General features: G+C 44.0%; 1 protein-coding gene, 1 non-coding gene and 1 pseudogene across 2 annotated transcripts; 2 read left to right on the forward strand and 1 right to left on the reverse strand.

The window, feature by feature from the left end:
• Positions 1-26,238: 26,238 nt before the first annotated feature.
• On the reverse strand, positions 26,239-65,943 carry LOC119162413 (5'-3' exoribonuclease 1). The gene is made up of 13 exons (XR_012887306.1): positions 65,897-65,943; positions 64,753-64,797; positions 57,500-57,539; positions 50,231-55,053; positions 46,141-46,272; positions 44,526-44,623; positions 41,184-41,310; positions 36,706-36,793; positions 36,449-36,617; positions 35,431-35,498; positions 33,699-35,333; positions 31,495-31,718; positions 26,239-26,765 (listed from the first exon to the last, which is right to left on the reverse strand). It is a non-coding gene; the product is annotated as a 5'-3' exoribonuclease 1 (transcript).
• Positions 65,944-71,053: 5,110 nt separating this feature from the next.
• Positions 71,054-72,942, forward strand: LOC142775243 (THAP domain-containing protein 1-like). The gene is made up of 4 exons (XM_075876594.1): positions 71,054-71,124; positions 71,266-71,464; positions 72,114-72,839; positions 72,889-72,942. The coding sequence occupies exons 1-4, from the start codon at positions 71,054-71,056 to the stop codon at positions 72,940-72,942; spliced, it is 1,050 nt and encodes a 349-aa protein (XP_075732709.1).
• A 40,023-nt stretch (positions 72,943-112,965) lies between these two features.
• Positions 112,966-119,474, forward strand: LOC119162234 (uncharacterized; annotated as a pseudogene).
• The last annotated feature ends 24,705 nt before the right edge of the window (positions 119,475-144,179 follow it).

Here is a 144,179-nt window from a genome sequence, read left to right on the forward strand (position 1 = left end):
CTAAGCAGCGTATTGGGAAACGTTTCTAGACCTTAAATTAGGTTGCTACCGTGTTCAATTCAGCACAAACATGCTTCGAATGATGTGCCTTTACAATGCGTCAAGCCAGCACAAACAAGCTGCCTTTCGGTGTCAAATCAAATTCAACTCATGCGGCATTTGTGAATACAACGCAGGGCAAGCAGGATGGTGAACAGACGTGCACAATGCCCGCGCTGTCTTCCCTGCAGCGTACCTGCATCCCTGAGCCCATCGTTCAATGAGCACGATGTCTGTCTAGCATTTCTGTTTTGACATCAAGCAGCGCACTGAAGAGCACGATCAAACGGCCAGTACGCGTGCGTTTCCACGTTTGTTGCAACGCGGACGAGAAGCATGAGTACTTCCACAGCACCAGGTGTTCGCGATAAGGAGCAAAGCAACATAGGCACATAAACTCGTACTTACCAGTCATTCCGAGCTCGCTTCCGATTTTCCCCCATAAGTCGTCCTTAAGCAAGCTGTCCTTGTCTTTCGGGTGACGTTTATTGTACAGGACGGGGTGGTTGCGAACCAATTCGATGAGCATTTCAGCTACGCGCACGCTACTCGACTGCGACAAGACAAGCGAGTTGCTCTCGGCCGCCATTTCTTCGAGTTCCTCGACTAGCGCCCCCTATTGGTTCGCGGCGAGCCGATTCGGCGGCAGACGCCGCAAAAATCGGTCCGGAAGCGATCGGCACGGAGAGGGCCCTTTCGGCGGATCTCGTCGCCGCCGCCGAACCGGATTCGGAGCACTTTCGGCGGCCGGAATGCTCAGTGTGAACGCGGCTTAACAGAGACAAGAAAGACACGAAAGACGCGCGCGCTAACTTGGAAGGTTGGAAGTTAGCGCTCTTGTCTTTCGTGTCCTTCTTGTCTCTGTGTCGTCGTTTTGTTCTCGTGCTATAACTATCGTCATGCCATACCAACTAGCCCAAGGTGCCACACTTTTATGTCAAACTTTACAACGCCGGTTCAGGCAACCCATGGAAGCTTTTCTTTTGATGAAGGTGCATCGGGCGTAATTTTTCGTGTTTATGGTCGGCTCTGTATTCACGCTATTGTGTTTGTCGTTGCAATGTGCTCTGTGAACGTGAATAGTTAGATTGTGTTCGCGTTTGGAACCGCTGAATTTTGTGGTTCGCCTGAGCTTGCGTGAAGGCCACGATGTGTGTGTGTGTGGGGGGGGGGGGGCTTATGTTTATGTTTATAAGAATGAAAAAAAAGAGAAAAGTGAGCCACGTAACTGTCTGCGTCAGGGTACGACACCTCAACAGTAGCTCACAAGGGATGGGGGTGAGGAGGGATTAAAAGAATATGAATAAAGGTGTAGAGAGAGAGAAAGAGACATGCGCTAAGCCAGCGAGCGAGAACATATCGAGGGAATAGGAGAGATAGAAAAGATGGAAACACGGTCACAGGAGTCCGAGGACGGGGCACCACTTGCGTGAGCTCTTGTCGGCGTCAGGAGATGACGTAGAGCAAAGTACTAGAGGTCAGAGCTACGCTGTCATCGGAAATCGGCGTCAGGAGATGACGTAGAGCGAGCCCAGTCGGCCAGAGCTATGCTGACGTCGGAGATCTCAAGGGCACAACCGGTCGGCACGGAATCCGGCGAGTGAGTCCAAGGCCACGTTGTCTAGGACTCGTCAACCTGTTTCACTGCTCCTTGACATCCGTGATATTTACTTCTGTTCTGTGTGAGGTGATGACGATGTGGTAGTCTGTACGTGTTGCCAGTTTTGCGGGGTGCGCTTGTAGTTTTGTGGTTTGCGTGGCCGTTCGGCAACCCGCTCAGATTCTTGCGCTTGTTCGTCGAATACTTCGCTTTACATGCGTAGTAGCATCGAACTGATATTACCTGAGCTGTTAAATGCGTGGTACTTTAATTACTACATCAGAAAAGCTGCTGACCATTTCTGATTTCAAAGTACAATCATCACACGATATAATTTCGATGGCTATCCAGTCCAAGTTTCTTGATTGCGTTAGATGTGGAGATGAGTCAATCACGATTCATAAATTCACATTCGATAGAAAGTGCCCATGTGACACCCGCATGCTCAATCAAGCCTCGCTATTCGCTTCCATGCCTGCACAAGCGATGAAAAAACACTCGACTTTGAGCGTGCGGCTAGCACCCCAGGGTTTCTGCGAATGGAACAACATATGTGGCTGCGGACTAGTTGATATTCCATACTTCAAACTGCTCACTGGTAAACACAGCAGCTCAAGTGAGACGAAAATTAGCGCCGATATTCAATTGAAATTTATCTCAACTCCCAAACGGGTTGCCTATACCCGAGATAAAAACAACATGCTTATGCTTAAAAAAAATTGAAGTGAAGCATAAAATCACTAAGACCACAAGAAAAAATGAAAAGCGGTGACATAAAACTTGCCAATAAATCCAGGTAAGCCAATTCTTTGCAGTCAAAAGTATTGAAGGTCCTGGATGCCACCATGAGGATGAGTTATAACAACTTGTGTTTTCTCAAACAGGCATTAGCAATCGTATTTCTAATTATGAGAACCCAAAGAAACGTCTCTATCCATGCATTTTGTTTTTTGCAAATTCCTCTGTAACCATATGTTTAGATACTTTCTCGTTTTACCAATGCACTGAATAAGCAATCTCATATGTGTAATTGAACTTGTGATGTCAAAAGAACTTTGAACCATAGCCAATCTATGCATGGCAAAACTTTGTTGACTGTGCAGGAGGCATCGATTACAGCATCTTTTGGTTCTGTGAACACAGTTATGTGGGACAAAGAGACAAGTGCCTAAGTACACGGTTTCAGGAACATTGTCAAAAGGTAAAAATCATAGATAAAGATGGTTCTTTGGCTTTTGATTGTTGAGAATGTGGTTGCCAGCCTCTGTTCGAGAAAACAGAAGGTATTGCAGCTCACCTTTATGAAAGCACCAGAATTATCATTAGGGCTGCATGAGCAGCTAAAGGAAGCTGGTGACATTAAACCTTCGATGTTCCTATCTGTTAAAGAAATGGCTTACCTGTATTCATCATTATGTGCTATTTTGCCTTAGTTTTTTTTTTACAGTTTGTTTCAATATACATTATTTTTTCTTACCATGAGCATGTTTATATTTTGGATGTGGGCTCTATATTGTATATTGTATAAAATTTCAGTTGGAAGCCTGTGCTTGTCCTTGTATCACTGGGGTTGCTTTATCTGCTGTTGTGCTGGCTATTTTCAAATCTCTGTACAGATGAATTGTATGTATGTTAAAATTGACACAGTGAAAAAACGAGGACGCAGGAAGAACAAATACACACCACTGCGCCATCTCGCAACTAACCTTATGAGAACGCACCATTAGAAGGAAACTGAAAGTATCAAACTCCCCTGATCTGGTGGACCACAATCACAAAGTTTAGTCCTGAAAAGGCTAGCATGGTGCAGAAATTTGATGTGGAGGAGGGGGTGAAAAACGTCAAGTAATGTAATTTTAAAAACCTTTTTACCGCATCTTATATATGGGACTTTTCTGAGAGAGATTTGTCATTAAAATTCAAAAGAGATGATGATACCGACATTTGGAATGGCTAAAATATGGATGCTGATTACACATAAAGAACATCCACTTCGTTGGTATGTTCTGGCTGCATGGGGTGCTTGTGGAACAAAAGCTTGAGACCAATTACATCTGTGTGATTTGCCTGAACACGTTATCAAGGGCAAGAGGCAAGAATAAGTGCGAGTGTTATTTGGCAAAAGACACAACTTTCTTCCTTGTAAAGTACAAAACAGCTGCAGAAGTTCTGAACATGCTCGCTTGATGCCTTGTGAAATCTCGTAGCGACAAAAAAAAAAGAAATGTTTGTATTCTTCTGCCGAGACGATCCTCATGACCGATCGCACGGCCTCGTCTGTAGGGTAAGAATATCGGCTTCAGAGTGTTTTGTGCAGGCTTGATCACTCAAGAAAGGTCGGTGGGACATGTTTTTCAGGCTTTTGATTTATTCTGAAATTAGTGCCAAGGGTTGTCCTCACGTTATAACAATGGGACAAAAAAATTGAGGCAGATTTGCAATAATGGTGCCAAGCCTCAAAGAAATGATACTGAACAAACTTGTTTGTTTTTGTGTTATTGGTCTTTTTTTCTTCCTCTTTTTCTTTTTATCTGTTATTTCTGTCTTCTTTCTTACAATTTGTTTTTGTCTCTATTTTAGATTCCATTCTATTTCTCTTTTTCCAACTTTCTCCTTTAATTTTTGATTCTGTTCCTTCCTCATTCTTTCTATACAACCCCTTTTCTCTCCCAACTTTTTTCCCTGTTTCTCAATCTCCAATCTCTCCAACCCCCTTGCACTCTATACTTTAAAAAGCTATGATAAATTTCGCTAGCGTGCCTGGATAGCATTGCGGTTTTTTTTTTTTTTTCAGATTATCAGTACAAGGCATCTTTAGATATCAAGGGAGCGTACGATAGCGTGGTTCAAAAGGACTTGTGGGGAATGCTGGATACACTAGGTGTGGAAGATAGAGTCACTAATCTTTTAAAAGATGTCTATAAGAGTAACAAGGTAGTTATAAAATGGGAAAAACAGGTATCCGATCTCACAGAGATAAAACGAGGACTTAGGCAGGGGTGTCCTCTGTCACCCTTGTTATTAATGATGTACATAGAAGGATTAGAGGCCAAATTAAAGGAGAGTTGACTTAGCTTCAGGTTCTCTTTCGTCAAACATGGGAAATTCATTGAACAGGCACTACCAGCATTGATGTACGCAGATGATGTAGTGCTAATGGCCGACAACAAGGAATACTTGCAAATATTGATAGACATGTGCGGTAATGAGGGGGATAAGTTAGATTTGTGAGTCATTAAAAAATAAGCAATCATAATTTTTAATGATAATGAAGGTAGTGAGCTTAAGATACAGGAAATCACGCTTGAGATAATGGATAAATGCAAATATCTTGGCATATGGATAAGCAATGGGGCCGAGTACCTAAGGGAACACGAAATATACGCGACGACTAAAGGTAACAGGAATGCAGCAATGAAAAACAGGGCACTGTGGAATAAAAATAGGTATGATGTTGTAAGAGGAATATGGAAAGGAGTCATGGTTCCTGGTCTGACGTTCGGCAGTGCAGTATTGTGCATGAGATCAGAAGTTCAAGCAAGATTATAAATTAAGCAACGTGGAATAGATAAGCTTGCCTCAGGAGCTCACGGGAATACACCAAATCAGGGAGTACAAGGTGATATGGGATGGACATCATTTGAGGGCAGGGAAGCTAGCAGCAAGATAAAAATTGAGAAGCGATTGAGAGAAATGGGGGAGGAGCGTTGGACAAGGAAGGTTTTCAGCTATTTGTACATGAGGAATGTCGATACTATATGGAGGAAGCAAACCAGGAAATTGACGGGTAAATACTTAGAAAACAGCAGGGGGCCAAACCAAAAAGAACTATCGGTTAATAAGAAGGTGAAGGAAATGGAGGCTGACTATGTGGAGAATAGGCATGATTAAAAAGTTGGCACTAAAGATCTATCGAACCTATAAGCAGGATGTTGCCAAAGAAAGGATCTACGATAATTTTCGTGGTAGTTTTCTACTTATTTTTGAAGGTCTTGGCCGTGTTTTCATGGCATGTTTGAGTTTGCTGCTCTATTATTTTTGGCGCATTTCTCAGGACGTGTTTAAACAAACGTTAGCGGCTATACTAAGGGGCTCGACGTAGCGCACGGGTAGTACAGGCACAGCCACTGCTGAAGGTTTTCCACGCGTGAAAAAAGCATCGTATGTGTCTATATGCAAATTAACGCTGGTTGAGCTCAGCCATCACTTTCCACAGAGTTCGTGTGCCACACCGGACTGCTTTACGTAGGAGCACATTTGCAGGAAGCTCCACTCCCGTAGCTTTCCATTTATTGCCGAAAAATGTTGTCTGCGAGGAAAGTAGGTAAGCTTGCGTGCACAAATATCCACACTGCGAATGCAAAACTGAAGTATAGTACGTTAAAATGAACTTCACAATGTTTTTGTCGATAAAATTACGGGAGGCGTAATCTTTGTCCCTACTTTGAACCATACGATCTAAAGCATTGCCTGCGAGATGCGGCGCACAGCAATTCATCTGTAGAGCAGACGACGGATGACAACTTGCCCTAAAACGTGTTCTTCAGTCTAATGTGGCAGTCTTCGTGGCCCAAATGATAAAAATTTGTTATGAATCGTTTATGAACTCATTCAACATTGAATTCTCTTACCCAACGTGTTGCAAACACATGGCCGTCACAGCAGCTCCATCTGTGTGTCAGTAATGGAGAGGTACCACATATTAGAAGTCTCAGTGTTCTACGTATAAGAGTGAATTCAGATACTGTAGAACACCGTGTTCAAAATAGTTACCCCTATCTGCTAAAACAGCCTTTCTTCACTAAATGCGGTCACGTTTACTCGCGTTTGAAGCTTATTGCCGCTTTTCCGTTCCGATTTCTACATTTCTCAACTTATCAGCGCATGTTCGAAAAGCTGTGATTTGTACCACGAATATTGTCGCTAAAAACAAAATAATGCAGTATGTTTTTCTATATTACTGTATGATGGCCTTCAGTTGTCTATTCACGAGATTTTAAGAAAAGTCGAAGTTTGGTTTTTTTTATTATTCAAATTTCAGTGGAGTACACTTTTGCCAATATGAGAACTTTGAGGCAATATATAAAAATTTACATTTGCCCTACGGCAGCAATAATTTATGCACCTAATGAACACACCATATCCTTAAAACGTGTCAAGTTTGAAAACGCTGCTTCCATTACTTTCGGAGAAAAAAATGGGGAATACGTAACCTATTTTAAACTGTCGCAAAATAAGACATTTTTAAAAGCTATTTTCTTAAAGTCTACAAACTTGAAACCGAATGAATTCATTCTTCATTAGACATGCATTTCAGGTAAAAAATATCTTCCTTGAAACAAAAATATTTGTCTTTTTATAGCATCTGCAATTTTCCAAAATGACAGGTGACGAAATTGGTGCCTCCGTGTTGGTGAAGTTTGATATTTTTTTTCTCGTAAGTTATGCCGTTAATTATAAAACGAAGTTGACTTTCGGGCTACATGGTGAGAGGTGCATCAAATATAAAATACTCAATGAAATCTAAAATATCATTGTTTGGACACGTGTCGATCTCTCAGGGAATCACCCGCCTCCTTCATCTGTATGTGACGGCCGGAGGAACACCGCCGTGCGCGCCCAATCCATGCGACCGTGCGCTGCGCCGCTTGATTTTTACGTTTGTTGATAGATGGTAGCACGCTGCAAGTGGTTCGCTTCTTGCCGGGTGTCAGAGCGAATGGTTCTCCGCGCCCAGATAAACGTGGTGAGTGGCGCCGTGTTGGTGTAGTGCGTGGTGACATATCCAGCTTTTCTGGATGAATGGATGGATGGATGGATGCATGGATGGATAAGGCTGTACCCTTTAGATTGGGCGGTGGCTAGCGCCCACAAGCCGTAATACTTAATGAACCAAAAACTATATTTATTTTTTTTCCTTAAAAAGTGACTTTGAGGATTCGTACTTTGCAGTGAAGAGTTTAATTTTCACTCGTGCCTTGACTTTAGCCACCAATCAGATAATCCCCTTCTAGTTAAGTCCATCCGCTTAAAGTCTACTTTGCCCTCCCGGTCCCTAAATCCCAGTGCTTTGAAAAACTCTGCGCCATCATCCTGAACTATAGGGCGAAGTCCTCTACAGAACATTATAAAGTGTTCGACAGTTTCTTCTTCCTCTCCACACCCACTGCATACTGCCTACCCCTTCGTATTTGGTCCGATATGTCTTGGTTCGCAGTACTTCCGTCCTGGCCTCAAACAGTAAAGAACTACCCCGAGTATTATCATAGATCCTTTTCTTGGGAATTTCCTGCTTAAAAGTTCGATAGACCTCTAGTGCGGACTTCTTATTCATGCCCATTCTCCACATGTCAGTTTCCGTTTCCTTCACTTTCTTCTTAACCGATAGTTCTTTTTGGTTTGGCCACCTGCTGTTTTCTAAGTATTTACCAGTCAACTTCCTGGTTCGCTTCCTCCGTTTTGTATCGACATTCTTCATGTACAAGTAGCTGAAAACCTTCCTAGCCCAACGCTCCTCCCCCCTTTCTCTCAATCGCTTCTAAAATTTTATCTTGCTGCTAGCTTCCCTGCCCTCAAATGATGTCCATCCCATATCACCTTGTACTCCCTAATTTGGTGTATTCCCGTGAGCTCCTAAAGCAAGCCTACCTATTCCACGTTGCTTAATTTCTAATCTTGTTTGAACTTCTGATCTCATGCACAAGACCGCATTGCCGAACGTCAGCCCAGAAACCATGACCCCTTGCCATATTCCTCTCACAACATCATACCTATTGTAATTCCACAGTGCCCTATTTTTCGTCACTGCTGCATTCCTGTTACCTTTAGTCGTCACGTATATTTCGTGTTCTCTCAGGTACTCGGTCCCATTGCTTATCCATACGCCCAGATATTTGTATTTATCCGTTATCTCTAGCGTGACCTCCTGTATTCCAACCTCACTACCTTCGTTGTCATTGAAAATCATGACTGCTGATTTTTCCTTACTGAATCTAAAATCTAACCTTTCTCCCTCATTAACGCAGATGACCAAATAACATCTGCGGTAATGGACAAATAACAGACAGCGCCCCAAGCGGTCCCAGCTCGAAGCTAGCACGTTCTCAATGGAACGAGTGATTTTTTTCTCGAATAAGTATTTGTAGAGGGTGAATGTTTAAAAAACTTAGACAACAAAGCATGCCTGAGAACCTAATCGGACGAGAAGGCTGCAGCGATCTTGTAGGAGTATGTTTCAATTTTGTTCCCAGAGCAGTTGAAGATCGTACAATGGGAGTCCACGGAAACGGCAAAAAAAGTGGCCTGTTTTTCGAGGCTAAAACGTTGATGATTGATATGTGGGGTTTAACGTCCCAAAACCACCATATGATTATGAGAGATGCCACAGTGGAGGGCTCCGGAAATTTCGACCACCTGGAGTTCTTTAACGTGCACCCAAATCACCAAAATCTGAGCACACGGGCCTACAACATTTCCGCCTCCATCGGAAATGCAGCCGCCGCAGCCGGGATTCAAAACCGCGAACTGTGGGTCAGCTGCCGAGTACCTTAGCCACTAGACCACCGCAGCAGGGCCAGAAGCTAAAACGTTCATTGCAGTGAAACTAAGCGGGTTTTATTAATGGTCAGTGCACCGTATGTAGTCCTGACACTCAGCGTTCGATATCAGCCTATTTCAACCTGTTGCGATTGGTATAACATTGTTCCCTAAAGCGTTTTTTTTTTGATACGCGGTCCTTCAAATGGTTATTGTATATTGATGAACTCTTGCTTATCGTAGGCGGCTCGGCAGCCTGCATGCCCGAGTGCGCTATTCACACAGTTGCGGGCCGCAACATCAGCGCGCCGTTATAGGTACAATGCCGCGCGTCAGAGCATTTTTTTTTCAGCCCGCGAATTAGTTCCCCAACGTCTTACAAGATGTCACCACCAAAACAAAAACCAGTTTCTTTTTCAGTCTTCATTTCTGGCTGTGATCTTGAGGAGTCTTCTGTTTTTCTTCAATTTTATTACTTTTTAGTGACTTTTTTAATACTGTGTGCATATCACAGTCTTGAGATGTACATTTGTAATTCTTACTTTATCCTTTTAAACATCTCAAAGAAAACAACGCTCGATCAGGTTAGGTGAAAAAGTTAGGTGATCAAGTTTTCAGTCGCGTATTGTGGTGTAAACTTACTTCCCGTTTTCATAATTTCGTTATAATCTCTTCTCTGGTCCCTACAATTCACCGATGTAAAGAACACGAACTAGAGAAGCAAGGCATTTTATATGGCGAAATTATGCATTTTGCCGTTGCTTTTTGAATGCGAAGCATTTCTTTGCATAGTACCTACCTACCTACCTGCCTTACCTACCTTAAATACCTACCTACTATCTACCTACCTACCTACCTACCTACCTACCTCTATCTATCTATCTATCTATCTATCTATCTATCTATCTATCTATCTATCTATCTATCTATCTATCTATCTATCTGTCTCTCTGTCTGTCTATCTATCTATCTATCTATCTATCTATCTATCTATCTATCTATCTCTATCTATCTATCTAGATGTCCACGTCTGTATATATCGACGTTTATCTAGGTAAGGAGGCGATCTAGGTAAGTAAGAGACCGCGGTGTTCTAGTGGCTGAGGTACTCGGTTGCTGACCCGCAGGTCACGGGATCGAATCCCGGCTGCGGCGGCTGCATTTTCGATGAAGGCGTAAATGCTGTAGGCCCGTGTGCTCAGATTTAGGTGCATGTTAAAGAACCCGGGTGGTCTAAATTTTCGAAGCCCTCCACTATGGCGTCTCTTATAATCATATGGGTGTTTTCGGACGTTAAACCCTACATATCAATGAATAAACGTAGTATATATCGCCGTATATCATATACCACAACATATACTACGTATATCGCTTCCTGATCTTTGGGTAAACCAGAATTTATTTAGCGGTAAGAAAGCGTGTCGAATAAGTTTGACAGGTCATGACATAATTAACTTGGAAATTTCATTGTGTACGTACGTCGTCAAACCTTTTCTTCCACAGATTTGTGGCCCTTTCCCACTTACTCCGTGTGGCGGTATGCAGGTATACGACATAGGTGTATGACAGCTTGCTGACTCTGGAGCGGCCGGAACAGACATTTGTAATTTAAGTGCGAAAGCGAAAAAAACACTGATACAGGCAGTGTTGACCCGATGAATGCAAAAGTTAAATAATATGGTCCCAGCAGGAATTTAAACGAAGCATTCTGTGTCACAATCAAGTACAGTACCACAGCGCCGCGTTAGGTCTCAAAACTGCTTTGTAAGAACACCCTCTTGCTGGTGAAACGGATATTATGGTTGCGTTGCTGGCCATTCAAATTTATAAACATCACGTATGTGCTCCTATGACACAGAATTCACGTCGGCTTAGCGTCAGTTATACAATTCATCGACATCGACTGAAGTTGGTCTACGCACCACTAACCAGAGTTACCATCCTTGCAAGCACAAGCGCTACATATCCGCTTACCTCTTCTGTGTTGGTAATAGTCATAATGCTGTTGGCGTCGTTGCACAACTGTAAACATCTAGTTATATAAAGCATACACGGCTGTTCAACATATGTCTGAGCGACAAGATTTGTACATGTATTTAGCATGATTTCGTAATGTTTGGCTTACTTAAAAAAGTACAACAAAGTCACACTCCTCGCGTATGCTTCCCATTACATTGATCCCCATGTTGCATGGGATCTGCCAATTAGAATGACGAAAAGTAACTCCTGTGTATGGGATCGAAACGTATGTCATAATGCTTCTTCGGAGAAGGCTAAGAAAATAGCATTCCAGTACACCTATAGTTTCATGTTTTATCTCAACCACGTGTTATTGTGATATCAACTATATGAACCTATAGATAGGTTCTTGCCACCACGTCACCATCGCCGTCATGTCCCGCGTAAAGTCCCGCGTAAAGTCCCCATCGACGTCATTCCCATGTGTACCATATGATCTACGCGCGGGTTAAAAGCACGTGAACGGCGGGGACGAACATGGCTGATCAAACGTATCGGCCCATTTCGATCGATCAGAGGGCGCATGCGATAAGGTTGACCCGCGGGAGAAGCATGCCATTAAATGCTGCTGAAGCAAAGGGTAAACACCCTGTTTGCTTTAAAGGCGCAGGAAAAGACGTGGAAGTGAAGGAGGTGGGTGCGGGGGAGGAGCGTTCGAGCAACGACTGCGAAGGTTGACTATAAGGACGCAGTAGCGAATGCTACATATACAGACATCAGCGGACAGCTTGTATACCCTTCTACGTCATTCGCTCTCAACGAGAAGCGACTGTCTGGATTTCCGTTTCCTGCTGCGAGCGGCTGTGTTCAGTTGCACTAGCATTTCGTAGAGTTACGCAACACTGGATGTAAAACTTTAACCTTACCTAATTTGTCGCTACCACACTCAATACACCACCCTTGCAGAGAAACTGGAATATTTCTTCATAAGTGGTCATATCTAAAATGTGTGAACAGGAAACGACCAGCATGCCTTCATTTTGACCATCATAAAGCTCTCTGCGCTGCATCGGATATGTTTGTGTGATAAAACGTATGTAGATGAAAGCTTTCAAAAAGTTCCAGAGACTGGTGCTGTCACAGGAAACAATTAATCATCATCGATAGAGCATAATTTACGATCATGCATGATTAAGTCTTTTTCGTTGCTCGAAAGAGCAAGGAAACCGGAACTCATGCACTTTTATCACGTTTCAAAATTTCGTGGATTTGTATAATTCTTTATAATTTTTTATATGTTTCCTCCACTCAATTTCTTCTTTCTAGTTGAAAAGTGCGTATACATATATCTATGCTAGAAAGTAAAGCAAGCTGCCTTACGCTTTCCGCATTGAGACGGCTGATACCACAGTCTGTGACCACTGTGACAACGAAAAAACCATTCAACATATCTGTTGTGATTGCTGAAAGTATAGTGGACAGCGACTATGTCTTTGCAACGACCAAAACACATCAAATATACAGTGTCTGTCAAAGGAAAAAAAATACAATATTGCAACTGGGTGAAGGTTAAACTGATGGGAGCAGCTCCAGCTTCTAACTACCTGGCAATCAGGCTCCCAGAAATGGGCCAATGGCTTTTCATGAACTGAGAAAAGCTCTTATGAGGGCTAATCAAATATCGGTGTTTGGGGTGAATCTTTTGCTAATATATGTTCTTTAGGTTGCTTATTTCTTAAAATGTGCATGGTGCTTTTTAGAGTTTAATATTACTTTTACGGAGAAAATGCGCACTTTACTGCAGTTTATATATAACTAGTCGGCAATTTTGTGAAAAATTGGCATCTGCTTTTTCAGTTTTCTCCCATTGCTCCAAAATCAGATTCAGCGGTATGTAAAGATGAGAACATCAGAACACATGGAGTATATTTTAACTGTCAGGCAGACGCGCACTAACATAAACACAAATAAGTTGAAATACTTGAATACAGGTTTTTGCTCGTATAGCAATTATAAAGCTTGTGGTAATATACGCAAATCTATACTTGTAATCAGTGCAAGAATATTTTACAAGGTTGTTGTCATTGACGGAAGACACTTCTTTCGAGTTGCGATTCCCGGCCTCTGAAGAAGGTTGTGTATCAACATACCAAGTGATATTTTGGTGTGCTGCTGAACCACTTGTTAGTATATCATGGCGGTCCCACACCTAGGAAGCTTTTCGTCACATTAGGTTGCAAATGGTGTCACTGCCTGTCATCCGCGAAGCTCTGGTGACTCGTCGATGGTGATGAAAATGGGGCACTTTTTCGTAAAAAGTTTTTTTGACGCAATGTCTTTTGCATTATCTTCATATTGTTATTTATGTATTCAAGAAGAGGGTACGAAGCATAGATACGCTAGTGCTAAAGGAATCAGTTCTGTTCTACTGTTAAGGAAGACAAGACTTGACACAATCCCTGTTTACGGATTGTGCATTGCAAGCTTCCATCTTCCCCTTCCTATCGTTTCTTTTTGTATTTCTGATATAACTGCTCAGCACATGGCATCGTGCATGCCCCCAGACACTTGATTCGAACCAGTCCAAGAGATCCATCAGCCAAATTACGCAGAATTCCAGCAAAGCTAAGGTGAAGTTTAGCCAAACAGGTGGACCGATGGCGTAGCCATGTCGCGGCATCACACCAGGCGTGTGCCCCCACCCCCCTTCCCGATTTTTTTTTCACTATCGCATACTCGACAAAAAAGGCTTTGATGAAAGTGGAACAAGGTTGTAATTGTTGTTAAAATTAGGAAACCCTAAAGCTTTGCCTTTAGGAGTTCTACGTGATAGCGATCTTCTGTTGCTATAGTGCCTATTTCAAAAACTTGATGCATGCAACCTTTTCGAAGCAGCTATGCACCCTTTACATAGCCTTAAGGAAACAAGTGCAGTAGCGTGTGTGCGTTCTGTAGTGGATTACCGACTTTCAACCACGAAGTCATTTTGATAATCACATGTTCTGACCCCTGATTTCCATAGGTGCTTGCACTGCGCATTATTACTACAATATTTAATGTTGCATTCTGAAGCATGTATAAAAGACGCGTGTGTTTGAAAAGCATGTGTCACTTTCACTGCATTTCCAGACAGAGGAAGTTATTTTCAGTGAATTCCCAAGCAGATTTTGGGACGTGTGATAGAACATCCGCTTCACACTTAAACGACGCTTGTTCAATTTTCACTCGAGTTCAAATGATCCGGGTTCGATCCCCACTCTGACACAGCAGTTTTCGTTATTTATTCTATTTGCATCATTATCGATATTTTGGTGACACATATGATGATTTTTCACTCACTACCAACCATGCCGAAGCCGAGGCCAATGCCGAAAAATCTGCGAAACGAGCTCTTTAACGTTATTGCGTTAAAATGGGAGTTGATGCATAAAACAGAATGGTGAAACATTGTACAAGCGTTAGTCTATCTTTTTTAATTACCCGAAGGCACCGATCCCTAACTATAACAGGACACGCATCGATGACGAGCGCTGTTGTGGTCCTCGATATTGCAACCGCGATCCGCACCATTAAAAAACAGTCCCATTTTATTTTCACGAAAATGTCTATGCTGCACTTCTTCGTTGTGGGATTGGAGATGGTGTCACGACAGTGTCAACATATCCAATCACACGGTGGCAGAAGCAGGATGAAAAGCGGGCGCCACTGATGCATTGCCGAAAATTTCTCGTCATTGCGATGACTGTGGAGGAACTCACACTAATATTTTCATTTGCCTGTATCCACGTCCATGATGGAATTGAAAAGATTACCTGCAGGCATAAAAGCATCATTTCTGCAAAGTAGAGCCTAGTTACAGAGAATTCGTTAGAATAATGAATGTGAAGTGGGGGTGTTTGGGTTCACTGGGATATTTCGCTTTCACCTTTCCCGTACTCAGCGAGGGTACCGAAAAAGGCAATTGCATATAATGTAGAACAGAAAACATATGATAACATCAATGGAGAAAACGAATGACCTACGGCGACTTCAACTTTTAGAAATTGGTGGCAGTAACGGTGTACATAAACATAGATTTGCCGCTTGAGGCGTTGAGATGTCAGAGATGGCGCCTTGCTGTGATTTATTCCTCAATAGCCAACATTGGCGTAGGCGCAGCAGACGGTGTTTGCACTCCGTTCAAAATTTTAAAGTTTTGTATTTATAGACACGCACATATACAAATGAACGCATGAGCATAAATATGTACAAAGAGCCTCCCCCTTTTTTCTTGATGACTGGCGGAGGTCAGCCGCGACAGCGGCGTGGACCGATGTGCGCAGAACAGACAGCGAAAAGGTAGGCAAGCAGACGCGGAAACGTTACAAAGTGTGGCTGCACGTAGTTGCCATAGTAATGACAAAGATATCTTCCATCGGCTTCCTTACTGCTGGCTTGCGTTCCGTTCTTTGAATTCTCGGCACTCATCACTTTTTGATCAAACAAAACAAAAATGTTGACTCAGGCTGATAACATGCTTGCTATTCTTGAATGAAAGTGGCCGACGTGCTCGATATTACAGTCGAGAGGCATGCAAGATTTCAGGACCACTTTTGTGAGGCGCGACAACACTACTTGAACACGTTCTTTTTTAGTATACTCTGTTTCCTGATCAACATACCGTATTTACTCAATTCTACCGCGCCCTTGATTGTAACGCGCATCCGATTTCCACGACGAAAAAAAACAACGTAAGACATCGATTGCAACGCGCACTCATTTTTCTCGCTGGCCCGCACGATCACACCACTCGAAAAAACGACTCCTTTCAGGAGTGTCCTCCATTGAAATATGAGGTACGGTGAAGCTTGTGCCCATCTGACGTGTAACAGAGCATTGCCGTCACTGTAGTTTTACCGTGGACCGATGTCAGCACGCGAACTTGCTTCGCCCCTTCTTCTCGATAGTTGTGGTGCCAGGCATGTCGAAGTAAAGAGGCGTCCGATCGGCATTTCCGATATTCCCAAGCAAGTAGCCGTTGTTGTGCCGCAAGTTTAGGACGAACCTCTGAAAACTGTGAAGCTTTTCATCGTACTCCTCTGCAAAACATTTCGCATATGCCCGGTCGCCTTCGAAGGAAAAAGCTTTTTCTCTTCATAAAGTTAGTTAGCCAGCACCTGCTCGCCTTAAACTGGCTCCGCATAAGCCCTTTTTCTATTCTAAGGCTAACTGCATAGCCCGCACTTGGAGCAGTTCTGTCGTCACGGGCCGCCGTGCCGCTCGCTGCTCAAGCACATACTCGCCGAGCACCTCCTTAACTTGCGGAAACCGACCTTGCTGTGGTCCACTGAATCCTTTGCGTGAAGCTTTGCTGTCGACAATCTTCTGCTTTTGTTTCCGCCAGTCCCGCACGCACGTTTCGGGAACTCCGAATGACCGCGATGCAGCCCGATTTACATCCATTTCGGCACACGCAATCTTTTCTTTTAAAAGCGGCACCGTGGTGCACTCGTCGAATTTTTGGAGTCGGCCTTTCCATGCCGTCGATGCTAATGCACACCAAGATGACGAACTCCTCAGCACACGTACGAAGTGCCGCACATGGGAAACACATAGGCATAAATGGCCGACACGCCATGCCGACGCACGTAGGGGGCGGCCATTTCGGAATGCCGATGGCAATAGAACGACCGTATTCATTTTTTTTTCGTACTCGATTCTAACGCGCATGCGATTTATGAACTCGCTTAAACGGAAAAAAGGTGCACGTTAGATTCGAGTAATTACGGTAATATTATCTGCAGTTTAATGTTCCAAAACCACGAGATGATTATGAAAGATGCTGTAGTGGAGGACTCTGGAAGTTTGGACCATCTGGTGTTCTTTAACGTGCACTGACATTGCACAGTTGACGGCCCGCTACCATTTCGCCTCCATCGAAATGCGACCGCCCCTGCCGGGATCAAACCCGTGACCTCTGGGTCAGAAACTGAGCTCCATAACCACTGCTCCACTGCGGCGATCTCCTGATGAGCATAGTTTTATCGGGAATATTAACCGATGACACGCTAGTTTCGTTGCGGCAATGCCACTTTGCGCCATTGAAAGAGTAATCCATATATATATAAGAGACAAAGTTCAGGCAGGACCACACGCATGTCGTATTTACTGCTGACTTAACCGGAATAGGTACACATGCCATCAATATACAACTGAGTGAATGAGAACAACGAAAAAGAAAATTCAACGCTCACAAGCGCTTTTCAGAATAATGAACTGCCTATAGATTCAATGAGCAAGGTGTTCAATGCTCACTGGACTGCCCTCTGCACAGTGCTCGTGAGCCAAACCCAATAATGGTTCATCAACTAAAGAACAGATCAAGCGCATATTGTTTGTTTGCCTCAGGTTTGCAACTAACTTTCCCCTGCTCGCAAAATGCCGGTGCTGCGTCGAATTCTGCCAGCAGGGACGTATCACACTCATACGTGGTGGCCACTTTTTCATCGATGTTTTTTTTTTCTTTTTTTAAAATCGGTACCATTCTGTCATGGTTTAACGTCCCTTTTAGTCACCGATAGCCTGTTCAAGCGACCATCCTTCATGAGCCGTATTTGATAATTCCTTGAACCTACAATTGAGGACACAAAAAACACAATGCGTTAGATGGCAGTGATGTGATAATGTTTCAATTTAGCAAACTTTAAAACGATTCGTCAATTGATATGTGAAGTTTAACATCTCAAAATCATCATATAATTATGAGAGACGCCGTAGAGGAGGGCTCCGGAAATTTAGACCACCTAGGGTTTTTTAATGTGCACCCAAATCTGAGCACACGGGCCTACAACATTTCTGCCTCCATCGAAAATGCAGCCGCCGCAGCCGGGATTTGATCCCGCGACCTGCGGGTCAGCAGCCGAGTACCTTAGCCACTAGAACACTGCGATGGGGCCACTTTAAGGTGAGGCTGGTGAAAATAAGTAGTGGAGTTGTCTTACCTCAGAAAAAAATCTTTTTATTCTCTCTATTTAAGCACTACAAATTTTGGACGGAAGGTTTGTTTCTAGAGTCACTATCACAAAATTCATTAAGCAATTTTTGTGAATTCCTAAGCTTGACAGACTGGAAAAAATATTCTGACATGATCTATATGGCGCAGAAGCATACTGAACTAATTGGGCACGTGTAGTACTCATGTATAATTTTTTTCATTATTTTGCAATTTTGGCTAAATCACCCTGTAGAGGTCGGAAGATGTAAACTGTAGGGCACCATGCACCGCAATCAGACTCTATACACATCAAAAACAAGTAAATGCGCGTGGTGGACAAACACTACAATGCGAATCGCAATGGCACAAACAAATATATGCCATTAGTCAAGAAACCGCACCTCTGTCCGAAGAGATACTATGAGAGATGGCACTTATAAAATTCATTGGCACCGTGCAAAGCATACATAGCAAGGGATTGCACTCTGCGAACAAAATCAGCCGAAAAACTACAACAAAAAATAACACTTTTGTGAGAGAATGATACCCCACACAAATAGAGGTAGTCTGTGGCAGCATGGAACTGTGCATGCACTGTATACTATTGAATAATATGTGGGGTTTAACCATAGTCAAATTCTAAGAAGCGTTGCTATAATATGCTAGCACGCTGAACAATTTACCAGCGTTTTCATTTAGGCTCCTATAAGCCGCTTTCAACTTGTGGATTAAAAATTACTCGTTCAGTTTGTGCTTATATTGTGAAGTGAATCCCACTTGCAATACCGTCACCCTAAATAATGCGAAGGTATGCCCGGTGGCGGGAATATGTCTGTGTATTGCCTAATGAAGCGTAGAGAGCACATGCCTGTTGTGATTGAACCAGTAACAAAACGCATTGTTGGTTTCTCTAAATCATCTATACATCAGTGATAAAGCTTTACAGTGTAATCTCTGGTGCTCACGTAAGTTCGAAAACAAATTTTGTAGGGTTTAACGTCCCAAAACCACCATATGATTATGAGAGACGCCGTAGTGGAGGGCTCCGGAAATTTTGACCACCTGGGGTTCTTTAACGTGCACCCACATTTGAGCACACGGGCCTACGACATTTCCGCGTCCATCGGAAATGCAGCCACCGCTGCCGGGATTTGAACCCGCAACCTGCGGGTCATTCGACCACGCACTCGTTACCCTATTCGCATTGTAACGCCTGGTTGTTATTTTGATTTTCTTTAACGCTTTATTACTCATATTAACGCGATTCCTTTTTCGACATCAAGCCTGCCTAAGGCACGTTTGCCAACAAGTCCCAAGCACCAGCATGACTCAGTGGTAGAATACTGGGCTGGAACACTCAGGACCTGTGTTCGAGTCCCTCCGTGTCTTTTGTACTAGGTTTCTTTTTCTTATTTTGTTCAAAGTAGTTACAGACACTGGCGGCGGCGGAACACTACGGTGCCATGCGTGACCCGAGTTGTGATCTAATACAGGGTTATAGACAAAAATTTTTTTCGGGGGGGGGGGGGGGGGGGTTCAAACGGAATCAACAGGGGGACACAGGTATCAGCTTTTCTCCATGACGTCACTATCAGGGGTAGTTTAAATAGATGGTTCACATGTACATCAAGTCATAAGATTTCTCTCTTCCCATGCGTGTGAAGAGAGTAAGTAAGAGTAGTGTAAGAGTGATTGATATGTGGGGTTCGGACGAGAACCGGCATATTCAGCATGGTATGGCCGATGGCTTGATATGTGGGGTTGAATGCCCAGAAACCACCATATGACTATGAAAGACGCCGTAGTGAAGGGCACTGGAAATTTAGACCACCTGAGGTTCCTAAACGTACACCAAAATCTGAGCACACGGGCCTACAGCATTTTCACCTCCATCAAAAATGCAGCCGGGATTCGACCCCGAGGCCTGCTTATTAGCAGCCGAGTACTTTAGTCATTAGACCACGGGGGCGGGGCAGTACTGTAAAAAGTACCCTAAATACAGTAAACGACAGGTACAGTGACCGTTTGGAGCAACGGCATCTCGCCGCACCATTGAATGGACCAGTATAGGAAAATGCACTACTGCGACTACCCACCCGATTGAAGAAGACATCGTTATTCGTTAATCTTTGTTAAGCGTAGATGGCGTAGTCCTTATCAAAGCGAAGTGCGTTTGACACAACGCGACAGAAACTACCAGCCTTCCGTATGGGTGCAATCACAAACGTTAGGCATCTCGCGTGCAGAGTAAGATACTGGGCGAGCGCGACCTTACCAGCACCTGAAGGGAAGCGGAGGAAATGTATACTTTCTGCCAGGCTAGAAACGAGTGCTAGTGTTTAAGGTGGAACTTCACCAGCCTACATATATCGTCGCTAAAGTTCGTTTCTCGGATTCAGAATCACTGCACGAACATTGCTGAGCTCTTTAGTTTTTAATAATGCGAAGTCACCCCCTCAAAACACGCTGCCTACACGTATTGCTTGGTAGTTCCTGTCGTGGGTCAATCAGCGCCCTTTTATGAGACTCTATGGTCGTGCCGAAGCGCTGTAGGGTATAACGCTTGATGACTATTTCTCAAAAAGCGACGTGGTGCCAGTGCACAGTTCACAACTGGTGAAAATGAGAATGCCGCTTGTCACAGGCAGGCAGCTTCATCGAAGTAACGTGCCAGTGGATTGCGTGGAAGAGCACATTAAGCTTTCAGTATTTCTTGCCTTTTCCAGACTATTTATTAGACCACTTCAATGAGTTCTTTAAAAGGCATCGGCACACCTTGAAGATGCTGTCTTCACTTCTGCCACAGAACATTGCTTAATATGCCAACTTTCCCACTGCCTAGAAGTTTACTGATGCGTATACTCGAACATTATCTCAACTTCAGCATTGCAAGGAGAGTTAGCAGTATAGGCTGCGAAATGGAAACGAGATAAGCGAAAAATGCTGAGCGTGTCTGCGATGCAAGCGGTTGCCAATTGCCCAGAGATATTCTTCCCCAACGTGCATCATTTTGTTAAGATTCCGGCAACTCTGCCAGTGAGCACAGCTAAAGCAGAATGCTTTTTTTTTTAATCGCTGAGACGCGTAAAGTTGTACCTGAGAGCTCCAAGAACACATAAAAAATTGTTTGGATCGCTTTCTGAACATCCACCGTGAAAGACAAGTCCGTCCGGAAGATAATCTCCTTGTTCTTTAATGGGAACGTAGTCGGCTTCAGCTGAATATGTGTGTATAATCAACCATAGGTGCCAACTCAATCAAGGATGAAAGTTAACTGAAGGGCAGTATTCTTGGAATAAGATGTTCTGAACAACAGTAAAGATAGTTATTTAAACCTAGTTAAACCCCATCAATTGATGAGGCAGTAGGAGATTATGGTATCGGCACTAGAAATGCCAGAAGGGAGTTGTTAGTGGAATTCGGAGAACGTAATATTTTACAGATCATGAATACATCTTACCGAAAACAAGGGAACTGTAAGTTGGTATAGAGGAGCCCTAATGGCAAACATAAGAACGAAATAGACTTTATACTGAGTTCACACCCAGGCATCGTGCAGGATGTGGAAGTGCTTGGCAATGTGCGATGCAGTGATACTAGAATGGTACGGTCTCGAATTCGGCTAGACTTCAAGAAGAAACGACAGAAAGTGATACGCAAAAAGCAAATAAGTGAACTAGCACTGAGTGGGAAAGTACAAGAATTCAGTCTCGCTTCAGAACAGGTACTCGGCTCTTATCGAGGAAACCAGCCTTAGCGTTAACTCATTGAATGATAATCTGAGGAGTGTTATTACAAAATGTGCAGTGAAAGTTGGAGGTACGGTACTTAGACAAGACACTGGCAAGCTGTTCCTGTAGACAAAGAAACTCAATAAAAAGCATCAAAGCTTGAAAGTCTCAAATACAATAGACAAAATAGAATTGGCAGAACTTTCGAAGTTGATCAATAAGCGTAAGGTATCCGATGTGAGAAGGTATAACGCGGAGAAAATTGAACATGCTCTGAAGAACGAACGAAGCGTTAAAGCAGTGCAGAGAAAACTTGGGATAGGCGAAAACTAGATGTATGCACGAAGGGACAAGGAAGGTAATTTAACTACCAATATGGATAGGGGGTTAAAATGGCGGAGGAGTTTTAGAGATCTGTACAGTAGTTGGGACAATCATGACCTCAATATATGAACTAGCAGTAACCCAGATGGCATCCCAACAGTAACGATAGAAGTCAGAAAAGCCTTGGGGGGAATGCAAAGAGGCAAAGCTGCTGGTGAGGATCAGATAACATCATATCTGCTAAAAGACGGAGGACAGATTGAGTTAGAAAAACTAGCCACTCTGTTTACAAAGCGTCTCCTTATGGGAAGAGTACCAGATTCTTGGAAGAACGCTATCATCTTCAGTCTGACGAGATTTGTTCCGGTGGGTACAAGTATATGACCACTGCTTGAGCATTAATTCCATCGCCGAGCCAACTTGAAACACTCGTCACCGAGATTCCTGCCCAAAATCTTGCAGAATGATAAGCCTTGAAAAACACTGCGACACGTTTTTCCGTATGCCGACCTTATTCTCTGTAAAAGAACCCAGCAATGCTATTGGGATAGTAGAAGTGCTTAGTTTCTAAATCATGTCAGTGCGATGCGACGAAAACAAAGATAAGTTGAGTAAGTGGCAGGGGAGGGGGTTAGAAGAAAAATTTATGGGGGAGGTGGTACCCCCCCACGATGCTTCTCTTGGCTACAGCACTGATCTCGTTACAGCTTTTGCTGTAAAAGTGGACGAAAAGGCAACTTACACCAGCAGGGACAAAATCTACCACCTTCGAATAATGCGTTCGATGCTCTACAGAGTGAGTGGCAATATATGTGAAATCCCCGATGACATCTGTTTCCCTCTCAAACTCTCTCTGTACTCGGGCTGCCCTCTTTTGAACCCTTACATCTTGTATGCACACTCTCACTTCTATTTTCTAGCCCTTGCTGCACTGTACTATATAAAGGAGTCACCATTGCTTGTCACTCTCTGGCAACATTGTGCGTTCACCGCAGACGCATTGATGGAAACTTTCTTTTTAGCATGTTTTTTTTTTGTGGTTTAAGCCTTAGTTGCTGCCCCGCCACGATGGTACAGTGGCTAAGGTACTCGGCTGCTGACCGAGTACGTTAGCCATTGACTGAGTACCGGTCACGCGATCGAATACCAACTGTAGCGGCTGCATTTTCGATGGAGGTTAAAATGCTGTAGGCCCATCTGCAGGGTAAATATTCCCAGGTGGTCGAAATTTTCGAGCCCTTCACTCATATTCGTTTGGTGGTTTTTGGGACGTTAAACCCCACATATCAATCAACCAATCATCAGCCTTCCTTGGTGAACGTGGATGTTTGTGTTTCAACGCTTTATGAGGATAAAATTATTTCTTTGAAGCGTTCGCAACTTGGACACAGCTGTGTTGTGACAGGATGAAGTCTTCAAGCCTGAACTAATTTTATGTCTCAGTCAAAACGTTCTATTTTACAACCGATGGAGATAGAAAAAGCGTATGTATTAAAGCGATCATGCGAGAAAAGGAGATTCCCACAAAGAACACGTAGGCTGGTTAAGATCACTTCAATAAAGGCTCAGAGTTGACTAATGGCACATAGGCGATGCTCACACGTTACGTTAGTCGAAGGCCCCCTACTACAGGCAATACATCAGACCCTGTCGTCTTCCACCCGTGATAGATAAGTGCGCGGGCGCCTGAAGTGGGTAGCAAAACGTGAAAGCTTACTCACTGAAAATGTATCGCAAAGTTGTATTTTGTATAGCTTGATCCACATCAATGATGTGTACTGTTCGAAACAACATGTGACAGAAAGTCGCACCGCACTCGCCATGATCACCGAACAATGTACATTGCAGTATCCACGTTTTACCGCCGTTTTTTTTTAAGCGACGACTGCGAGTGGGTTCGCATCCGTGCGAGCAAATGACTCATCGTCTGCCTCCCTGCCACCTTTGAATATCACTTCATTCTAGCTAATTTATTTTTCAATGTGAACTTAGACAGTTGTTTTAAGGGTATTCAATATCAAAGTTTGATTCATGAATAGTTTACTCGTCAGTAAACCATAATCGTTCACTTGCATTACTCATTTGCATTAGCTAAAACTGTATGAATGGGAGCGGGAGAACTTGTATCTTTACCAAATATTTTCTGCGTTCTAATTTGGTTTTATTCTGGGTGTGTATTTTTTATTCCCTCCCCTTTGTAAGGCGATCAGCCCTTAGGCTACCAACAAATGAAATGAAGTGAAATGAGTGCGTGCCGATACATTACCCTAATTTTCTCTAACACATGACACAATTTCACCACACCTCCTTTGCGGTAGTACCACAACTTTCCTAGCTGGGCAAGTTCACTCATGATAGCGTAAAACTGTTAACCTGTCTGTATTTGTCTTCACTTCCGATTGCTGCCTGGTTTCTTCAGTAATATAACAAACCTTAAGAACGGCATAAAAAAACTGGAATGAGAATACTTTGAAAATTTAAAATTTTGTTTTTTTCTCGCGTTGTTTTTCAAAGGTACACTAAAGACAACCACAGACTTCGTATAGATTCCTGAACGAAACTCTGAGAATTCTAACGTCAAGTTTCACTATCCTAAGTTTATTATTAACAGAGAAAGTCAAGGTTGATATTTTAGTTTCAAAACTCTCGCTGAAATCTACGCGCGTGACGTCGAAAATTTCAAAAGGTATGTTTCCTATTTGTGCTACACTGACTCGATAAAAATTTGTGAAACATCGCATGCTAGCTTCATGGCACCCACAGATGACATTGTATTTCATTTTTACCGGTTAGAAGCTAAGTAAAATCCTGTAGATGCCTTCAAATTCTACAACGTCGCAATGTATGGTGCGGCAATCTCAGCGCAGCAACACCACCTACAATTTATTTTCGCGCATTTTCTCGGTAACAAAGCGTGAAATCGCAATAAGAGTTCTGTTTTGAGAGCTGTGTAATTTTACTTTACTAATACGCGAAAATTCATTTTGGTCTTTAGTGTTTCAGAGTGCAACCGTAGCAACCAGCAGAGTTTTCAACCCTACGTGGAGTAAAACACTCACTTCACTTTCTGGGTTACCATCCCGCGCTAAGAGAGTAAAGGTGCAAATTAGCTGACATTTGGTTGAACCCCTTTCTTCCCCCTCGGGTAACTTCCTCATAGTCTAGGCTCTACCCGAGACAAAATTTCGTGACTGTGTCCTGGTATCTGGTGAGAGATTGCCTCTTGTGGTCTATATCCGCCCAGCCTTTGGAAATTTCGTTATTTCTAGATAAGGGGGCAAGTCAAGCTGTGAAATGAAGCAATTTAGGGGCGAAGCTCTTTAAAGTCGAGCAATGTCCCTGTCCGTTGGCCTGACACGCTTGGCACATACCCGCTGCGAGATGGCGGTACTTGGAGTCTTCACTAGATGGACGCACAGACGGATGCACGGATTGACGTACAGACTAGGAGACAGACAGACGGACGGACGTACGCACGAACGGATAGGCGGACAGACGCACGCACAGACGGACGGACGCACGGAAGCCAGAACGAACGGTCGGAGAGGCTGAAGGCCGCTTCGACCCACTTATCAACATTCACTTTGTGAATATGCTGTGATTTTTTCAATTCAAACTAAACTAAGTATATAGTGTGCACTTATGCGCATGTCACGCGGTTCAATAAACTAAAAAAACAGGAATAAGACTTACATGGGAAATTTAGTCTAGCCATACTTTCACGCCTAAATCTTCTAGTGTAAGATCAGGAATTTAAAACAGTATTTTTTTCGTATTTTCGAAACGTTCGCTCGATGAAGATTTCTGAAACTTCTTATCCTCGCTCTATGGCACCCACAGATGACAATGCAATTCATTTTTATCAGTTAGAAAAAGTGTAGGAGCTAGCAGCAGCTTTCAAAATCTACGACAAGATTGTTTAGTAATATTGAAAAAATATTTTACCCTATAGAGTCCCTTAGAGATTGAAACCGCACCAACCAGCAGAGTTTCAAGCCTACCGAGAGTAAAGCAGTGGCTTCAGTTGCTGCTTTACCATTGCACACTAACAGTGAGTATGCAAGTGACCCCACAGATTTCAACTCTAAAAAGCTTTATTTCAATCACACAAACTTTATATTGACACAAATCATTTGAATTATTCCATAAAAGAACGAAAAAACGTCGCTGTAGCTCGCTACGTGCGAAGCTTCAGTTAGAGGTCATGATCGTACGGTGGATTGTAGCATGGATTCGAGCTCGCAGCGCCCTCCAAGTACGTCCTATACAGATCTAGGTCTTGATGAGGCTTCCTTTGACAAAGGGAAGCTAAAAACCCTCTTGCCCACAGTTGGCGAAGTGACCGCGCAGCTGATAGCGTTGAAGCGCATGGCGACCGCTACGACAATGGACGCGAGCGCAGCATTCATATATCGCCACTCAGAGATACTTGCCCTAGCTGCAGTCAGTAAAACGTTTAGCTCTGGTGAGCCGCAGTACAACCGGCGGTGCAGAGGTCAGCCTCAGAGCGGTGCTGCATGACATACCGTCCTCATGCGGTCGTGGCTGTGCGGGGTTGTGCACATGCGCTGCCATCGTGCATGCCGGATTTAGCCTCGGCTTCCTGGAAGAATAAGAGGTGAGGTATTTCGTTAATAACTGAGAGAGGAGTGCAACCAAGAGCATCAGCTATATGTGTTAGTACATGACAAATATTTCTTAGTGAGCGAAAACCCATCTGGCTGTCTCCAAATTCCTTGCTGTCTATGTCTTGGCGCCCTCGTGATCGTGCTGTTAATTTGATATAGACCATTGGTGGCCCAGGAGTACGCGAGCGTACCCCGTTTCATGAAGTATATACACTTATTTATACCCTTTCCCCCGCTCACATTGGCCTGTACCCACGTACCATGGCTTGTGTTATACGTATGTGACACAGGTTATTCACAGTCCACATCAAGGACTTCAAACATGAGGCTATGCAGCCCACAGATCCTTCTGTCCCATAGCCCACATATACTCTTTGTACTTTACCCTTTTTTTATGACTGCGGCTATTTGAGAGATTTGTAAACATTGCTCGCAATATTTTCTTGCCTATCGTGATTATAGTTTTGTTCAGGTAAGCTACACAGATTTTGCTGGACATCAGCATAATTTTTTCGTGACGCACCCCACGAAAAAATTAACCTCGTGTTGAAACCTAACCGTGGAGCAGAAACCTGGTACTCCAGAATTGCCATCTAGATTAAGCCTATTGTGGAGATCGGTATGGGTATATATGTTTCTTGAATCATGATAATCATTCTTCAACAATTGCCTGTATATGAGATATGTCATAAACCTTGTCATGTGGTGATTTTAGCTGACATTTGGTTGAACCCTTTTCCTCCCCTTCGAGCAACTTTCTCATGGTCTAGGCCCTATCCGGGACAAAATTTTGTGACTGTGTCCTGGTCGCTGGTGCGAGATTGGCTCCCGTGGTTTATATCCGCCCAGCCTTCGGAAATGTGAACGCACCAGCGTAAATGATTTCAGGTCGCAGAAAATGTTTCGGTGGTGTTATCGGTCGGCCACGTAACCAGATGCATGTAAAGAATAAAAATGACTGTGCGTGCAAACGGTGAACCTATTAACTCTGAATAGAAGTCATGTATTGCACTTCGAGCCATGCAAGTGCTTCAAACTGCCTAGGGAAAATACCCCATACAAGCTTCATTTAAGGACGTCAACAGGGGGTACAGTGTTAACCATCTACTCTGTAAGCTACTGTGCAGAACCCTCTTACATACATTGTTTGAGTTCGCAGCACATTGAAGTGCCTTCCGTAACATTGTTTACCATGTTGATAGTTATAGCGCGAGAACAGAATGACCACGCAGAGACAAGAAAGACATGTACACGAAGGACACAAACTTGTTTTTGCGTCGTCGTCTATTCTCGCCCTATAACTATTGTCATATCATACCAACTAGCCCAAGCTGCCACACTTCCATTGTTTACCACTGAAGTTTTTATTTTTTCAAATGCGCTATCATGAGTGCGCTCAGGTGACGAAGTTGGGGTGCTTGTGCACTTGGTATGTACGACGCATGTCCTGCCGGAGCTGGTTGTTATAAAGTGTGGCTTGATGCAATAAATCCGGTCAGTTTAGAGCTGTTTTCTCTTGTGTCTTCTTTCGCATGTGGTGTCAAAAGAAGCACTTAGGATACAAAGCCGTATGTAGTTAACATTAGCTATGGCGAAATCTTCTTGTAAGGAGGAACATTGGGTTTGTATCCATGAATATACTTTGTGCAGTGTGTCAGGACGAAGCCCAAAGAAGATAGCACGGCAAATAATTGAAGCGGGGAACAGTGTTAACTAGGCGGACCCACACGTTAGCTCTCCTTCAATTGAGCTGCTCAAAAAAAGAGATCGATCGTTTTAATATGCAAGTAAGGGTAGCTTGACACACATAGTAGTTTATCATGCCTTGAAATCGTAAAAAATATTTTAGCTACATTTACCTCATCATATTTTATATTATCTTCATGTTTTTAGTTCCACTTTCACATGTACCACTTACACGTAAAATTGTTCTTTTCTCATACATATGCACATGCGCTGCTGTTGGCCGGTTCATGTATTCACGTCAACAGCTCTGTAAAGTAAATTTTGTTGCAATGTGATGCTGGTGGCTACGGGCAGTCAAGAACAAATATTCCGTTGTATAGCGAAGGCGAAATGCCAGATGACCATATACTGCGTGATGTCACTGCATGTTAATGAACAACCGATGGTCGATATTTCCGCCACCCTTTGGGCAATCCTTATACTATTATAGCGGTTTTGGGACACAAAATATTATATAATAATAAAAGAGCTAATTCATTGAAAATTCACATTGTGTCGGCGTCGTTCCACCATTTATCATTGCTTCTGCGCGCCTTGGTTCTTAATGCGGCACAGCAGCGGCAACTTCTTGGCGCTAAAAATGACGTCTCGTCTCCAACGTGAAGGCCTACAGTATACCAGGCCACAAGCTTGTGGTGACGCCAAAGTCGCATTGACGTCGATAGTGAATTTTGACTTTCGATGAGGTATCGAAGGCTTAAGTTCCACCTTGAAATGGTTTCAGTGGAAACTAAGGGACATTCTTGGCAGCACGGAAGTCTACGCAAACATTGGGTTGATCTTTAATGAATTAGTAGCATCCAATGATCTGCTATATGAAGGTACCTGGTAAACAACCGATCGTTTATGCAATGAATGATCTATCACACAATTGCAAAAGAAGTTTGCGCAAGTTTGCGGACAGTATCGCAAAAACTGGCATACTTGAAAAGGTGGCAGTGCTCTCTTTGCTATAATCACTAAGCAATAAACGGCACAGTGATAGCGCCCACGTAATCCTCAATATTCGTGAAATCAAAGGCCTGAATGTTTCGGAATAATGTCAATGAGCACCAACAGCGTTTTCTAAGTAAATCATTGCACGGTTAAGATAACTTGTACGAATCTACAGGTGCACCTCTCTTGAGGCTTTGTGTTCACTTATCTCCATGATCATACAACTTTGAAACAGCCCAACTGTTTTCACGGCACCTTTTTTTTAATGAGCACCACACGAAAAAAAAAAAACATCGTACTACAGATGACAGGCCAAAAGTGGCAATCATTCCCGATCATCACGGTATCAAACATAAAATCAAGAAGGTATATAGCAGCACGTGCTAGCGTAAGATTGGTGTTCTTGGCGCCAGTCAAAATGCGGATCAATGTGCAAGAAAAGGAACGCCCCTGCTTGCATTTGCAAGAAGCAACACGCTACGAAGTTTGTTCCGTGCAAGACTGTGGCCATTCATGAGATAATGATGTTTTGCTCTGGCCTTCACATCGGTAAAACGGGTCGCTGCGTGAATGACTGGCTCCAAGAGCAAAAGAACACTCGCAAAGACCAAAGTGGATGCAAACTATTGTGACGAGCGCAAATCACTCCGAGTTTCGAACAGACACAAATGTTGCTAAGTATTCTGATTTTTGCACCCAAAAGATCTACGAAGCATTCGAAATTCATTCTGTTTAGCCGCCATAAGTAAGCGCACCATCCATCGTACTATTCTACAAAACGATTTTCCCCATTAAAGAACTTTGCATCTACTGGTTGATTGATTGACTGATATGTGGGGTTTAGCGTCCCAAAACCACTATATGATTATGAGAGACGCCGTAGTGGAGGGCTCCGGAAATTTCGACCACCTGGGGTTCTTTAACGTGCACCCAAATCTGAGTACACGGGCCTACAACATTTCCCCCTCCCTCGGAAATGCAGCTGCCACAGCCGGGATTCGATCCCGCGACCTGTGGGTTAGCAGCCGAGTACCTTAGCCACTATAGACCACCGCAGCGGGGCATCTACTGGTTGAGACGCCAGCGAAGTGCCTCCATTTCTTTCAGCTGCTTTATTTTTTACCCTTTCCCAGGCGTATATGTGTCTTCACAAAAAATAAACGCTCGTGTTGTTAGCCAGTGCTCTGTCCTGTTGGCCTATATACTTCTCTCGTTTTCCCACACTTTTTTTTAAGATAACTAATTAACCTTTTTGTCCGTGATTACAACTGTACCTGCTGAATCAAGTGCATTCACAGAAGTGCATCATTTCCCACTGCGGGGATCTACTGGTTATGTTGCTCGACCACTGGCCTCATTGTGGTGGAAGGAAGTTCCAGCCGCTGTGGCCACATTTCGATAAAAGCGAAACCCTAGAAGCCCGTGTACTTGAATTTTGCTGCACGATAAAAACATCGAATGGTCTAAAATGCTGGAGCCCACCACGAGGACATCTTCCATATACATATCGTGACTTCAGGGTGTAAACCCTACCAAATACTTACACTACCACCACATGTTGCACCATGAGCACATTATCGGTTCCCCAGAAGCACCAGACACTAATATAGCGGCAATATTACACATGTCATTTCTCGTTCGAAATTCACTCATTTTAAAACTTTGTCTTACACTGCTCAAAATGTACCAGCTATTCCTTCTAAGCCAGACAATATTTCTTCTTCAGGGGGTCTTACTGCGAAATTAAAACACTCCAGGAGTGTGTGGTATTATATAGGCTGCCTAAAAGGCTCAACAAACCTAAGATTTGCAATTGAACTTGAGGAAGGCATAACAATATTTCTGCGCAAGGAAAAACACGAATTTGTAGATGCACGCTTAATTGCGTATTGTCGGGTTTCACAAATTTCTGAACACAGTACATTCTCCTCTCTTTTTTGCCCGCGATAATACACAGTGAAGTGGTATATCGAGTCGCTACTCGTCTGAGGTGTTATTAGAGTAAAATGTAGGTAAATGTACCTCGTAGTGCATCAACACACCACAGCTGGGATGGGCCATGTCCTCCATGTTGTTGATGCTCTCTGCCTTGGCGAACACACGGCAGTGCGTCTCGTAGGTGGACGGTAGTCTTCCAGGTCAAGACACCGAAGCTGTACGCGGCGGAATCCAATTTGCCGCACTCGCTGACCTTGAGAGTCGTGCTCTGAACAGTATCCACTTCGCGCGTTCTTGGCTGCATCACACTGCGTCGGCAATGCTACCCCAAACAATTTACGAAACAATACTTCATTCTTGCTATTTCTTGTCGCGTCGGGGAATACGCCAGTAGACTTACGCTTCCAATAAAAATTTTCTTATTTATTTCCTATTAGAGAATGGCTTATATTTGAGAGCATTTGCAAGATCATAATATTAAGAACATACACAATGAATTTCATTTTAGTGTTAATTGGCATGCATATTTCCTTCCACATGGTAATGCGGGAAAAATATTGTAATCTATGGTGTAGAAGTGTAGCTACGTAAAAGTAAGATACCTATAAACTATGACGAGAAATCTTTCACGCACGCTGCTTACAAAAATGATCTTTTCTAGAAGAACAGGCGAAGCTCTTTGGTGCACAAACACACACATACCTACACACAAACAGACACATGCACACGATAATCGATAGATACATAGATAGATAAATGTGTGTGTGTGCACGTGCGTGCATGTGTGCGTGTGTTGAAACGTGATAATAAATTTTAAGGAATGCTACAGATTGTGAAGTGTCTATGGACCAAAAATGCATACAAACAATGCAAAGATTGCCTGCATCATATTTTTCAATACAATCACCATTTACCTGCATAATTTACGGCCTTTATTTTTAATAATTTTGTCACACATTTTAAAATATGGGCTCTTTTCACTAATAACTTCGGTTATTGAGAAAGAAAAACACTTTAAATACTAAGAGAGTGCTGGGCACTCTTTTTGGGAGAATACTTTTTCTCCCCAATTTAACTCTGTTTTCCAGAGTGAATCCCCTCTTGTTGAGCCACAGTACAGATATTCCTCCGAACGGGTCAAAGCACTCCACCTCAACAGAGTAGCATAACGCTGCCCGAAGCAGAGTAGTATGATCCCACCAAAGAGAGTAACAGTGCATCTGACAAAAAAATAGCAGAAGTTGAGCAGAAATTTGGCTTTTTAATTGTTTTGAACAGATCTCCGCACGTGCGAATTGTAAGGATAGCTAAATACGAACACTAGGACAAAAAAAAAAAGAAGAATGTAAAAAAAGCACTGACCATAGGCTTAAACCATGTGTTTAAAGCAGTCGTTCCTCATTATTGTATAACAAATTTATTGAAGCTGCTGAGACCCAAAAATTAGCTTTTCACTTAGTGCGGTACACGATGCGGTACACGAAAGGGAGCAATCTCCAATTTTAGTAGGCTCCCGATAATTCAAACTCTGATAATTTACACTTCTGTTCAATTCAAACAAAATTCAATTTTTTGGTTGTCCCTCTATTCTTCCAATGTATTTAAAAGCCTCTTAATTCAAACACCAACCTCTGTTAATTCATACTTTGTTTTGGTTCCACATCAGAAAATATTTGCTGCTTTCTCACTACTATTTAAAAATTTGGGTGCCTATATAATTAAAACAGTCCAAAAATGACGATAAGCACCTTAGGCCTTTGAGGAAAAAGGTTTTTGCTAGTAAACAAATGCTTGAAACGAAGCACAGGCATAATAAACCATGACGCTTTTCAACGGGTATAAAGAGCATTGTTATGAAGGAGCATATAGCAAAGAAGCAGATGGCAACTATTTCTTTGAAAGGTCTGATCAAGGTGTATGGCCAATAAGCTTGTGAACCTTAGACCTCTGCTTTCTGTTCATTGCGTGCTGTTAGGGTTTTAAAAAGCTTAAAAATTTCTAAATGCAATAAAATCAATGCCTAATCGTATTGTGTAGTGTCACCTCACCCACAGTTATATACCTGAAAACTTCTGATAATTCAAATTTCCTGGTAATTCAAACAAAATTCAGAGGTCCTTTTGAGTTCTAATTAACGAGAGTTGACGGTAATAGTTTCAGAAAAAAGCCTTTGCCTTGCACTGGAGATGAACTGTGATGAAAACAGTAATTTTTTTAAAAATCCAAGTAAAATTTCAGTTCACATGCCAAACAGTTTCTCATAACCTTCCATGCAAAAAACTCCTTACCAGTTCCACGACTGCACACCATTGTAGTAGTAGTGGAGGTTCCATTGAATAGCCCGGACATACCCGTGCGCTTGTTCTTACATAACTTGCCTGAAAGAATACAAAACAACCCCTCGTGACGCCGAAATGCACAGAGGTGCTGCCACACAGAACCTTGAAGTAAGGACAGAGAGCTCACTTGTTGACATCTGAGTATTCTAATTTGTTGACGTAGTAGCCCGCCTTTTGCTGACGAAACTCCATCTCAAGAAGACCCTCCTGGTCTTCGCCACTATCGAAGTCATGAATGTCCAGGTGACTAAACTTTTCCAACAGGCCTGACAGAAATTGTTAAGCACTTCGAGACACTGACATTCAGCACGCAGGAGAGGGCACTATGTAATCACACAATGCTTATTAAGAAACAATAGTCCTTTAGGCACTCGTGATATAACGGAAATCTTAATATCTTTTAAAAACCTAATCTGAAGAACTAACCAGTGATGTAAAATTATATCACCATATCACACTTCGCTTGTGTGCAGAAAAAAAAGATTTGTCTGCATGTTTTCCAACCATGTCCCACGTGTTTCTCGTAAATTAATTTACTACTCTCAGTACATTGATGTGGCCGTATGCTCGAAACTTCAGAGTTTAATTATGTGATTTGATGCCCTCGATTCCCGCACTGGATTCTGAGTGATGCAGGAAGTTTAGGGGTCTGGTTTGTTTTTCACCAACTTAGGTTATTTAACATGTATTTAAATCTACACAAGCAAGCGTTTCCTACATACTGACTCCACAGAAACGCAACCACAGCAACTGGAAAGTGAACCCAGGACCTTAACTTCAGCAGCAGTATCTTAAAGTTCTGAGCCTATGTTAATGTTACTTTTGTTTACTTGAGACGCCAGAGAAGCGATTCAGGCTATTAGGCTATGTAGTCAAGGCCAGACATTTCGAATCTGAAGAAGATCCTTACGAGTATTTCTATAGACATATAATATTTTATATATAAAAAATATATTTAAGGAGATTCCATACTTCTTCGATATGCACAATAACTTATTATATGTAGGTGCTATACATGCAAGTTTCTCTGTATTATTGCATGCCAGAAAGCAGCACCCATGCCTACGTTTGAACTTGGCAGCACATTTCTGGCATGAATTCGTGACACAGCTTGTACGCAAGAAAAAGGGTACAACAACACTTTGATAGAGCTCCTTATAAAGTTTATTTTACAAAATAATGCTGAAAACTGCTCGGTGTATTCAAGAGAGGAAGCTACCTGTTACGTACTCCAGTTATTGATTGATCACGTCCAACGACGCTGGGTTTTCTATGAAGTAACTATAGCCCAAGTAACTGAACAGCTGGTGCAGCATTAGCCATCAGTGTTATCTGCCTACTGTGAGAGCGAGTTCTTCACCACATTCTCATGCATCCCAATGACAACCTGCAAATATAGCGCCTAACAAGCAACTTCGTCCCCGTTGTGCCCTTACGCTTTTCATCCGGATCCTTAGTCTTCTCCTTGCCAGAAGGTGGCTACCCGTTCTGCTGCACAATACCGTTTGGTGCTTCGGCATAGGCTCATTTAAAAGCTAAGAACTTTTGGTAAGCCTGTACGTTGGTGAATTTTTCGTAGCCAAACTGAAAAAAAATCAAAACACATTGGACAATAAAAAAATGTGACAGCAATAATCAGAAAGACAAAAAAAACTGTCAGTACGAAGATAAGCAAACATACCTGAGAAATCCTGGTAAGGAATTTTTCAAACCTTTCCAAATTTAGCTTTCCGTATTCATTGATGTAACCTGGAGGCAAAAAACAAAGGCTTAAAACAACTAAAAACTACCTGGCCTATGTTCTCTGCTTTTTTCGCAGTACCACAGCACATGTGTTCTTCCCCTGGTGTGAAAGTTGCAAAACGCTTTGGTGGGGTCTCTAGACCCACTCTGATCTAGAAGGCTTTTTGTCAATCAATCTCATTTGTACCGCATGACCCCTCAAAGCTTCGCATCACTATCAAAGTGCCAGAGGCAGCACTGGAAAAAAAAATTGCAGATTCTGTACTAATTTAGACAATAAATAAGTTCCTTCCGCACTGAAATGCTTTGACATATAAGAAGGTCCTTCTTGGGGGCACCATTTGATCTATTACATGTCTGACAAACTAATAATCAATTGAAATGCAAATTAATGCCCAAATTATACATGCGACCTTGCGAAACATAGACCAGTTGCTCCCGACGTCAAGCCTTGCCCCCTCAGAGAGGAAAGGTGAAGCAGGGGAAAACTGCTGTAACTGTACCAGGTTATCTCTAATAGAAACTTTTTTTCAGTTCTTAGCAAAACAAAAAGAAATAACAATTGAACATACACATCCCTACAGGCGAATGTGATATCACTTGCCTCTTTGGACAGCAATGACAGAGCTCAACTTCAGTTGTAGGTTTTACAGGCCGGTTCAAAAAAATTGCCAAGGCTTTTTTGCACTTCTCTATGAAGAAGGACTTTAATGCTACATTCTTACCAGACAAGCAACAAACCACGTATTACAAGGGCTAGGCTGTGGGAAGAAAAGCAACAGGGGACATTTAAAATGCAAAGCACCACCTGTTGCCATTGCAGTGCTGTCACATTCATGTGAAAGTGGCAACAAAACAGAGCTACAGTTTAACTATAGCTCTGTGCAGTCACACATATAACAGTCACACACGTCAGTGCACAGCCCCTTCGTTTAAAAATGATGTCAAGAACTTGCCTCCAAGAGATGGCATCACATCAATGTACGCCTGGTAGAGAACCGGCAACGCATTGTACGCAATGTGGAGATTGGGCAAGTGCGAAAGAAAGTCGTTGGCCTCTAGGAAACACATCAGCACCCAGTCGTCTATGATGTTGTCCATTTTGAAATCGAACGGGATCATCTTCTGTGGAGTACAAGAAGAGAATGACGGGGACACCATCAAGATGCATCTAATTTACAGCCTGCTCTTCAGACGAGGACAGGTAGCGCACCTTTAACTCTTGGAATTCGAGCTCCAAGTACTCTCATAGCAACGAAAAATGGAGAAGGTGAAATGTGATCTCTTCAGGAACATTGAGCCTGCAAAAGAAACACAACAATAAGCAAATAAAAATAAGCAACACGAGCTTATTAATGTCATGTACAGAGCGGCACTCAACCAATGACACAGTCACCTTTTAATAATAGAAAAAAAACTAAAAGTGCAAATATAACCTTTTGGAGGGCACAATCGTGCCCAGAAAAACATGCTACAATCGAAACAATGAGATGAAACTAGTGTTAGTGATTTTCAAGTAATAGGAGGAAGCCAACAGCTTCTTTTGTAATGAAATTCAGGGGAACTCCTTGGTTGTAGTAATAATGTAAAACTGCTAGAGAAATGTAATAAAAAACGGAAGTGGGCGACTATATAGCAACTGGAAATATTGTAAAAACACTGCCATGCTTGCCCACCTGTTTTAATATTACAATTTTTTTAGGTAAGAGTAATCCTCCAGAAAAGCTCTAAAATTCTGTTGAACATGTGTTTATACAGCACCGCAATGTCTGTGACAGCACTTATCAGATGCGAGTTCACAAGATGTATGGATTACTGCACTGGTAATGCATGACGACTCGAATCAATTGACTGGGAAAACATAGACCGAGGAAAAGAAATAATACGGTTACTTATTGTAGAATTTAAGAGACCCAATGTTTTTTAATCATCTTTGTAAATCCAGTGCACTGTAAATTTTTACAGCCGAAAGTACTAACTTATTCATAATGTTTGGCATGACACATGAATTCACAAACAGCAAAACAAAATACATTTAGGTTCAGTGGATGGACAATACTTTCAGTTCCGAATGCACATGCATTATACCAAACACGAAATATTACAAATGAATGCGAACCTCTTCTGATTCTGCCTTTTGCCATACACTATCTCCTCCCGAAGCAGTGCGAAGTGTGGTTTGGGGGAACACAAGCCGATCATAATGTCCAAAGAAACGCACCAACTTGAAAGCTTCAAACCGACATAATACATAGCAAAACTAAAAGAGCACTTTCTCCCTGTGAATAAGAAGAGACCTTGTTAAGGCGACAATGTGAAACTCACGTGTTCCAGAAGTCAACAGATGACACATGCATACCACCTTGAACTGTAATAATTATTTGAACTGTGATCCCAACAATATATTACTAAAAACGACAAACAAAATTATGTGAAGAAATGTTTTCAATGCCCCTGTCTTACAGCACAAGTAATATCATTACAAGTATTTCTCGTTTATTAACCTATTTATGATGCACAGCGCAAGATGGAGAAAATGGCGCCAGTTCAGCAAAAACTAGAAACGACATCGCCTACCTCTTCTTTCATGCAGACATCTCGAGGTGGCTGTTATGTAAGAATATCATTCACAGTAAGTGATATTCACTTTCAACATCATAGAAATCTTGAGTTCTTGGTTTACATGGGCATAAGGGGGGTACACGCCCTATGAAAATGGACAAATCGCAAAAAAGTCGATTTTTCGAAAACCAAATATTTCTAGTAGTATGTCTTATATTATCTGTTCTGTAAATATCAATGTTTAATTCACCGGAAAGTACAACAAATAAATTATGTAACATGCCGTGGCAGCCGGCAAGTGGCCAGCGAGCGTTGAAAATACCCAAACTTCACGTGTTTGAAATTTCTCAACCACGCGGCCTAGCACCACCATTTTGGTCTTGTTTTGCTCGTGAATTCTCGCTCTTTTTTTTTATGCCACCCGCGGTGGCGTGGCCACGCGAGAATCGCTCAAGATTGGGGGGCTCTCAAACATTTGAAGTCTCCTGCGGCTCGGATGCGAAGCCTCAATTGGAGGAAGTGCGCACATCTCGAGGGAGTGGGCGATCACGCAGCTCCTATTGGCTGCTACCCATGTTTAGACATCTGTTCCCCCCCGCTTGCCGTCTGCTCCGGCACCGGCCTTCCATGCGCCGGTCATGTTCTCTTGGCATGCGTTGTTTTACCGTTGGCCATCATTCCGCTGGGTTCTCACGCATGCTCTTCAATCTTTCGCCATCTTTACGACACGATCTTTTGCTGTGTTCACGTAACGCTGATTGTTATTCTGTCACTATCGATGGGCAGGGCAAAGTTTGGGACTCGACACACGTTCTGTTCAAGAAAGCGTCCGATGAAGCTCGTACACATGGTGAAGCTCGTTCAGGCGACAACGTGTGAGCGACAATCGCATCAATGCTGAGCAGCTTCTTCTTTGTCTCTTCAAGACGACGACTGCATTGATGCTTATTGCAACATTGAGAATCGGCGCAACGCTCCGTCGTCACAAGTGAGGCTGGTGTTCGTGTTTCCTGCTCAAGTGCGCCTGGAGCATTGCACTAACTAATTGCAGTGATTATGGCCCTAAACATTGCGACCGCATCATCAACTGTGCATTCGCCAACACGTTTTTGGACGTGCGAGGAGTTAGCCGCAGAGTATAGCAAAGGTGTTGCTGTTCAACCAAAGCTCGGTGCTATGCCGGCAAACAACGGGCAGCGGAGAAAGACCCTTTCTATGTGAAGAAGGCTCAAGAACAGCTGCAAAAAAAGCAGGAAAAGCGGAAAAAGAAAAAAGTCCTAAAGAACATTTCTAGCTCTTTGCAGGGTTATTTTAGACAAAAATATGTGTTCAAAACTTTCAAGGTTCATTTTCTCAGAATGACTTTTTTAACCAGTGAGGGTGTTTAGTCTGGTGATATATCTTCAACCGCTCATCTGAATTCTGTCAGATTTGTTTTATTATGTGCCCTAATATATAGCCCACACACTGACAGAGCCACTTTGAAAATTTATGGTGTCTGTGTGATAATTAAAACTCACTTAATAAATGTTCAATGGCAAACACCAAATTCAGTGCCCCGCTAAAAATTTTCTAGAAAGGAAATTAAAAAAAAAGGGCTCTGTTCTAGTGTAAAACACCTATCCAGGATTCATCACAGTGAATTTCACGAAGTAGCACATTTATTAAATTCACCAGAGCCTAACTAAGAAACCTATGTGGACTATCCTGATAAATGGCTGTAACTTTGGCACTAGTGAACCTAAATGAATGAAATTTGATGGTTATTCAAATGGCATTATTATTTGCCTACCCTGAAAATTCCATCAGGATATCTCAACAAACAAAAAAGTTGCCCTTCCACGGTAGCCTCTTCCATTAAATATGGAATAAATAATTGGTGAAGATGTTTGTCAGCACACTGTGTGTTTTGCATCCCATTATTACCTTGTGACAAAACTGCTGAGTTTTCTGCCACACCCGACTAAATCCTGACTTTGCTGCCGTAAGACTGCCCACCAAAACGGCACGGAAGAATAAAAATAAAGAACAGACGGCCATTTGCAAAACAAATCTGACAGGTGGCATTGGCATCATGTTGGAATCAGGTGCTCCATGCAATAATGCTTCCTTACTTTTGTAAAGTCAAACATTTGTCGAACGTTTCAGATACCCGAAATTTACTTGCAGACACACATTGTGTTCTCGATCTTAGGCTGGACACACAGAAATCCTTGCAAATTTTGTCAGGGACTCTGGCATTTCTTCAGCTATTAAAACAAACCTTCAGGTGTCTCACTTCAGCAGTAATGAATCCAACGTGAACAGATATCCAGACTATAAAAGTAGCGACAATAAAATAGCAATGGCACAGACACATGCTCAAAGTTCACGAAGTCTACAGTGTGTGACAACAATAGTAAAAGCAATGTACGCTTGTTAAAAAAAATTATCAACAAGTCGGCATCAAGCCCATATATAAACAATGCCTCGTGTTTGGGTCGTAACCAGGCTGGGATCGTTCAGTCCGGATAAAATCCATCACATTTTGTCCCCCTTCGCCTGGTGTCTATTTAAAACAGCTCGGTAAAGAAATCGTACCATGAACAAAAGAACCCAATAATAAAATTATATAGATGCATGCTGGTAGCAGAGAGTAGCATTCATCAGCACAATAAAAATATTAATATTTGTAGGGCTGGAACATCAGAAAACCATCACCAGGGCAGTGCACACAATTAATATTGCACGATCCACCAAAGTTATGGCTGTCCTCAAATATTGTTGAAATCCTTTGCGATTATAATTCACCTATACTTAAGACTCTCAAAGAAACCTGTGTGAAAGTGACTCTAATACACATTGTCAAAAAAGGCATAGGGCATCTGACGAAATTTAGGTCTACCAGTAATACCATATTTTCTTGTGTAGCACTCACACCAAGAAAAATCGAAAAATGTGCTTAAAAAGTGGGGGTGCAGATTATGTGGTTTATTTCTTTCTTTTTTGAAGAGTTAAAGCTAAGATAGTACGTTAAGAAGAAATGCTAACCAACGCCTTGATAAACAGGAAGTGATGCACATTCCAACATTGACCACTAGAGTAGCCAGTCAGAAAAAGTAAAATTAAAATAAAGCTGCAAATACAAACCTGGTGGCCCGGGAGGTAAACCTTGACACCACGCCACAGCGGGTCGCTAGAGACCTCCACGACCACAAACTGCAGTAGCTGATCCAGCAACAGTGCCATGAATTCCGTGCCTGCACCTGAATGCATGCTGTCATTCCTCACGTATAAGGCGTGGATTCTCCACCATAAAAGCTAGCTAGCATGTTGAAGTACTCTAATATAATGCCTTCAAAAGTGTATCACTGATGTGCAAATATAACACACATGCTTATAAGCAAAGTTGGCCGCAAAACTTGCGGGGCGCGAGTTCCATGGATGAAACAGAAATTTCAGTTCTTTTATTAAGGGCATTCTTCTTCAAAATAATTGAATTACTGAGCAGGCTGCAATACTAAAGTACAGTACAGATCGAGACTTTGATTCTCTTTTTAGCATTACAGAATTCGGTCTTTTGCAAATCCTAGGACTCGTAAAACACATTTCTCTAAAACTCAACCCTATAATGATTGCAGAAAACCTTTAACAAGATGGTAATATCACTGTTTCCATGCCGTTTCTGCAAATGAAAGTGAGAGAGAGAGAGGAAAGGGCTCTAGAATCGTGGATGTGCAGCCGGGTACTGCACCTGAAAAATGCTTAGCAGCGACATGGCGGAGCTGCAATGCAATCGTTGAGTGCACAACTTAAACTCCTACCTCGAAAAAGATATTGGAGAGGGAAGGGAGGGCAAGGGAACCCATAATAAAAAAATCACAGCTATGTCGCAAAGGTAAAGCGATGAACGCGATAGCAACAAAGCGAAAGGTCACGCGAAGAATGGCAAGCAGATCGAAATGTGCCCCACCCTTCTGGTACACAAATGACGCACTATATATACTCACAGGTACAGATGAACGCGAATAAATGTCTCACTTGTTAATTCGTTGCGCTTGAAAAGTGCGCCCCTTTCGATAAAGAAGACTGTGCAGCGAGTGCAGTGAACTTTTTGCGCCTAGTAACAACTACAGAATCATTCTAGTGAAAGCCCAAGGCAAACGATTCTCCAAACTGTGGGATTAGCACGTGAGCGTCCACCCCCAACCCCATCTTTGTGGGGCAAAATATGTGTGAGAGCGCGCTCCACCGCGTTGTGACTACCTGGCACTGCGTGCTCATTGTGCCATCTCATTGGTAATGCTGAAAACACGATAGTTAACCCCGAGGAGAGCTCCGTCAGCTGTAAGCGATATAAATAGCTTGCCGTTTCAACCTTAGAAGAGGTGCTCCTTCGTGGCTCAGTGGCTAACGCCTAAACAAGAGGTCCCACGTTGGATTCCGTGCATCGGATTCTTTTTCTGGATTATTTTTTTTCTTGCGTTTTCATATACAGTCGAGCTAACATATAACGGCCCCACTTAAAACGAACTTTCACTCGAAATGAACAATATCCGCGTGATCGTGAAAATATACATACAGTGGTTCAATGGCACGAAATCGCACTTACAACGAACGTCTCCGAGCGCCACTGATCGGTTACAGCAAATGAAATCAGCGAACCGCCGACTTCCCGAAAAACCAATCTCGACCACCCATCAGGCATCGGCGACGTGCCCACACATTCTTATTGTTAAACGCCGACCCTCTCTTCACGCCCCTCTAGTTGCCGCTCTCCCGGACTGCTTGTTGTTACGCACCCCTCCGTCCTTTGTCTCCTCTACTCTACTCAGAATAGCACCGATGCCGGGTGCTACTCTGAGCACCCGGCATCGACAGACAAGGCCCATGCTTTCACACTGCCACCGATCTTTTGAAGACCGGTTGGCCATCTACCCTGTTTTTGATCGCTGGTACTGTCATTGGCGTCGCCGGCCTGGAGTGACCAGACCATTTGCCAACATCGTCGGGCACCGACTGTATTCGATAGTCTACGTCTAGTGCATGCGCATACGCTAGCCCACCGACTCTGATATTTTGCGATTCGTTTCGTGTTAACATATTCTCGCTCACTTCGCACTCGGCTCAGCATGCCTTCTGCGCGTGTGCGGAAGCGCGAAAACGACTGTTAAAATTTGCGCGAAACGAATCGCGAAATATTGAAGTTCATGAGGCCACTAAAACCCACCAGCGCAACGAAACAATTTCTTTACTACGGCCGCTGATTCTTCGAACACCGCTGCACGCACTGACTTAGAGGGCCATGCACTCTTTCCAAGTTTTTCTACAAGCGAGTTTTGCCGACCTTTCAAGCAAGCTACTCCACCTGCATTCTTCCCATGTGTTTTGGTTTTCAAAGTCACCCTCCCTCCGCATCCTCCTCTCTCTTAATCACAACTCATTGCCCTTCTTTCGCAAGTGTGCTCTCCTCTCTTGATTACAACCCTTTCGCCCGCCTCCACTGCTCCGCGACGCCCATCACGCTGGCTCGAATTAGTTTCGTTTTCTGACTGAAAATGGGCCCAGAGCTGTTTCACGCGCTCTGGCATGTGTGTCACGTGTGCACGTCTTGCTTGCTTTTGGTGTAGGTGTGTGGTCATGATGGCCGACGAGAGGACTAGCACGCTTTTTCGTGCCACTCAACAAAACGTCGGAAGTGTGACCACTTGGCTTGAGCGTAATCCGTGCGTTAGGTGTCGCGCTGCGGAGAGCTTGCTCATATCTGTTGATCACCTGGCAGCCAACTTGCCACTTCGGCCATCCCGGTATTCAGCTGTGGAGATGGTGAATATTTTGTCGGCGGTGGTGACGCCTGCATGCGCAATAAACTGTTTTCGCAAGACCGACTTCGTTGACGTCGGGCCCGATGCCGAGCCTGAAGCTTCCGAACTGCGGCGGCGATTTGTGGCAGCGCGTCGTCGACTCCGACTTGGGAGAGCGGGTGGAACATCTGTTGCGATGGTGTAATTACGGCCGATGATGATGCCGACACTGCGGAACCGTGCCCGGATTGGGGCATTGTGAATGAAGTACGCGGCGAGAGCGATTTGGAGGAATCGGATTGCGAGAGCGACGAAACTTTGGAGCCAGTGCCTCATGCAGCTTATGCCACGGGCCTCGGCGAAGGAACACCTAGCCATTTTTAAAGAATTCGAGACCGCCCTTATCGCTTCTGCTATTCGAAACACGTGCATCACGGATTTTTTGGGGCATAAAAAGTTTGTGTTTTCACTCCCAACATTTTTTAAAAGCTGTGCTTAATTTACTACGAAATTCGGGATACAGCGAACTGATACCGCGTCACGCTCTGGTTTGTTATTAGTGGTCTCGATTGTATATAGATATGTATACGTATACTGTGATTGACGTCGACGGCAATATCTAGTCGAGAGTGTCCATATAATTGCTGTCGCAATAAAAGAAAAAGACAACTATCAGGTAAAATCTCACCAGGTGAGATGCAGTTGGAGTCGAACCGCTCCTCAGTGGGCAAGACCTCTCCCCTTTCGCATGCCTCTTTTTCTTGTGCCTGGGCTTCCTTCACAGACCTAACAACAAGAAAAAAGATGTGGCACAGTATTTACACAAGGGCCAGATACAGATCTTCCACCCGGTGAACTTTCCAATGAGTCCATATTCGGCAAACACAATCTCCCACTGTGGAGACGAGGGACATGAGAAAGATACATTCAAAAAACAAAAAGCTTACTTTCAGTATACTACATGTATTTCGATGCAAGGTCACATCATGGACAACATTAACATCTTTTAAAGCAGCATAGAAGAAAAACTTGGAGCAGCAGTGAATGGCAACACTGTTATTTAGAAAGCAGCAAGTTTTTCTGCACCTTTGAGGTTGCTAACTTTGCCTGTCAAAGAAACTATATCGAATAAGTTTGCTAAAGACAAGTACCTAACGTCGTATACAATGCTCAAGTGGTTAAGCTTCAAATCTAATAGGCAACGCTAGTACTACCAGAAACGCGAATAACACATCAAATGACTGTTGCACTACTGCTATATTGTGGCGCTACCTGTGTCAGCAGCTTCCAACGATTTCACGAACAGAATTCACACATGGGATACCTTGATAAAGAAACGATACAGCATAGAAACAGAAAACAAGTACTTAAGTCACAGTGTAATAGGGACAACCAAAGATCAACAGGGTGTTTATGATTGTACTGTGTGTAAAAGTGACTTGTCATTTTATTGAGAATGACAGGATGAAAGAAATGATCACTGGTTTCTCAGGAATATGACGTAATTTTAGTATGTAGCCCAAGCGGGATAACGGCGCCATGTTTAGTTAAGTTATGCTTGATGAATGACTTGCTAAAACAAGACCATAAAACAAATTTAAAATTCGTATGAGAGTCTCTTTCTGAGGTGAATATTACATATTTGTTGATAAATAGCCGCATTGATCACAGCAACACAAGTGCATCATTGATAGGAAGATTACTCCTTTGTCCATACCAGTGTATTATTCCTAGGTGTAGTTATACATTGGCGATTCTCTAATCTTAATTCAGTGTATCCCTCCACAGACCCGATGGTTTGCGCTTCTACATCACAGGAGAGTCTACTAGCTAAAACATTTCTAAGTTTTCAGATTGGGAAGATGGTTAAATCATTACGTCTGTACATTGTGGACTATGCTAAGCATGGTGATGTATAGGCACAGCTTTCCCGCATCTAGAGATGTTAATAAGACCCTTAAACACAACTACTCTTGTGACTCGAATAAGAGCACAACTTGGAGAACAGAAATTTCTGCGTGAGCGATACACCAGCTAAATATCGCTTACACACAGAATCAAGTCGTGTCTATGTGAGGGCACTTGCTTGAATGTTCGGCCTCTTTGCTGATTCATCTTGGCCCTTGGGGCTACGCCATCAACAGCCACGAAGAACGCCTTATTGGGCTTGATCATGCGAAACACGAACTGCAGACCACATTTACACTATCGTCAGACAAACGAAGCACATATATGCAGGCTGACTGCACAAATAAGAGGCCAACAAACTGCTTGAAATATATATCATGTGACATCATACTCACATCTATGTAATTGAACATATCCAACAAAATTCTTTCTTCTTTATCACGAAAGTGTGGGTCATCATCGTTTGGATGACCGCAGACGTGAATGATACCGTTTATGTCCAGGCAGAGGTTGTCGAACTCTGGAATCTGAAAGCGTGAATTAGAATGAAATGAAACTGCTGGCTATTTTCATGAACATATTGCATTATATTATAGTGGAGTACATAGCAAAGAGTGACTATCAGACTAGAATGAAAAATTTAACGGCGGACATATTCTGCCAGCAATACGTCTTCGTTACTTAATAATAATTGTTGTGGTATAAACTCCCAAAAGCAACATGTAATTACGAGAGACGCTGTAGTGCAGGGCTCCTGAAATTTCAACTACCTGGTGTCCGTGCACCTAAAGCTAAGCACACAGACCCCAAGCATTTTCGCCTCCATAGAAAATGCGGCCACCACAGCCGGGATTCGATCCTGCGATCTGGGGGTCTGCAGCCGAGTGCTTTAGCCAATAGACCACCGGGGCAGATGTGTCTGCAATATTTGAATATGCGCATGTGACTAGTGCCTACATAGATGTGAAGGAGAGAAAGCAAGAGAAAAGATTTCAGGCAGTATGACACACAGTTCCCAGACACACTGGTGAGAAGTGTCAATGACCATAATGTGAAACTTCATGGTGAAAAAGAGAGCTAGCATGACTGCTACACAAGAAATAAATCAGGACACAAGATTTCATTCACCACTACCTTCTATTTATTTAATGAACTATAAACATGGCTGTAAAGATAAAACAAATATGGTGACATGATATTTTAAAGGGACACTAATAAGCAAAATGATTTTTCGCATATTAGTAAAGCACAATTTTACAATCCTCAAAACACCTTTTTTATCCCAACACAACGCTCTGTAAGCGAGAAAATTTGCGAAAAGAAAATGTGGATGTAGACAATGCTACCTTAAAGAAGCACCTATATCAAATTTACTCGTGCCAAAATTTTTGCGTCGGCAAGTAGCTATAGACCCTGTAGCAGCGATTCAAGACCTAAAACGCAACTGAGGGATGAATAACCATCACTTTTATTGATTTCTATCACTGGTATCTACCACTATTTAAAACGGCAAGCAATCCCGCCATTTGTAATGCTGGAGCACCAGCAGTGGCGCTCCAGCATTAGACCACCTTAAAGAAGCACCTATATCAAATTTACTCGTGCCAAAATTTTTGCGTCGGCAAGTAGCTATAGACCCTGTAGCAGTGATTTAAGACCTAAAACGCAACTGAGGGATGAATAACCATCACTTTTATTGATTTCTATCACTGGTATCTACCACTATTTAAAACGGCAAGCAATCCCGCCATTTGTAATGCTGGAGCACCAGCAGTGGCGCTACCTCGGGGTCACCTTGAAATCACGCCACAGCTGACAACTTCTCCTCAGAAAAGAGTGACGTCAGGCTCAGCTGCTGCGCATTTCGTCTGCGAGGCAGACATATTCAGTCATGCCTTGTATCCTGCATTGCTGTCATCGCCGTAAAAAGTGTGTACTCGTGTTCAATATGATAGTCTGGAGCTTGGAATCCCCTTGATTTGAGACGTTGAGAGTTATTTTTGATTCGATCGAACTTCTGCAGAACAGTGATTCCGAAATGGGCGTCTTTCCAAGCATCACTGCAGAGATATTCGAGGATGCACGCTTTAGCCATGTTCGTTCAAGTGTCTCAGTTAGCTATATTGGTGTGTTTTGGCATGCAAAGCATTCAGTTATACGCAGAGGGGTCAATGCAACATAGCTATCACAAATGAGCATCAGTGGAGTAATAGAATATGTTTCCTGCTTGCCAGGTTCTTTTTTACACCTCCAGATGGCCCCACCTATCCAATCTCTCGCGGTTGCCACGGTATTACAACTTTTACGTGAATACAAAGTCTACAGATGAAATAAATTCAATGATACCTGCGTGTTACTTGTTAGCGATGATATCTGACTATACGCTCCTCCACTTTTGATGGCTTGTGGTCATGCTGATGTGTAACACATACGTGATATGAAAAGACACCCTCATTGCACTTTTTCCAAGCGTCAAACTAGACGACTGCAACTCCCAATGATTCCCGGGCATGCTGATCGACAAGCACACGTTTAATCATGCTCTTTTCTTTCGCCGTTCTTCTATAAGTGGTTTCTATCTTGATAATTTTATGAAATCATTCAAAATGGTGTGACGCAGATCAGACGTGACGAGCGAGTACGCTTCAGTACTTTGGAGCCTTGATAAGGATAATTGGATCGTGCACGTCATCGCTACCAGGGCATCATCACTCAGGATGGTATTTGTGGAATGTATCACACCAAACACTAGTGTCGATATCACAGGGCAGTCTATTTTCCCCTTAGCTTTTCTATGCTGTTTGACATCAAATTAAAATAACTTCCACACGATGGATGGCATTCAAATTAGGTTAAGAAGACCTATGCATACCAAGCGATCAAATGATGGGCACATTTCGATCTTGAAATTTGATGTCAGTGCTCCTTTAAGATAGATCCCTGCACCAAATACCGTGACATCTTAGATTTTGAAGGCATCTACTGGGTCCTATATAGATTCTTAATAAAATGAAAAACATCGTCATGCATGGGTACCATAAACCTACCGTACAACGTCTCAGAAAATTTCATCAAGCCAAAGCAGCAAAAATAAGAAAAATACATTTTTAAATTTTTGACCTCATGGGCAGTGTTTTTGGCTTGACATTTATAAATGAAACTTCAACTTCGATTTTACCCGCTAATAACGAACTTATGATAGTCAAGCATTGGCATTAGAGTTTTCAGCTTGTCAATCAAAACCAAGTCACCTATTCTCTTTGGTGTCCCTTTAATAGAAATCAATCACTTTTCAAGGAATGTGACAGATTGCCAGGTACGTTAGCTCATTGTTGGGAATAGGAACTGATCTGTGGCCAACACAAGTAACATGTTTTCTCTAAATCTGGTCTATTTTCATATTCTGTGAAATGGAGTGCAATGCCTAGTGTCAATCATAAAGTAATAGAAATTGAGATCAAACAACGCGTGCTACAGTATGTTGACAAATGGGAATAAGCGTATGTTCTTGATGAATATTTATGCTGCATCCAGTGCACTCAGGCGCATGTTAACACTACGTTGGCTACAGCTGATCATACAATTCATGCCTCATGTCTAAGAGATCTGGCACACCACTACTTCAATACGTGGTACACAATAAGTGTGACGTTTTACCCTTCAGCACTTCAAGTTGCGGTTTCTTTGACTGTAACAAGTCTCCAGCTCATCCAACTGATGACTTTTTGGTGGAGGATCCCCTCGGCATTTGACTGCATTTTTATTTCAGCTTGGCTTCTTACTGACAAGAGCGCATTTTTTATCACACATTTCCCCCTTTAACAAAGTCACTCTCCAGGCACAACTTTATTATACTGGCACAGACTGCCATCACACTTGTTAAAAAAAAGAAGTTAAAAGTATTTCCGAGTGGTTATGACAACATTCCAGTGCACATTCTGAATGAGGGTATGCTTGTACTTTATACTAACAAATATCAAAAGTTTAAAAGAAATGAACAAAGTCGTAACAACAGGGTTACGGTAAGAACTAGGATTTTTTTGTAATCAATTTAGTGATTTTGCCAACTGCTGTCATAATGTCACATAGCCAATAAAAATGTTAACTAATCGGAAAATACACGAAAATATCGAGGAAATTCAAGCAGCTGGCAAATTTTCCTTCAATTGATTCCTGCCGGCACAGGTAGTTTCACAAGAAATTCATGGAGAACAATCCAGAGCAGAAATGAGTGGCTTTTGAAACGTTGCTTCCGTGGGGGACATCGAGATTACGCATAACCGAGACCAGCAGTCACCAGACCGTACAACAAACTCTTTACGAAGCAGACTGTAATGTACTACAGCGTAAACCACGTAATCTACCAAAAAACACTAATCGAAATGAAGAAGTCACATCGCGTAACTGATTTCTTGTATAAACTGCTTAGCTAATCTGTAAACAAAAGTCAAAACATGCCAACGTAAATGTGCTCAATAGACGCACCTAATGAACAAAGTGCCCTATGTAGATGCTGCTCTTTAGTGCCGAGTGCCATTCCATCTCATCGACGGCGCTCATAATTTAGTGCTTAGGATGTAGATCATGGACCGAGACGGGAGCACTCCATTCAGTACAGAACTTCAGCGCGTTCAGCACCCCTTAGATCTTGAACTGACGTCAAGCCAGTGGCATGTTGCGAGCTTCGTGGCCACGTCCTAAAGCGTCGCCACCATCAAAACGACGACAGCACACACTTTCAGTAGGTAAATGCTTTATGTAAAACAAATGAACTTCAAACATAAAAATAAAGAACTTTCTTGTTAGTTTTTATGCAAACGTAAAAAAGCCAGTTGAATTGTTTAAATAATTGTTTGTAAAACAGGAGTTGCTAGGCATGAGCAGACAACAGTAGCAGACGACTCATATGCGGGAGCATCAGCCGGTGCAGTCGCAGCAAGCTGCATCAGTTCATGATGGCATTAAATTATCACGCATGTTGCTGCCCAAAATGGTGCAGCAGCTCCGCAAAGAATGGTGTGAACCACTTCTTCAGTGTTCCCACAGACAACAGGTACGTTCATCCCCGTCATTTCGTTTGAATGCCGCTGACTTGTTGTGGGCAAGCAACAACGCGCGCCATTCAACAACGAAGCCGTAACTTGAATCGGTGAAAAATTTGTTTTATCGCTATCAGCGACATCAATATGCATGTTTTCTTTGATCTTTGTCCGCACAGTTCATGACAAATAAAGTTACAACAAGCATTTGATTGCCCACGAAAAAAATCTACTGCGCGATACTTTGGTCGGTCAATATATTTGCTACCGCACTCTTAACAATGACCCTCGAGAAAAAATAGCTGAACTTAATGCCAGGCATGAGAAGCGCAGATAATCTGGGCGTAGTTAAATTATTAACTTCAGCGTAGCTCTAGGTATATATATAACGAGGTCGGAATTCTCTCAAAATCTCCTTATTGAACTCTGCAGCAAGTTCGGGGCAGTCTGAGGATTCATGCGACGCGAAGTAAGTATGTGCGCACTAGGAATTGTCGATTTTAGAAACGGTGAGGTTGTCGTATTGCGAAATAACAGAAACAGACTAAACACGATCCTCGAGTGGGCAGGGGGGGAGTCCATTCGCACATGCGCTCTGAATGGTTGTATCGTCCGCGACCTCCCGGTGCTTGCGTAGAGCTCTCACCGATCGGCCCACCATCCTCGAACTCCTCTGATCGTCTTCCAGTCTTTTTCTTTCATATCAAACTTCGCATCTATCACCTTTAATCCCTCCTTATACCTTCCTTCGTGAGCTGAGTTACGATAATCACTTTGCATTTTTTCTTATTTATACATTACTATCTCCACCCCCACCCCCCCTGTCCCGACCACAATGTTTACCCGAAATCATATCTTTCGTGTACATCTCCCTGGCGAAACAACTAAAACTCTTCCATGTTTTTTCACCTCTTGATGTGTCATACACAATGTCTCTTTTTGACAAACACCAGAAGCGTAGCCAGAAATCTTTTTTGGGGTGGGTGAGGGGGTTCAAGCATATTTTATTTATATTCGTGTATCTAGTTGTATGGGTGCATGTATACACACACAAGCAAAACTGAAAATTTTCATGGGGATTTGCACACACATACACACATTTCATTTTCAGGGGGAAACACACACACACACATATTTTATACATATATATACATATATATGAGAGGTTCAACCTGAGTACCATCCCCTACATTTCCGATTTGAAGCGTGGCTTCATTATGAGAACCGGCCGGACCTGAAGTGAAAATCAAAAAGGAAATTTCATGCCACGTATATGCTATGCTCGGAGCACTTCACAAGAGACTGATTCACCAACAATGCTTGCAAAAGGCTAGCCCATGGAGCAGTCCCCTCTGTGAAACTGCAAGAGCCTAGGCTGAGACCCTTGGTACACCCAGGTGAATAGAAGTTGGCATTGATCAAGCATTAGTGTTGCTCTTTACTAAAATCCACATAAATATCTCCAATTCGTTTGAGTTTGTAATTGCAGCTAGCATACTACGTTTTCTATTACAGATTTTTTGTCAAGAGATGAACGAGCATGGTAAGCCACACAAAAAGGAATATTGATTCTAGTAATGAAGCATTGCTTGGAAAGTACATATAATTAAAAAGAAAATCTGCAATATAAACGTGAATTATTTGCTTCAGCACTATTTTTAAGGGTGAAATTGGTCTGTGTGATGTGCATATGCACTCTGCGGTACAAAATTTTTTTTTCGTTACAGATATGCTCCCAAAATACCCTATGTTTGAACACGGTAAGCACTTACAACTCATGCAGTGTAAATGTACTTGCTCATAGTCTTCTAAGCCGATTTCTGAAATATTATTAGTATTTTGTCACTGGAGACTACTGCCGAGCATCAACCGTAGCAGGAGCAGAAGACAGCAGTCCAGGAGGTAAAAAAGCTGCATTTTTTATGTGTATGGGAAGAAGCTGCGTTTCCTGGCCATGCTCAAAAGAACTGCTAATTTCACACAAGGGTTATTTCCACATGTGCAGGGTATATGGTATCCACATTATTCATTGTGAGAACAACCTCTATATAGGTGATCATTTTCAGATGAAAAATAATGTCAGCCATGCGAAGAATTCACAAGTGTGCTGACAAAGCATGAAGAAATGAAATGCACATAAAACCTTAGCTGACAAAACGGAAAACAGAAGAAATGAATGTCATTGTTGCTAATACCATGAACAAGCTTCCCTTCTGTAGTGCCGCGCAGGAAGCATAAGGAAAAGATAAGTACATGTGCGCGGCCCTTAACTGGAGCAAGGCTTGTGCAATTCAAGGTAGCCATGTTAATGCTTCATCAAGCCAGCTTTACTGAAAAACGCTGCATCATACTCATAAGTTGGCAAACTCACTAATGAGCCGACTCATTCAGACTTTGATCAAGCCGCAAGTCTGAGTGAGTCCCGGTGAGCAATATTTTGGCGAGTCTGAGTCCGTTTAAAGAAAATTTTCATGAGCGTGAGTCCAAGCGAGTCCAGCTCGGGTAATTTTTGGTGAGTACGAGTCTGAGTGAGTCCTAAGTCCAAAATATCCTTCATGAGTGAACGTAAGAGAGCTGCACCGTTTTTTCCGACTTATGAATCGTACAACTGTACCGCTACATGGGAGACAGATTCTTTACAAGTGCAACTCCACTTGTTTTTTCACCATATTCTCATTAAAGCAAGCCACTTGTCAATCATCTGTGCATTTGAGAGTGTAGTTTGTTTTTTCTCATAGCGATGCCACAGTTTCACCTCTACTGTGAATACCTACTGTAAAACTTAGTTTTCCCCAGGTGGGTTGCCAGCAGCCCTCCAGCTGTGCTGAAACACTACTTGTGCTCATCTGGAAGGATTTCATTTGCTGTATTAAATGGCTACGGGCTCCTCTTTCATGCATGGCATTTCAGTTGCACTGGTTTACTTCATATCAATGTTTTGCTTGTGACTTCATTACCATGCTGGAGTGCAAAACAGTATGATGATGTACTGGTGAACATAAGCAGAGAAAAAGAGAGAGCGAGAAGATTATGGGAAGGCAGACGGGTCAGCCTGAGCTAGTGTGCCCTAGCCTACTACTCTGCACAAAGGAAAGAGTAAAATGGGGGAATAGGAAGGAAAAGAGTTACGCATATAAGCAATGGCTGTGTACCAGAGTTGTTTCACTAGAGAAGCAACTATTCAGAGCCCCAGCATATAAAGCTGGTTTGGAAACTTGATTTCAGATGCACACATTGTTGTGATGTATACCTCTCGCCTTTGTATGTCTCATTCAATATTTCTTTTTTGTAATTTCCTACCGATGACTCTCACCCAGAAGCCACACCGCCCTGCTAAACAGCCGCAGCAGCTTTGTCATCACCCAAACAACCACGGCCACACAATTTGGCACACCAACCTCATCAAAGACAGACAGTGTTCCAGATGAGTGTACTTCTGTTCACTGATTTACATGTTGTTTCACAAAACTATTGCATATTTAATAGCTGTGATTCCCCGATGCACTTGGCAGGCATAACATGTAAGGTATAACGATATGAATAACCATGTTTTACACCTATTGATAGAATAGTTTGGCATTTGAATGTAACATTCTCATGAGGCAATATGTCAGCCGCACGATAAATTTCAAAGCACCTATAGTTCCATGATAAATATAGGCAATGTAGTAAATTCAAACAGTCCCGCAGAGTGTGGTGCAACAGTTGGAGCAAAGTGTAACTGATCCACCTCCTGAAGAGCTTTAGTGACAGTTCCTTGATTTCAAAAGGTGCAAAGCAGCACATGTAAGAGTAGTAAGGGTAGCAAAGCACAATTGTTGTCATAAATACCTAAAAGATACTTCTGTATAAAAAATAGAAGTGGAAAATTACCACGGGGTGTTGCTGGAGCCAATCATTCAACAAGCAGCCTTGGAAAAAATCTACAATTGTGGAAACATTGGCTACAGCGACACCCCGTGTTCATAAATTTTTTTCATTTCCTTATAGTTTCCACCTTCCTTTGAAGTTCTGCCTGTGTTGCGTATGAAGAAGTCTTTCGAAAAAGCATACCAAATTCGATTGTTGACCTACAGTTCTGTGATTTATTTTATTTTCATACTGCAAGATGCATTATATCACAGTAATAACATGATTAAAATTGTTTTCTAGGTCCTGCTGGTTCCAGTGGCCTCTCTGGGTGTTCAAAAACACTGAATGCAGCGATTTCAACAGGTTTTCAAAGCACACCACAACCAGCCCGTAGAAAAAATGCTTCTGTGTACACCCCTAGAACCAAAAAACGTATGAACGACCTTGTGAATCGAAAAAACAAGTACCGCAAGGCATCGGCAAGAATTAGACAGAAACACCAAGTTAAAAATATAGCACTACTTGAGGCACTGAACAGGATTGAGCCACATTTACCAAGAGACCTTTTTGAATTGGTGAAAGCTCAAATTCGGCTCTGTTCTTTTCCAAAACTAAAAAGCATTGGTCAAAGGAAATAAAAAATTTTGGCTAAACCTATTCTTCCATTCACCAAAAGCCTATCGCTTCTTGAGGGAGGTGCTTCACTTGCCGCACGTGAGAATATTAAGGGGAGATGCGGGTCAAAAAACGCGAATTTTTTTTTCCGAAGTTACCGATTTTTTATTTTCACCTGTTTTGATAAGATTAGTACCTTACTGTTATGAAAAAAATAATACAGATCGAGACTTAACTTGAAATGCTTTAAAATTGAATTTAAAGAGCACAAGGTTTCTAATAAAGGTCGAAAGTGTGCAGTCTTCGAGCACCTTGCCGCCGATAATGCGCCGCTGCTTGCCATTGTTGATCGCATGAGTCGAAGAGTCAAGACTCACTCTTCAAATACCAACAGTTTCTCTTGCTGATGCAGCGCAAGAAATATTAAAAAGAAGCACTCCTCTGCGTGCTTTTCAAGCACCGCGACTGGCTTATCACAAGGTAGGGATCGGGGGACCGCCACTGGCCGCCGCGCGCCTGTAGTTGCTGTGAAGCCTATTTGCGGGGTGCATGTCTTGTCGACCAGCACAGCTGAAGAATGCTTTTCCCGTGTAATTATCTCCATTATGAATGAAAAAAGCCATTGCTCGCAAGTGGAAGCCGTTGTGCGGCGCGCTCTGTAATAGGCTACGAGCAGCTCGTCCGATTTGCGGCAGTTGTTGGCTTGCAAAAGCCAATGCATCAAAAGTCATTCACACCCGTCAGCCGGAAAGTTCGTGATGCGGCACTTGATGACGTCAGCGCTAATCTTGAGAGGTCGAAAGAGCTCGCAGTGAGAGAGCTTAGCAGGGACGACATTACCATTTATACGACGGTATGTGGCACAAGCATGGCTGCAAAACGGCATGACACTGGACTTAGTTTGTAATTCGCAGTCCTGTCGAACTTCTTCCTAGCTTGCAGTTGGCGCAAGGCTCTGCCAGATGAAGCGAAAGTTTGGCCAGCGTTTCATGGCCCTGTCTGTGAGCGAAATGTCTGTGAGGAGTCGGCTCGACAAAGCCAAGAGGGACAAACTCATGGTGCTGGCGTATTTTAGTCGCAGTGGCCACTGCAAGAAAGATTGTTCTTTTTGGTGGGCAAATTTCATCTGATTTAATGATATCTTTCATAAATAAAAACTCAATTTCAACTTTAAAACTCGTTTTTCTCAAAACACATATTTTCCCATTTTTCCCAATGTGCTCCTTCTTTTCTGGTCACTTATAGTGCTTGGACCTGCATGAAATTTCGCCCAAATTTTTTCCAAATTATGACAAATGTAATGATCTAGTTTACATTTTAATAGTTTATTGCATAATAAAAAATGTATGTATACCTTTACTAGGGTAGGTGAAATATGGACTTTTTAAGTCTATAATTTTTCTTGCTGATTACATATTTTGTATGTGCTTCCTAATTAGTTATTTGGACTTTGCACTTTATTTGAAGCATTATGAGCTATGAATGGTAAAAAAATTACAGAAGTTTAGGGATGAAAAGAGGGGGGCAAAGGGGTTCAGGTTTTCTCTTTGTCATGTACCATAGCTAAAAGTGTGTAACTTGCAAGAAAACTAATTATATATTTGAAATCAACATAAAAAATTCTATAAACAGCTCAAGTTTCATTGCTCTAGGGTGAATATTAAAAAAAAGTGTCTTCAAGTAGCATCTCCTTTTAAGACGCTGGCTGGCAGACATCCCCATGACACCAGGCATCATACCTGGTGCCGTGGACATAATTCAATATATAACTAAGGAAACTAAGGATTGGCCAATTCAAGACAAAGCATGCTGTCTCCTATTTGATGAAATAGCTTTAAAACAAAATTTAATGTATGACCAGTCAAAGGATATTGTAATTGGCTTTTCAGATGACAGACATAGCAGGACTTCTCGTGTGGCAAACACAGCCCTTGTTGTGGCTGTGTCTGGCATATCAAGAAGTTGGATGCGGTCAATCGCTTTTTTGATCTCTCACAATGCAACTCCAGCCTTTGTGATGCGACGGCTTTTGCTAGACTTAATTTAACAGCTTGAAACAAAAGGTCTCTTAGTAAAAGCAGTAATAAAATATGTTATCAGGGCTCAAACAATGCGAGTTTGTCAAAAATGCTCGTTCATTCTTTAAATGAGCCTTTTTTTAGGTTAACAACAGAAGAGTATATTTCATGTTTGACACTCAACACCTGATCAAATGCACATGGAACAATTTGAGGAGACTAAAACTTACAATTGGCTCACAGGTTGTGGTCTGGGAACACATTGAAACCCTGTACAAAAAATGCATCGCACAGATCCGGTATCCAACAAACCTGAGGAACATTTGAAGAGTAGATTGGCAAAAAAACTCAGGGATCAACACATCTACAAGCAAGATGCCCTTCGCTGACGTGAGAGTGAAGTTTGCAGCTCAGGTTTTCAGCGAATCTGTTTCTATTGCATTACTCACTCTCATGGCCATTGGAGAGCTTCCCATAGATGCAAAAGCTACAGCAGAATCCATAGAGAGAATGGTCAAGCTTTTTTACAGCCTCAACAGTTCAGCAGTGAAAAAACCGGACGAGAAATTGAGGTATGCCATGTTACAAGGCTCTGAACACCACACCTTCCTTCAGTGCATAACTTGGATTGCTGGCTGGCACTTTGGTGGTCCTCAAGACAAGCAGCCACACACCCTTAAAGGATGGCAAATCACAATCAAAGCCCTGCTTTTGCTTTGGCAAGATCTACAAACAGAACTCGGCTTCTCAAACCTCCTAACACGTTGTTTACAACAACACTCGCTGGAGAAATTCTTTGCCACCATTCGCCAAAACCATGGTTGCAATGAGGCACCCAATGTGTACCAAATATTTGGATTGGAAAGCTTTTCCGGCTATCTGCACAGGGAAACTGTGAAGAGCCAACAAATGCATTCCTCACCAACATCGAGGATGCTTCTGGATTTGTGTCACTCAGCAGCACACCTGCTGTTAGCCAGAGCACACTGCATGACTTTTTTTGTGATGAGCCGCAGACACCTTTACAAGAACACAGTAATATGATATTGTAACGAACAAATACAGTGCCGGAAGCTAAAACAGCTATTTATTAATGGCGAACTTGTGCCCGTCAACTAAAATACACAAAGGTTGAAAGCTCACTGGTCAAAACCTCGTCAACTTCTGCTGCGTCTCGCCTCGAGCTGCTCCTCGAAAAACCACCAGCGTTCCTTGTCCAGCGCGTGATGTGGAGACACCTGCAGCCAGCGTTGCATGGCGCGTTTGGCTTGGCGCGTTTAGCTTGGCGCGTTTGGCTTGTCAGTTGGTGTGGCAGAATTCATAAGAGCAGGAAGCGGGGCAAGACTTCGGTAGGTGCCTAACAACATGCGGCATTAGTCCCCCTCCCGGAACGCATCGTCCCGATGCGTACGCTGACGTCGAACAGTTTTGTAAAGGAGTATTTATCTGATGTTTGAGCACATATATCAGTTGTCTCGTTCAGTGCCTTTCGTAGTACGGTTTCATTCGTACTACATGTACGACTTCTGGGCGATTCCTGCGTCGGGTTGAGCACACTTGCCCTTCAGGAATTACTTCGTAGTTTAGCGTGCCTAACTGGCGAAGTACTCTGTAAGGGCCGAAATAGCGCCGCATCAGTTTTTCCGATAGGCCAGGTGCGCGTATAGGCATCCACACCCACACTTTGTCTCCGGGGTTGTACTGTACGTCTTTCCGCTTCAGATTATAGCGACTTGCATCGGAGCCATGTTGCAAAATGATACGATGTCTTGCCAATTGCCGTGCCTCTTCTGCCCTTTCTATGTAGTTACTGATGTGTGGGTCACTCTCATTCGAATCGTTGACAGGTAACATCGCGTCTAAGGTTGTTGTGACCGTCCGACCATAAACAAGTTGAAATGGCGTGAAGTGTGTCGTTTCTTGTACTGCGGTATTATACGCAAATGTTGCATAAGGCAAAATACTGTCCCATGTCTGGTGCTCAACGTCCACATACATCGAGATCATGTCGGCGAGAGTTCTATTGAGCCTTTCGGTTAATCCGTTTGTTTGCAGATGGTATGCTGTAGTCCTTCTATGATCGGTGTGGGTGAGCTTCATAACAGACTGCATCAAACGGGCAGTAAATGCTGTTCCTTTGTCTGTAATGACAACCTGTGGTGCACCATGTCGAAGTACAATCTGAGTGACGAAAAACTGGGCTACTTCGTTCGCCGTTCCTTTCGCGAGAGGTGATATCTCAGCATATCGAGTCATGTAGTCTGTTGCTACCACAATCCAGCGCTTTCCCGATGAAGAGAGAGGAAATGGACCAAGCAAATCCATTCCCACTTGCTGAAATGGCCGTTTTGGTGGCTCTATTGGTTGCCACAGACCCGCTGGTTTCGATGGTGGTATTTTACGTCTCTGGCAATCGCGGCATGACTTTACATAATGGTGCACCGAATCCCTTAATTTCGGCCAATAATACTTGCGGCGAATTCTGGCCAAAGTGCGACTACTACCCATATGGCCAGCCGATTGGTCGTCATGACACGCTTCTAAGATTTCTGCTCGCAGTGACGATGGTACAAGAAGCAGAAACGTCTCACCAGTGTTTACGAAGTTGCGCTTGTATAGGACGTCGTTCCGGAGGACATAGGATGTCAAACCACGGACGAAAACTCGTGGTACCTCAATTTCGTGACCCTCCAAGTATAGGATAAGCGGGCGTAGTTCCGGGTCCTCTCGTTGAAGACGAGCCATGTCCGACACATTCAGAACTCCAAGAAATGGGATCTCTTGTTCTTGGTCAGATGATGGGGACTCAACAGGTGCGCGAGACAGGCAATCCGCGTCATTGCGCTTGAGACCGGACTTGTAGACCACAGTGATGTCGTGTTCCTGCAGACGCAGGCTCCATCTAGCAAGTCTTCCTGAAGGGTCCTTGATGTTTGCCAGCCAACACAATGAATGATGATCACTGATAGCTCGAAATGGTCTGCCGTAGAGGTATGGGCGAAACTTGCTGATGGCCCATATAACTGCGAGACACTCTTTCTCTGTCGCTGAGTAATTAGACTCAGCATTCGATAGAGTGCGGCTCGCGTAAGCAATGACCTTTTCTTCTCCATTCTGCCACTGAACGAGGATGGCACCGAGGCCAACGTTACTCGCGTCAGTATGTATGTCTGTATCGGCCTCTTCATCAAAATGTGCAAGTATTGGAGGAGACTGCAAACGGCGTCGCAACTCTGAGAAAGCCGCTTCTTGTTCCTCCCGCCAAGAGAATGGTACACTTTCTTTCGTTAGCCGTGTCAAAGGCTCAGCGATTTTAGCAAAGTTTTCAACAAAGCGTCTGTAGTAGGCACATAGTCCCAGGAATCGTCTGACGGCCTTTTTGTCTTGCGGTTTTGGAAATTTTCCAACTGCTGCAATCTTTTCTGGGTCTGGGCGGATGCCTTCCGCACTAACTATGTGCCCGAGGAACCGAAGCTGACGAAATCCAAAGTGAAACTTTTGCGGTTTGATGGTCAGTGCTGCCACGCGAATGGCATCCAGTACCATTCTCAGTCGGTGGATGTGCTGCTCGAAGGTAGAAGAAAAAACCACTACATCGTCGAGGTAGACGAGACACGATTGCCACTTGAGTCCGGAGAGCACAGTGTCCATCATCCTCTGGAAGGTAGCGGGAGCAGAGCACAAACCGAAAGGGAGCACTTTGAACTCGTATAGTCCGTCTGGGGTCACAAACGCCGTCTTCTCGCGATCTCGTTCGTCCACCTCGATCTGCCAATATCCACTTTTTAAGTCCAATGATGAAAAGAAATGAGCATTGCGTAACTTATCCAAGACATCATCGATCCGTCGAAGGGGGTAAACATCGCGCTTTGTGACTTGGTTCAGCTTTCTGTAGTCAACGCAAAACCGCAGAGTGTTGTCCTTCTTTTTGACTAGCACTACCGGTGATGCCCACGGACTGTTGGATGGCTGGATTACATCATCGTTGAGCATTTCCTGCACTTGGTTCTTGATGGCTTCCCTTTCTTTTGGCGCTACTCGGTATGGGCGCTGATGCACAGGTCTCACGTGTTCTTCGACCGCGATACGGTGCTTTGCGACGGGAGTACGTCCGACTTTCGACGAGGTGGAGAAGCACTCGGCGAACTCTGTGATGAGGTCAGCAATCTGTTGCTTCTGAGATGACGAGAGCTCTCTGTCAATGTCTACTGACTGGAGTACGTTATCTATTGTCTCTGAAGCTTTATCAAGAGTGCAAACATCTGAGACTTGCATGTACTCATGCAGCGATGCTACGGATGTTCCCTTTGCAACATGCTGCAGCTCATTTCGAAAGTTAGTTATTAGGACACACGCACATCCATCACGAAGGCTCACCAGGCCTCTTGCCACGCATAGTCCTTTTTCTAGTAGCAGTCGGATGTTTCCGTCAGCTAATCCGTCACAGTCACGAAGAACTTCACTCCTCACAAGAACGGTCACACTGGAACGTGGCGGCACGGTTACATCTTCGTCCACAATGCGGAGAGGTAGAACGATTAGTTTCTCCGCATGACAGAAGGCGATGGCATTTTCCGTAGAAAAGGAAACCTGGGACTCTTGCAAGTCAATGACTGCATTGTTTGTTTGCAAAAAGTCCATGCCTATAATCAGTTCCCGGGAGCACTCAGGAAGCACAATAAAGCTGCCGACATACACAAATCCTCTTATTCCTATCCTTGTGGTGCATAACCCCACGGGGCTAACTAAGTGCCCTCCCGCGGTACGTATCTGAGGTCCGGTCCACTCAGTCATCACCTTCTTAAGCTTCTTTGCGAGAGCATTACTGACAACGGAATAGTCTGCGCCAGTGTCTATTAGCGCAACGGCCTCGACGTCGTCGATCGTGACTAATATCTCGGAGGTAACGTCGTTACTACTGCACTTGACCGTCGTTGCATAACTGCCACCGTCCTGTCGGGCTAACAATGGAGGGTCTTCAGTTATCAGTATATCAGCGGCCTGACCTCCAGAGGTCGCTGGCTCTAGTTTTCCCGCCGCGGGCTAGGTGAACGTGATCTTCGGAGATTTGATGACGGACGAGGACTCGGCAACCGATAGCGCATCGGTGCTGTCGAACGCGACTCCCGTTGTTGCGTGTCTTGAGGGGAATAGCGTGAACACAAGTATTCTTCGATTTCGTAGGGCCGTTCACCGTTCCGTGGGCATGGTGCATTGACTGGAAAACCACGCAGTCCCGCTCGACGATACTGGCACCCCCGGTAAAGGTGACCTGCTTCTCCGCAGTGATAGCAAAAGGGCCGCAGGTCTACAGTGCGCCATACATCGCTCTTACGTGGTCTTGCTTCCGGCATTGGTAGCGGCGTACTCGGAGAAAACGTCGGAGGCATCACAGCAGTCGCAGCCGTCCGATTCATGTGTCCGAGGTCTTGTCGTACAGCTTGCGCGTACAACTGAGGCGGAGGCTCCGGTTGTGCGCGCTGTAGAACCTGAGGTTGTGGTTGTAGAACCGCTTGCCCCACTTCTTCGCGCACAACGTCGGCAAGTGAGGACATCGCTGGATGAGCTTGAGTCATTTATATTTTCTGGAGTTCTTCTCTTACGACAGCCCTCACCATTTCACGCAAGAGATCAATGTTACTCGTGAGGGTTGTCGACGCCGCGCTAACAGATGAGACGCTTACGTCCCGGTTGTATTGGCGCGCGCGCTGCTGCAGGGTCTTTTCTATCATGGTTGCCTCTGATCTGAACTCAGCAAGAGAGCGCGGTGGATTACGCACCAGGCCTGCAAAAAGCTCCTCCTTCACTTCAAGCATCGGGCGCCGCAACTTCTTTTCCTCAGCCATGTTCGGGTCGGCCCGGCGGAACAGTCTTCAATGTACATGGCGACGCTCTCGTTGTTCCGTTGGTTTCGCGTCTGAAGAGCGGCCCCTGCCTTTTCTTTGCGGTCCGTGTTTGGGTACGTAGCAAGAAACTCTCTTCGAAAGTCGTCCCACGATAATAAGGACGCTTCGTGGTTTTCGAACCACGTACGTGCAGAATCTTGCAGTGCCACGTAGACGTAGCAAAGTTTCCTGTCTTCGTTCCAACCATTCAGTCTGGCAACGCGTTCGAAACCGTCGAGCCAGTCCTCGGAATCCTCGAAAATATCACCATGAAATACCTCTGGTATGTGGGGTGGGTCCATGACGATATGCGATGGAAATGAACTCGCTTGAGTGGCCATTGCAGGGGCTCCGGAACTTACGTCCTTCACTGGTCTCGAAGAATCGAAGAGGGCGCCAAACTCGGGCTGCTCACCTCGTAGGCGATGACTCGTTTGTTGGTAAACGGGAGTCAACAGCGCTGGCTCCAACCTTCGGGGTTCTGGGCTATGTTCCCTATGCTGAGATGGGCTTGGAATCATACCCCGCACCTCCACCAGTTTGTAACGAACAAATACAGTGCCGGAAGCTAAAACAGCTATTTATTAATGGCGAACTTGTGCCCGTCAACTAAAATACACAAAGGTTGAGAGCTCACTGGTCAAAACCTCGTCAACTTCTGCTGCGTCTCGCCTCGAGCTGCTCCTCGAAAAACCACCAGCGTTCCTTGTCCAGCGCGTGATGTGGAGGCACCTGCAGCCAGCGTTGCATGGCGCGTTTGGCTTGGCGCATTTAGCTTGGCGCGTTTGGCTTGTCAGTTGGTGTGGCGGAATTCATAAGAGCAGGAAGCGGGGCAAGACTTCGGTAGGTGCCTAACAACATGCGGCAATATCTGAAAATGTCCTATATCATGTCACTGGAACTCTTGTAAAGAACTTCCTTGGCCTGAGGGCTACTTACTGCACATGCAACAGCACGTTATTGGACAAAGATGGTGGAATTTTCTCTGGAAAAAATCACTTTTTTTGCATTGCTCAAGGAAGATGGGGTTCCAGAGCACCTGTTCAGTGTCATATCAGCTGCCACTGAAGAGTGCATAAATTACATCAAGCAATTAGACAGTCACCACACGCGAAATCCCCTACACATTTCACAAACATATGCAAGCAGCTAATCCAGGGCACGTCAAAGAGACCCAATCTTTTTCGTTCCCCTGTCTGCAACCCCAAACCCTTACACATGTTTTGTAGCAAGAGGTTCTATTGGTACATCACATTTGTTAATAAAAACACAGAAACCAAGCCCAGGAAAAGCACTGCTACAAGAAAAACATGCAAACTTACAAATTAAATAACTGACATGAGATTCAATATCACAAATATTTCAATACGTGACTCTGTACTGAGGGGCTTCAGGTAATTTTGACCATCTGGTGTTCTTTAATGCGCACTGACATCATCTGTACATGCACTGCCAGCATTTATTTAACCTCCATCGAAATGTAACTATTGCAGCTGGAAAACATGCGTCTTTCGGGTCAGCAGCTCACCACTGTGCCACTGTGGTGTCTTATTTTTCTTTTTTGTTTCTAATTACCAGTTCTTTATACGTGTACGTACATATCAAAATGCCCGTGAAACTGCCTCTTCAGTGGTTGCATACATCTGTGCCAGACAAAAGTGAAAGCGGTGTATGCAGAAGCTGTAGTCTTGGTCTACGCTTTAGATGACATGACTATTGGTGATGAATGCCGCATTGTTTTCACTTTATTATCTATGCACTCTACTGACATGTTTTTTTGTAACTCACACACTCTAACTCTAAACTATGCAGGGTATCTTATCTGTCTAAATACTTGCAAAGCTTATTGCACACATTGCGTTACGTCGGGCTGGTGCAAAGTGTGCCAACATGTGCTCTGCTCCACATTTGCACTTTTGAAAAGCGTTTTGAATTTGCTTAATCATGTGTGCCATAGTTTGTTGCTTATTGTCTGTACAATGTACATTCAAACGTAAAGTTTACGTAAAACAAGTATACGATAATGACACGGCCACTTTTTGTTTTTGCAATGTGACCGCGATTCGCACTTTAATGCTCTTATGTTATACATGCAATATCAATCGACACAGGTCTCGTCTCGTGTGAAAACTTTATGGAACACTTTCGCTAATCCAGGTGTGCCTGCATAATGCAAATATAACTATATCGTACAATGTATATGTAGTCGACGCATTCAATCTGTTAGAATACTTTTGTTGATATACCCTTGTCAGAACGTTCGTGTATATTATGACCCTTTGCGCATGCAGACGGGTGCCACATGGCCCATTCTCCGGCGCGGAATTTGCTTTCTCGATCGCAGATGCCTAAGTAGCTCAAACTGCAAAAGAGGTCCAACAGCAGTCATGAAATTCGATACTGAGAGAGCCTCCATTCCGATTACAGCCAGTGCAGCGCTCGTATGACACCCGTGCATATTGCATGACGTGCTACTCAAATGAACATGGTGCAGGCATACACAAGTGATTTGAGCTACAGTCCGCAAACACTGTCTGTGTGATTTCCTGATTGTGCAAACTGTGCGCGCAGTAACGGAACCTGACGGAACCATGGAAATGCTGCCGCAATAAAGGTTATAGTGTATCTGCAATGTGCACGGTTCTCGTTCCGTGATCGCGCAACTATGACAATCTACAAACGTCATACTACATGAAGCGAGCACATTTCAAGAAAACCAACGTAATAAAAACGATTACAAACCATTTAAAACGCTCCACAAGCACGGTCAACCCACCATAAGCCACCAGTTAGCTGCCGGTTGCAAGCAGCCATGTTGGATTATTTGTGGATCGGTACGATACGACTGGCGAACAGATGGTAATCGCTGGAGCCATAGAAATATTCTGCACTCTGATTCATTCACTCACAGAACTTATTCAAATCATTAAAAGTATAACCCGCAGTTTGAAACAAAAGGTATTATAATTATAAATTTGTTTTAGTATTTGTTACTGGTGGAAATTGTATAACTTTTTTTTCTAAGTGCGTTTCTTTACAGAACCCCGACGGCGCTACCATCGCTTCCAAATTGCTGTTTCCATTGGCTTTATCACGGAGGGGTGTTTACTCCACACTTTTCACGCCGCGCGTCGGCTGGGCTACAGTGTACTAGAGTCTAGAAGAGGACAGTGGGCTTACTCCACAGCTACTCTGACGCTTTTGGCGTCACATAAGAGAGATGGCGCTACAGGCATCTTCAATAGAAGCTTCACCTGCAGAAGCTGCTCGTCGATGGCCGCTCGTAAAAGTTGGAACGTGCATTTATTCGTTATTTGTAATAAACTTGCATGCTTTGACTGCCCTCTGATTATATTAAGAGCTTCTGGTGCTCTCTCTTCAGTGTTTTCTTTCTCTTTTGCAATACAGCTTCCCGAAAATTAGTCCGATGGCAGCCGGTGCAGTCTGTGCATTCTCCTTTCTAGTGCGACGTAGCTAATGCTTTTTGTGTGTGTGTGTGGGTTTCGGAGGGTGTGTGCTTGAGTTAGTAGAGTAGTCCTGATAATCACTATATTTGTTCAGGCCACATCGTGTTTCCTAGAATATAACACCTTGTCGAAAAGGATGATGTATCTCACAAATTATATGGTTTCATACAGTGACCAAACGTACGGTTCATGCTGTGTAGACCGAACCCAAAAAGAATTCGCAACAAGATTATGTCCGCCCTGTCACGACATAATTAGAAAACAGTGCACGTTCACTTCCTAGAAAAGCTTGAACATGCAGGCGTGCTGGCTGGGTTTGCGCCTTTATTATAAAGTGAAATCGTAGTGCTGAAATAATTTTTGTTCTGCTTCAGTTGTAGACCATGGCACAACAGTTTTCTGGGGGTTGTTAATAATCATAATTATGCAGATACACGTATGTTAGACATATGTAGAGCGACATAGTGAAAAATAAATAAATATACACACGAAGCTTCTGCTCCTGACATGAAGCTCTTATTTGCAAGAACTGAAGTACACCATCTAGCCATTGAATTACACACCTTATTCACTTCATGTGTGACGGCTCATCTTCAGCTGTTTGGCCCTCTGCCGCTTCCCTGCCTAATTGTCAGTGTTCAGTCCTTTCAAATTGAATGAAGACGTGTGACAACGTAAAAAGTAATTACTTTCGCTTTGAGGGTAGCTGCGTGCACACTGTAACCAACTTCAATCGAGAGTCGGCGCTGAACAATTGCCAGTATGCCCATAATGCTGTCAGAGTGCAGCTTACTCTGGAAAAAAAACATTCTGTGAAAATATCCTCGAGCTTTTTCATTAAGCTGTACAGCTGACTTGAGGGGTGAAGGAGGCCAGCTCAGTCACAAAAGTTGGTCCGCCGAACAAGTTGAAAACGGCCTCGGCGTGGATAATGGGTGAGGTATGCGCACTTTTTTCCATTGATAATATGCACGGAGGCGGTTGCAAGAGGAGTTCGCAAACTGGGTTGGTGTCTTCCAGAAGCCTGTCCGCTCTGTGCTGGTTCTTCTCGCATTCTTTCAGCCTGTTTTCATCCCTCAGGACGCCAAACAATGACAGGTCCTGCTTACTCTTCACTAACACGTTGCCTGTTAGACACCCAAGCACCTAACAGTGGTTTTGCTGTTGTCGCGGCATGGTTACAGTATGCACTGTAAAGCATACTGTCATCTTGCGTGGTGCGTAACGTTCAAAGCTGATGGCAAAAACTCGGTGCAACAATGTCCACAGCCACACAACGTGGCTCAAACTCTGTTGCTCTGCAGGACTTGACTGGCTCACAACCGGCTCAGCTGCAACGTCCCTCCTAAAATTCTTACATTGATGGCGATGCCAGCTCCGCCGCTCGTGCGACCAAAGAACCACAAACGTGCGACATTTCTGGAGCCACCCCTCGGCATACCCTCCGCCGGAGAGTGAGCCCACTGCCCCTTCTAGTACACTGTAGTTGGGCATGCCCTCTCCTACCTTTCCTTCCTCCGTGGGTTTGGCGTTGATACAGTGTACTAGAAGGGGGGAGGGGAGTGAACGAGGCGGCTGCGCTGTATCTCCGGCTGATTCTCCGGCGGGTGACAATAGCGGCAGCGCTGGAGTCGCAAAGTACTGAAGATCTCAAAAACGCCTGCATTGGGAGCGCGCACGTGTAGCCCGCGAAAGCGTGTATTTTCTTGTTTCTAGCGCGTTTAATGCGTTTCAGAGCCTTTATCAGTGTATGCACACTTGATAAGCGCAATAATGCAGGAGTAAATATGCAGACACGCAGAGATTGCGTCGGGACATTCACTGTTTCAAGTGCCCGCCGACAAAAAAAAAATAACACATGTGGTACAATCAGAACTTGCACGAATCCTCTCAGCTTTTCACTCAAGTAGCGCTTTATGCGGTGCAATATCATAAGTGGCTACTGGCAAGCTACAAAGAGGGAAATATCAAAACCGCGAATAAATCATACGCTCGTTTTGTCGGCAGTTTCTATATCCAGAGCAGTCTTCCATTTAAGTTCACACGCCCTCGATTGTTTCGTGAGAAACCCGATTATAAGTAATGTTTTCACCACATTTATATCGCTGACGACTTAGTTTTATCAACCAAGTTTTGCGGAAGATAATAATTATTATTTTCTGAAAGGCTTCCTTGTTTTAACCGCGTGATTTCGCGCTCACTTTGCTTCTTTTATGCAAGCTCCAGGAAGCCGAGTTGAAAGAACGCCTGTACCTTTTAGTCAATAGCTCTGTGTGAAAGGGGTTATCTTGAACATATTAAAGAGTGCCAGTTGTATAGTATACATAGCCCGTCTCTTACTCTGTCTAAATTCACTGTAACCAGTTCCCATTTCGTACTGACAGCTTAAATTGCACTGCTTTCCTCATATGTTATTGGCGTAACGCCATTGCAAGCGAGAAAATTTATGACGATGTTTACTAATATAGGTGTAGTTCTTTTATTAGTGTCAAAAGTGTAAGAAGGCGTTGGTGCATCTTGTTTTGAGAAAGATACCTCGTATATGTACACAGTAAACACACACACACGCACACACACACACACACACACACACACACACACACACACACACACACACACACACACACACACACACACACATATTCACAAGTCCCCGCACTTAAGTCGCACGTGTCCGCCCCCTTAACAATATCCATGGCATGCCCCTTAGAACTGCCGCTATTTTTACATCGCGTGCATTTTTTGTCCAACTACGTTAGACTTGAACTAATTTTCAGACCTCATACTGTCGAAAAGGTGAAATATACAGTGCGCATTAGTACAGAGGCAAGCTATATTCAGCTTCGCCAACTGTAAACGTTTGGCGCAGGGCTACCCAGGATTTTTTCTTGAGCGGTGGCTGAAGTGCAGCAGAACGACTAACTTTGGCAATTGGTGGTCGCTGTGAATACGTGTAATTATTTTAGTATACCCTGAAAAGTTAAATTACAAAAACATTTCGTGCTGTAGGGGTTCAGATTTCCTTCCTCGCCCCTCTACTTACGACCTCCTGGTTCTGCGTGCGTTTCACACGGTATTTTTTTTTTCATCCCACAGCTTTTTGCGCTCACCTAACTTCAAATAAATTGAGTAAGTTATTCTTAATACTTTAGGCACCTTCTCAATGAAGAAAGAGCTGAGAGAAGAAATAAAAATAAGAGTCGCCCTTTCTAAATATTTTTCAATCTCTCACAAGGACCTTTACGGAGCTCGAATTCACTAGATCGGCGTGTCATACTTCAAGGGTTATTAGATCATAAGCTAGACATGAATTATGGGCAGGTATAAATCTGCATGAAAAAAGCGAACCGGGGAAGCCGGAACCAACGTTTTTAGTATAGCAGTTCCTGCGCCCGGTGTGCGGCTCTTTCAGTACTGTTCGACTGCAGCACTACTGCTACGGGCAACGCGGAAGGCATCAGGCGGCGAGGCGCGGTCACGCCACTCAACACTTCTAGTACACTCTAGCGCTGCATAAGCTGTTGCCAGACTTGCAAGGTCAGTGTTGCCAGACTAACACCAAATTTGGCAAACAAATTGATCCCTGTAGTTGTGGCTTCTCCGTGAGGATTTGGTGTCGTCCGCGGGGTATTATGCGAGTGCATGACCGACGCTGGCCGTTTTAATTTACGGAATGAACCGCGCCTTGCAGAGGTAGGGGCGCATTCTCTTGCTGTGTGCGCTGCTGTGCAATTAAGAGATCATGTCTCAGAGTTAGGGAGTCAACGATGTGTCGTCCGCCGTGCATTTTGCGAGTGCGATGAACTTGTCCAAGAGTGTGTGTGCGACGTAATCAACGCAATGAACCGCGCGTTACAGAAGTCGGGTCGCGTTCTCTTGCTGTGTGCGCAGCTGTGCAATTAAGAGATCGCAACACAGCATTAGGGACGACGGGGAAAACTGAATAGAGTCGCAGCAGGCAGTGCACTGCCCCCCCCCCCCCTTTTTTTCACAGCTGATCGTGCCGCGTCGACCACGTGGCACGACGGAGACGCTATGCTTCGCCTATCTGTGTCAGCACAAGACATATCGTTCGGACTCGTGTAATGTGACGAATAAACGTCCCAAGGCTGGCTAATCGGGGTACGTCGGATATGCTACAGCTATATAGGCCTGGAAGGCTGCTTTATCGATGCAGTTTGAGCGAATTAGGCGCGACTCGCGCGTACCTGTAAATAGGACTCCGCTGACCAGCCGCCGTCGCTTGCAGGGCCCCACCAAGGAGGATATAAAAACTTGCTGGAGTGGAAGCGACGCCCGTCAGGTGACGCCAGCGGCAGCCATCTTGCCGGAGGCAGAAAGCGCGCTGCCGGTGTGTCGCCTCCACGCTTCGTTGCTGGTGCACGCTGTTCTCTTCAAAGTTTTCAATGAGTGCAAGTCTTGTCCTTGGATAATGGTTACCTCCTGCGTTGCCTACGGACGCACAAACAGGCTGAAGAAAGGTTGTGGCCTCACATTTCACCTGTAAGTGCATGAAATTTAGCGTGTTCTACTCGCGGTCATTTCAGCCGCATCGTAGTTGCTTGCAGGCCCGCACATGGAAGAGCAGCAAAATGGCATTGTGTGTACGTGTGCCGCAGTTGATTGTCGTATATTTCTTGACAGGTTTCCAAAGAATGCAGAAGTTCGGAGTCTTTGGGAGCGGGCAGTTCGCCGTGAAGGGTGGCGCGCTAAGGATGGAGACCGCCTGTGCTCTGTACATTTCACTCCTGAGTGCTTTGACCGCACTGGGCAAACGACGCGACTGCGGGTGGGAAGTGTGCCCACGTCGTTTCCAGCTTTTCCGCCTCATCTGCAGAAACCTGTGAGTATTACTGCCATCGTTGGACGAGAAGCGTAATGTTTAGCGTGCATAACGCTTGTGGCGTTACGGCCGCTACATAATACTTGTTCCACGAAATGTTGTTGCGAGTATACGTGGCATTGATTGCGTGCCGAGAATTGGCGGTACTGTGGAGGAGTAGCTGTAGTTTTAGCATATCGTTACCGTGTTTGCGTTACCGTTTACCGCATTACCGGACGCCGCCGGCGAAGGTGAAGTTACCGGTAATGGTAACTGCTTCACCTTCGCCTTAACTGGTGATCAAGATACATATTTATTTATTTATTACGGCTGACCTGTTTACCAGGTCTTAAGCAGGAATGGGCATACAGCAATGTTTACTACAAAAACATTATTGACATCCACAGCATACTGACAGTGGTTACAATTCAATACTTAAAGGCACATCCGGCGAATGGAAAGTTATACCAGAGCGGGTGCATGTCCTTTTTGCTGGCATACAATGTCTCGTGCACGATTATGAAAAACCTTGTTACTTAATACATTTATTATTTCTTCAAAGAAAATGTGTAGCTTAATTGTACCCACATTATACGTGTGAGGTTTCATTTAGTTTTTGCGCTTGCTGCCTTTTTAGCTCGTCTGAGAAAACGTATGCTTTCAAACCCAGGTCAAACAGAAGCGTCCCGACCCCAAGTCTCGAGATTTCCCGGCCCCGCCTGGTCCTGAGTGTTCTGGGTTGTGTGACCTGCCTGGAGCTGAAAATTTTCCTGAAGACTCGCCAACCAAACAGTTCTACAAAGACAAGGTCCTTTCCTCACAAGAAGAGATAACCCAGTTGAAGAAGAAGGTCAAAACACTGCAACAAACTAAACGAAGGCTGGCCAAGAGAAATGAAACCGCCCAAGAAATCATCAAAGAAATCAGAGAGCAAAAACTCTTGTCAGAAGAAGGCTCGCATGTGTTTTCATCTGTTTTCTCGGATGAAATTCAACAACTACTTTGCAGGGTGGGCAATGAGCAGAAGGGCAAGTACCCACCTGAGCTGCGAGCATTTGCACTGACTTTGCATTTTTACAGTCCAGCCGCGTACGAGTATGTACGATCCAAGTTAAACGAAGCCCTCCCATCCCAGCGAACACTAAGGGGCTGGTACAAGTCGATTCAAGGAGCTCCTGGCTTCACAGCCGAAGCATTTGCTTTCCTTGAGAAGTTTGCGGAAGCACGTGATGAAACCTTCTACTGCGCTCTCATTGTAGACGACATGGCCATCAGGAAACACGTAGAGCTAGTTGGAGATAAAGTAGTAGGGTATGTTGACTTCGGAACTGGGCTTGACGATGACGGTCTTCCTGAAGCTGCAAATGCGTGTGTCTTCATGATCGTTCGAATCAACGTCAGATTTAGGATGCCAGTTGGATACTTCTTAATAGACTCACTCACAGGAGCAGAGAGGGCCGAGCTGGCCAAACAGTGCATTGAGAAGCTTGCGTCGGTGAAGGCTGAAGTAGTCTCTCTCACATTTGACGGAGCCTCGTCGAATTTCACTATGGCCAGGTGTTTAGGTGCTCAACTTCGTGTTGACTGTGAGCTAATTTCTTCAAGCTTTGTGAACCCAGCTGACGATGCTAAGAATGTTTACATTATCCTAGACGCCTGCCACATGATTAAGCTTATTCGCAATTCCTTGGCGAACTTAAGCTACATTGTTGATGCTGAAGGAAAACACATAAAATGGGCCTACATAGTGGCATTGGAGGCATTGCAGCGTTCCGAAGGGCTGCGGCTGGGCAACAAACTCACGAAAGTCCACGTGCAATGGGAAAAACAAAAGATGAAGGTGCGATATGCTGCGCAAGCATTGAGTTCCTCTGTGGCCGACGCCTTAGACTTCTGTGAAAATGTGCTGAAGCTACCCCAGTTCCGGGGCGCCAGTGCAACATCGAAGTTCGTGAGGGTCTTCGATCACCTGTTCGACCTTTTTAATTCTAGGAACCCTTTTGCAAGGTCGTACAAGGCTCCTCTGCGGAAGCAGAATGAAGCCTGCTGGAAGCCATTCTTTGCCTACACCCAAGCGTATATAAAGGGATTGAGAGATCCGGCTGGGCGGCCAGTTTTAGAAGGCTTGAAAAAAACTGGTTTTGTGGGCTTCTTGATCTGCATGGCGAGCACTGAAAAAATGTTCGACGAGCTTGTTGGCCAGGGTAAGCTGAAGTACTTGTTGACGCACAAACTGAGCCAGGATCACGCTGAGAACTTCTTCGGATCTGTTCGTGGCCGAGGTGGGTATAACAACAACCGAACCGCTGCTCAGTTCATGGCAGCATACAAGCGTTTGCTGGTGCAAACAGAAGTGACGTCTTCTAGCTCGGGAAACTGCACCAAAGACATGGTTTCCATCCTGAATGCCACTACTGTTGTCGCCCAGGTAGACGCAACAAGCGCGCTCACAGACATGCGCAGGTCCTCGATCTTGGAGCCTCACGATGACCACGACTACACGCACCCTGAAAACCTTTCTGCCGTAGTTGTTGCGGTGGTGCCTTATATCGCAGGTTTCGTTGTACGCCAAGTGTGCAAGACAACAACATGCGAAGAGTGCATTGCAGCCCTTTACTCAGATGAGCTAGTTCCCCTAGTTGAGCAGAAAAACAGAGGTGGGCTTGTGTCCCCGTCCAAGGATGTCATTGGCTTGTGTGAAGCCGTTGAAAAGGGGCTGCGACGGCTACAGATTGAGTGTGGAACACTTCAAGCAGTTAACTCCCAGTCAAAGCATCTCGTTTTGGAAGTGCTACGACTGTCTGTAGAGGAAAACTGGTTTCAGAAGCTAGAGCAGCACATTCTTGACCTTGATCCCCTCGACAATCATATCTACAGCTTGTGCAAAAAAGTTGCGGAGCTGTATGTGAAAATCCGCATCCACCACATGACAAAAGAAAGAAACCGCGAGATCATCAAGGACAGGGTCAGGCCAGTTCTTTCAAGAATGATCATTTCCAAACATCAGTGAGTCTCCCCGCACTGCTCGTTTCGGCTATACTGTTCGCATATATTTTTAATGTTTGTGTGATTGTGTTTTTTCTGCCATTTTCGAGTTTCTCAAAGCGTTATCGTAGGCCATTTCGCCACCAAAAAGCAAAGAATAAATGCTTACAACCTGACACAACTGTTTTTATTGCTTTGAAGACGCGAGAAACTGCACCTGCTGCTTAGATAAGCGCGAGCGCAGCTGTACTCGGCTGTTTCTTGCCTCTGCCAAGATGGCCGCCGGCGGCTCGGCGCGGCTTCACCCCCTCCCATGGGTAAGCATAGGCGGCTTCCACTCCAGCAGGTTTTTATATCCTCCTTGGGCCCCACCCACAATAAATACAAACGACCGAAATTCCAAATATTGAATGCTTATGTGGGTGTACATATATATATATATATATATATATATATATATATATATATATATATATATATATATATATATATATATATATATATATATATATATATATATATATATATATATATATATATATATATATTTACACCAGGTTCTTTGAACGTCATTCACGCTGGACCCGACGTATTGTAGGCAAAAAGGGGCGACGAAACTTTCGTGGAAGCGTCTTTACTAAACGTTTTCAGCTGGTGGACCAGCCTTCGTCAGAGGGCTGGTCCACCAGCCCTCTGACGTAGGCTGGTCCACCACTCTGACGAAGGCTGGTCCACCAGCTGAAAACGTTTAGTAAAGACGCTTCCACGAAAGTTTCGTCGCCCCTTTTTGCCTATATATATATATATATATATATATATATATATATATATATATATATATATATATATATATATATATATATATATATATATATAGTCCATCGTATACAACCTCATTAGGTTGTATATGATGGACTATTGATCAGCTGCATGCTCGTAATAAGTTCACGTGCTACGTGACGCCACATATGCGCATAAAAGAGTGTTTCACACTCGTCGTTTGGCTTATAGATGGCGCTGACTGTCACTCCTACTTCTAAATTCACATATAAACCCAAAAAAGAGGATGGAGGGAAGGCCGCTGTGGTACCTCAGTGGTTAGAGCATCGAACGCGTTATTCGAAGGTCATCGGTTCGATTCCTGCTCACGGCTGGTTATTTTTTCATCCCCTTTTCTTTCTTCTTATTTACATTCCATTGGTTGTAATAACTTCCCCTGTACATTCCTTGGCATTACTGTCTGTTAGATCTCATATATATATATATATAATTTTAGACCCACCATTACCCCTGTCTCAAATCGCATCTGATAGCCTGCATCGCCTTCTGCTCAGATATACTCCTTTTTCAATTTTCGGCTTTTCTTTCTATATATTTTTTCAGCCCAAAATTACGTTGTGTTTTAAAAACCATAAACCTTTTAGTTAAGATTCTGCTGCCCGGTTCTTGGCCGATCGCCCTTCGTGGGTGTGGGCCAGAGTATCAATGATCATAATCATCATCATCGTCTTTCTCGCTAAATGTGTGCTTGTACCACATTTGCCAAAAAAAAGGAAAAAAAAACGCGTGCGCACACCTTGGAAGCTGCAATCAATAACGAAGAAGACGAGTGTCCAGTGCATGCGCCATTGTCTCGTGAAACGACGTGTCCAACGCTGACGACGCAGACCACAGCTCTTTGTGGTTCCATCTGACCAGTGTGTCCCTTGGACCCTCCCTGAGCTTAGTCAGCGATCGCCCACCGGCTGCAACTACATCGGGATGGCTCGTCCAAGGCACAACGTGAGGCAATTTGTTGAACATAATTTCAGAGCAGCCTCGAACCTTGTCCGTAGTCTCAGCCTGCGCTCCGATTACTTCTGATGCCATGGTCACTGCGGCTGCCAGCATAGTGTGGTAACAAGGCTGCGTTTTCTGGCAGTGTTTCTCATTGAACGCTCGGTTCATATTAGTATACGCGCCCTGTTTATATGCGTTTTCTTGTGCTTACGTTAGAGACGTTTGATTTCAGCAGACTATGTTTGCTGTTGACCCCGCCTTCACAAACGCTCCTCGACTCGACTTTCATCCTTCACTTGACAGAGTTGAGCACTGTGCCGTTGCTCCTTTGAAAGTGACGCTGCCTTACTCGAGACTAGTAGCAGATTATCGCAATTATGCAGTGGCTTGTCCTGCCTTGAGACGGCGCTCAGACTGGCTTTTTCATGTGAAGGTGAAGCATTGAGTGAAGTGACGTTTTGAATACGGGGGTCAGCTTTAAACACCGATTCGAGAGTCTCTTAGATACCTGATAAGTGTCGGGATGAAGGATTCTTCAAACATATGAATTTGAGAAATGGTCACTCTTCCCATCGGCTCATTGGTATATCACCCGCTTTAGAGCTTGTCGGAAAACTGATGAGGTAACTTTTGCTCAATGCGCCAGGACGTGGTGTCACATTTACGAAGTCTTCCATACGAAGTAAAAGTGTATTGTATTTCAATTTTTTGTTCCGATATCACGTTTCACTACGTAGAAATGAAGAAATGCATAGATAGCAATGTGGTAAGAAAAAATTGCCAGTGAAGCTATCTTACTCTTTCCAGCGCTTACGGAAGTCATGTGGGCTGTGGTTATTGATGGTGAGCGCAATGTAACATGCCTGAGCCTAGTTACACTGCAAACAAAGTGACAGTGTTGCAGCTGCGGCACTTTTGTAGATGTACCACGTTGTTTTGGGACAGGGCTTTGGCAGCGTTGTTTTTAACTTTGCAATGCGAAAAAGATATTCAAGACGAGAGTCGGAAATCGTACAAGTATATAACTATTTGGTTAGCTCACTCCGAATAGTCAATAGAAAGTTAGCACAGGTCTCCTGCTAGCGAAACGTAGTTGGTCCCCCTTCGTATCTGGTATGATAACTTAAAGAATAGTTTGGCCCACGTTAGCTGGGGCATACGACGCAGAGGTTTGTGTAGTGCACGTGTTTAGCGACTTATCAGACAAAGGCAGGTGACACCTTGGCATCTACATTTGAGGTACAATGAAACTGGACTGGCCGCTGTCGTTCTAGGTGTTATGTTGTGCTGTACGACCTCTTCTATATTCCACGCTCAGTCAAATCTCCTCTGCACAGCCAGGGCGGTGCAGAGCTGGTTCACTGCATGCGGTTGGACCACGCACTGCCTGATGAGTACTGCGTTCGCGAACATCATTTACTTCTTAACAGCTCAGCGCCTACCACACTGTGGAGCCTATGTCAGACGAGAGGGGAGACATTAAACGCCGAGCGATTTACAGAACTCGCAAACACTGACAGTTCTTCTTGCTTTTTGTCAGTCTCATCTAGTGCGCTATCGTGGCGGGAAATCGTGGACGACGTCCCGTAAGATGCGAGCGTTGTGCAGAACCTCTTTTACGACACAGTGTTCCTGTTGGGCAATAGCAATCGTTTCTCGTGGTGTGTCGTGTCGTATCAGCTTCTCGTATTGTACTTCATTGGGGCGAAACTGTGATTATGTTTTGCGAGTGTGGATATATAATGAATGATATTAACAATATCGCGTTCGCACGAGGGAATTTAATGAAATGCCATGCTAAACCATTTAGCTCACGCTTTGTGTCGGCCTTGTGTACACGTGCTGAACAGCTTTCTTTTTTCTTTCTTTTTTTGTTTCTTTCTTTTTTCATTTTTTCTTTCTTTGATTCTCTCGTTCGTTCTTTGTTTCTTTCTTTCTAATGCGTCCGTTGCTGTTTTAATTTTGGTGTTCTTGAATAGATTACCGAAATAACGGCATTTTCATGCGTGTATGTTCAGAGACACTCTCGAAAATCAAAATCGCAGCTATTACAAAAAGAGAAAGGGAAACAAATCATTTATTGTTTGGCCTGTGCGCAACATCCAGTTTATTTTTATTTTTTGTTTTCTCATAGTATTGGGTTGTCGCGTGGCAAATTGTCGATGATGGTGTTATCAAACAAGTTTCGGCCTTTCGGAATATTTCAACCACAGCGTAGAATCGAAATTAAGCTTTTGCACTTCACCAGTCTAAACAACATACATACCGCGCTCATTTTAAGGAAGAGCTGTCAAAGTTTTTCAGATATATTATGCCTGGTGAAGTGGGCACGTCCTAATGTTTTTCTTTTTTAACAATCGGGGATAAGAAATGACAAGTTGGGCAAAGGAAGTGATTAGGGTAAGTTTACTTCACAGCGACTGTAGTCTCGCCGATGGCTTATCCACTTCGTATAAGAAACTCCGTATGCTTAAATCTTTCACGTTAAGGAGATAGTATTGATGGACACTAATTAGCTAATATATAAACTGGTTTAGATTAGTAAACAATACTTTAAAAGATCTCATGTCGTTATTTCACCATCATATGTACAGTTGCAAAGATGAAAATGAAGCTCGAAGTTCCTTTTAAGTTTCATGATGATATCTCCATACGTGACGTCATGGGGTTTAAATGCACTTCTCGTAAGCTGGTGGCTATGGTTGAAAGAATTTTGGTGAGATTTGGGACGTTAAGATTCTCGCCATTTCAGAGGACAGTTTGCTTAAATTTTAGCCATGAGAAACTACGTACAAACTAAGGGCAGCCATAGAAATACAACCTCACGGTGATTGGTACGGGAACTTGAAGGTGAGGTAGCCACCCTCACTTCTTTTTGCGTGTTTTTTCAACCTTATTTCAGCAGCCGTGACTCTTCACAATTAACCTCCGTATTTCACTCTCTCTAATTTGTCGTTGGCTCTTCCTTTATGCAGATGTTAGGTACCTAAAAACAGCCAATTACGTTACATGATGCGCAGGCACGCCGTCGCCGAGCGGAGGCACGCAGACGCGCCGATCGTGCCAGCCACAAGGTTCCCCAGCGAGAATGGTTCTGGTGGCTCCGCATGGCGAGTCCGATGTGCGAACGCGTGATGCTCAACCTGCTGTGGGTCTTCGCACTCTTCTGTTTGTTCCTGATAGTGTGCCTGCTGATTGCGCTTTCTTACATCACCCTGTTCGTGTTGGGAGCCTTTCTGATTGTGGCCTTGGTGGTGGGCGGCAAGAAACTCTTGCGCACCCTCGCTGACTTCATGAGGGATACGTTCCGCGAGGTTTCCACCATGTGCAGAGAGTTATTCCAGGATCCTTCACTTGAGCATCTGTTCGACATGACCTGGAGGTACCTAAACCGATGACCGGAGTATCACGCTCCAGTTTTTGCCGACTTAGCTGCCAAGCTTTCGAGTGTGCAGGTGGCCATCGGGCAAAGCGGCAGTTGTCGACATCTACTCGGAGCACAAGGCATGTCGGCCAAGGCGCGTGTGATGTGGAAGGAATACGTTACATCTTATTTCAACTCTCGGGTGAACAGCTGCAAGTTTTTTTGGCGCCAGTATGGCCCACGACATCAGTTAAATAAAAAGAAAAAAGTTCTTTTTCCTCTATAAAGGCCAGGAGTGGTCGATGCAGTGGACTATTCGTCCAGCTCGTCAAGTCAGGTGGTCGGCCGGGGTGGTGGTGAAGCCCGTGCAGGTGGCCAGTTCGAGCCTGGTGAAGGCCAGGGCAGGTTCCCAATAAGTGATCAAGCGTTGCCTCTGTTGCTGAGGCAACGCAGAATGAGCATGTCGTTGGGGGAGGCTGTGCACCGGATGTCCAATGTAGCCCGGATGGCAGGAGTCAAGGCGGCGCCCCCACGAAACTTCCTGAGCGCAACCTCCTCTCGGTGAGTTAAGCCACCGGGAAGGAGGTTGCGCTCAGGAGGATTCGTGTGGGCGCCACCTTGACTCCTGCAATCCGTCTTCCGCCTACTAGTAGACTAACCATATACACCTCCTTTAACTGGTGGCTATACAATGCCGGGGATGAGAAGACACGTGAAAAATAAGCGAATGAGACTGGGCGCGTGGTTCAACGACTCACTCGTTATGATATTCGCATTGTGTGACACCTGATAGTTTTCTTGCTGTTCTAATTCGCTTTAGTACTCCCATTACCGCGATACCTATTCCGACATCAAGCTAGCTTGCGAATAAGTCCGAAGCACCATCGTAGCTCAGTAATAGAATACTGAGTTAATACGAAGCGGACGGAGTTTGAGACCCCATGTCCCCTTAGTACCAGTTTCTTTTCCCTATTTTGTGCAAAGTGGTTAAGGACACCGGCAGTGGTGGCCGCGGACAACTATATGGCGCAGCGTGTGACCCGAATTGCGATCTCATACCAGCTTTCACTGTAAAAAAGAATTGCTTACTAAGTCGCGCAAAGCATGACACAGCAAAGTACGACCCACCAGCGCGCGTACTCCACGGCGAGCTTCGGGTTGCGCAGCTTCCTCCTCGGTTGCACACCCTTTCTTAGGACGTCTTGTGACACTCTGGTCCCGATCTGGTGCGGCTAGGTTATGTACTACACAGCGGGGGTTGCACCTGATGTCTCCGCCGTTTGTTTGTTTTTCCTTCAATCTATGGAACGTAGTGCGTGGCTTGTTTCCTCTTTCTTTCTGGATTTTTTCTTTATTTTTCTTTGTTTTGTTGAGGTTTCTTTTTCTATCTATTTCCTTCTGCTTTAATCGCTGTCTGTTTTCCTCTACGTCATTCTTTCTGTGCTGCGTTTTGCTATCTATCCTCTTCCCAAATACAACTCTCCTCCCGTTCATTTCCATTTCTTGCCCCCTTGCTAAAATATACTGTACGAGGTTGTGCTATACTCTGTGGTAGCGTGTTTGTATAGCCACGTGATTAGGGCACTCGCTTTCGGATCGAAGGAGGTGGGTGCGAATTCCAGGTCGTAAAAAAAAATCGGAACTAATTCATTTCATTTCCTTCCCGTATCTCTGTTTCCTTCTTTTTCTCTCTTTCTAGTTCTCTGTACCCGTTCTGTTTCCCATCTGCAGTGTTATGATAGGCCTAGCCATAGAGGTGGGTGGTAGGATTGGCGCAAATGCTGTAACACATGCCAGTTTATGATGATGGTAAAAACAAGCTGGACCCTTTACGGCCACCTTTCATATCCTCGGAGATAAAAAAGTAAAGGTACCTTTGCACTAGTGATACGAAGCATGGAACAGGGTGGCATTTTTCGTTTCTCTTTCGCGATTGTGTTAAGAAGCTCGTATAGTAAAAATTCCCGTGTCAGCGTCCTTGGTTGTGAGCGAAAAATTATCTGCATGGGACCCAACAATAAAGAGATGCAAATAATGTAAATAACGAAAATTTCTGGGTCCATGTGGGGGTCCAACTGGGTCGTTCATGTGGCAAATAGGTGTTCCACCACACGTATCCCGAAGAGGTGGGAGCATGGATACGCTCCGAAGACTCAACGACGCAACGAAGGCCATACAGCGGCTTGAGGAGGCCTTGGCAAAGCAGAGGAGAAAGGGAGCCGACGCACCGGACAACGGGAGTGGAGGAGCCCGAATATCCAACGCCTAGCCGGAGCACAACGTCCTCAAGATCTAGGCCCTAGGACTATAGGACTTTATTAGCCATAGTCTTCAGGTCGGGATTACCCGCGCTCTGCGTGGCCGGTGACTTCCCGCACGTCGGATAAGTAAATAAATGTTGTTTCACTCTCTCTCTCTCCACCACACAGCCACACATCTTGTGAATGCACTGAAAATACCTTACTCTGCTTGGAAATACAGTGAAAATAAGACGCTTGCTTTACAAACACACGCATTCTCTATATATAATTCATAATACGACACGAAATATTGCACTAATATTGCGTAGTACAAGCACTCCCATCGGGTATCAGAACCTGTGAATATCACAGTGACTTCATGGTTGAAAGCCAGTCACCCACTCAAAATGAACACACATTAGTGCGCCAATTTAATAACGTCACGTAGTTGCTGCATAGCAAGCTCGAAAAGATTTCATACATTAATAGTTTGAAGTACGCATCAGCAGCAGGATATCGTTATTTCGTTAAACTCTTTAAGGCGAATCTTCAGTACCCCCTTATCTTTTTTTCTTTTTCCTCGTTCTGCTTTTTTTCTTCTGTTATCTGTCATCTCTGTGTTTTTTGACAATTTATTTGTTGCCTTTCCTTTTTGCGTATTTTTCTTTCTCGCACACTCTATCTTCCTTTCTTGCCTTTGTATCTTTATTTCTTGCTCCCCCTTTCTACCTCTTTGTCTCCACTTCTGTCTCTCTCAACGAAGATCTCTTTTACTTTGTTTCTTTTTCTTTCTCTCTTTCTTCTCTTTCTTTTTCTTTAATTTTGTCTTTCTTGCCATGTCTTTCTCTCTCTCCCCTGCTTTCTTCTTTCTTTACCGTCATAACTTTCCTTCTCAACATCAGTTTCCTTCCCCACCAACTTGCTGTACTAATGCAAGTGGTTGCGACACCACACACATAACCACGTAACCTCTAGTAGAGGCATACGCTTCCAAGGTTCGTATCTGTCAAATTCAAAGGTTATGCATAACCATTTAATACAGTAACTTTTATCGCATAGGTCACGGTATTTTTCCAAGTAACAGAGAAACCTTTATAGCAAAAGGTAACCATCCAAATGCATATGAAGTGATCAAACTTTTTTAATCGAAAATGCCAGGAAACACTTCAATAGGTTTGAAAAAAGCTTGTGTGGGCTAGGTTTTTTCGCTTTTAAAAGTTGTTGAACCATATTCATGGTCTGCGAAAAAGCATATGGATACATGATATTATAGGAGAAAGCACATGCGCACTGTCATGTTCCTTCAGGTGAATTATTTCTTCCTGCCTCCTTGTACCCAAGTTTGGTCATTGTGTACGTATACAGGCAGTGCAGCAACTTTTATTTTTCTCAGTAGAGCACTCTATAATTAGGAACATCAAAGATAAAAAAGAGTGGCATACACTAAATGCAGCTATTTGGTAGACATTATGCACTTGTCCAAGTCTACTTTTCTCATGTCATTTGGCACTTGAGCACTTATCAGTGCGTCTTTCACACTTTTCGAATATGGTCGATGCTTATTCACTTATTTCAGCATCGTTTTTCGACTGCCCTTGAGTTAACATGAGGAGAACAAGGTAGTCGTAAAGAGCGCGAGAGGCCACACAAGTGCGAGACCGAGAGAACACAGAGCCGCCTTCTTATTAGAGTGCCCCTGAGGGAGGTTTGAATAAGGAGTGGGGTGGACTACGCTTTTAGCACAAACACTACACAGCAAAATGCCACATCAACCAGAACATGGTACATAACGCTCCTTACCTAATAATGTTCCAAAAATATGCTAAGCTGACTATAAGCTCGTCAGTTTCAATTGAACACTAATTTTAAGAAATTAATGCCTGATTAACACCCGATTATCCGATTCTCGTATACAAGAGGCCCCATTTGTCAGAGCACACAAAAGTGAAAAGGCACTACGGCTGCAAAATAAAACTTTGCTTATCGAGATCAGAAATCCTGTTGTGGGTGCTGGGACTAGGATCACAACAATCGCATCGCAAGTGATACTCGGCATAGTCGACAATAATCATCACCATATATTGTTTGCAGTCCCATTGGAGCTTATTGCACCGGCCACGTACATGCTACAAATGTATTTTTGCTGGACGGGCATTTTCAAATCATGCCGAGCACGCCTCGACACGTTTACAATGAGCGCGTCACATTCAAATAGTTGCATGAGATTACAGCGTAACATTCTTGCCGTGTGTGGATTTCCTGAGAGACTCATGCTGTCATGAGAGCACGCTGAGTGCAAGAGACGTGCTGTATTCGTGAAACGTGAACAGCCTCTTTAGCAGTTATTTTGGTGAAACTTCACATTGGGCAATTTTGATGTGATTTTTGAAGACAAAATTATTAAATGACTTTTTTCAGCCGCTCTAATCTGAGTTTAATGCATATGAGCGTTTCTGTGGATATATATATATATATATATATATATATATATATATATATATATATATATATATATATATATATATATATATATATATATATATATATATATATATATATATATATATATATATATATATATATATATATATATATATATATATACCGGACAATACAGTAGGCAGTCATCTGCAAATAGCTTAATTTTTACTGGTGATTGGACAACTGATGAAATATCATCTATGTATAAACGGAAGAGTAGGGGCCCCAATACAGATCCTTGAGGCACTCCCAATTACATCTCCCGATTTCTCGACATAGCATCTCCCACTCTAACTGCTTGTTGTCGATTGCTCAGATAAGCTCTGATCCAACTGAGAACAATCTCACTAATACCGACATTGCCAAGCTTGAATAGCAGCTTTCGGTGTGAAACTCTGTCGAACGCCTTTGATTAACATCAATTTGCATACAGGCATCTACAGCTATACACAGTCATAGCTTCAACCAGTTGTGTTACTGTTGAAAGGCCGCCGAAATATTCATGCTGCAAGGGGCATAATAATTCATATTGTTCTAAAAACTGCCGAATATTTTTCGCCCCAACATGTTCAAATATTTTACAACATACCCATGCGAGTGAGACAGGCCTCTAATTGTTCAATGTTGTTCTATCACCACCTTTAAAAATTGGGACAACAATTGCTCTACGCCAATCTTCAATTAACGAGTGGCATTTTAAGATTTCTCGAAAATAATTACTAGGTAGTACGACAGCCACTCCGCAAATCGTCGCTAAAATTGATTCGATATACCGTCAGGTCCACATGACGTTTTGGTATTTAAAAGAATTGTTAATTGAATATACCTTCTTGGTTAATATTTTTTATATCATCTTCCTGAAGTGTCCCTGTAGTACCCGATTCAATTTCCTCGATGTCACCCGGATCCTTACAAAAAAACCGATTGAAAAAATTGATTGAGTCTTTCAGCTATATGTGACTTTTCTGTGATTACTTTTTTATCTACAATAAGATCAATTCCCTCATTCGCTTCCTTAAAAAAGAGCCAAAACTTACGTGGGGAGTTTGTTATAAAGTTAGTGTGTTATTGAAAAATTGTTCCTTGAATTCCGCTATCTCTGCTTTCAAGTTTTTTTTTTTAGCACATGATGTTTCGGTCGAGGCCCTATGAGTTCTGCGCAGTCTTTTTAGTTTACGTTTCATGTGAATCATTTTCCTGCTTATCGATGGATTTCTTCGTTTTTTCTTTCTAACGCGAGTGGGTATGATTTTGTCTGAAGAGTAACCTACAATTTCCTTGAAACGTTTCCAGATCTGTTCAACGGACTCAAGCTTTGATGCCTCCTGAAATTCGCAAGCGACATTTCTAAAAAGACCAGGATTGCCATATGATCAGCATGATCGTAATCTTTATTGTGTGCTTTGCTCGAAAGCCGGTATAAAAAAAAATACGTCAACTGCAACCATTCTGTGGCCTGATATGCCGTCTTCAACTGATACGGCATAAGCAGTCACTCTACTCGATATGAAAACCAAGTCTAACAATGACTGCGACGTAGGGGTAACTCGTGTATAATCTTTTACGATTTGTGTGAGATTATGAGAAAACATCAGCTCTAGTAACCTATCAGCACTAAGGGTTTTCGCATGGCCAGTTGAAAAGCTTACCGAATTTAAATGCGCTAAATAATGCCACCTGTCATTTTCAGCCTTGTGTTTTAATTTACTTGATGACACAAAAACATATTTAATTCTTCTAAAAACTCGAGTGGACTTCCGGGTGGTCTGTAGACGGCGCCAATGAGATGCGTATAATTAGCGTAATTCACCTTGCGCCACACTGTTTCTGGCATCTGGCGATGTACTGTGTTCCGCTACGTTGTTTTTAATTATCACTGCCCCACCATTACCTCGGGTGGCCCTGTCCCACCAAAAAATCTTGTATCCTAGCGGTAGGATGCAGTTATCTGTTATAGCATTATTCAACCATGTCTCCGTTAAGACAACAACATGGGGGCTGTGTGTAATCAACAAGATTTCTAAATCTGTTACTTTATTTACAATGCTTCGCGCAGTCAGTGAAAGAATTCTTAGCTATGAACGGGCCGTCTCAGATGATTTTATGCCACTTTCATCGGTCAATTTTGGCACATTCGAGCTGCTATGAGCGGAAGTTGCAGTGCTGTGGTTACGTTTCTTGTTATCTTTTTGTTGCTTGTATTGACTGGGAAATGTTGCAGACCCGTGTGCTCAGATTTGGGTGCACGTTAAAGAACCCCAGGTGGTCAAAATTTCCGGAGCCCTCTACTACGGCATCTCTCATAATCATATCGTGGTTTTGGGACGTTAAACCCCACAAATCAATCAATGAATGCTTGTATTGACTGCAAATATTTCGTGGCGGATCCCACTGATAAAGCTCGCCGTTCACTTTAAGCTTTTCATAAATCCACTTCACTTTTACTCCCTTTGCCTTTTCGGTTTCGCAGCTTTGCCATAACTCTTTCCAAGCGTAGACAGTTTCCTATGCGTAATCATTGCTGACACTAATAGTAGTCCCCTTCAATTTTTTGCAGTTTTTAGCACACTTTCGTTTTCGCGATAATCGTAAAAATTAATGACGACCGGTCTTGAGCTATTTGGTTTTTGCTTGCCGAGCTGGTGAATTCGGTCAACTGATTTTACTTTAATACTCCATTTTGCGTCAAAACGTTTATGAACAAGAGTTTCCGTCAGGTCTGACTCAGTTTCACCAGAATCTTCCGGTAGTCCGAAAATGAGTAGATTATTACGTCTACTCCATTTTTCGTAATCAATTAACTTCTGTTCTTGTTGCCTAACTATAGTTTCCAGCCTGCGAATTCGCTCACTCATTTCTTCAATAACTTTAAAATAGTCCGTCATTTTTTTCAGTTTTAATATTTAAATCGAATATTTCTTTCCTCAAAGCATCTGTCTTGGTTTCGGATGCTACCTGTTTTTTTAAGATTTGCTCCAACATCTCAGCTGTTCTTGGCTCCGGGTTTTCCTCAACATCAACAGACTTTAAAAGCATCAACACCACAGACCAACAATCAATCACACAAACAATACAAATGTGCGGGCACGGCAATACTAACAAAAATCGATTGTCACTACTGTATGCTGTCATGCTGTATTAGAGAGGTAACGAACCTCCATAAACAGCAATGCTGGCTTAGACATGTTGCCTGCAGTCCATGTGCCGTGGCCTCGGAGGGTCCTTTGGTTGGGCTGCTCCTTTTCTAGCCGAGGTGTTGATGACGTCACTGACGATAGACGAGCCGTCCAGGTGCTGCTTTCAGAGTCCTGATAAGTTCCGTCGAAAGGCAGCCAATTTGTGCCACCAGTTGACACCGATGATGGTTGATCCACCCACTTGTTGTTCAGAGTTATCAGATGAGACTCGTAGGAAGGTAGCCAGAATGTGGCGCTCGTATTTATCGCTCCACAATCCACGAAAGTGCCTGCATAAACAGCAATGCCGACTTAGACATGTTGCCTACAGACCATAAGCCATGCCCTCTCCATTGAACCTCTTGAGTCCGTTGAACATAACGGTAACTAAGACAGCGCTGCACCTGTTTCAATCTTCTTTGCTGATATTACTTCTCGAAACATACTTCTAGCATTTTCCGTACGCGAATAGTCGTGACTGGTTTTGTTATTGAACATTTTATTATTAAAACATGACACACTTCCTTATCAAATTAGGGGGGAGTGTAAACAATCTCAAAAAATAAAATTATGCCACAAGATTTAACATGACTGCCTGTTATACAAAGGTGCCCCTAGTGCTATTGCATACCTATTAGTAAAATTTTGTATTTTTTTAAAATGTTAATCTCATATCATTTGTTTTGGGTGAACGTACTGTCCAGAGTTCTTTTTATACCCCTACAAAAACTTACTTTTTTAATCAGTAGAATTTGATTGAGGAGTGATTGAGGAATTTGATTGAGGACTGACCGAACAGAAGAGAAGACGACTACACTATCACTCATGTAGTCGTCTTCTCTATATTTGTGCGTCGTCCGTTTCCACTCAAATATACTCCTGAATGAACCAAAGCGCCAAACAAAGCATTTAATCTAAAGTGGTTATTGCTCTCGAAATTTTTTCCACTCTTGGCCTTATACCTTTACATTACTTTTATAACTCTTTAAAGAATCTGTTGTCACTGTGCCGTAAAGTTTCGCAACAACCACAAAAGCATGAAACCATCGAGACCCACCCGTCTGTCAAATTTATAGACTTACGGGAAATTTGCAGAGATCAATGAATGTCCAAAGAGCACGTTTTTTTTATCTTTGTGACGTGGATGAGAAGCACTTACTTACGCTGCTTTTTAACGTGAACTTTTACAATGAGTGACAGAGAGAAATACCTTTATGAATATAAAAAAGAATAAACCAAGTTCCATATATAAAATAAGCGTCATTACAGACACAGAAAAAGCTAGGAATATAATTTGAGATCTAGAGAAGAGCAAATTACGAGCGATGTAACCCTGAGCACTTCTGTAAACCTGCTAGCATTCAGAAAATGAGCCAACCTGTGATATTGACAACTAGCTAAGTAAGAAACAGGTCAGCGCTTTTGCGGGAATCATCGGGGACGTTTGGAAGAACACCCGTTTATACGCGTGGTATGTGGATATACGTGTGGTATGATTTTCAAAATAGTAAATGCCAAGTGGTCAGAACATAGTATCCACTGAGTCAAATCTCAGGTAACAATGGTTTAGTGGCGGATAATCAATACACCCTTGGCGTATATACAAGAAACACGAATGACGAGAAAAAAACATGGCTGCTCCCTTCGTCAAATGAGCGGGTCTAACACGAAAGTGAAGCGTGTCTTCACAGAAGTAGTTGGTTCTCTTTTGTGCGTTAATATATCAGAGCTAGCATAATTTCGATTGATGTTTGGCAGATATAGCACCCCTTGATATGGACTGCCCCATATTGAAGACTAGCGGCGTGTCTCCGTCCCGATGGCTAACGCGAATGATCATAACTCAACCTTGCCGGTAGCAGAAGATGTCAACACATATCTCACCACCACATATGGTGAAAGCCACGCAAAGGTGGCAGTCTCAAGCACATAATAAACACTGGTACTCGGTATGCACTCCTTCGCAGCTTCGTTATATGGGAGGAGAGACGCAACGCGCGCCATGTGCCCGGTCGCGATTTCTCACAAGCCCAGCGCGGTACGCGATGCATATAGATGTGCGACCATAGAGTTTTCTATAAATAGAAGAAACTTTGGCGTTAGGATACACGCGAGCTGCAACGAACTGCGCTTCAGCCGATATTTGAATGATGGGTAGTACGCAATTTGTCTAATCTTGGTTTTTTTTTTCGCTCCACTTGCTTTCACGTGGCGTGGAGCCGCTTTTGTCACAAGATGACAATCAGCAAATGTTCAGCAGTTGCACTTCACAACTTTAACTTTTCAAGCTCAACAATCCCAATCGAGTCACAAAGTTCACAACGATGCATTCTTTTTTCGAAAACCAAGCCAAAACACAACAATAGACAAAGCCACAAGGGCATTCGAAGCCGCAAGGACGATTGAGTTTAGGCAAATTTGTTTACTATATACCCATAATTCCCATGGTAGCCGAACGACCACAGTTATTTTTAGTTAAGTTTACGAAACTCTATGCTTGCGACAGCCAGGCGAGCGTTGAAGAGTTATATTTTAATATAAGTGTATGCTATAAGCCATGATTTCCCGCCCCAGACTTGAGCAAGGCTTGGATTAAAGGTGCCTTCTCGCGGTGTGTCAAAACGTTCACTAAGATGCACTGCTGTAGAAAACGTGTTGAATCCAACAGCAGCAGCATCAGCACATTGTCTGGGCTGACTGCGGAAACCATGCATAACCTGACTCTTCTCTTTTAGACGATGGCCCTACCCTGCCATCAACAGCACTGTGAGGGATTCAAGCGTTTCTCTAGTCTCTGGTATGCCGGGGAGTGCAAACCGAACCTAATTACTTCTGCAAAATATTCCAGCCGGTATCGTCAGATGCAAGCGGCGTCAACATCGATACACGTCAGACTCTGGACGGGCGGATGGACGGATGGATGGATGGATGGGTGGATGGATGGATGAATGGATGGATGGATGGATGGATGGATGGATGGATGGATGGACGGACGGACGGACGGACGGACGGACGGACGGATGGATGGATGGATGGATGGATGGATGGATGGTTTATCTTTTTTTTCCTTTGTATAGTGAAGTTGAGGACTGGCACTTTGCAGTGAACGGTTTATTTTCACTCGTGCCTTGACTTTAGCCACCAGTCAGACAACCTTCTTCTAGGTAATTCTACACGCGTAAAGTCTATTTTGCCCTCCCTGTCCCTAAATCCCAGTGCTTTGAAAAACTCTGGGCCATCATCCTGAACTATAGGGTGAAGCCTTTTACAGAACATTATCAAGTGTTCGGCAGTTAACTCCTCCTCTCCCTATGCACTGCATACCGTGTCTATCCCTTCGCATTTGGCCCGATATGTCTTCGTTCGCAATACTTTCGTTCTGGCCTCAAACAGTAGTGAACTACCCCGAGTATTATCATAGATCCTTTCCTTGGCAATTTCCTGCCTAAAAGTTTGATAGATCTCCAGTGCGGACTTCTTAATTATGCCAATTCTCCACATGTCAGTCTCCGTTTCCTTCACTTTCTTCTTAACCGATAGTTCTTTTTGGTTTGGCCACCTGCTGTTTTCTAAGTATTTACCAGTCGATTTCCTAATTCGCTTCCTCCATTTTGTATCGACATTCTCCATGTTGAAGTAGCCGAAAACCTTCCTAGCCCAACTCTCCTTTTCCATTTCTCGCAATCGCTTCTCAAATTTTAACTTCCTGCTAGCTTCCCTGCCCTCAAATTATGTCCATCCCATATAACCTTGTACTCCCTGATTTGGTGTATTCCCGTGAGCTCCTATAAGCAAGCCTACCTATTCCACGTTGTTTAGTTTCTAATCTTGCTTGAACTTCTGATCTCATGCACAAGACCACTTTGCAGAACGGCAGAGCAGGAACCATGACCCTTTTCCATATTCCTCTCACAACATCATACCTTTTGGAATTCCACAGCGCCCTATATTTTATCACTGCTGCAATCCTGTTACATTTAGTCGTCACGTATAATTTTTGTTTCCTTAGGAACTCGGTCCCATTGCTTATACACCCAGCTATTTGTATTTATCTGTTATCTCTAGCGTGACTTCCTGTATCCTAAGCTCAGAATCTTCATTATCATTAAAATCATGACTGCTAATTTTTTCCTTACTGAATATGAAATCTAACCTATCCCCCTCATTACCGCAGATGTCCATTAATCTCTGCAAATCTTCCTTGTTGTCGGCCATCTGCACGATATCATCTGCGTACATTAACGCTGGTAGTGCCTGATCAATGAGTTTTCCTTGTTTGACAAAAGAGAGGTTAAAGCCAAGTCCACTTCCCTCTAATTTGGCCTCTAATTCTTGTAGATACGTCATAAATAACAGGGTGACAGAGGACACCCCTGCCTAAGCCCCCTTTTCACCACTGTGGGCATGGATACCTGTTTTTCCCACTTTATAACAACCTTGTTACTTTTACATATTTCCTTTAAAAGATTAGTGACTACATCTTCCACACCTAGTGTGTCCAGTATTCTTCACAAGTCCTCTTGAACCACGCTATCATACGCTCCCTTGATATCCAGAAATGCTAGTTACAGGGGCCTGAGTTCCTTTTCTGCTATTTCGATGCACTGCGTCAGTGAGAACAGATAGTCTTCCAACCTCCTGTGTTTCCGGAACCCATTCTTGAGTTCCCCCAGCACCCCCTCATCCTCAATCCATGCCTGCAGTCTTTCCTTTATAATCTGCATCGCCAGCCTGTAGACCACTGATGTCACTGACATACGTGGCCTTGAGTTCTACCGACATATAGTACCACCTGTCGGCGCAGTTTTGGGTAGTGCAAAGCCTGACTCCCTTGCACACTTTGCTGTCCAACCAGGTGCAACTAGTGCGTGCGAAACAACAATTGAGCTAAATATTAGGGGGGTTGCGACACGAACAATCAGAATATTACCTACAATTTTCTCTCCACTAGTTGGGCGCGTCATCGAGCAGCCATGAAATGCTTGGTTATCCACTTGCCAGAACGATTACGAAGAGAGGAGAAGACGCAACAGCTCTGCGCTGTACAAGAACGACCTCAATCGATGCTGTCGTTGCATTGTTAAATGTCACGGAGGTGAGGGACTTCAGTTTTTACCACTTTCCGTAGCTTTCGCGAAGCAGAAGCACGACATCGCTGGGTAAGGGCCGTTGCGAGCGTGTTGGGTGTGGTGTTGGGTGAGGGTGAGGCCTCCCGTCAATGTTTTGAGTAAAGCTTTGACTGAAAATTGTGGCAACTTTGACCATGAAGCTCAACAGCCTCAGACCACGGTGCGCGCCATGCAACAGTAGACTGATGATGTGCGCGATAAGCATCGCACACGCCGCGGCCACAGATAATCTAAAGCAGTGGCCCTCAGACAGCATCGCGCACGAAGGCTTTGAAGACTGTAAGTTCTGGCTATACCCATTACAAATGCGAACGTTTCCGTCATACAGGTGGATCGCAAAAGTAAGGTCGTGACCACAATCCAGCAGGCTTTTTTTGCCGGTGGTCTCCGAGATTGGCGGAGCTATGTCAGATGCATCGGTTTAGCCATTCGTTTTACAGCGAGAAAGTGTACACGCATCTATCCAAATTTGTAGTATATACAAATTAAAGACAGCAGTCAACACAACATTCTATGATGCGTAATAAAACAGTTCAACGCACAGGAAGCGAGAGATGGACGGGGAACGCAACTGCAAAGGCGCAAATTGCCGGGGCCATTCTTGCCGGATAAAGCGTGCTTCGTACCACTGATCGTAAGATACATTGCTCTTGTATGCACTTGATCTCTTTAGCATCATGTGTACGCCCAAGTTTAACGCATGTATACGTTACAAAACACACGTCCGAGTGCTTGCCTCAAACTCGATGTATTGCGATACCCGTTTTCACTTAAATTGCGAGTTATAGCACGCCGAAATAAATGAATTATCTTTTGCATTGTACCCGCAGTTCACGTTAATAAACTTCCTACATTTACGAAGTGAGATAGGATTCGCAGAAGAAGCTTACCAGGTCCTTGATATTTAGGGAACCGTGACTCAACACCAACGAAAGAGGAGGCCTTATGCACATTCACTTGCGAACGGCTCTCTCTGAACTACTCAGTTATAGCCAGCTGGAGACAAGGGCACTGGAGGCAGCGTTTATTGCAGCGCCGCCTGGGCAGAGTCTGTCTTAGAGCACTGCACGGGCCTGATTGTTCAGCGCGAGCCCAGCCCGGGCCCGCTTTATGAAGCCCGAGCCCAGTCCGTTCCCGTTGTTTTAAGCCCGGGCGTGGCCCGGGCCCGGCCCATGACCGACCCCAGCCCAAGCCCGGCCCGGGCATGAGATTCTAAGCCCGGCCCCGGCCCGGGCCTGGCCGGACATGACCGACCCCAGCCTGAGCACGGCCCGGGGCACAAGGTTCACGGTCTAGCCCGGCCCAGGCTCGGGTGTTGCTAAGCTTGCTAATCTCATGATTAGGCCTTGCCCGGGCCCACTAGAGAATATTAGTTGTTGACTATAATTATTAATGATGCTTTGCGCTTTGCAGAGAGGAATCAGAGGGAAAATTCAGTGTGCACATGTGTTAAAATGTTGCTTTGCCCACGGTGATATTCCTGTGGTTAAGCTGTCTTGCTGTTAAGTAGTTGGACGTGGGTGCGATTACCGCGGCCACGGCGGCCGAATTTCGACGGAGCGAAAGGTACGAACACCCGCGTACTTATCTTTAGGTGCACGTTAAAGAACTTCAGGTGGTCGGAATCAATCCCGTCTCCACTACAGCGTGCCTCGTAATCATATCGTTCTATGCGAGCAAGGAACATAGATGAAATGTTGCCTATATGTCACATAATTGATTGATATGTGGGGTTTAACCTCTCAAAATCACCATATGATTATGAGAGACACCGTAGTGGAGGGCTCCGGAAATTTCGACCACCTGGGGTTCTTTAACGTGCACCCAAATCTGAGCACATAGAAAAAATAAAACATCGCAACAAAATTTATTGAAAAGTTTGAAACTAACACGAAAGAGCGTATAAAATCAAACCAGGGCATTTTGGTTGATTTTCTCCCTACACTCGCATTAGAAAATATATTTGCACAATTTTTATGAGAATCCTGAATAATAATTTCTTGCAGCAAGATAAAAAAATTTAACGTTATATATTGTGAAGAGCCACCAAAAGCAGATGAAGTATATATTTATCGTATTCTAACGCCGTCATGGAAACGGAATTGCCATTTACAATATAATTATATAATCAAGCTGCTACACACAATGCTTGATGCTATTTAAGATAAAAGGTTTCACCCTTCTTTGTGAAAGAAATATATAAAATAAGCTTAAAATAACACTCATTGACACAAAAAGACCGCCCTTTAAAACGCTGCCACAGGAATACGAGTGCGAAAAGGCCAGAAAATGGCAAAAAATCTGCATGTTCTTGTGCAAAAACAGCAAGTTGTCCAGGCTCTCCGGCTTTAAGCAGGTCCTCTTGTCAGGGAGTACCTATCCAGCTGCCCTAAAACTGCGTTTACTGCTGGCGCTCGTGGATGGGATGAAATTTATTTTTTTTCTGCAAGAAATGAAAGCCCACGGTATTTCTACCATGGGCTTCCCACCATTCAAGCAGTTTTTCAATGTCCTCACACGATTCACTGTCCCGAAGGTAACTGTCAAGCCTACTGTCAGCTGGTTGAGTTTCCGCAGCATCGCGCCACTCCTTAATTTCGTCAAAGGACGTACGCTTCGCTGGGGGTTCACAATCAAGATGATCAGGCTCCTTGTGGCAAACGCAGATGTACATCGATTAACGATTCGCGTACTCTGTCATGAACACTTTTCCTCTCCTGCTCATCAAGAACGCGGAGATGGCGGAAAGGCGGCCACAAGAACGTTGCCACATAGTTCAGCTCTTCTATGGGCAGTTTATTTAAAGGAATTCTAGTGTCCGTGACTTGACCTGGCACACTTTTCTTGAGTGTGCCGAATCCGCAGTAAGTTGCTTCTTCAGTTTTGTGAAGTACATCAGTACAAAGGGCAGCGTTACCACTTTATCCTGCTCAAGCTTTTCGCTGGCCTCTTTGAAGGGCTCCAAGAATTCGGTGACCTCCATCAACAAAATCTTATTGACGTCTCCCAAGAGCAGATTTCCCCTTCAATTGAGGAGGTTCTCTATCGCGTCGCACTGACTTAGCACGGACTTGGTCAAGGGAAGCTTTGAATTCCACCGCGTGCATATCTTATGGCACACACAGTGTGGTAGCTGGCCTATCAGTCTGCTCTGTTTGAAGAAAGTCACAACAGCTTTCACATTTTTTCCAGTTGTTCGAAAAGGTCGGGAAGTCCCTGAGCGAGGTACCTGTTCTCAAACGCGTATCGAAAAACGGTGTTCAGGACGTGCGCACAGCAGTTCATTCTCGCATACGGATACAGCTCGCAAATTACGTTGGCACCCTGGTCTTTCACAAAGACCACATTGCTCCACATGCTTTCATCAGTCCCCAACTTAGTGCTCCTTCGTACAATCTCCTTAAGGATGTTATCTCTCGTTTTTTTCTCGGGGGGAAAGTAACTAGTGAACAGAACAAGGCTCCTCAGTTCCCATTTCACACTTACGTAATGCGCCGTTGCAGTGATATAGGCGATTTTCTTGTGGTCGTATGTCCACATGTCAAATGTCATCGACCAGCGACCTTCTTTCATCGCTGACTGAACTTCAGGCATCACCACTTATCAGAGTTAGTTTGCAACTTCGGACACTCTGTGAGACACCGTCGTAGGATGCGGAATCATGGCACTCGCGAATATGCTCCCCTACTTGTCATCGATAGCAATTAGTTCATCGGCAACATTTAGGAATCCACCATCGCAAACAACGTCAAATGGCCGTATATCTTTAGCGCACCACTTCACGCACGCAGTCGTCAGATTCCCTTAACGGTAGATGAAACCTTGGGTTTCTTCTCAGTGAAGTGCAAAGAAGTGGCAGTGGTGTCACCAGAAGCCTTGCACTCTTGGCGGTTCAGATGCGACGTTCCTGTCTTCCCACCATCATATGCGAACAAAAGTTTGCAGCTTTTGCACTTCACATGTCCTACTGGTGATAAGGTGTGCACGTCGACTACTTGCAGGAATTGATTCCAAACCTTGCTTTTTTTAGCTTGCTTGGAGACGAGCTTAAGCTCGCGGGCAGCGAGCTTGTCTCCCAATACAGCTGCATTCATAGCGCTACGTGTAGAGGAGACAAATTGCGAACTATAGAACGTCATTAATCTACACAATAAGAGCATCAGCGCACTCTTCCGAGCTACAACACAACATCGAAAGCTTTCTCTTTTTTTATCTATCTTTTTCAATAGATGGCGACACGGGTCCCATGCTACACATGCAACAGTTCCTTGCATGAGGTTCCTTATGGGTGGGCACTACTATGCACATGCTCCGCCTAGCCGGGTGTCGCTTAGCAACGGAGGCCGTCTTTACTATCTTATTCTTACGCGCTTTTTCCCACGCGTGCCTCTTATTTCTGCTCACGCATGAGGAGTTATCAAATCTCGCAGTGGTCGCTGCAAGGAGGTAGGGCCTTCATTTTCCGGATGCCGCAAATTACACGCGCCTGCACCTTAAAATGCTTCAGGTGCGCACCTCGTCAAGACAGTTGCGAGCTGGCGATGTCTGTGAGAAGTAATATTCCTTAATTTCCTCACTGCCCAAGCGAAAATTAATATGACACTTTGAAGATGATTTATGGCTTACGATTTGACCAGAAGGATAGCCACATTCAATTCGGCCTACATCTTTAGAGGCGCAACGAAAGACGCGAGCTACAAATATCTTTGTTCACTTACAAATTGTAACGTATGTGTCAACCATAAATAAAAAAAACCGAAATCTTTATTGCTCCCGCAGCCTGAAGGCCAGGCCCTGCCCCGGCCCATAGCTTCAATTCAGTGGCTTCAAGCCAGGCTCGACCAAGGCCCGCCATTGTGACCCCGGGCCCGGCCTGGGCCCACCCAAAAACGCTTCAGATGGCCCGGCCAAAGGCCAGGCCAGGCAAGGCCAGGCCCATGCAGTGCGCTAGTTTGGCTGATGCGTCAAAACCGGCGATTGAGCCAGGCTGATGCACTCAATGGTATTTTTTGCGGTTCATCCTACGCAACGCACGGAGGGCGCCCCAAATCCACAGGTCCGATTACAGCCAGCGACCAGTGGTGGTTCCTGATTTGAGGCTTCGAAATAGGGGTTGATGCGAGGGTTCCCCAGGGCCCATGAAAGAACGAAGCAGTGTGAACCTGAGAAATATCGGCTCACCATCGTACCTCGATGCCAGTTGCCTGTATTAACATAGGCTGTCGGCCCCAGCGCCGGATTTGAAACGCCACTGTTAATACTGTACGTAAATGTTATGTCAACTTACCGTCGCATTGTCCGCTTCGTCTATCAGCTCTGCATAGACGTAACCACGAGCCGAGACACGCAACACCCAACACCTTGTTCATGGATTTGGCGGTAACGTATACTGGTTTAAACGCCTGCCGATCATCATCATGGATCGTAGGTTCGAATGCCACATCGGACCAATTTTCTTTTTCTTTGCTGTCTTGGCGTCTTTATTTTGGTGATGTATTTCGGTGATAGAAATTGGTAATAAAAGTCTTGGTCTACCCCGGCATGAAAAAGCTACCTTTCATGTTAAAAAATGCTTTCAGGGCAATATATTTAGTTCAAGCGGGTTGAAGTCATGTATCTTAAAGACCAGTTATAAAAGCGAAAGAGTAGATAAAAATAGCGTGCTTGGCGGCATTAGTCCCCATAGACGAAAATTATGTTAATACCCATACAACCACCCACCAGCTCCAGTGCGATGCGCCACCATGTACAATGCAACATGCAAACTGACACCTTGCATGTCTACATCAGTGGCTCGGAGACCGGTTGGCCGAACGAATCCCCCTATAAAGCCTGATAGACCACCCAATATATACAGCGCATGATGCCTTCCACATCTTTTCTCCGAGATAAGCAGACAACAAAAACACGTCGCATCACAATTCAAGTCTTATCGGAGTCTTAATTCGGCGACCGAACCTCGTGACTCTAACTCCGCCTTCATGGGAAACTTGCAGTGTCACTGTTCCCGTAGCGTCTGTAACAGTGGCTTGCTCTTCGCGTCTTTCATTGTTTTCTCCGGAAGCTGGCTCGTGAACTTGGCTCGCCATTGGATCCGAATAGGGCACTAGATGCATTTTATTACGTGCAAGCACCGCTGGAGGCGTTTCCACGACGTATGAGCGAGGCATGGAGGCTGGGCGGAGAACGCACGCCGTTTCATTGACGTCTCAAACCCACAACGTGTCTCACAGCTCCCTCGGAGGAAGGACAGTCGCGGCACGACGACGATCGAAGTCTTTCTTCTCACGTCTTCGTATCTGCTCGTATTGGCACTTAACAACTTCGGGCTCACGCCAGTGTGATTGGAGGCGATCTGCCGGCTTGTGAAGTCTGGTTCGCAGGCTGCGACGCATGAGGAGCTGCTCTGGGCTAAACCCTGTACCGCCTTCAGTGAGTGTGTAAGACCGAAGTGCCAAAAAAAAAAGAATCTTCTGCTTTCTCAAACAATTCGTTAACCATGCTGATCATCCTCTCATCTTCAGCATTATTCTGCGGGTAGTTTGGACTTGACGTGATGTGTTGGAAGCTACAGTTCTTCGAAAATGTAGCGTATGCACATGAAGCGAACTGTAGTTCATTATCGCTTTGTACAACTCCGGGGATGCCGAAACGCACGAAAATGCTCTTGACCGCATTGATGACTGCCTCAGAGTTCGTGCTTTGCATGTATATGATTTCAGGATAGCGAGAACGATAATCTACCACTAGAAGGTAGCTGTGTTCCTGTGAGAGGATAAGTCCATTCCGACTTCTTGTCACGGTTGCGTTCGAGCTTCCGTCACAATCAATGGCTCACTTCATTATGCTTTTGTGGTTGCGAGCAGCCAACAGCGACTGACTTTGTCCGGTATTTGCTGCGTAAGCCCGTGCCACCAAACGGAGTCTTGTGCTCTCAATCGGCATTGGTTCATACCTTGATGTCTTTCATGGATAAGTTCGAGCATATTCGTTTGATGTGAAGCCGGGATGAAAGAGTGGGTACCCTTAAGCAGAACACCGTTGCACAAAGAGAGACCTTCTTGAAGGTTCTAGTACTTCTTAATCTGATTTGGAAGCCTGCCTCGACGAGCCAAGCTCCGAGTGCAATACTTGACGAGCTGTATACATTCCCGTCTAGTTCATGGTGCCTGCGGACATCCTCTACAGTAACGAGCTTCGTGTCAGTGACCGCTGCAACTTGCGATTCATGAACCCCTCTGCCACATCCACCGAAGTAATAGATGGCTTCTCGTACGGAGCCATTGAAAGAGTATCGGCAGTGGCTAGCTCTTTGTCTGGAACGCAGATCACGTTAAATTGGTAGCGCATGACTTTAATTCGAAACCTTTGAATTCGTGGAGGCATCGTGTCCAGGTCAGCGTTTCCAAGTAATGTCACCCGCGGCTGGTTAACTGTTTCCACCGTGAATTTGAGGCCGCGCACGTACTGGTCAAAACGGTGCACTGTCAATGATACCGCCAACGCTTCTTTCTCTGTTTGGTTATAGCGTTTCTCCAAGTCAGTTAGCGACAGTGATGCAAACACTACCGCCCGTCACTCCGCTGATGGTTGATCCTACAGAAGAACCGTTCCCAATCCAAATGAGCTTGCGTCGCATGATACAATGGTATTGCGGCCGGGATCATAATTCGCAACGCAGAGGTCCGACGTTAGCATCGTCTTGATCCAATTAAAAGCGATCTCTTGCAGCGGTCCCCATTCTCATGCATTCTGCTCGCCTAGCAAGGCGGGGATAACGGCAGTTGCCTGCGAAAGATTGGGCAGGAAGCGACCAATATGATTAGCCATAGCGAGGAAGCGTCTCACACCAGCAACGTTCTTGGGTGGCTCTAAGTTGCGTAGGGCTTCGAGTTTACTGGGGCTCGGCGAGATACCGTTGGCGTCGATGACCACGCCCAGAAACTCTAATCTGTCTCGACCAAAGCAACATTTTGACTTGTTCAGTTTAACTCCGGCTCTCCTCAGACGATCCAGAAGCTCCACAAGTCGTTTTTTGTGCTCTTCACGTTTTTTTCCATAAACCACAATGTCGTCTATTATTTTGACAATGTTCTGTTGCCCCTCAAGAATGCGAGCCATTTCTCGCTGAAAATGCTTCGGTGCAGAGGTTAGGCCGAAAGGTAGACGACAATAGCAGTAGCGTCCGAAGATGTGATAATTGTGGTGTATTTTTGGCATTCTTGGGATAATCGCACTTGGTGAAATTCTGCTCTCGAATCCAGTTCTGAGATTACCTTTGCGTCGCCAAGTTGCCCGAGCACGCATTTAACCTTTGGAAGCACGTGCCTTTCACGCAGGACTTCCTTGTTGAGCTTTGTCAAGTGCACACATATTCGGATGCCACCTGAAGCTTTCGGTACAGTGACAAGACCTGCACGCCACAGCGCCAGCTTTCTAATGCGCCTGATTACCCCTTCATGCTCTTGCTTTACTTGGTCGTATGAACAAATTGGAATTATTCGAGGTGCACTGAAAGCAAATGCCTTGACATTTGGCTTGAGACAAATAGTACACTGCTCTCCAACGGTGCAAGTCCATCGAAGATATCCTGGCTATGGGTACCGTCGCTTGCAAAGTCCGCTGGCTGGTCAGGTCGCTTTGTGGCGTCGACGAATTTCGCGACTCCCAATGCGAGAATAGCAGGTTATTCTAGTGAAGGCGTAGACTGCGAAGGCATGACATACACTGATTATACGCAGGTGTGGCTCTTCCACTCCAACGTAGCTTTCAATTGACCTGACACATTCAAAGGATAATTTACTGGACCTGTGAGACGAATTTCTGGTTTGTCGAGGCGAGACGGTACGCCAGAAACAGTGCTTGGAACGGCGGTAACGTCTGTGCTATAGTCACCCTTGTACTTGAGTGGGACGCCAATCACGTTAACCCAAACAAACTTGGCGTTTGCTTCCCGACTGGTCTTGACAGCATGCATCTCCCTGATACGTGATTATCGGCTTAATTAACGCTGCTTGACTAACCAAAATGCTTAGCCAAGAAGATATTGCAAACCGCTTTCTTGGCAGGGCAAAATTCTCGTGTATGTGCCTCTCGTCCGCAGAATAGACACGAACCATGCATCGCGTTGACGAAGGATATCAGTTTTGACACCGATGCTCACTTACGTGACTTTCTTTGCGCTGGTTGCTACTGCACTGCATCCATAGTGACCGGCCCAGATGACTGGTTTTTATGTTCCAGTTTTTTCTTTTTCGGCGTCTTCGTGTAGCCGTGCATGCAGGAGCGCTTTGTCCAGCGTCAACTCGGAAGTGCGGCAGAGTTGTTGCGATAATCTGCTGTCCAACAAGCCAATGATAAATCGGTCTCGAATGAGCTTATCCACAATGGACGCAGAGCCGTAGCTCCATCTTTTGTCCATGTCTCTGAACGCGACGTAAAAAGCAATAACGCTTTCGTCTGCTTGCTGCGTCCACTTGTGAAAACGGTAACTCTCGTGAACTTCGTTTAGTGGGTGAACGAAATATGAGGGGAACTTGTCTTTCACGATGGTGTATGAACAAGCTTCTTCAGCCGTCAAGTTGAGAGACACTAGCACGCGACGAGCGTGGACGCCCATGCAATATAGAAGCGTTCGTTCTGAACCTCGTCGGTAGCTCGGTGCATTCCTGTTGCGTAGGCATAGTTCTCGGACTGCTAAATCCATGTTTACTATGAACTTGGGTCATTGAAGTCGAATCTCGGTGGCCGTTGGAGTCCAGGTACCCCAACAAACGCAGCGTTTGGCTTCATTATCGAGAGTGAACGCTTGTCACTTCTGACACAATGTAATATGCGCCGCCATGTACGATGCAACATGCAGACAGACGCTAGGCGCGTCTACACCGGTGACACGGAGACTGGTTGACCAAACGAATCTCCGTAGCTTTATTCGACCACCCCATATATAGAGCGCATGACGCATGAGGCCCTCTACAGCACCCGCAGTGTCGGCTACCCGACTGTGCTTTGAACTCTATGGGGTGGGGCGGTCGATGTCGATGTAGATTCTCAGTGTCTTGATGACATTAAATTTCATCGTCTTTCTCGCTAAATGTTTTCTTGTATCACATTTGCCAAAAAAAAAACACCGCGTGCGTACACGTTGGAAGCTGCAGGCAATAACAAAGAAGACGAGTGTTCAGTGCACGCGCCATTGTCTCGTGAAGCGACGTGTCGAACGCTCCCGTGCTGACGGCGCAGACCAGAGCTCTTTGTCATTTGACCTGATCAGCGCGTCCTTTGGACCCTGCCTTAGCTAAGTCAACGATCGCCCACCGACACCAACGACATCGGGATGGCTCGCCGAAGGCGTAACGTGAGGCATTTTGTTGAACATGTTTTCAGAGCAGCCTCGAACCTTGTCCGTAGTCTCAGCCCACGCTCCGATTACTTCTGATGCCGTGGTCACTGCGGCTGCCAGCATAGTGTGGTAACAAGGCTGCGTTTTGTGGCAGTGTTTCTCATTGCACACTCGGTTCCTATTGGTATACGCGCCTTGTTTATATGCGTTTTCTTGTGCTTACGTTAGAGACGTTCGATTAAGAGCAGACTATGTTTGCTGTTGACCCCGCCTTCACAAACGCTCCTCGACTCGACTTTCACCCTTCACTTGAAACAGTTGAGCACTGTGACGCTGCTCGGTTGAAAATGACGCTGCGCTACTCGAGAATCGCAGCAGATCATCGCTATTATCCAGTGGTTTGACCTGCCTTGAGACGGCGCTCCCATCGGCTTTTTCAAGCGAAGGTGAAGCATTGAGCGAAGGGACGCTCTAGAATACGGGGTTCAGTCTTAAGAACCGATCCGAGAGCCTCTTAGATGCCTGATAACTCTCACATTGAAGGATTCTTCAAACATTTGAATTTCAGAAATGGCTCTATCTTCCCATCGGCTCATTCGTATGTCGCCCGCTATAGAGCTTGTCAGAAAATTGATGAGATAAATATTTGTTCGATGCGTCAGGACACGGTGTCACATTTACGAAGTCTTCCATAGGGAGTAAAAGTTAATCGTATTTCAATTTTTTGTTCCAATATCGCGTTTCACCACGTAGAAACGAAGAAATGCAGAGAGAGCATTGTGTTGATGAAAAATTTGCCAGCGAAACCATCTTACTCTTTCGAGCGCTTAGGGAAGGCTAGTGAGCTGTAGTTACAAGCCTTAGCCTAGTTCCACTGCAAATAAAATGGCAGTGTTGCAGCTGCAGCACTGCTGTAGCTGTACCACGTTGTTTTGGGGCAGTGCCGTGGCAGCGTTGTTTTTAACTATGCAATGCGAAAAAGATATTTCAGGTGAGAGGGCAAATTAGTGCATGTACCTAAATATTTGGTTAGTTCACTCCGAATAGTCAATGGAAAGTTAACACAGGTCTTCTGCTAGCAAAACGTAGTTGATTCCCAATCATATGTCATACGATAACTTCGAAAATCGTTGGGTTCACGTTATCTGGGAAATACAACGCAGAGATTCGTGTAGTGCATGTGTTTGGAAACCTATAAAACGAAAGCAGGTCACACTATGGCATCCTCTTAGAGATACAATGAAACTGGCCTGGCCGCTGTCGTTCTAGGTGTTATGGTGTGCTGTATGACCTCTTCTATATTCCACGCTCAGTCGAATCTCCTCTGCACAGCCAGGGTGGTGCAGAGCTTGTTCACTGCATGTGGTTTGACCATGCACTGCCTGATGAGCACTGCGTTCGCGAAGATAATTTTTCTTCTTGACAGCTCAGCGCCTACCGAACTGTGAAGCTGATGTCAGACGAGAAGGGGGACATTAAACGCCGAGCTTTTTATAGAGCTGGCAAACACTGACAGTTTTCCGGTCTTATTATCAGTCTCATCTAGGGCGCTATCGTGGCGGGAAGTCGTGGACGACGTCCCGTAAGATGCGAGCGTTGTGCAGCGCTCCCTTTACGGCTCAGTTTTCCTGTATGGCAATAGCAATCGTTTCGCTTGGTGTGTCGTGTCGTATCAGCTCCTCGCATTGGGGCAAAACTGTCTTAGTTTTTGCGAGTGTAGATGCATAATGAATGATAGTAACAATATCGTGTTCGCTCGAGGGATCCGAATGAAATGCCATGCCAAAAAATTTAGCTCACGCTTTTTGTCAGTTTGGTGTACGCTTGGTAAAAATCTTCATTTTTCTTTCTTTCATTCATTCGCTTGTTCTTTCTTATTTCTTTCTTTCTGATGCGTCACTTGCTGTTTTATTCTTGTGTTATTGAATAGATTACCGAAATAATGACATTTTTATGAGTGTAGGTCACGAGTGTAGACACTTTCGAAAACCGCAGTCATTACAGAAGGAGAGAGCAAAACAAATCAATTATCGTTTAGCGCGCACATAACATCCTGATGTTTGTTTTTTTGTTTTTGTTTTGTTATCTCATAGTTTTGCGTTCGATGCTGGTGTGATCGAACAACGTTTGGCCTATCGGAAGATTTCAACTGCAGCGTAGAATCGAAATTCAAGATTTGCACTTCGCCAGTCTAAATATACATATCGCGCTCATTTTGAGACAGAGCTTTCATTCTTTTTTCAGATATATTATGGCTGGATAAGCATTCACGTCCTATTTTTTTATCAATCGGGGATGAGAAACGACGAGTTCGGAAAAGGAAGTGATTAATGTAGGTTTACTTCACAGCGACTGAAGTCGAGCTGATGGCTGATCCACATCGTATAAGAAACTCTGTATGCTCAAAGCTTTCACGTTCAGGAGATAGCATTTATGAACTCTAATTGCTTGAAATATGAAATAGATTAGATTGATAAACAGTACTTTAAAAGCTCTCATGTCGTTATTTCACCGTCATATGTGCATTAGTAAAGATGAAAATCAAGCTCAAAGTTTCTTTTAAATATCATGATGATATCTCCGCACGTGACGTCACAGGTTTAAATGTTTTGTCGTATGCTGGTGGCGATGGCTGAATGAGTTTTCCTGAAATTTGGTACGTCAAGTTTCTCGCCCCGTCAGAGGACAGTTTACTTCATCTTTAACAATTAGAAACTACATACACCCTACAGGGCAGCCATAGATATACAACCTCATGGTGATCTGTGCGGGAACTTGAAGGTGACGTAGCCACCCGCACTTTTTTTTTCGCGCGTTTTATGAAGATTATTTCGGGAACTTGAAGGTGACGAGACTTAACCCTTTCAGCCCTGGAATTTTTATTTTCTACACAGATTTTTTTCGTTTAGATATTTGATACCTCAAGGACAGATATACAACCTCATGGACAGATATACAACCTCAAGGACAGATATACAACCCTTTCAGCCCTGGAATTTTTATTTTCTACACAGATTTTTTTCGTTTAGATATTTGATACCTCAAGGATAGATATACAACCTCATGGTGATCTGTGCGGGAACTTGAAGGTGACGTAGCCACCCGCACTTTTTTTTTCGCGCGTTTTATGAAGATTATTTCGGGAACTTGAAGGTGACGAGACTTAAGGCTCAGTTTTCCTGTATGGCAATAGCAATCGTTTCGCTTGGTGTGTCGTGTCGTATCAGCTCCTCGCATTGGGGCAAAACTGTCTTAGTTTTTGCGAGTGTAGATGCATAATGAATGATAGTAACAATATCGTGTTCGCTCGAGGGATCCGAATGAAATGCCATGCCAAAAAATTTAGCTCACGCTTTTTGTCAGTTTGGTGTACGCTTGGTAAAAATCTTCATTTTTCTTTCTTTCATTCATTCGCTTGTTCTTTCTTATTTCTTTCTTTCTGATGCGTCACTTGCTGTTTTATTCTTGTGTTATTGAATAGATTACCGAAATAATGACATTTTTATGAGTGTAGGTCACGAGTGTAGACACTTTCGAAAACCGCAGTCATTACAGAAGGAGAGAGCAAAACAAATCAATTATCGTTTAGCGCGCACATAACATCCTGATGTTTGTTTTTTTGTTTTTGTTTTGTTATCTCATAGTTTTGCGTTCGATGCTGGTGTGATCGAACAACGTTTGGCCTATCGGAAGATTTCAACTGCAGCGTAGAATCGAAATTCAAGATTTGCACTTCGCCAGTCTAAATATACATATCGCGCTCATTTTGAGACAGAGCTTTCATTCTTTTTTCAGATATATTATGGCTGGATAAGCATTCACGTCCTATTTTTTTATCAATCGGGGATGAGAAACGACGAGTTCGGAAAAGGAAGTGATTAATGTAGGTTTACTTCACAGCGACTGAAGTCGAGCTGATGGCTGATCCACATCGTATAAGAAACTCTGTATGCTCAAAGCTTTCACGTTCAGGAGATAGCATTTATGAACTCTAATTGCTTGAAATATGAAATAGATTAGATTGATAAACAGTACTTTAAAAGCTCTCATGTCGTTATTTCACCGTCATATGTGCATTAGTAAAGATGAAAATCAAGCTCAAAGTTTCTTTTAAATATCATGATGATATCTCCGCACGTGACGTCACAGGTTTAAATGTTTTGTCGTATGCTGGTGGCGATGGCTGAATGAGTTTTCCTGAAATTTGGTACGTCAAGTTTCTCGCCCCGTCAGAGGACAGTTTACTTCATCTTTAACAATTAGAAACTACATACACCCTACAGGGCAGCCATAGATATACAACCTCATGGTGATCTGTGCGGGAACTTGAAGGTGACGTAGCCACCCGCACTTTTTTTTTCGCGCGTTTTATGAAGATTATTTCGGCAGCCGTGGCTCAATCCCAATTAACTTGCGTGATTCACACTTGGTAATTTGTCGTTTGCTCTTCCTTTATGCAGATGTTAGGTACCTAAAAAGAGCCAATTACGTTACATGATGCGCAGGCACGCCGTCGCCGAGCGGAAGCACACAGACGCGCCATTCGTGCCACCCGCGAGGTTCCCCAGCGAGACTGGTTCTGGTGGATCCACTTGCTCAGTCCGTTGTTCCAACGCTGTATGCTCAACGTGCTCCGGGTCGTGGCGCTCGTCTGTTGGTTCATGATGTTGCGCCTGGTAATGGCGCTGGGCGCCGTCACCCTGTTAGTTTTGGGGGCCCTTCTGATCGTGGCCTTGGTGGTCGGCGGCCCGACACTCTTATGCACCATCGCTGACTTCATGACGGACACGTTTCGCAAGGTTTTCATCATGTGCAAGGAGTTTCTCCAGAATCCTGCCCGTGAGCATCTGTTCTACATGGCCTGGAGGGACCTAAACCTGTGACCGGAGTCTCACGCCCCAGGTTTTGCCGACTTTGCTGCCAAGCTTTCTAGTGTGCAGGTGGCCGTCGGGCAAAGCGGCAGTTTTCGGCCTCTACTCGGAGCACAAGGCATGCCGGCCAGGGCGCACGTGATGTGGAAAGTGTATGTTACATCTTGTTTCAACTCTCAGATGAACAGCTGCAAGTGTTCCGCATATTTGTAGACTAACCATACACATCTTCTTTACCTAGTGGCTATACAACACAGTTGATGCCATGACACGTCTCAAATAAGCGAATAAAACGGGCAGCGTGGTTCACCAAGGTGTTCTGTCTTCTGTTCATCTTGTGAATATGAGCCCATCAGCAAGTTGAGAGCTTACAATGCACATTTGACATATTTGAAGTATACCTTGTAGAACCAACTCAGGTGTATCCCATGTAGCTATCCGTCCTCGTGAAAAACAAACAAAACCAAGACCCAGCAAACTGGCCAGTTTGATTCGGAGTCTGCGCGAATTTTCCCTGAGCTTTTTTTTACACTGCAGCATTCTTCAGAGACTTGTCTTTCCCTCACCCGATGAGCTTTGTGTGTGTTTTTGATAGGTTTTCATTGTGGAAGTCTTGCTTTTGGGTGGGTGTGTGTGCTGTGGGGGGGGGGTTGTTCCTTAGAAACAATTTGTTGCAAGTTTCCAATTGTGTGTGCCTTACTTGTTGGTTGTGTAATAAATATTTGTTTTTCATGGTTCAGAGTGCCATGTTCCTATGTGTTCTCGCCTTTGTTATATATAGCAACCGTCAGAGTTTTACGTCCCAAAACCACAGTATGATTGAGAGACGCAGCAGTGGAGAGTTTTGACCACCTGGGGATCTTCAACGTACACCTAATACTAAGCACATGGGCCTTAGGAATTTCTGCCTCTGTCGAAAAGCGATTGCAAGAAATGCATCAGAATTTACAGTTAATTTTTACACGGATGCAAAAAGGGGTAAGTCAGTGATTGTGTGTGTGTATGTGCAATGTAAAATTGCGTAAGGTACGATATCGTAGATCTGTATAGAAGGGCATCAGGCGACGATTATAGAAGAATGATACAGTATGCCGGCATTCGATATGCTATCCTTCGTCATTCTTCTGAGAAGCGGCGTATCCGCTAAACGCTTGCAAGGAATTTCGTGCAAATAGTTCATGCAGTGGCTGAGGACGATGAGGAATTACGCCTGAAGTGGGTATGCGCCACAGTTAATAGGTGATCAAGAACAACCTTTTGTAAGGGGTTGGAGCATTCGATTACTCACTCGTTATGATATTCCTGGTAGTTCTTTTGCTGTTCTAATTCACTTTATTACTCCCATTACCACGATGCCTATCCCGACATCAAGCTAGTTTGGAAATAAGTCTGAAGCACCATCGTAGCTCAGTGGTATAATACTGAGCTGGTACGAAGCGGACGGAGTTCGAGCCCCCCTGTCTCCTTAGTACCAGTTTCTTTTTTTTTTATTGTGTTGTGCGCGGTAGAAACACAGAATCAAACAGCTTCGTGGTGGGTGATGATTGAGCGACAATCACAGATCGGTTCCTCTCAGCGACGCGCTGCCGACAGTGCTGAATCACAAGTGTGCTGTGTTCGCATACTGTATTCCTAAGACTGCCGCAATGTCTCAATTTCGCTGCGAAACCCGAAGGTGCTATGCGCCCGCAATTCTCGTGTTTGAATTTCCCCGCTGGGAAAATTCTTCTTCAAGATGAATGGATTGTGACGTCTCCGCAAACACGGACTGAACTCCGGTCCTTTCAAAATGTTTACGCTCGTTTTTTAAACCCACGCATAAAAAAAGGAAAAGAAAACCTTCGGTGTAACGAATGGGCATTCCGGAGTGGAGTACCTAGAAGGATTATTTCTACTGTTCTCGCCCCCCCCCCCCCCCCGCGCAAACACGAAGACCGGGCGGCGCCTTGTCGTCTACAGACAGTGTGACAGTGTACGGTGGAAAAAATCCGCGCGCACCCTTCAGATTTGTGGCATGGGGGAGCAGCAGAGCACCTTTTGTTGGTTCGGGGAATGCGACCCTGCCACAGCGCCTGTGCCGGGTCCGGTCTGACTTTCCGTCAGCCTCCATGGCTCCAGGGCTCATTACTGCGTCCTGCGCGGATAGCCACCCGCGGCGTTGAATGACGAAGAAGCGGCTGCTACGGAGAATTTCGCGGGAGACACCGAGCTGCATGGAAACGTTGAGACTTGGTCTGGACATCGGCTCATCAAGTACCGGAAGCATCGGGACCATCGTTGTTGTTGTTAGTGGTTCATGAGGAAAAGGAAGAAGGCACCTGATTTCTGTCTGCCTACAGGCGACACGGCGCAGTGCCTGACCATCGTTCGCCCGTAATTAAAGTGTCTTGGGACAGCTCGCCCTTCTCTCTCTCTCTCTGAGGCTTGAGTTTGTACATTGTTACTTGCTCGGCTCTGTTTGGGAGAGGGTTTTCTACTGGTGTGGGCCGCGGGGGCGGCCGTTGAAGATGATACACTCCGACTGACAAGAAAATATGCCGCGTCGATAGTGGCGAATGGTTTGGTGCCCCGGTAGGGCAGAGCCGGTACCCGAAAAAAGCGGCCAGGTGTCAAAAAAGGACAGAGGCGAGGAGAGTCATTCCGAGGGGAGAAAAAAAAAGTACACGGTGACGAAAGGGACAGATCAGACCTTGACGCCAAGAACCAACCTTCGGCCCCGACTCGAGCAGCCAACTCCGAGGCCCCGACTACATGGACATTCTATGAGACGAACTTCAACTCCTTTACTTAAACGAGCTTTGTGAGAAGGGATGCGGCATATTGAGACATCGCGCACTTTTATTAATTTATCACATTATCATTTGTGTCGTCGTGTGTTTACTCTGTATTGATGCACCCTTGTATTGTCACCGTCACTGCGCTTATGTATCCTGTTTCGCGTGTCACGAGTATTTGCAGATGTATTACGATTTCGTGTAATATAGATGTCGTTCACGGACAATATGTGTGTACGCCATTTGCACTTGTTATTGAATTAAATGCGTCCATGATTAAGAAAAGATCCTGACGTCTCTTACTTCCCGGCCCCAGCACGAATCCCTGTATGTGGAAAGTGATTGAGACACGTAGCCAAGAGGGAACCGAATAAAAAAGGGGTTGAGGGCTCTTCCCTCTCTTTGCCGATCGGTGGCGTAGTGGGAACGCCTCAGTACGAAGTGGTTACGGACACCGGCGGTGGCGGCCGCGGACAACTATATGGCGCCGTGCGTGACCCTAGTTGCGATCTCATACCAGCTTTCACTGTAAAATAGAATTGCTTACTAAGTAGCGCAAAGCTTGACATAGCAAAGTAGGACCCGCCAGCGCGCGTACCCCACGGCGAGCTTCGGGATGCGCAGCTTCCTTCTTGGTGCCACACCCTTTTTCAGGACGTCCTGTGACACTCTGGTCCCGATCTGGTGCGAATAGGTTACGTACTACACAGCCGGGGTTGCGCCTGATGTCTCCACCGTTTGTTTGTTTCTTCTTCAATCTATGGAACGTAGTGCGTGGCTTGCTTCCTCTTTCTTTCTGCATTTTTTTCTCTCTTCATTTTCTTTGTTTTGTTGAGGTTTCTTTCTCTCTCTATGTTCTTCTGCTTTTCTCGCTGTCTGTTTTCCTCTACATCATTCTTCCTGTGCTGCGCTTTGCTATCTATCCTCTTCCCAAATACAACTCTCCTCCCGTTCATTTCCATTTCTTGCCCCCTTGCTAAAATATATTGTAAAGGTCGTGCTATACTCTGCTGTAGCGTGTTTGTATAGCTACGTGATTAGGACGCTCGCTTTTGTATTGACGAGACGTGGGTGTGAATTCAACGGCATGAAAAAAATCTGAACTAATTGATTACATTTCCTCCAGGTGTCTCTGTTTCTTTCTATTACTCTCTTTCTAGTTCTCTGTACCCGTTCTCTTACCCATCTGCGGTGTTACGATAGGCCACGCCATAGAGGTGGGTGGTAGGATTTGCGCAAATGCTGTAACACATGCCAGTTTATGATGATAGTAAAAGTAAGCTGGACCCTTTACGGCCGGCTTTTACAGCTTAAGAGTTAAAAAATTGCCCGCAGCTTCCCTCGGGGGAACACTAAGGAGGATGCGGAGCATATAATTGGTTAACGGGGTGTTAAAGTGCGACTTACTTGGGTCGATGGCTAAATTGGTTAACGTGGTTGTGAAATGGGGTGTTAAATTGCGACTTACTTGGGTCGCTGGCTAAATTGGTTAACGTGGTTGTAGGAGGGGTGTTAAATGAGTGAACACGTACGACACGTATCCCGTTTTCGAAAGTCCGGGTCCTCTTGTCGACGCTTACGTTTCAAAGCGGCCGAATCCGGCGCTGCTGCTCGACGCTGACGTCTCTCAGCGGCTTCACGTTCTCTAAGTTGAGCATCTTCCGCTCGACGCCGACGTTTACGTTCGGCGTCACGAGCTCTTCTCCGCGCTGCCTTGTCTTCGGACGACGACTTGGTTGCGGTTCCGCCAACACTTTGGCCGGCGCTGGTCGAAGGGACGTCGATCATTGCGACCTCGGACGTCGACGCGCCGTACAAACCAACCGACGAGCGGCAACTGTGCGAGCGAGCATCGACCTTGAGTATATATACAGCGCGACGGCGCATGCACTGTCAGCTGTCGAATGTTCGAGAAGGGGGAGAAGCGCAACGGCGCATGCGCGCGCGTCAGCTGCCGATGTTCTCGAAGCGTGACGGCGCATGCGCGCTACATTATACAGCTAGCGAATGTTCGTGAAGAGGAGAAGCGCACGCGGTGTGTAGAGGAGGAAGGGTGCACAGATGGTGGAGGAGTGAAGCGCGCGCGGTGTGTAGAGGAGGAAGGGATGCACAGATGGTGGAAGAAGGAAGAGGAAGCTTGCGGACGGCGCCGCACTACAAGCCTCGAGTATTAGATGCTCCGCATCTAAAAAGTAAAGGTACCTTTGCACTACTGGCACCAAGCATTGAAAAGGGTGGCATTCTTTGTTTCTCTTTCGCGATTGTGCTAAGGAGCTCGTATAGTAAAAATTCCAGTGTCGGAGACCTTGGTTGTGATCGAAAAATCATCTGCACAATAGAGAGATGCAAATAAAGTAAATAACAAACAATTCTGGGTCCTGATGGTGATCAAAGTAGGTGTTCTACCACACAGCTACGCACCTGCTTCTGAATACACTGAAGTTAACTTACTCTGCTGGGAAATAAAGTGAAAATAAGATGCTTCCTTTACAAACACACGGATTCTGTATATATGCTTCTTAATACAACATGAAATATTGCACTATGGTACAAGCGCTCTCATCGGGTATCAGAACATTTGAATATCATATTAATTTCACGGTATAAGGCCAGTCACCCACTACAAATTGGACACACATTACTGCGCCTATTTCCTTAAGGCCACGTAGTGGGTGCATAGCAAGCTTGAAAAGATTTCACACAATAAGTGTTTGAAGTACGCACCAGCGGAGGATATCGCTATTTCGTTCAACTCTTTAAGGCGAAGCTTCAGTATCCCCTAAGTGTTTTTCTTTCTTCCTCGTTCTGTTCTTTTCTTCTGTTATCTCTGTGATCTCTGTGTTTTTTTACATTTTATTTGCTGCCTTCTCTTTTTGCGTATTTCCTTTCTCGCACTTTCTATCTTTCTTTCTTGCCTATCTATCTTTATTTCTTGCTTCCTCTTTCTACCTCTTTGTCTCCAATTCTGTCTCTCTCATCGACGTTCTCTCTTTCTTTGTTTCTTTTTCTTTCTGTCTTTCTTCCCTTTCGTTACCTCTAAATTTCTCTTTCTAGCTACGTATCTCTCTCTCTCTCCTGCTTCTTTCTCTCTTTACCGTCACAACTTTCCTTCTCACTATCATTTTTCTTTTCCACCAACTTGCTGCACTAATGCAATGCTGTACTAATAGAATGCTGTACTAATGCTGTGCTTTGCTCGCGTGCGTAGTTATCCAAGTGATTGCGACGCTAAACACTTAACCGCGTAACCTCTAGTAGAGGCAAACACTTTCAAGGTTCGAATCTCCCTAATTTAAAGCTTATGTATTACCTTTTTATATGGTAACTTGTATCACATAAGTCACGGTATTTTTCCAAGTAACAGAGAAAGCAAAAGGTAACTAGGAACCTCTAAAATTGTAAGTTTTATTATAGGTATGGCGTGTTCTTGCGTTTATGACTTTTTGAAAAACTTCTAAACAGGACGGTAATATTGTAAACCTTCAAATGTACCGTTTATGTCAAATACATCAGACCATTGCAGGGAATTGATCTTATACAACTTTTGCATGCCTCGTACAATAACTCTTCAACTAGGAGAAGAACATCACAAGGAACAAGCAGACGATGTGGGTTCATATCCCTTCCAATCAGCAAACTGCATTTTCCTTTCATTCACCTCGAAAATAGAAGCGCCCTCAAAGAACGACAGGCGTATAGGCTGACCGCGTTTTTTAGCTTAGGGGTGAACAAATTTTCTAATCAATAAATGTCTGTAAAGCCTGCGTGCGCCTTGTAAATTTTGTGAGAAATATGTGAAGTTCTTTAGAGTTGATGAATCCGAACATTCCATGCTGGAGGAAACAAAAAAGAGCCAAGGAGCGTTTCAGCAAGAGACGCAAAGGAACGCGTCGACTGAGAAACAGACATACCAGAGCTAAGAACAGCATCAGAAAGAAAGAGCCTTTAAGTGAAGTTATCCGCTGGCATGATATTCTACCAATCTTCAGCAGAGAAAAAAATTCACGCTTTAAGTTCCCAGTGCAGTAGCTTGTTTAATGGCTTAACTGCGTTTGTAAGTCAATAAACTAACCATAATAACTACAATTCATTAAGCAGACACCGTGAATGCGGTGGGCAGACGACATGGCGCAAATGAATACATGTCGAGGGGCTAAGCGTCCTTCCTATTTGCTGAGGAGTCTGTAGCCTCAACAGTGCAGAAGGGAACTTCTCAGAGTATAAGCGCTAAAATCAAGCCTCTAATAAGATGCATGCACTTTGATTTTCCTTTGTGGCTGCTCCCTTTCTTGTATTAATCTTACCCAGGCTTGGACAGCATCTCTTCAGAGGTTTGGGGCAATAATCACCTTTACGCCATCTGTTACCTAGGCTTACAGTACTACATTGTAAACTTTCATTAGTAAGTTCATTATTAAGCTTGCACAATTTCTTGATGCAAGTTTCATCAGTTCGCAATGAAATAGTGCAGCACACTTTTGAAGCGTACTTGCAGTAATATACTGTCAGTGTCATATTTACTTGCGTGTGAGCAAGTATTCTGTTCAAGGGTCATTCATTATTGAAGTCTGTGTTGCTTCCGGCTGTGAAGTTTAGGAATGCTTCACTGATGAGCATATTGTCTTTGTCAGGGCCACATCACATATGACATTTTTTTAGTGTACCTTTCTCATACAAATAGACGTTAGGTGATGGTCTATCCTAAAAATTCTATAAACTGCTTCTTGTTAATACTTGCTTTGTGAGGTTCACCTTGTTGACTTTTATGAAAATAAAAATTAAACCTGAATTCAATCCTATAGGTTAATATCACTTTCAAAAAGGGCAAGGTGTCTGTTAAAAGCAGAAAGCTGTGTTTTTCAGTAATAGTCAGTAAGTACTGCTTTTCGCAGGCACTTGAGGGAATACGTAGTCTATACATGAAATTGACTGTTTATTTAGTATACTTCTAGGTGAAGGGAGCGTGATATGCACGAGCGTATTCGAAGGTCGTAGGTTCGATTGCTGCTCACGGCAGGTTTTTTTCCCCCACTTTTCTTTCTTCTTATTTACCTTACAATTGTTCTAATAACTTTCCTTATACATTCCTTGGCATTATTGTCTGTTAGATCTCATTATTATTGTGACAAAACACGGGAAAAGTAGCCCTTAGGTATACACTTCTTTCCCTTATATATAAATAATGTTTTTCTCCAACTTTCAGAAAGTGGACAGTGGCCTGGCATACAGCCTGCAAGCAGCCAAAACGTGGCAGCGCATCAAAGAGGAGCAGATGCAGGTACAGGTGGTTGAGCGTTCTCAGGAGATACAAGTTCAAGAGCAAGAGATCATGCGGCGTGAGAAAGAGCTCGAGGCAACTGTGCGTCGTTCTGCCAAAGCGGAGAATTACAAACTTGAAAAAATGGCTGAAGCCAACCGTAACCGCGTCATTATGGAGGCTGATGCAGAGGCTGAGGCCGTTCGAGTGAGTCTCCCAACTACCGTGTCTTCTTGAGTGCAAGCATTTTCCTAGATATTTTCAAGGAGCAACAATGTAATAATTACTCGTAAAATATTCTTCAAAAAGTTGTGTAAATTTCACAGTGCACTAACTTTCTGCGATTTCAAACTTTGCTGGTATCACAGATTTTGGTCTCATTATTCTGACGGTCGAATAAAGAACAGTGGCTAAATGACCTAATTCGTTTCGTTCCCTTTGTTTTTTATTGATTTACTTTTTATTTATCAAATACTGTGGACATGTAATCCAAGCAGGGAGAGCAAATAAAATGGTACCACAGTGAACATGTTCAAAACAAAAACTTTGAATCAAAATAAAAAAAACAAACAAACTTGAAGTAGCCTGATGTAGCCAATCACTTTTCATGTTATTTCTTGACAAGGATCAGAAAATAGTTCCATGTATTAGTAATTTTAATACAAAGTATGCATGCCGATCTTAAGCTTATCTGAAACCTCTAGTGACATTTTCCTAAGGTCTTAAATTGTGGCAATCTATCGAATTGCTTCTCTATGGTGCAGATGAACATATGCAAATGCCTGAAGTCTTCTGAGCTTAAGAGTACCTTGATACACTAATCGCTATTTCCGATGGATGCAGAAATGTTGTAGGCCCGTGTGCTCAGATTTGGGTGCACGTTAAAGAACTCCAGGTGGTCAAAATTTCCGGAGCCCTCCAGTACAGCGTCTCTCATAATCATATGGTGGTTTTGGGACGTTAAACCCCACATATCAATCAATATGCACTAATCGCTATGTTATCCTAAAAGATTGCGTTGGAGTGCATGCTGGAGATGGAACAGCGAAGAACTGAGTCTATAATCTCCACAAGCATGCTGTGCTTGCTCTGGAAAACCCGCCTCCGTTCATTTGTTTTTCTGAGTGCACCTTCTTAGAGCACCATCGTTGCACACACGTTTCATCGGCCTGAAACTTCCAATCAGCCAGTTGGTTAGTTGCGAGAGAAAAATCACCACCATATCAATAAAGGGAATGATGTTAGAGGAGCTTGTTCGAAGGTACATGCGGCATTTCTTGGCAAGGCCATTTCTGTAGGAAGGCTTGTTAACGAGCCAGTGCATGATGTGTACGTCATAGGCAGCGTTGTCCTGCACGTTCCGTGGCCGGCACTGCACAGTATTGGCCACGTCGATCGGCACGGTAACCACCTGCCCCTTTATGCCATACTGGCAGCTGCCATGAGTCAAGTGCGTAACGCTCGTGAATGGGAGACGGGCAGCTATTGGGTGTTTTTAAACGTGGTTGAGAGCAGGCAGGTGAGAGTGCTTGGGAGGATATCGTTACCCATGCGTAACACTCATCGTAGGAAGTTGTCGCGTACTGCCGTGCCTACAAAGGGAAGAGAACAAAGTGGCCGTAGTCGCGAAGAGGCGAGCGTGCGGCCCATCAAAAACCAACGCCTTGGGTGGTAGCGTGCCACCTATTGAGTATTGTTGGAATCACCGGAGAGGCGACCAGAGCAGTCACCGGAGCGGCAACCTTGAGTGGCGACTGGAGGGGTATACACTGGCAACCCTGGGGTACATGCCGGCGGCACCGGACAAGTTGCGAGCATTAGAAGCTTGCTGAGTAAGCTCCTAAAAAAGCTATGGACTCTAGCAACACAGTACAGATAACACTGCTCGGCTTCTAAAAAAATCGAGGGTGTGTCTAATACACAGACAATTTTTGATGATATATTGAGGGAGACCTTTTAAACAGTCCTAGGTGCGGCTTTTACAGGGAGCGGCCATTGCCCTAGTATATGCATTAATGCTCGGACACGTGTTAAAGAACACCAGCTGGTAAATATTTAGTCTCCCACTATGGTTTGCCTCTTAATTGTGTTGCAGCTTTGGCACAAGATATTTCTAGTGGTATCAATAGTGTCAAAGCCTGTATTGCCCAGAGGGGCAATTTAGGTTGTTATCACAGCAGAGCATGTTGCTGCTGAGATTCAGTAGTGATGGCTTTGTGTGAAATTTCTTGGTTTCAGGCTTTTTGTGACGGGGTCAAGTAAACCAGAATGGCTGCTTTCTCGTTAGAATGAAACAAGTTTCTTTCCTAGGCAATGCATGGTTGCATGCAGTGATCTTCAGTGTAGTATTCTAATTAAGCAAAAAGTCTGATTTAAATTGTAGTCAAATCAACTGATGTTAACTTTATTAGGTTTATTTACGTAAAAAACAGTTTAGTTTAATTTTTACTTGTACTGAGTGTTTTAATCTAGCTTGCTTTTTTCAGATGATGTAAAGACCTTTGAAGCACTTTATTCATATTAGGAGCCATTTGAGCTTGCTGATCTTACTCTTTCTTACCTCTCTTACAATACTATGTGTTCCATTGCTGTGAATGCCTTTCGTTCTTCATCTTGTAACGTCATTGTTTTGTGTTCTTGCAGCTCAAAGGAGAGGCAGAGGCATTCGCCATTGAGAGCAAGGCACGTGCTGAAGCAGAGACACTGATCAAGAAGGCAGATGCATTCCGAGAGTAAAAGGGGGCTGCAATCCTTGACATGATGCTGGATACACTGCCAAAGGTTTGTGCAACTGTCATGCTTATCTTAAAGGGACACTAAAGGCAAATATTAAGTTGATGTTGATTGCTGAAATAGCGGTCTGGGAACCTCGTAGTGCTACTTTTGTGGCAAGGAAGTGCTTATATTGAAATAAAATCACAATTCAGTGGTCCACATCACATTAGCACATTTTGAATTCCCCATTCGAAAGCAGTCCGTCCGCCTTGCGTCACTGTTGCCGTGCCCAATGCGGCCCGCCTTTACTCCGTAGCCGCTGACATTAGTACAGTCGAACCCACATATAACGGACCCACTTAAAACGAACTTTTGCTTAAAACTAAAAATATCCGCGCGATTGTGAAAATATACATTGGTTCAATGGCACAAAATTGCACTAACGGTTGCACTAACGGTTGTTAATTTGCGCGGAACGAATCGCAAAATATCGAAGTTCGTGAGGCCACGCAAACCCGCCGGCACAACAAAACGATTTTTCGACCACGGCCACCGATTCTTCAAACACTGCTACGCGCACCGATCCTGGCGGCCGTGCTTTGACTTCTGCGCGCGCAGGTACTCTTTCAAGTTTTTCTACGTGACAGTTTCTGGGACCTTTCAAGCAAGCTACCCAACCTGCCTCCTTCCCGTGTGTTTTGGTTTTCAAGGTCTCCCTCCCACCGCATCCTCCCCTCTCTTTATCGCAACTCCTTCGAGTCAGCGTGGCAACGCCAGCCACGCTGGCTCGAATTAGTTTCGTCTTATGACTGAAAACAGGCCCAGAGCTGTTCCACGCGTTCTGGCATGTGTGTCGCATGTGTGCGTCTTGCTCTCTTGGTGTGCCTGTGTGATCAGGATGGCAGGCGGGAGGACTAGCACCCTTTGCCCTGCCGCTCAACAAAACGTCGAAAGTGTGACTGCTTTGCTTGAACGTAATATGTGCGTTAGCGGAGCGCTTGCTCATAGCTGTTGACCACATGGCAGCCAACTTGCCGCTTCGGGCGTCCCGGTATTCAGCTGTGGAGATTGTGAATATTTCGTGAAAGGCGGTGACGGCTACATACGCGCGAAACTGCTTTTGCGAGGCCGACTTCGTCGACGTCGGGCCCGTTGCCGAGCCTGAAGCTTCCGAACAGGACCACTGCGGCGGCAATTTATGGCAGCGCGTCGTTGACTCCGACCTGGGTGAGTGGGTGGGACATCTGTTACGATGGTTTAGTTACGGCCGATGATGATGTCGATACTGCAGAATCGTGCATAGATTGGGGCATTGTGAAAGAAGTACGTGGCGAGAGCGATTTGGAAGAACCTGATTGCGAGAACGACGAAACTTTGGAGCCAGTGCCTCACGTAGCTTCGGCCACGGGCCTCGGCGAACAAGCACCCTGCCATTTTAAATGAGCTCAAGACCGCCCTTAGTGCTTTTGCTTTTTGAAACACGTGCATCACGGACTTTTTGGGGCAAAAGAAGTTTGTGTTTGACACTCGCAACGTTATTTAAAAGCTGTGTTCCATTTACTACGAACTTCGGGATACAGCGAAGGGATGCAGCGTCGTGCTCAGGTTCGTTATAAGCTGGCTCGACTGTAGCAGCAGAAAGTACCTGAAGCCACAGCAGCAACAGTTGCCATTAAACAATTTTTGCTTGCTTGGTACAACTGAGCCCTGCTAGATGGCACCACCTATCTAGAATAACCAGGTGAAAAATGAAGTTTAGAACCACTCGCGCCACTTCCCATAGTAACGCCAGTCGGTTCTTTTTTCTATAAATCAAACAGCGATGAACATGCAGCATTTTGTTGCATCTCTTGATACCCGGAAGTTTCATTTTTGAGAAAAGTAAAGAAGATGATCACCCGTTTTGTAGCACGAAGCCACAAGGAAATCCATGCGGATTTCTCAGAGAGAAAGTCTCTCAGTTGCCGAAATATTGGTCCTGTTCCTGGGTTCGAACCCCGGACCAGGGTGAATTTTTCGGCAACTAAGAGGCTTTCTCTTCGAGAAATCCGTATGGATTTCCTTGTGACTTCATGCTACAAAACGGGTGATCGTCTTCTTTCCTTTTCTTAACCCTTCCGCCACCTTGTGGGTTTCCGCAGAACTCATTTGCAAAGCTTATTTTTTTTATTGCAGCTAGCTTGATTACTAGTGAATAATTGTAGTTGGGCACTCTCACGTCATCGCAAGTATTTCGCAAATGTGCCTCTCGTGGTGCATGTCGCGTGCTACATTCAGCTTAATTTCTCGGTAATTAGAGCACTTCTGGTGATATAATTGCCATTTTAGATGTTCTCATACATCGAGCTTTCACTCTGGCACATAAATTGTAATTTGCCTTTAATATCGCTTTTATTGGCAATCTTTTTCTTTGCTATTCCCATTCAAATGCTGGTTTAGCAGAAGGGCGCGATAATTTCATATGGCAAATTCGGAACGTAGTCTACTTAATGTATGGTATGTATTGTGCCCACGCTTCAGGCATTTAATAATGATGCATAATACTCAAGTAAAGTAATGGAGTGTGAACGATTAAGCGGGCTTTTTATGTTAAAATTAACAGCTTCTCTAAAGCAATGGCTATAGGTTGATGCATGTGAAAATTGAACTTCAACAACAGTGGTTTAATTTAAGGCAGCAAAACGGCACTGCTTTTTAAGTGCTTCCACATTTTACCCTGCCTCTGAGTTTTAACCATATTGCTTGAGGTGGCAGGAAGGATGGATTCAATGGAGTTCAGTACTCCAGCCTATGTGAAAGTATGTTGTCATGGTAACCAAATTTGCTTGTATTGTATTGTCAATCTTCAGTGATGTGTTAAGCGTTTTATGAAATAGCTTCTGTTGCTTAAAACAGATTTCTAGGACATTTGTGCATGCAACATGACTGCAGAGACTTTGTTTACTTTTTACTGGCATCGGGTAGATGTTGTTTTCCTGTCAGCCTTTTAACAGAGTGGCGAGGGTGCTCGGTTGCTGACCTGAAGGTAACAGGTTCGATCCCGGGTGCGGTGGCCACATTTTGATGGAGGCGAAATCATAAAGGCCAATGTACTGTGCAATGTCAGTGCACGCTGAAGAACATTAGGGACGGTATTTTATAAGCGTTCTATCTTATGGGCGGGGGGGGGGCGGAATGGGGGAGAGATCCAACAAAAATGATGAGAGGAAGTAAACAGCCAATAGGCGAGCTGAGAGAATTCAGAAATGCTTTCAACGCTTGAAGAAATATAAAATTTATACAACTTGACATCAGTATTGCCAGGCACTTTTTTTTTTCAAAGCATGAGTTGCAGAGCGAGATGACTTTAACAATTTATTTGTGTTGATGTAGTGAGTGGATGCCAGGTGGTGCCACGATTTGAAGAGTTGTTCGGTGGTGATTTTTGGTGCAGGATTGGGGTAAGCTAGGTCCAAAACAAGCTAATTCGAACTCCGGGCTCAAGCGTTTACATTTCAAGCCAATTCATGTCGTTCGGAGACCATTTTGTATCCATTCTATCGATAGAACGGGGCTTCCGTTCATTCTCTGCACATTCCGTGGCTATTCTCAAGTCTTGATCATCAGAATAGCCTCGACCAATCCCCTGTGGCTCTTTCTCGTCTTTTTACTCTTCCCGTGGTATGATAGAATGCTTACAAAATCTTGCCTCAAAGGGTAGAAATTTCTGGGGCCCTCTACTACGGTATCTGTCATAATCATGTTGTGGTTTTGGGATGTAAAACCTGAAATATTATTATTATTACGCTGCTTTCCTGGTTTACTGCAAAAGTAGTAATTTACTGCTTTACTGCAAGAGTAAATTCAGTTTTCATTGTTCATTCATCCATTTTATTGTGCTGACGATAATCATTGTTGTAATAGAAAACAGAATTTTTGTCTTGAAAGTGGAGTCATCAACGCCAACATTGTCATTGTCCCCGCATGAAGAAAATCACAATTGTCTTCACTCAGATGTAAACCAATTCCAGTAAAGAAATGTGTATTTTGAAGTCCAGCCTTTTTATCACTGAGAAAGGCTTTACACTTCACACATTCTGACATACGCTTCAGGGGCCAGAACAAGCAGTACTATTGGGAATGAGTATGAAATTATGTACATTGCATAAAATTTTTTTAACTAGATTACAGTCTGCTTGTGTGCAATTACTTCTTTCAAAAGTCATGAAAACTACAAGTGAAGATGGCATTGGTAGCACAAAGGTGTGCTTATAAGTGATGCTATGGCTAAAATATGTAACATGCACAAAATGCATTTCAAATGCTGCTCATGGATATGTATACCTTTACAAATTATGGCATTGCACACATTTCTTAGCAGCTGTTCTTGACAAAAATGACAATGTGTTGGCACGTAATCATCCTTCATAGGAGCATAGTAAATCAGTAGTACGATTGAAATTTGCTTTCAAACGATGGTAGTGATCCTCATAGATGGCACATAACCCATAACCTTGAAATTGATGCACCCATAATCAAATTAATGGAGACAGGCTGCATATGAAGATCCAAATCATGCATGGCATCTCTGCTATAGATGTCACAAGGACATGGCACTTTTATATTACATGACCACTTGACCTCTGCCCTATTAAAGAAAGATCTAAGCATAGAAAAAGGTGAAGTTTAAAAAAATCTTACTTGACTTGCTTCCAAAAGTGCAAAGCAATAATGAAGGCCCACAAAAGAGAACTTTTGTTCTGAATAGGGCACAAATACCACCAATAATTGCGTATTCTGGATTTCAATGCTTCAGATATTTTTAGATGATTTTTCAGAGACTCTTAACGCAACTTCTTTTTTCATAATATGTTGTATGTGGGAAAAATATATTTCAAAGCTTTGTTAGCCCGTTAGGCTAAGCAGCTGTGTGATCTGTCTATTGTCGTTTTGTTTTTCTTTGCACACCAGCCACTGATATTTATTTCTGCAGTTAAGTCTTGCAGTTATGGTAAATGACACTCTGGGTCACAAAAGCGCAAGTTTTCAATGACCCTTATCTGTTGTCTGTTAGGCTGTTTGATTAAGAAGTCATGTCTATGAATGATGAACAGGGGTAGCAAAGAAGTTAACGCTAGACAACTCTTTGTGTCCAGAGGGCAAATGTGTAGTAGACACGAGATGGCGGTCACTTTGGTGTAACTGGAACCAGCCAGAAACACTTTACTAGTGGTGAGCCGACAGGTGAAAGAGAAAGAAAATAAACCTCTGTTGGATTGGGACTCCTGCTGTAATGGCTACTTCTACTGCATGCACATGCGTCCCAACAAATTTATTCCCAACACAAATGTAGTAATAAAGTAAATTGTCATTCTCATATTTAAGTGCCATAAGCCATGTGTAAGTGCAATGCGTCATTCATAGAACATGCATTGACAGCCGTGCAGGTTGCTCATTATTTTCATGATGTATTGTTCAGTTGATCCCACAAATAACTGCCAAACTTAAAACAAACTTCTGCTTAAAACAAACGATGTCTGTCTGACAGTGGGAATATACATTTTTTTATGACACAATATTGCAGTTACAACAAACGTCTTTGAGCGCCGCTGATCGGTTACAGGGAACGGAGTAGGCGCTCCAGCGACTTACCGAACACCACTTTTGACCACTGATAAGCCATCTGCGAAGTGTCCATAAATTCTTATTGTTAAATGCCGGCCCTGCCTCTGCAGCCCTCTAGTTGTCGGTCTTTATAACTGTTTTTGTTACGCACCCCTCTATCTTTTGTCCCCACGCTACTCTGAGCACCCTGCACAGCCATACAAGGCCGGTGTTGTCACACTGCTAACAATCTTTCGAAGACTGGACGGCTGACTAGAGTCCCCTCAGTTTTTGATTGCTAGTGTTGTTACACTATTGTTGGCATCGCCGGGCTAGAGTGACCAAACCATCTGACACCATTGTCAACAACACCGCCGACTGTACCCGATCATCTGCGTTTGTCTTGACTGGATTCATGCCCTATTGTTTCACTGCATGCTCCTGGGTTACCCCACTGCCTTTGATAATTTGCAATTCATTCATTGTTTAGAACCTGTTTTCGCTCACTTCGCACTGCTCTTTGGCTCCTATTTTGAGAGAACACTGCCCATGCTGGGAGTCCGTGCTATGCGTTGACTGTTTCCATACACATTGTTGCCAAGTGCTGTCAAATAACCCCTTTACAAGGTTTTATTTTTAATTGCATTTAATCAAAATAAAGTCAAACCAACTTATAACAAATTTCGAGTGCCAGTTTTAACCAATGATTTTTATGAACAAATTGCATAAAGAAAAAGCAATGTAGGGCAAGGCACAACTATATAAAATGGGATTATCAACAAGCACCAGTTACAAAGATGATACAGCTGTAGAATATTTGGATCTGCTGGAAAATTTGTACACATTTATGGCACCACCACATACCTAGTCTGCGTATAAAGATGTCTGAAATTTCAGATCCTGAAACTCTTAACGTCTCAGTTTTCCAACTTTTTCCTCAAATATCCTCTTTTACACTACAATGGCTGAAGCCACTGCGATGTCAATTATCATCTCGCAAGCTTAAACTGACGCTGTGGGGTGAATCCACTAGCTGCCGTAACGTACTGCGTAACGTCACTAGCTGCCGTGACGTAAGTCAGCTTTGCTGCAATACAAGTATGCTGTGCGATGAAGCTTGCGGGGTATCCAAAAAAAGTAGGCTTGTGCGAATATTCAAAAGCTTCAAATATTTGAACGAATAGCTGAATATTCGAATTCACTTGGATTCGAATATGAATTATCAACTATTTTCGAAGTATTTGCAATGATTGAATAGGTGTATATTAGTCCTTATGCCATTGCTCGTGAAGGTGGTTTCACTACACTGTGAGAATGCCAAGCCGTAAAAACACACATAAAAAAAAATTGTGCTGCCGTGAAGCCCCCTGCAAAGTTAAAGGGGTCCTGCAACACTTACTGAACATGGTCAAAAAACGCTGCCGATTGGTAGTCGAGGCTACCGAGAACACACGAGGCAAATATTACAGCGCCGCACAGGGCCTATAATTCACAATAAATTTTCAAAGCTAAAAGTTGCTTTTTCCTTTCGGCAAATGACACAAGCTCAAAAATCTCTTGTCACAGCTAAGAAGGAATATCCTGCTCTGGTCACAGCCATTGGCCGATTTGAGCATGGCGAACTCGTCGTTACTGGAGCCGCCGCGGGACGCCGTTGCTTGTTCACGAGTACGTGTGCGATCGCACTGAAAAGCCGCGTATTCGAAGAAAAAAACAGGGGCTGAAAGTCATGAGGTGCATGTGACATATTTTCTTTCGCCGTGCCATTCCTCCCTGCTTAGCTTCCAGCTATTTTGCCGGGACGAAAAGAGAGATTGCAATTACAGCTTGCAACAAATTTTTGGAACTCCGCTTGTACTGAACCGATACTAGAAACTTTGCGGGGGTAAATTTGTGAGGCAACAAGCATGTTTACTGGCTCCATGGCTACTTGAAAAAGTGTTGCCGGGCCCCTTTAAAGGAACATGTTACCCTCAGATCAATTCATTTTATTAGGCATGTTATGACGGCCTATATGCTCCAAGTATAATAAATTTTAAAATGTGAAGTATCTTACAGGCTATCACTCCCATCCTACCGATACTACTACTCAAGGCTGTTTCGACTTCCTTCGAACGAAAAAATAGTGGTATTTGCATAGAGCCCCTATTTCAATTCAAAAGAAATATTGTGCAGGTTAGTTAGGTCATGGTAAATATTTCTTTTTATATATGTCATACATACCATTTCGAATTCGCTTTGAACCTAAAATTCACTATTCGCATAAGCCTACAAAAACGCTATCAGTACCACCCTTAGTGTGTCTAAGAGTGGCCTATTCATGTTCAGAGAAGTGGAAGGGTGACAGGACAGGTATGCATGCCTGGTGATACTGAAAAGATAACACAGGTTCTATTTTATGAGCACACAGTGCAGTGTCATAGTCAGAAATTTTTTGGTGGAAGGAAGGGGCGGATTCAACCTAGCTTTATGTTAGTAGCATTTGTATGTGTGCATGTATGTACAAGGTCCGTTAAGAAAGTGTCCGTCTTTTGGTGGAAGAAAAAAAAAACTAGCATAAGTGGAGTGTTGGAAGCCTAATCCCCCTTAAAGTAGTCCTCTTGGGACTCCACACACTTCTCCCAGCAGTGCTGCCTTTGTTTGAAGCATTCTGAGAAGGCATCTTTCGGAACGGAGTTTAGCTCAGCTGTCATTGCAGCCATAAATAATGTCCTCCCTTGTCTGCAATCGCTCTTCTTTCAATGTCTCTTGAGTTTGGGAAACAGCCAGAAGTCGCAGGGGGCCTTATTAGGAGAGTAAGGAGCCTGTTGAATTACAGCAGTGTGACTTTTTGCCAAAAAAGTCTGAACCAAGTGTGAGAAATGTGCAGAAGCATTGTCGTGATGGATGCACCAGTTTTCTGTTGACCACAACTCGGGTTTCTTGCGCCGCACATTATCACATAGCCTAGGTGACAGAGGACATCTCTGCAGTATTCTTTGGTGATTGTTTGACCCTGTGGTGCGTACTTGTGGTGTACCACACCGTGGGAGTCAAAAAATAGCACTCATAGCGCTCAGCATCACTTTGGTGTTGCTGCGCACTTGACAGGCCATCTTTGGTTTTGCTAACATGGAATGCTTCCACTGTGATGACTGGGATTTCATTTCCTAGTTGTACCTATACACCCAAGACTAGTATCAGTGATAATGGTGTTCATGAAGTGAGGGTCACTGCTTGTGAAATCCAGCATGTCCTGTGAGACTTCAACACGAAGTTGCTGATGTTCCACCGTGAGCAGTTTCGGCACGAATTTTACTGCAACTTTTCTTGGCTGAATCTTCGGTCATAATGGAATGTGCAGCGAAAGTGCTGATGCCCACCTCTTCCTCAATTTCCCGGATAGTCACATGGCAGTTCCGCATCACCACAGCGTTCACTTCAGGGGGGACACGGGTCTGAAAAGGCCGAAAATCGCGAAAAAACCGACTTGCTGAAGTTGAAATTTTCGAAATCTGCAACTATTCTTGCCCTTATTTGAGAAGTTTCAAGCTTCTCCCGTCATTATTTCCGGCACAAAATCAATTTATAAGAATCTTGTGATAATAATCTGAGCACAAATAGACGCTAAAGTCCCGCTTTTTTTTCACGCCGAACCGTTGCCGTTACACACGAGCTAGCGTGGTCATCTTGGTCTCGTTTGGAAGAGCCAATCTTCGTCTTTAATTTCCCGCCACCAGTGGCTTGCCTTGCTCATTGGTTCTTCAGCGAAAACGCGTCATTGAGAAGCACCACCGCGCGATTCTATTGGCTGCTTGGGGCACGTTAGAAAACCTAGGCATCCGATTGGCCAAATGGCGTTTCCGGCGTCTGCTTTTTTATCATGACGCGCACGGACATGTGCCATTTTGTTATGGTGCTGTCGACTGCCTGCCGCAGTAAAGAAGTTCCTCGCCGTACTAATTTGTGAAGCGGGTGTAGTGATCGTTCATTCGCTGTGAGCTTGAAAAAGAGCCCCGCTATCACTCAAAACAGAGAGGATTGCAAACTCGCCGCGTTCAACGGCGGTCGCAGAGTCACCGGTGTAGGCCTAATTCACGTACGAGCGCGTCGGTTGTCGATAACGTCGCTGAAAGCGGCAGTGTTTTGGAACTTCAACAGTTACAGGACGGCAAGTACAAAAAAAAAGAAGTGAAGCTACGAGAGATAGCAATCTTTGCAACAATGGAACGGAAGCGCAGTCTTATCGCTAAACGCGCCGATGCCGCAGGGTCCCCCCGTCTGACGTGAACTGTGCGACGGGTCGCCAGAGTGGAGTTCGCCGCGCGCCGGCAAATAGCAGAAAATTAACCTGTTTACGGTGAACGTGCTCGCCGCCCGCGCAATGAAGGCTACTGGCAACAGGTAGAGTGCTTGTAACGATGCGTCCGCAACGATGAACACATTCGGCCGCGGCTTCCACTCGAAAATGTGGCAATCTTCAGGAAAGGAAACTAACACCTTGCTGCTCTTGGAGCCTTGAAATTGATGATTGAGTGCACGAGTTTGGTCTGTGACATCACGACTCAATCTGGACAAGCCGGTTATAGGACGGATCGCGAATTACGCGCGCACAGTCGTCGCACATAGGCGTCACCGAACTGGTAAGCGGCCTACTCGGCAGACGAGCATAAGGCGACCGCATCAGCTCGCAAGTGTGCCTCTGCGGAAAACATGCAGCGGGCATTGAAGAAAAAAACGCCATTTAGATGACGCAAAACAGAAGGAATACATGCTTGGTGCCTACTGAAAAAGATGAATTTGCAAATCATTGTAAATAAACATCTTTTTCATGCTACTGTCTGCCCAAAATGGACTTGTTGTGTTTCTGCATGACTTCTCAGGATTCGAATTTTGCTGCAGTTGCAAACTTGTCTAAAAGATATCTGTGCCTCCAGAGCAGCTAGGACTGTAATTTTTGTTGTGACATGTTGCTGAATCTTTAGTTTCCACAATGGTAGGAGTGAATGTTTGATCAATATCTTCAAAAACTTTATTTTCACCATAAATTGGAGCACAAAGTGGGCGTTTCTGCAACACTGAAGTGCAAGGTGCGACAAACGTTGCTAAAATTATCAAATAAATAAAAGCACTCCTACCGTTGTGTAGCTTATGTTCATTAGTATACAGGCATGTGCCAATAATAGCTCTGCAATACAAATTTCCTGTCTCATTATACCGGCAAACGATAGGTAATTATTTTAGGGTATCTTGAAAACTAATTGGTTTAGAGGAATAGTAATTGCATTTTTGAAATCAGCACAAAAAACTCTTTCGCACTGTGAATTTTCTTTATAAATTCATGAAAATATTTGACATTTTGTCTCAAGTACAGTGTTCCCCCTTCAGCAATGACCTGGTCATTTTAACAAGTTGATGGCTGACCGGAGCGTGGCTTACTCTCCACCAATGTGGGACAGTCTTTAAACGAGTTGTACCACTCTTTATCCTGTGTGTGGTGCATCGCATAATCACTGAAAGCAGTCTTCATCTTCCGAATAGCTTCACTTGGCTGTCACACAGTTTCTGGCAAAATTTGATGAAGTAGCGCTGTTCCAGTCGCTCTGTCAATTTTCCTGCTATGAAAAAATGACGAGAGCACTGTGCAAAGCCTCACTCAAACGCTGCGTCCCAGCGACTGACGATATTGTTGGCTATACCGCTCACGCAGTGACCGTTGGGGTGGTGGGTGAATGTGCAACATTGAATTTCTATTTCTGTTCTTTAAATTAAAGGGTTTTGTATCCCAGTACTTTTCAGTATGGACGCTCAGTAGCCAGAATTCCCTGGTATAGACTATAATGCGGCATGGTGTGCTTTATACCATCATAGAAAATTGCAAACGTTCACGGTGTAGCAGATGCTCATTGTTCTGAGCGATATGCATATTGCTAACACCAGTATCATTATATGGGGTTCAATTGTGTCTATGTAAAATTTTGTGGGCAAGGCCTATGTCGTCACATTCACGTGTTGTGCAGTCTAATGTGCACCATGCATTGTCATCAAGTGCAGGTTGAGAATGCAACTGTGCTGCTTTTCTATGATGGTGTCAATTCAGGCTGTGCTTTTCAAATTCAGTTTATCTGAACACACCTATGCCATTCCATCCTGTGACCCCCGGAGGGGCCTATGTGAGAGCAGGCGTTTGGTGCGTTGCGCCACACGGACCCGAGCTAACGGGAGGGGGGGGGGGGTTCGACAATCTCCCTCCCACGCCTAGCCGTGCGTGGCTTTGCAGTGTCTGGGAAATGGGGGTCCTGGGGGTTGAGCCTACGCCGGGTGATTGGACCTTTAATGCCCCCTGGCCGGGGCAACACACCCCTTTGACCCCGGCTTCACGTAGATGGCACCCCTGGGCTGACCCACCCAGGGGAAATTAGCAGTCGCCTTTTCCTATCTCTCTCCCCCTATTCTTCGTCTTTATCTCTCACTTTTTTTCTGTCTTGTCATCTTCACTCTTCTGTTTACTTCCAAATTTCCTGGCGGCGAGGGTTAACGTGTTGTAGCTATCCAACCTAGGATAATTATAACAGGTTATAGCGGCGATGTATGGCTGGCGTCTCCAAGCGTTTGCTTTCAGCAACCTGATTTCAGCAACTTTTGATTTTAGTTTTGGATGTTTGAAGTAATTAGCTTTCTATCAACTGCAGACTATGTGTGTTATTTCCTATTCGTATTTAAAACTTAAGTCTCATTATACTGCTGCTGACAGATCCACAAAAATTGTTTGCTGGTTATTTTCGTCTAGATTACACATTTTTTTCTTGTCATACAGCCTAGCAAACATGAAGGATGAGTGATATTTAGTGTTGTAAAAGTATCATACAAGATCGTTTGAAATAAAGTATGATTACCAACATAATGCCTGTATTTAGTGTTAATTTTTCTAATTATACATTTACCTATATACACAATCCAGTCACACAAGAATATTTAAAAAAGTGGAATGAACAACACAATACCAGTGCTTAGCGTTAATTTCTCTAATTATACATTTGCCCCTTTACATGCTCCAATGCTTTTTGCTGGTTTGGTGTCATTTAGTCAATAATCCCCAAAAGTTGCTCATTTATTTCTGTTTGTTGCGGGACACTGTCATGTGAATGAGTTTGATGCCAAATGCTGGTCATCTTCTATAACGTGTCCGAACAAACTTACCGCTTATCGGAAAGTATGTTCTAAGCACAGTTTCCACTCTGTAACGCTTAAGTGAAAAATTAACGAAGTGTTCTTAGTCTGAGGGCTATGAAGTGGAGTAGCATCAGTGCACTAAGTAATGCTTTATTGTAAATTTACACCTTCAACTATGAAAGGTCGACCATGCCACAATTTGGGCAAGGGTGGAATACAGAACCAGCACACACTGGCCGCTGTTTCATAGTTAACCCTCGCGTTTTGGTTAGTCAGTTGCAGAAATTGCACTGTCATTCACCTGTTATGCAAGAGTAGCTAGCCAAAACTTATGTTTTATGAACTTTCAAAGTTACACACACATCAAATATTGCTGTATATACAATATACCATTGTCATGATAGTAATATAAGGTGAGATCAGCTGGATTCTAGTAGTATGTGCTGCACTGTCTCTATGCTTCCACAGTTATCACATGATGGACTTGTGGTACGCCCTATGCGGTACATGTAACCGTTCGTGTATGCATGTTCAGTCGAAGGTGATGTTATAACGTCTCTAGGTGGCAAGGGAATGAGTGGGATAGTTCCGCGCGCAGTTTTAGGTCAATACAATAGAGAAAGCTACCATAGTGAAGTGGCAGGTAGTCTTTTTCTTGGTAGGCATATCTTTTGGTGATGTTCCAATCGTTGGCTTTTGTAAAAAATATCCATCTAAAGTTCCTGAATAGTAGTCCATTTCAAGCAGCTTCATCAGCTTTTTCATTTCCCGAAATACCAGCATGACCAGGTATTTATTTAAACGTTATGCTGTGTCCAGCTGTCTTAACCGTGTGATGGAAAATGCCTGGCGTACAGCGATGAGAGGCAATTGTTCGAACAAAAAACGGACATGATCTGCTGCGAACAATTAACATTGCACAAGATATTTAGGCCCTGTGTGCGAACCTTCAAAACATCGTCGGGTCATACTGTCATTGATCAATTACCTATCTGATATTGGCCCTGTCAGAAGGCTTTAATAATACGACACCTCGCATAGAAAAGCATTGATTTACCTGATACGCTAATGTAAATAGTTTTATCAGGTTCACTTGATAGCAACTTTTTTTTTCATATCTTTCTTTTCTCTCTACTAAAACCTTTCAGTCCCCTTCCCCACCCATATAAAGAGTAGCATGCCAGCGATATATAGGCACCGGCAAAAATCAGTTTTTTCTAATAAAGTCTCTCTCTCTCTCTCTCTCTCAGCTGGTGGCATAGTATCTAATCACTGTAAAACATACCATGAACTGGATTTAAAGTTCCTAGCTAATGCTTAGAAATAGAAAATAACTTATGTACTGATCAATTGCTTTAAAGAGATTTTTATTCAATAGAGTATGTGCAACCTATTCAGTGCGGATTATACAAACAAGGAGCTATAGGTGGACGCTTAGTAGACCGTGAACCCATTAATTATCGGAATCCAACAAGAGTGCTATGTGCAGTTTGCAAACACAGGAGATAAAATTGCCAGTTGCACAGCGTACCTGCATTGATCTTGTGAAATCCTCTTGACATTTGTTGCAGGCTATTGCATAATGGCATTATGATATGTTATTTATAGTTTCCTCTTGCACTAAAAACAACAATTAGAACAGAGAGGCAAACACATGAATTAAGTCCTATGTTGTGTCTATGTCCCTGTTGCTGTCTTTCACGCAACAATTTATATGACGGAGATAAAAAATATACAGTAAAACTACTATTTTTCCTGTCACACTTGTAAATTTTGTGCCACGCTGCTACATAAGAAAGAGATGTGCTCTTTCATACAGATGGTAACTGTGATGGATACTTGAGCAGCACAAGAGGGATTTCTTATTTCAGGTAATACTGAAGTAGTGATGTGTTATATAATATAACCAGGCCTTAGAATATACTTTAGTTACAAGCATAGCACATGCGACCATTGCACAGTGCGTTCTGAGCACGCTCATGGCAGCTGAGGCCGTAGGCTGCCCCAAGATTGAAAATAGCAAAGTAGTTTTCTTGTGGTATAATATACATAACAATATTCCAAATCACAAAAATAGTAGTTTCAAAAATACTATGAACTAATACTATAACTGAGCATCTGATAATAAATTGTTTTTGGGCAACTGATTCCAGACGCTAGCCACTCCAATGTAGCGATATGAGTTTGGCAAACGGACTCGCTGGCAAGTATGCTCCACAAAGTGCGACAGCGTGCAACTGACACTGCCCCACTCTCTCAAAATTCACTTCAACTGTGTGACAGGGGTACTATCTGCAAGCATGCCTAACAATGCCAGTACAATGAAGAAATAAGTAATGTGCCCAGGTATCTCAAGGCACAAATGACAAATATATCAGATATGTTTATTCGCCTTTTACCTTGTATTTGTATCTCAACTACTTACTGAGCTGATATCCTGTGCCGTATCTCTATACAATTGCGAAGTATCTCAGCCAAGTCCTGCTGCTGCATAATTAAGCTACCTCCTTTTCTTGCAATTTAAGGCAATTTACTTTGCACATATTTAACACATAATAAAGGACAACCAAGACCTGCTGTCTTTTATGCTTGCTCTGATGATACTCACAAATTTTCTAAGGCTAATGGATGCTAATGAATTTGTCCAGATGACTTTACATAACTTGCACATGATGTCACAGGCAGGTTCTCTGCACTGGGTACCTAAAGCTGGCAGCCACTACGAATTTCTATCTCATTATAGAACACAAGTGCAGGGGGAGGATAGAGGACCTTTCACCTCTCGCGTTATTTCGTACTCTGCCCGGTTTCTTCTGTTCGCCAGCTTTGCGAAAGGGGAGCCCAAAAAATTACAGGGGACACTGGCACTAATCTGAAATCACAGTTTCTTGCTGCATGCGGTCGAGCAAGAGTTCATGCAGCATGTTAACTGGCTGGTACCTGAAGATGGTGACTACAGCGACGTCAATGCAAGTTATGTAGTTTCATCTCAAGAAATACAAAGGAACACTCCATAAATCTAGCACCTTTGAAATACATTCATTCAGTTTCATTTGCCAATGCTGCTGAGATGTCAAGTTAATTAAATTTTACAGAATAATTAGGTAGTAGTTTAAACAAAGGAACTCACTATGTGCTATGGTTCTTATGTGGAACTTGTATATATCGGTGGAAAAAAGATTTTTCATCCCGACTACTTTCCAGATCCGTGTCCTCCTCCATTTCTTCAGAGGAATTTTTGCAGTTTTCTTTCAGTCTGTTTTTCTCCATCGCTGCCTCCAGATTCCGTAGTCCTTGTAGCACGTTATTAACGTTTGGGTTTTTGTTCATATATTTTGGTTTTGGTGTTATGGGTTTGAAAGTGGGCACATAAGTTTGCATACGGAGGCTCCGCATGATAGCAGCTGCGGCTGATGGTGCTAGTGGCACTATTGGCGATTCAGATAATGAACTTTCACTAGAAAATGAGTACTGACTCCTTTCTGGGCTAAGATGTGGGGAATTCAGCACAGGTGTTGGCATTCTAGATACCTGGATGTCTATCTCAGACAGCTCATCCCACTTTTCTGACATGTAAAGTTCATCAGGAATGTTTCTCCGTAAGTTCTGGGAATTGTAAATGTCATCACAGGCTTCCTTCGCTGCCAGCGCGTCTACCAGCTTCTTGATTTGGGCCTCACGTTTGAGGGTGCCCTTTTGGCTGTTATTGCCAGAAATGCCTCCGTGGATTCATTTGCTCCAGGCTTTCGAGTCTGACTTCTAGAGCCTAAGCTAAGACCTTGCTTGAATGGCAGTGGTTTTATGAAAGGATCAGCTTGTTCACAAAAAATCTTTTCCAGTTCACCTAAAGTATCCGAATTATCAGCCTGCGCTGTTTGTAGTACACTTCCGAAAGTGTTAGCACCGCTAGTACTTGGCTGTCCAAGAGAGTTGCCATTACTGTTATTCTTTCTAACTTCCAGAGGTGCTTGTTCCTTTTGTGATATTTTGCTGCCAGTGGTATTCCTGTGATTTTCATCATCAATCTTATTCACAACATCATCAGCTTTGGCAATACCTCCATTGGCTGCATTCTTGGCCAAAAACTCACTCAAAGATACAGCTGACGACTCCCCTTGGCTTATAGAGCAATCTTTCTCTTGTACTATAGGTATTGCACTCAAAGGTACAGCGGACGACTCCCCTTTGCTTATCGAGCAAACGTTTTCTTGTCCTATGGGTATCATTCTTGATCCTTGCTTGTCTGCTGTAGCCCTACTGGACCTAGTAAGTGATATAACCATAGATACTTTTTGCTTTCAGGAGTATGTCTGGAAGCTTTTTTTCTGGGTGAAGACTGAGATGAAGTTCCAACAGAACATTTTCTCTTTGCTGTCTCTCTTTGTCTTTGAGCAATATTTCCACAAGTTGACAAACTGTTTGACTTCCGTTGGCCTGATCCGGATAGAGTACAAATTTTGTGATGAGCACGTGAAGCAGCTTTTTCTTCACGAACATTTTCAAAGGTCTTCTTAGATGTATTGGGTGAAGCTGTGGCTGCTGAATTTTTAAATGCTGTTCTTCGGGTATTGAGTGAATGCATTCTTTTGTCTGGAACCTCACTCCCATATCTTGGTGACCTGTCATTCAATTTTGGTTTACCTTTGTGGGACAGTGACCCTGAGCGGTTACTGTTAAACTCATTGCTTAATGAACGGAGAGTTCTGACTGTAGAAGAACTGTGTTGTATTTGATTTTGGGCTGCTTTTTCCAGCTTTGTAACCAATTTTTCGCTCAAGGTCTGGCTCTTGCGTGAAGCAACTGCATGTTGCTTACCACTTGCAGTGCTTTGAGAAGAGTCCAGGCTGAATTTGTGCTTAGCTACCAAAACACTTGACGATTTGGTTGCACGCTTGAGTACAGCTAGTCCATCATTCCTAAGGCTATATTGAGGTTTTTCCTGTACTTAAGAGTGAAAACTGCTCTTCCTCGCAGGACTCTTTTGGCTGCCAGATGACATTATTCTGTGCGACTTCCCTTGAAGCAGTATAGCCTCTGCACTGCCAGTGTCAATGGTAGTACGTGATGGACGCTTCTGCTTAATAGAGAAACTGCTTTCTCTTAGACTAGCTGTTACTTTCTTCTGCTTAGCAAATGTGCTTTCACGAGACGTACAATGGCTGTGTGGAGTACCTGTTTGCTGCTCATCATTTACAGTACGTTGAACATCACTTATGCTGCTTTTACGCTTAGCTGGCAGGATATTCAGTGGCTGGGCTCCAAACTTGTTTTCACATACGCCGTTCTTGCATTGATAGAAGCGGCCACTTCTTCTCTGCACAAATTCACTTCCATCAAATCCGCATTCATCCTCTCGAGGGAGAAAGTCCTTTTTTGCAGGCTCATCCTGGCACCCAGACAGTGAAATTAAGTCACTAAATTTTTTATTCGCTGATGACAACTCCGTATTGCTTGTTTTTTTACCACTGCGTACAGGATACCGCTTGTTGGTAATAGGAGAAGGGCACTCTTCCAAACTTGCAGTCGTTGCAGGCTGCTTTGAAGCTAAGATATCACGTTTATCGCTTCTGAGCTGAATACATGTTTTCTCCATGGTAACAAGACTGCGGAGAGAACTATTCATGCTAGATTTTGACTTGTCTGGCAAAATACATGGCGACACAACTTTAGCATGAACTTCACTGTACTTGCATGTTGGATAACATTGACTTCTGGTCTGGATGCTTGTACTGCCCTTGCATTCTTGGCATACCTTCATTTTCCCACTGTGCGTTTGCTCTCCTCTGGAAGACTTCCGGCTACTACGCGATTCAGATTTATCTTTCGGCTTTGTCTCTTTCTTATGGCCTTGACCACTACAGTTCTTTCTATAATTCCAAGGTGGCAGAGATGATAGCACCCTTTTGGCTCCAGGCAATTCAATAACATGGCCACGGTTTCGGGAAGCAATTTTTTTACCTTTGCTGCAAGATATACTTTGCTTCCTGAAGTGCATTTTAGGTGTTAAAGCTTTTTTCATTTTGCCATTCACATCAGGAGTCGCTTGCATTCCTTTCTTTGCGCTCCGCAAGATTTGCTGAGCACTGGCGGTTCGCGACCGAGTCCACACTCCATCGCTGCGTTCTCCCAATACATCACGTGCTCTAGCAAGAGTGGCAGGGCATAAACATCTTCTCAAGGACGTGCCCACAGTTGCTCCATGTTTTTTCGGCACTTTCTGCTTGGCTTTACCAGACAACGACACTTTAGTTGGAACTGACAGTCTACGTTTTTTTCATCAGACAACGCAAGACGAGGCGTGCTCGGTCCCACTGCACTGGCTCCATTCACTATTTCGGTAACCATCGCCGCAGGCAGTCTTTCAACAACAATTGCCACTTCTTTCAGCGGCAAAAGAGAAGGACACACGGGGACAATTCCATAGGTGCTCGTGATTTTCAATGCTTCTTGATTGGCGAAACCACACGGCTGTATTGTCTGCGCTGCTGGAACGTATAACCTGGCCGCATCTTCTGGGAATCGCTGTTAGCAGAACAAAGCTGAGGACGGAGGTCTGGGAACTTCACTGGGCTTTCGGCTTCACAGCAATGCGGGGCATTTATTTCTCCTTCACCCCAACCCAGTATGACCTGTCTCCAGTTCCGAAGTACACCGTTCACAAATGCGTCGAGTATTCGCGCCGGAATGCATCCTCTAGCACCCGCAGCTCGGTTGAACGGTCCCACAAGCTCGTAGCTCCTGCCGTCAACGCACAGGATATTTGCACTACTGAGACGTTTGTGTACTTTAGCTGTTCTGAGGAGCTCGCCAGTTTTTTCACGACCCTCGATCGCGAAGTCGTAGGCGCTGACAGGCACAATTCCCCACTGCTCCAATCGCCTCATTCGTGCAGAGCTTGTAGCGGCAGTTGCGGTGACACGTTTAGAGGTGACGACAGTGTACGAGACGACTCAACTCTTCAAGTAGCTACCCCGCTACACCGAATGGTAGTAGCACAGAACACTTACCAGTTTGGTAGTAGCGGCTGGAAGAGGAAAAAGGCGCCTAATACTGCAGTCTGGTGGGGAGCATGGCGCAGCGCATTCGCGCCAAAACCAAATACGTGCAAAGCAAGATGGAAAAAAAGTTTTTTGGCTAGTACAATTTTAAAATGCTGCAATAATATGTATAATGCAAAAAGCATTACAAATAAATGTACACATCAATTGAGTGCAAAAGCGAATGTTTTTGTGGTTTGTAGCTTTTGATCAGGACCAGAAGTCGCCACCATCGGACGAATGGATATACGAGGAAGGAAAGGTAGGAGAGGACATGCCCAGCCGGCGCGCGGCGTGAAAACTGTGGGGGAATTGACATCATAGCGGCCATATTCACTGGGCCCAATGGCGGCGTTGCCATGGTTACGTGTTGCGCATTGGAGTTGGTCGGCCGCCGCTGCTGGCATAAAGTTTTTCGAAACAATGCCTCCTCTAGAAAGATGCCTGCCGCATGAGAAAAAACAGCTGCCACACCCTTTCTCTTCTTCATTTTGAAAATATTTTGGTCGCTAGCGTCACTTGTTGCGGACGGTGCAACAACGCAACACTTTGCATAGCCTCTGAAATAGTGGTGCACAGTTGCAGGTCTCAAACAACTCTCGACTGACGCGCCCCTATGGGCCACAGATGAAAAACGCTAAGTTGGTACCGCCTGTCGCCGTGATGATGGATGGTTAGATATGGCTGTACTAATTAGATCTGGTGGTGCCTAGTACCTCCAAGCCGTTATACCTAATGAACCAAAAATTAGATTTATTTTTTTTCCTTTAAATAGTGAGGTTGAGGATTTCTACTTTGCACTGAGAGTGTCGGTCGCGAGCGCCACTGCATGGAGCTTTTTTCAAACTGAAGGCAGGCCAACTCCGCTGGGAGCGCGAGCCATTGCTCAGGCATCTTTCTAGAGAAGGTGTGGCCCAAAATTAACGCTGCTGCAACCTGGTGAGAACACCCAACTGACTAGGTAGTCTAGAAACGTTGTTCTCACCTGGTCAAAACAACGCCTCCTCTAAACATTGCCTGGGGAATGGCTCGCGCTCCCTGCGGAGTTGGCCTGCCTTTAGTTTTGAGCATGCGCCGCGCGGTGGCGCTCGTGATCGAGAAGCTGACATAAACAAACTACCGTCCCATAACAGTGACATCAGTGGTCTACAGGCTGGCGATGCAGATTATAAAAGAAAGACTGCAGGCATGGACAGAGGAAGAGGGGGTGCTGGGAGAACTGCAGAATGGGTTTCGGAAACACAGGAGGTTGGAAGACAATCTCTTCTCACTGACGCAGTGCATCGAAATAGCAGAAAAGGAACACAGGCCCCTGTGGCTAGCATTCTTGGCTATCAAGGGAGCGTACGATAGCGTGGTTCAAGAGGAATTGTGGGGAATACTGGACACACTAGGCGTGGAAGATGTAGTCACTAACTTTTTAAAGGAGATCTGTAAAAGTAACAAGGTAGTTATAAAGTGGGAAAAGCAGGTATCTAAGCCCACAGAGGTGAAACGGGGGCTTAAACAGAGGTGTCCTCTGTCACCCTTGTTATTCATGATGTACTTACAAGGATTAGAGGCCAAATTAGAGGGGAGTGGACTGGGCTTCAACCTCTTTTTCGGCAAACAAGGAAAACTCATTGAACAGGCACTACCAGCATTGATGTATGCAGATGATATAGTGCTAATGGCCGACAACAAAGAACATTTGCAGAGATTGGTGGACATCTGCGGTAATGAAGGAGATAGGTTAGATTTCAGATTCAGTAGGGGAAAATCAGCAGTCATGATTTTTAATGACAATGAAGGTAGTGAGCTTAGAATACAGCAGGTCACGCTAGAGATAACAGATAAATACAAATATCTGGGCATATGGATAAACAGTGGGGCTGAGTACCTAAGAAAACACGAAATATACGTATCGACTAAAGGTAACAGGAATGCAGTGGTAATGAAAAACAGGGCACTGTGGAATTACAATAGGTATGATGTTGTGAGAGGAATATGTAAAGGGGTCATGGTTCCTGGTCTGACGTTCTGCATTGCGGTCTTGTGCATGAGATCAGAAGTTCAAGCAAGATTAGAAATTAAGCAACGTGGAATAGGTAGGCTAGCCTTAGGAGCTCACGGGAATACACCAAATCAGGGAGTACAAGGTGATATGTATGGGCATAGGTTCTGCGTTTTTTGGTGTTTTTTCTATTGTATGTTCTGCAACTTATAAACAAAATATGGCACGTCGTTGAGGTAAAGCCAGCTGGCTATCTTTGGTTGATGTCGCCTTCATATGCTATAATGACTGTATTCGGTTCCCACTGTCGTGTGTGCACTATGAAGTCGCCTTTTCTTTTCTCTGTTTTCTTGTTATCGCCTGTTAACTTCAACTTATATTGCAAACCGCGTCATATTTTCATTGTGCTGATACGCTCTGTAACGCGTGAGTTAATTTTTTGTGATCTGTAAAACTTCACCAATTACCCCCCTTACTCAATGCCCTGTAAAGGGCCTGTGAGGAATTTGAAATAAAAAAAAATATGGGATGGACATCATTTGAGGGCAGGGAAGCTAGCAGCAAGATAACATTTGAAAAGCGATTGAGAGAACTGGGGGAGAAGCGTTGGGCTAGGAAGGTATTCAGCAACTTGTGCATGAAGAATGTCGATACAAAATGGTGGAATCGAACCAGAAATATGACTAGTAAATACTTGGAAAACAGCAGGGGGCCAAACCTAAAATAATTATCGGTTAAGAAAAAGGTAAAGGAAGCTGCGACCGATATGTGGAGAATTGGCATGATTAAGAAGTCCGCCCTAGAGATCTATCGAACTTTTAAGCAGGAAATAGCCAAGGAAAGGATCTATGATAATACTCAGGGTAGTTCTCTACTGTTTGAGGCCAGGACGGGAGTATTGCGAACAAAGACATAGCGGGCCAAGTACAAAGGGGTAGACACGGTATGCAGTGTGTGTGGAGATGAAGAAGAAACTGCCGAACACTTGATAATGTTCTGTAAAGGGCTTCAGCCTGCAGTTCAGGTTGATGGCGCTGAGTTTTTTAAAGCATTGGGGTTTAGGGACAGTGAGGGCAAAATAGGTTTTAAGCGGATAGAATTAACTAGAATGATGTTATCTGATTGGTGACTAAAGTCAAGGTACGAGTGAAAATTGAACCCTTCGCTGCAAAGTACGAATCCTCAACCTCAATATTTAAGAAGAAAAAATAAATCTAATTTTTGATTCATTAAGTATTGCGGCTTGGTGGCACTAGCCACCGCCCAATATAAAGGGTACAGCCATATCCATCCATCCATTCATTATCGCGGCAGCGGGCGGTCCTACACCGCGTCGGCTGCCAAATGTTTTTCACCGGCGGCACATAAGGGCGCGTCAGCCGAGAGCTGTTCGAGACCTGCAACTGTACACCGCGATTTCGGAGGCTATGCAAAATGTTGCGTTGTTGCACCGTCCGCCACAGGTGGCGCTAGCAACCGAGAACATTCTAAAATAAAGGAGGAAAAGGGTGTGGCAGCCGTTGTTCTTCTCATGCGGCAGGCATCTTCTAGAGGTGGCGTTGGTCAAAATAACGAAAACGCTATTTTCACCCAACTTGGCTTGGATCTAGGCGAATCTCAGGAACATTCCTGCTTTATGTCAAACGGGAGAACAAAACGACGACACAGAGAGCCAATGTAACAGAGACAAGAAGGACACGAAAGACACGAGCGCTAACTTGGAAGGTTGGAAGTTAGCGCTCGTATCTTTCGTGTCCTACTTGTCTCTGTGTCGTCGTTTTGTTCTCGCGCTATAACTATCGTTATGCCATACCAACTCGCCCAAGCTGCCACACTTTTATGTCAAAGTTTACAACGCCGTATCAGGCAACCCATGGAAGCTTTTCTTTTGATGAAGGTGCATCGGGCGCAATTTTTCGCGTTTATGGTCGGCTCGGTATTCACGTGCTTGTGTTTGTCGTTGCAATGTGCTCTGTGAACGTGAATAGTTAGATTGCGTTCGCGTTTGGAACCGCTGAATTTTGTGGTTCGCCTGAGCTTGCGTGAAGGCCACGATGTGTGTGTGGGGGGGGGAGGTGGTAGTTTTTATGTTTATAAGAATGAAAAAAAAGAGAAGTGAGCCCGCAACTGTCTGCATCAGGGTGCGACACCTCAACAGTAGCTCACAAGGGATGGGGGTGAGGAGGGATTAAAAGGATATGAATAAAGGTGTAGAGAGAGAGAAAGAAATGCGCTAAGCCAGCGAGCGAGGACATATCGAGGCGATAGGAAAGATAGAAAAGATGGAAACACGATCACAGCAGTCTGAGGAAGGGGCACCACTTGCGTGAACTCTTGTCGGCGTCAGGAGATGACGTAGAGCAAGTACTGTAGGTCAGAGCTACGCTGTCGTTGGAAATCGGCGTCAGGAGATGACGTACAGCGAGCCCAGTCGGCCAGAGCTATGCTGACGTCGGAGATCTCGAAGGCACAACCGGTCGGCACGGAATCCGGCGAGTGAGTCCAAGGCCACGTTGTCTAGGACTCGTCAACCTGTTTCAGTGCTCCTTGACATCCATGATATTTACTTCTGTTGTGTGTGAGGTGATGACGATGTGGTAGTCTGTAACCACATGACGATGTGGTAGTCTGTAGTTTTGCGGGGTGTGCTTGTAGTTTTGTGGTTTGCGTGGCCGTTTGGCAACCTGCTCAGATTCTTGCGCTTGTTCGTGGAATACTTCGCTTTAAATGCGTAGTAGCATCGAACTGGTATTACCTGAGCTGTTAAATGCGTGGTGCTTTAATTACTACATCAGAATAGCTGCTGTCTATTTCTGATTTCAAAGTACAATCATCACACGATATGATTTCGATGGCTATTCAGTCCAAGTTTCTTGATTCCGTTAGATGGGGAGATGAGTCAATCACGGTTCATAAATTCACATTCAATAGAAAATGCCCATGTGACACCCGCATGCTCAATGAAGCCTCGCTATTCGCTTCCATGGCTGCACGAGCGATGAAAAAACATTCGACTTTGAGCGTGCGGCTAGCACCCCAGGGTTTCTGCGAATGGAACAACATATGTGACTGCGGACTAGATGGTATTCCATACTTCAAACTGCTCACTGGTAAACACAGCAGCTCAAGTTAGACGAGAATTAGCGCCGATATCTAATTGAAATTTATCTCAACTCCCAAATGGTTGCCTATACCTGAGATAAAAACAACATGCTTATGCTTAAAAAAATTGAAGTGAAGCATAAAATCACTAAGAACACACACAAAAAACGAAAAGCGGTGACATAGAACATGCCAATAAATCCAGGTAAGCCAGTTCTTTGCAGTCAAAAGTATTGAAGGTCCTGGGTGCCATCATGAGGATGAGTTATAACAACTTGTGTTTTCTCAAACAGGAATGGGCAATAGTATTTCTAATTATGAGAACCCAAAGAAACGTCTCTATTCATGCATTTTACTTTTTGCAAATTCCTCTGTAACCATATGTTTAGATACTTTCTTGTTTTACCAATGCACTGAATAAGCAATCTCATATATGTAATTGAACTTGTGATGTCAAAAGAGCTTTGAACCATAGCCAATTTATGCATGGCAAAACATTGTTGACTGTGCAGGAGGCATCGATTACAGCATATTTTGGTTCTGTGGGCACAGTTATGTGGGTCAAAGAGACGTGCCTAAGTATACGGTTTCAGGAACATTGTCAAAAGGTAAAAACCAAAGATAGAGATGGTTCTTTGGCTTTTGATTGTTGAGAATGTGGTTGCCAGCCTCTATTAAAAAAAACAGAAGGTATTGCAGCTCACCTTTATGAAAGCACCAGAATTATCATTAAGGCTGCATGAGCAGCTAAAAGAA

This window comes from Rhipicephalus microplus, chromosome X (genome assembly GCF_043290135.1).
Source record: "Rhipicephalus microplus isolate Deutch F79 chromosome X, USDA_Rmic, whole genome shotgun sequence".
In the NCBI taxonomy this organism is placed as follows: domain Eukaryota; kingdom Metazoa; phylum Arthropoda; class Arachnida; order Ixodida; family Ixodidae; genus Rhipicephalus; species Rhipicephalus microplus.

Excerpts from the sequence above, each read along its gene's own strand:
- LOC142775243 (XM_075876594.1), top strand. The coding sequence starts at position 71,054 with ATGGTTACCTCCTGCGTTGCCTACGGACGCACAAACAGGCTGAAGAAA. Across the intron at positions 71,465-72,113 it reads CGCCTCATCTGCAGAAACCT|GTCAAACAGAAGCGTCCCGA; the intron begins GTGAGTATTACT and ends TTTCAAACCCAG. Across the intron at positions 72,840-72,888 it reads TCATGATCGTTCGAATCAAC|GAGCAGAGAGGGCCGAGCTG; the intron begins GTCAGATTTAGG and ends ACTCACTCACAG.